Consider the following 119,765-nt stretch of genomic DNA (forward strand, 5'->3'; position numbering starts at 1 on the left):
TACAACTCCGTGTACCTTTGAGGTTAGTGACATCTGTGGGAGAGATCTGGAGAAAATGCTTTGCTTGGTGCCTAATGGGCACCAAGGCTTACACTTGTGACAGACGGCATTAAGAAAATGAAAGCCATCCATCATCTTGGTGTTAATGGCAGTGAGGACATTGGTAATGAGGGCAACAAGCAGTGGTTCTGAATCATGAAATCCTTAGAAAGGATGGGACAGTATTGCCCAGATGTGCAGCATCTGCCTAATGATGCCAGTGCTGGCAACAGCAGGCACTGAGGTCTCGGTGTCCCTTGTTAGGGGAGAAGTGAGGCTTTGGGTGCAAGGCTAGGGTCTTGTCTGGGTTTCAGACCTGGTCCTGGGTCAGGCCCATGGCTGTGTGATGATGATGGGGTGCACAGCAGGCACACGACTACCCAATTCTTCTTCCATCTTTCTTGCTTTCTAGCTAAGTGGTTAAGGGTCCGCACTGGCGTGTTCTTGGTTCTTTATCCCTCTCTGAGGCAGATGATCTGGGTTCCTGTACTGGCGGCCCATCCCTCCGTGTGAGCAAGGGTATTCTGGTATCTTCTTAGTGTCTCTCTATTCCCCAGCTATGGATTCTCAGCCTCGCAGGGCTGGTACGTGGCTCAAATGATTGAGTGTTTGGGAAGCATGGCTGAGAGCAGTTATTTCCTGCAGTTGAACCCTCCTAGTAACTGCTGGGAGGCCTGACTACTGCAATTCTAGGAAGAGAGCTGGGAGAGGCCTCTTCACAGGCTCACACAGCTGTTGGGCTTAGGGGGAGCAAGCAGAAGTCTCGACCCCGAAGCCAATCTATCTTTCCTCTTGATTCTGCCTATGATTTGTCTTGCCTGGGTTGGTGGAACTTAAGCTTCAGGGCAGCCTTCGGCACTTGCTGCCTTTCCACTTTTCATCCATCTCCTCTGCTTCCTTTCTTGTTTCCTATCTTGCTTCCCCTCTTTCTTCTTTTCTTGTCAAAATTTGTTGAGTTTTAAAAACTTGAATTAAATTTATTATTATTATTAACTGTTTTTTTGAGACAGGGTCTCACTGTATAGCTCTGGCTGTCCTAGAACTCACTCTGTAGACCAGGGTGGCCTTGAATTCAGAGATCTGCCTGCCTCTGCCTCCCAAGTGCTGGGATTAAAGGTGTGCACCTCTACCACCCAGCAAGCTATTTTTTGTATGTATTCGTGTGTGTGTGTGTGTGTGTGTGTGTGTGTGTGTGTGTGTTGACAGCCTATGTGTGGAGGCCAGAAGAAAACTTTTGGGAGCCAATTTCTATGGTGTGGGGAGACCCTTCTATAGTGTGGGTCCTGGGGATGGAACTCAGGTCATCAGGTTTGATGGCAAGTGCTTTTGCCCACTGTGTTGACTCACTGGCCCCAAAACTTGGAGTTTTAAAGTAATTTTAGACTTACAGTAAAGTTGTAGGGCTGTTTTATAAAGTCACTAAATGCCTACTGTTCAAAAGTCCATAGAAAAGCATCCTGTAGAAATGTTCTGTTCTGCCATCGATTTATTTATAGATCAAGACCGATTGTGTATGTGTATGTGTGCATGTGTGTGCATATGTGCCTGTGTGTGCTCGTGTGCACATGTGCATGAGAACATAGAGACCAGAAGTCAGCATCAGTTGTCTTCCTCAGTTGCACAACACCTGGAGCTGGAGCTCACAGGTTTGTGTAGAAGAGTTAGTTAGCAAGCCCCAGGGATGTCCTGTCTCCTGCCCAGTTCGGGGAGGCACTTCCTGCCATGCGCAGCTTTTATGTGCAAGTTGGAACTCTGAACTCAGGTCCTCATGCCTGCACAGCAAGCACTTTATAAAAGGATGCCATGTCCCCAGTCCCTGCTTTTTTGAGTGTGGGTTTTGAAGTTTCTCTATGTAATATATCACAATGGCTTGTCATCTTGGCACTTCGGAGGCAGAGGCAGGAATATTTCTACGAGATGGAGACTAGCATGGTCTACAGAGTGAATTCCTGCCTGGGCTACATAGTGGATTCTGACTGTAGCAGCAGCAGCAGCAGCAGCAGCAGCAGCAGCAGCAGCAAACAGGAACAAAAATGCTGTGGTATGTGTTTGTTTGTGTGTGTGAGTGTGTGTGTGCCAGGACAGAGTAGTACACATCCCAGATTGGCCTTGAAGTTGTATCCTCTTGCCTTCAGCTGCAAAGTGCTGGGATTAGAGGCTGAGGTCACCATAACCATTTCTCTGACAGGATGGAATTCTCATTTTCACTTATTTTCTGGCCTTTTCTGATAAAAAATGTAATGAGATGAAGATGATCTCCATGTGTTAGTTACTTCTCTTGTCACTGTGAGCAAGTGTGTCAGGTGTGTGGGGACAGCATGGTGACAGGCCTCTCTGCAGTGCTGCGAGTGTGAGGCAGTGCATTTACATCCCAGTGGCAGAGGAAACAGAGAAAGGGTAATGCCAGCGCTCAGGTGGCTTTCTTCCTTCCCCCTTTTTCGGTTCAGTCCAAGACCCCAGGCTATGGCAAGGTCCCTACCACGCTCAGTTCATGCTCATGCTCAGCATGGGTCTTCCTTCCTCACTTAAACCTCTTGGAAAATGTCTGCCCTCACAGTCATGACTAGACTCTAAAGATGATCAAATTGTCACTACAAATTACCGGTGGGATTAATCAGGCCACGAGCTCCTCTCTCTTCTCTATCCGAGCTGTCATGGAGTCTAGGTGAGGTTTATTTTACAAGCTCTGACTCAGGCACCTCCCGAGACTCCCTGTGCTTCTAGAACTGAGTCTATATTTCATCCTGTACTAGAAGCATCCCCACCTCACCCCAGATAAGAGGGTATTGCTTCGTAGGCCAGGTTGGCCTAGAACTCGTAGTCCTTCTACCTCAGCCCCCAAATGTTAGGATTCCAGGTGTGTACCACCACACCCCTCTCAAAGGACTGCTGACCTTTCCCATTGATCTCATCCCCACAGTAATGACCTCACATCCTAAGCAAATGCCCGTAGAGAATGAAATGATGACATTGTACAACTTGATAATTGGCATGAAGGGAAAGGCCTCAGACCTTGCTAACATTTATTGAGCAATTACTATGTGCTAGGTGCTAAGAACTTTACACAGGCTGGGCGTGGTGGTGCACGCCTTTAATCCCAGCACTGGGAGGCAGAGGCAGGTGGATTTCTGAGTTCGAGGCCAGCCTGGTCTACAGTGTGAGTTCCAGGACAGCCAGGACTATACAGAGAAACCCTGTTTCGAAAAACCAAAAAAACCAAAAAAAAAAACAAAAAAACAAAAAAACCTTTACACAGGACTGTGGTAAAGCACTTGCCATCCATGCATGAGGAACACTGTTTGGATCCTCAGCACCCACCTAAAAAGCCTGGTGGGTAAGCAGCCCATCTGTAACCTCAGTACTTGGGAAGCGGAGATGAGGATCATCAGGGTAAGCTGACTGGCTAGACTAGAGAATTGGTGAGTTCTGGATTCAAGTGTGAGACCCTGTTTCAGTCTACAAGGTGAAGAGTGATAGAGGAAGGTTCTTGGTATCAACCCTGGGCTCTGTACCTGGAGATACGCATGCATGCACACAGGCACACATACAAACAATCAGGCATGAACACACACATACATGTGTATAAAAAAATTAGAGTTGCACAAAAGAAGAAAAACTTTATGCAGATCTATTTTCTCCCAGGGGTGCTGGAGAGGGAATTCAGGGCTGTGTGTGTGTTAGACAAAGACTCTGCTGTTAAGTTATGATCCCAGTCAATACATATCTCATTTAATCTCAAGTCTGAGCAGAGGCAGGGCTTAAACTCAGATCTACTAACTTTGCTACTTAGGATATGTTTCTAATATAAAATAGCATTATCAATGTTATTGCAAAGCATTTACAAATATTTTTGGTAGATTATTGTTATTGATGTTTCATTATAATGTTAATTTTTTAAAATAACACATAGCCTAGGCTGTACATGGAGTTCCTGTCTTCCTGACCCACTAAATTCCAAGATCACAGCACACTCTGCTCTTTCCTCTTGCTTGTATTTTTCGATATCAACCCTTTTATAAGGGTAGTAGCTCATCTTTTGGGACCAGTGTCAACTCTGGGGCGTCTTCCCATGCTGCAAAGCAAAGTCAAGTCTGTTGTAAGATGCTTGGAGTTCTACTTACCATGGAAACTGGCAGTGTGCAGGCTGGGAATGCAGCTGGCAGAGGCCTTGCCTAGCACACCCAAAGCCCTAGGTTTGATTGTCCAGCATCACATAGAATGGGCATGGTAATACACAGCTTTAATCCCAGAACTCAGGAGGGAGAGGCAGGAGGATCAGCAATAAGTCATCCACTGCCACCTTGTCAGATTCTTAGCCATTCCTGAGCTTCAGCAATTAGGACTAGGTCCAGGAATGGCCAGGAGGTAAGCACCTTGCTATACATACACTGGCTTGGCCTAGCCCTCAATCGATCTGTTAGTAAACCAAGTTTCGAGTCACTGATGTGTCTAGTTTGCCTCCTTTGCCAGAGTAGAAATGTTAGGAGGTCATAGGCTATGTCTAGTTTTAGCTCACCATCAAATGCCTAGGGTCTGTCTCTTTGCTTAGAGACAATAAATGCTGGCAGCCAGGCTTGGTGGTACAGGCCTGTAATCCCAGCATTTGAAAAGTAGTAACAGGAGGGTAGGAGTTCAAGGTTATCCTCAGCCACATAGGATGCAGGAGACTGATCTGGGCTATATTAGACCCTATCTCAAAAAGAATTATGAATATATAAATAAGTGGTATTGTGGCAGAGAAAGCATTCTGTGACCTGTGATTCTGGGCAAGTCAGCTGGCTTCTCTGAGCCTGTTTCCTCTGCTGTGAAGTGCTGCAGTTCATCTTTTCTTCCTATATACAAGCACTGAGACACAGTCTGGAGCTAGAACAGGAAATTGCCTCCATGCAAAAGCAGAAGATAAAGGCATTAAAAAGTAAGGAAACATTTGCAGTGCTAAGAATAAACCAGATGACATTGCAGGTGCTCTTACATGGTGACTTAGTTTTTCATTAAGGTGCTGTGCTGGGCAGTTTTATAACACCTTGACACACGCTAATGTCATTTGAGAGGAGGGAATCTCAATTAAGAAAATGCCTCCCTAAGATGAGCCCTTAGGCAAGCTGGTAAAGTGTTTTCTTAGTCATTGATGGGGGAATCTCATCAGCCCACTGTGGGTTAGGACACCTCTGTGCTGGTGTGGTCTAGGGTTGTGTACTGGCTAGTTTTGTGTCAACTTGACACAGCTGGAGTTATCATAGAGAAAGGAGCATCAGTTGGGGAAAGGCCTCCAGGAGATCCAGCCGCAAGTCATTTTCTCAATTAGTGATCAAGTGGGGAGGGCCCCTTGTGGGTGGGACCATCTCTGGGCTGGTATTCTTGGGTTCTATAAGAGAGCAGGCTGAGCAAGCCAGGGGAACTAAGCCAGTAAAGAACATCCTTCCATGTCCTCTGCATCAGCTCCTGCTTCCTGACCTGTTTGAGTTCCAGTCTTGACTTCCTTTGGTGATGAACAGCAATGTGGGAGAGTAAGCTGAATAAATCCTTTCCTCCCCAAGTGCTTCTTGGTCATGATGTTTGTGCAGGAATAGAAACCCTGACTAAGACAGGTTGTATAAGAAAGCAGGCTGAGCAAGCCATGAGGAGTAAGCTAGTAACCGACATCCCTCCATGGCTTCTGCATCCACTCCTGGCTCTAGGTTCCTGCCCTGTTTTCCTTCAGTGATGAACAGAGATAATATGGAAGAGTAAGCTAAATAAGCACTCTCCTCTCCAAGTTGCTTTGGTCATGTTTCATTACAGGAATTGTAACACTAACTAAAACAGGCGCCAAATCTTTTTTTTTTTTTTTAAATTTAAAGGCAAACAATAACTGTGTAGCTCTCTGGCTGGCCTTGATCTCAGAGATTCTCTTGTCTCTACCTACTGAGTCCTGGGATTAAACGTTCATACCACCACAGTTATTTGTGGGCATATTTGCGTGTGTGTAGGCATGCGAGTGGCACTGCCCATGTGTGTTAGTCAGAGGACAACTTGCAGGACTCGCGTCTCACCTTCTATCAGTGGGTCCTGGGGTTTGAACTCATGTTGTCAGGTTTGGGGGCATGCACCTGCTAAAGCATTTCGATGGCCATTTTTTCTTTGTTGAGACCAGATCTCGCTGTGTAGCTCTGGCTAGCTTGCTACTGTAGACCAGGCTGGCCTTGAATTTACAGTGATTCTCTTTCCTGTCCAAGTGTACACGAGTGGCCTAGCACTCCCAGTTTTTTCTTTCTGAGACAGGGTCTCGTGTACCTCAGGCTGAACTCCCAGAGAGAGGGTCTGGGATGATGACAAAACGATTTGCTGGCAAGATAGGTGTGTTCCACCACAGCTGCCATCTGTGGTGTTGGGGACTGAAACCAGGGATTCATGTATGCTAGGCGAGCTAACCTTCCTCCCGAGCCTATTCATTAATCCATCTTGGTCAAACGAATTTTCTTCTGGGCTACAGCAAACCAGAATGTGCAACTGGACTCCGCCTCCTCAGAGGACTCACACGTCATTGGTCGCAACTGACCACGTGCCCAACAGGCTTGCTCCCCGCCCCCGGGCATGCCAGCTGTCGATCAAGCATTCGGCCCCGCCTCCGGCTCGCAGGCCAGTCCGTCTCTATAAAAGGCCGGGCGGGAGATGACGAGCCCCTGCGTCGGCGCGTCACGGCGGGGTGCGTGTGAGGTCATCGCGCGCGGGCGGGCGGGGTCCGACGGTTTGAACGAGACGAAGACGGAACCGGAGCCGGGCGCGCGGACGGCGGACGCGGGTCCTGAGAAAGCCGGTGAGGCGGCTGGCGGGCCCGGGCGGCGGCAGCAGTCGGGAATTCACGGGAGGCGGCTCCTCGTGAGCAGTGCGGAGCCGCGCGGGCAGTGGGGGGGAAGGGCGGGGCCGCGATCCGGTGCGCGGCCTGGGCCGGGGGCGCGCGCTCCGTTGTCCCGGGGGCGGGGCGTGGGCCGGAAGTGGGGGCTGCCTAGTGGTGACCGGCGAAGTCCTGACTTTGCGGCTGGGCCTGGAGGGTGTGTGCCCACGGGCGCGCGCGCGCGCGCGCGAGGGGCGCGGTGGGGACCCTGGGTGTAGGAGGCGTCGTTGCATAATGGGTGGGAGTTGGTCCGCGGAGTTGGCCGCAGAGTGCGACCTTAGGCAGGCGCTTCAGCCTCCCCGTGCCTCAGTTTCCTCCTCCGTAAAATGGAGACAGTAGAATTAAGCACAGAAAGGTTTCAGCTCGGTGCCTGGCAGAAGTCAGGCGGTCCGCGGGTGGTGGTTGAGTGCCTAGTAAATGCTAGGCCCCGGTCTCATCAGGGAGTAGACAGGCAAAGACATGCTTTCTAGGAGTCTGCTTTGTGGGTAGAGAGCCAGGAAGCAAGAAAATGAATACATGGCCAAGATAATTTCTGTAATTACTGTAAAAGGGCGATACCAGTACTGCAGGGTATAGCCTGACCTCTGCATCTTGGCGATGAGGATCCGGTGGCCCATTGAGGGAAGTTCAGCTAGGCCTGATGTCTGCCGGTGATGGGATGTCTTGACTAGCATTAATCAAGATAGCTCTTTAATGGGCACTTGTGTATAAGGCATTGTGTTAAGAGCTTGATGTAGCATTGTGTCATTTAATAGTCACATTGCCTTGAAAAGATGCTATCTTTATTCTCTTTCTTTCCCCTCTGTTGTGTTTTGCTCATTTTATTTTCTCTGTGGGGCTGAGAGGTGACTGCAGTTCCCCCACTGTGCTGAGCTGCTCATCATTCTTTTACAGAGGCGAGTCTGAGACTTTGGGTAGGGAAAGGACTTGCCTTACGTTGTCCAGCAAGTAACTCAACTCCAGAGTCATATCCTGTGTGCTACTCCTCCTTCTCCATCTAGAAACTGTTTCATACTTTTGTGGTGTCAAAGTGCCAGGACATAGAAGCTTGGGAGGCGGTGTGCTTTTCTGATACTTACCACAGCTCTGTGAGGAAGGTAGGGTCTTATTCATTTTACAGGTAAGCCATTTCTGAGGAAAGGAGACATGTTTCATACAGGGTCACATAGCTCTTTTTAGTGCCACCTCCCTCTTGCCTTTCCATAGGACTCTGGATGGTACTTGGAGAGGAATAGGGTGTACTTTATCCTACACTGAATTGAAGTGGGTAGGGAGCCAAGTGTGGTGAACATGCCTGTAGTCCTTACACTTGGGAGGTAGATGCAGGAGGATCAAAAATTGAAGGTCATCTAGCTATTGAGCTAGGTCATGAGATAGTGTGTGAAAAGGCTGACTAGAACTAGTTAGGGAGACTCCTGGGAGAGTCACTGAAGGGAGAGAAATACTTGAGTAGACGGAAAGGGGATTTTTCTTGTGGTTGTACCTTGCTTAGCTCAGAGAGCCCTGAAAAGGTGGGGTATGTGTTGAACTCAAGGGTATTGCACTGAGGCTAAGCAGTGGACATTTTTGTTAGTTGTTCTGAGACAGGACCTTATCTTGTACCCTAGGTTGGCCTAGAATGCTCTGTGTCCCACACTTGTCCTGAATTTGGAGTGGTGTCTCTGCCTCAGCTTTTTGAGTGCTATCTAGGTTTATGGGCATGGGCCTTCACTTCTGGCTCAAACATTCTTACCAGAAAGTGAGAAAGAGCTTTGCTGGAGAGGTAGGCTCTGTTTTGACTGCCTGGAAGAGTCAATTAATTGGTTGAGTGAGTGGATGTTTATTGCACATCCACAGGGTGCCTAATCCCATGTATTTAGTGGCCACAGAGCTCGTGGAGCACATGGGACCTGGTATTAATGTACTGCTAATGAAAGAGTTTGAAATTACATGGTGGTGAAGGGCCATTAACCTTTTCTGAGCTGGGGTGTGGTCAGGAGACACATGTGGCTTTACCAGCTGCTTTTATTTTATGATAGCATGAGACACACAATACCCAATGTGTACATATAGACCCAAGCTAGATGGTAAGTGCTCAGTCTGAAATCACATCACTCAGTCTGGATGGCTCTTATTGGTACTTAATAGCATTCTGCACAGAGTATGCATTTTATGTGTTCATCCAGGGTTTTTTAAACAGGAGAGAGATACCTCATGTGATTTGTGATTCAGAAAATTCTTTCTGGCTGCTGTGTAGGAACAGATTGAGATAGACTAATTTGAGTGAGGGCTTGTAGGGGATCTTGAGAGGTGTTGGCAGCAGATATCAGGCACAGTTTTTAGCACTGAAGATAGCATAAAAGAGAGGCAGTCTCTGCCCTGACCTCGTTTGTAACTATGCTTAGGTTTGATATGATGCCAGCTCTGTTTCCTTCCTTACTTCATACAGCTCTCTGTGAGATCCTTTTCAGATGGTTGTGTTTAGAGCTGAGCCACACTGAGTTCAGTAACTTGCCTAAAATCACAGCTAATGGAATGGATTCATGTTCAAGTCCAGGTCCTCCAGTTTTGTCCTGGCCTAAATCTGGTCTCCTAATTCTGGGAGGCTCAGAAATGGAGGAATAGTGTCAGTTTTAGTGTGATAATTATAATCCCAGAGGTTTGAATGAAGTGCTATGGAGACATGAATAATCTACCTATGCACTGAGAAACTAAGTTGTGCTGTTTTGTGTGGTAGTTCTGTCAGCTGATTTTTGGGGAGTGTATAGAGTGTTGAAAGTTAGCTTTCTGAAAAGTTTATGTAGACACCTGTATACTGGCTGGTTTTCTGTGTCAACTTGACACACACTGGAGTTACCACAGAGAAAGGAGCTTCAGTTGGGGAAGTGCCTCCATTAGCCTCTGCATCAGTTCCTGCTTCCTGACCTGCTTGAGTTCCAGTCCTGACTTCCTTTGGTGATGAACAGCAATGTGGATGTGTAAGCTGAATAAAACCCTTTCTTCCCCAAGTGCTTCTTGGTCCTGATGTTTGTGCAGGAATAGAAACCCTGACTAAGACAGCACCTTTTCTTCCCCCATATTCTGAGACAAGCAACATTTACCTAACACTCATTCTGTTCAAGGCCCTGTGTGAAGTGTGAGGTTGTGGGAAGGAGGACGAGGACAGGGATATTGGGCATAAACTGCCCCATGTCTGTAGACCTAGTTACCCCTGCTCTAAGACGAGCACTGGCTTAGGGAACCCAGACTGGAGTTGTGTGACTCAAGGCTCGAAGCAACTCCATGCAGGATAAGAGTGCGGGAAGAGACCCTCGCTTACTAATTACTAGGTAACTAGGAGGGAGTGAAGCTTCCCAAGAGAGCTAAGGGCTGGGGTCTCGTGGTTGTTCTAAATTGCTGTGAATTTTATCCCTTACTCCATTGACAAGTTTGATGTCTCAGGGAATAAGAACAATTCTAAATCTCCCAGTCCCTATAAAATCTATTGTTTGGGCTGGTGAGATGGCTCAGCAGGTAAAGGTGCTTGCCAGCTAACCTTAACAACTGAATTTGATCCCTGGGAGCTACATGATAGGAGAGAATCAACTCCTGAAAGTTTTCTTTTGACCTCCACACACATGCACGCAAAAACACAATAAAATATACAGAGAATGAGGGAATGACTGACCAGGGAGTCAGAGTATGACACCCACATTTCCTTCCTAGTGTTTTAATTGAGACTTGTAGTTGACTATAGTGATTGGTGCATGTAGTCCCAACTACTTCCAAACCTGAGGCAAGAGAATAGCATGAGCCTAGGAGTTTGAGGGAACATGGCAAGATCTGCATCCCCAAATAAAAAGAGATTATTTCAGAAGTTTGACAGAAAGGTAAGGGGCAGCATTTTCTGAGAAACAGGAAAATAAGGCTGAGCAGGCTTGGCAGTAAATATTCAGGGCCTCCTTTTCTTCATCCTTGAAATGAACAGAGTAAAGGAGCCTTAAAGAGGATTGTCAGTTCAGTAACAGTGTCTTCAAAAGACCTCATGCTTGGTTGGTGCTCAGGTACCCTCTAGTTTCTAGGGTGTGCAGCAAAGAACAGTGGGTGCCAAGGACTCTGAGAGGCTGTCGCGTGACCTCACCTATGTACAGTACTAGGCTGTTGAAACCTGTGAAAGTAGGTAGCATTGCTAGGGATTGGCCCAAGGCTTGGTGCATAGGCAAGCATAGCACTCCTGGTTAGCCGTGCCCTCAGCTCTAGGTTTCTATGCTGTTGATGATGACTTGAGATAAGGTCATGCTGTAGCTCATGCTGACCTGGACCTTGAGCCTCCTGCCTCAGCCTCCTGAGTACAGGTATGTTACCACCACACCCACCTTTGTTAAGTTTTCTGTGGTGTTGAAGGTTGAGCCCAGACACCAAACATGTAGAACACATGCTCTGCCCCCAGCCCTTGAGCTAGTTTTTTGAGTAGACCATTGTTTGTGCACTAGCCTCCTTTCATCAAATACATGCTTGATCCCTTCGTGCCTTTTGTGGCTTGTAATTGTGTGTTAGTCTTATCAACATGATGTCTGAGTATTAGACTGACTGGTTTGAGGCAATTTATTGCAGGCCATTTTATGCATGGAACTGCAGCTTATGACTGGAATCCTAGTATCTGGTTTCACCCCTTAGGGAATAAGGCTGTGCTTAAAATTGAACATTTGTACAGGTTTGTTCTTGGTGACTGTGGGAACTGCTTGCCCTCACTTCATGCTCACTGTAACAGGAGCCTTCTCTCTTTATTACGTGTTGTAGAAGATGGCAGTGAATGTGTACTCTACGTCAGTCACCAGTGATAACCTAAGTCGACATGACATGCTGGCTTGGATCAATGAATCTCTGCAGTTGAATCTGACAAAGATAGAACAGTTGTGTTCAGGTAAGCACCCCCCCTCCTACTGCCCCCTTTAATATTTTTTAAGACATGTTTTTCCTATATAGCCATGGCTGTTCTGGGGTTTACTCTATAGACCAGGCAGGCAGGTCTTCAACTCAGAGATCCACTTGCTTCTGCCTCCTAGGTGCTGAGATTAAAGGTGTGGGCTACCATGTTTGGTTCAGGAGACCACTTTTTAAAAGTACATGTGGCTTGAGGGTTTGCGTAGGCCTCTATATGGAGCCACCGCAAAGAGATTATAGATTTTTTTTTTCTTTCAGCTTTACCCATGCTGAGTGCTGGGATGTGTGGCTTAGTTGATAGGGTACTTACCTAGCATTCACAGAGCACTGGGTTTGATTCCCAAGGCCGCATGAACCTAGATGTGGAAGCCACCGCAGGTGATCAGATGGTCAAGGTTTTGCTTTGGCTGCTTAGTGAGTTTGAGGCCAGTCTGGGGCACATGGTGCTCTGTTTCAAAAGTAAATAAATGAATACAGTTTTTAGAAGAACATGCTTCTAGCCTGCATGCCCACTGCCTTTTGCCGAGGCTACATCTATCCCTGGCTCAGCTCACTCAGAGCTCATGTGGCCACAGAACTGTAATGGTGTTCTTATGTTAATTTACTTTTTTTTTTGTTGCCTGAGATTGAGTGCTGAGCCTCACATATGCTAGCTAGTGCTTTATCACTGAACAGTGTACCCAGCCAGCTGTTTTTATATTAATGCATCAGGTATGGTTTTTATTCCCAAGAAGAAAAAGACTGAGTCAAGTATCTGGGGCCAGTTTCATCAAAGTTACCATTTCCCAGAGATGCAATGAGTGAAAACAAGAGCAAAACCTGTTTCTGTGTGAGAATTGGACTACATGTAGGCAAGTGGTGGGAGGGAGGGGTTCTAGGAGTCCTATCACTCAGAGCATCATTGTCGGGAATTTTCTTTTGTTACTGTCTGTATGTATATATTATTCGTTCCAGCTTTTCATGAGCTATTCTTCAGTGTCAGTAACTTAGAAGTGATTATTTTGAAGAGCGTTCTCCCTCCCTCCCTCTCCCTCTCCCTCTCCCTCTCCCTCTCCCTCTCCCTCTCCCTCTCCCTCTCTATATATATACATATATATATATATATATGCTATATAAGAGCGTATTTTTGCTATATGCTCTTTCCATGTTTTTACTATAGTTATTTGTTCTTATACTCACTTTTGGCCGTTGATTTTTTTTTTTTTAATTTTCTTATTTATTTATTTATTAAAGATGTATTTATTGTTATACATAAGTACACTGTAGCTGTCTTCAGACACCAGAAGAGGGCGTCAGATCTCATTACGGGTGGTTGTGAACCACCATGTGGTTGCTGGGACTTGAACTCAGGACCTTTGGAAGAGTAGTCAGTGCTCTTACCCGCTGAGCTATCTTGCCAGCCCTCCATTTTATTTTTATTATGGCATGGTTAAGTACCCTTTAATATTAACCTTTTTTTCCTGCTATTTATTTATGTAAAACAGGACCTCATTCTGGAGCCCACAGGCCTGGAACTCACTCCATGTAGCCTAGGCTGTCCTCAAACCCTTGGTGGTCCTCCTGCTTGGTTCTCTCGAGTGCAGGGACAAGCCTATGCTACTGCTCTCAGCTTCATAGATCACCCATTTCCTCAGTGATTTCTGGAAGTAGGACACTGGAGCAAATGAAATGGACTTTATGCTCTTAGTAATTACTATTTACCATGAATGTGCTTATCTTTGGTTTATTACTTTTTGTGTGATGGGTTTTTGTTCATATGTATGTCTGTGTACCATGTGCATGCAGTGCCTTGGAAGCCAGTAGAGATTAAGTCAGGTCTTAGGTTGTTCAGGCTAGCTTCAAACTTGATTATGTATGAATGTGACCTTGAATTTTCCTGTCCTCACCCCAGGGCTGGGACACACACCCAGTGGTAATTTTTTATTTATTGACTTAAAGAGTTCTCCTAACTTTACATACTTAAAGAGCATGCCAGGGTGTGTGTGTGTGTGTGTGTGTGTGTGTGTGTGTGTGTCTGTGTGTGTGTGTGTGTGTGTGAGAGAGAGAGAGAGAGAGAGAGAGAGAGAGAGAAGGGGGGAGGTATTCATTGGAGAGTGTGGGTATGAATGTCTTTGTACTTGCATGTGGAGGCCGTCAGTGTCTTGTCTGTTGCTCTTCCCCTTTGAGTTGCCTTGAGACAGGGTCTGACACTGAAGTGGAAGTGGAAACTTGTTGTTTTGACTAGGCTTTCAGTCTCTGGTAGGCTGACTGGTGAGGTCTTGAGATCTGCCGGTCTGTCCTCCTAATGTCGGGGTTTAGGCATGCACATCGTGCCTGTTTGTTAACATGGGTGCTGGGGAGTCAGAGTTGAATATATTCCGTGTGCTTGTAGGAGCAAGTGTTCTCACCCACTGGGCCATTTCCCCAGCTTTGCATGTCACAGCTGTTAAAACTGGATCTGCCACAGTAACACATGAGTTCAAGAATATGAAGACACATACATGTGCATACGCGCACGCATGTGTGCACGTGCACACACACACCAGAGCTGAGTGTGTGGCACATGTTTTTAATCTTAGCATTTGGGAGGCAGAGGCAGGCAGAGCTCTGGGTTTGAGGCCAGCCTGGTCTACATAGCCTACATAGCAAACACCAGGTCATCCAAGGCTACATAGTGAAACCCTCTCTCAAAAAAACAAAAAACAAGGGGCTGGAGAGATAGCTCAGCAGTTAGGAGTACTATCTGCTCTTCCAGAGGTCCTGAGTTCAGTTTCCAGCAACCACATGGTAGGTCACAACCATCTGTAATGGGATCTGATGCCCTTTTCTGGTGTGTCTGAAGAGAGTGACAGTGTACTCACATAAAATAAATAAATCTTATTTAAAAACCAAAACCAGATCAACCAACCAAATAAACAAAACCCCCTCACTGTTGGGGGGAGGGGGGGATAGAGGGAGGATTGGGTATTTTCCTCCAACTACTGAAGTTCTCCTCTTGTGGGTGTGGATGGAGTTCTGGTTAAAGAAAGCATGGCTGACATGCCCAAGTCTCTGGCTTCAGTCCTCACTGGGGAAAGGTATCAGTTAGGACCCAGAATCAGAATCCTGCTTCTTTTAGTAAGTAACTTTTGTTTTGTATTACTTAGAGGTTAAACACAGGAGTTAACAAATACTATACAAATGCACAGCCATGAGCCCCGGCCCTTTCTAAATTAAGTTTTGAGACTATGTCTTCCTAAATTTCTCAGTCTGGCTCTAACTCACCCTGGAGCCTATAATTTATGATTCTTCTATCTGAGTTCCTAAGAAGCTGGGATTGCAGATACCCTGTACCAGCAGACTCGGGTCTGTAAGTGTTCTCCTCAAACACCTCCCTTTAGTTCTCTGAGTGTCTCCAAGAGGAAGGCACACCTCCAATTTCAAATGGGGAAGATGGATGGCTTAGAGAATTTGAATAATGAATTGAGCAGATAGAACCAAGAACACAATAGGGATTTGAGCCTTTTTCCAAATGAAGAACTCACATTCTTCAATCCCCACACCCTATTTCTACAGATTTTTTCCTTAACTGGCTGGTGCCTACCATTTGGGTTGATCTAAAGAGGCTGCTGATCCTTAGCTGCTTCCTGAGGGGTTTGGCTTTTGGACTTCCTCCCCCCCCCCCTTTTTTTTTTTGTGGGTGGAGGGGCTCCTAGTCTTTGTCTTGGTTTCATTTCTTTGCCTTATTTGCTGTGTGAGGTCCAATCTGTTTTCCTGTTTTCCAGAGGAAGGCAATACGTGAGGCATACAGTGATTAGTGGGTCCCAAGAGTGGCTTTTATTAATCTTATTTTGTTATAGAATAGGCTGCCTTAGATTTGTGCTGCTGTCCTCTGTCTCCTGTTAATTTTCTCAGCTTTTTATTGCTGTGCCACCATTTTTTGAAGTCTTTTAAAGCACTTGTTTGCCCGTGATCTCTGAGTAATGTGGGAGTGAGGTCATCTTCATTTTCATTGGAGACTGCTTTCTCACCAGCAATTTTTTTCCTAAAATTTATTTCTGTCTTTAAATACAGTCCAAAACATTTCTCACTTAATTAGAAGATGCTTCTCTTCCTGTGTAGATAAGTTGTGCATGTTCCAGTCTGGCCCCAGGCTTTTCTTATTTAGGCAGTGAGCTGTCATAGACACGTCATGGCATGAAGAGGCCTTTAGTCTGCTCTGAGCCATGTGATTTTGGATGAATTCCTTGATGGTCTTCTAGTACTGTTTCCTCAGCTGTGAACTTGGGCAGTAGTCTTGGCTGACCAGCTTGGCTGTTGTCAGGATCCCTTAATAATAGTGTTGGTTGTGTGTTAGACTCTGGAAGTGAGAAAATAGCTCTTCGTTTTAAAGATGAGGAGTTTGCCCATGGGACATAGCTTAGACATTGCAGAGCCTGGGTTTGAACCTAGTATTTGTGTGTGTGTCATGTGTGCACAGATGACTAAGTAGGCTAGGAGGATACTTGAATCCCCTGGAGCCAGAGTTAGAGGTGCTTGTGAGCTGTCTGGTGGGTGCTGGGAAATGAATCCTCCCAAAGAGCAGCCAGTGCTCCTAAGTACTGAACCCCCACGTGACCAATTTATTTTATTTTATTTTATTTTATTTTGAGACAAAGTGTTACCCTGTAATAAAGGATAGCTGGCGTCTTAGCTTGTGGTATTCTCCTGCCTCTGCTTTTCATGTCTTTGGATTATCTGTATATCATTACACATATGAAATTAATTACATGTGGCATGTGTTGCATTTTTAAAGAAGCATTTGGAAGAGAATTGAAGAAATATAATTGTATATAATTAATTATAATACTATTTACCATAAACTCCGTAAAGTATTTGCTTTTTCTGGCTCCTGCCACTATTCTTAGCCCAGATAAGGTATTTTTCCTTAGTAGAAAGTGGTGAGTGAAAGACATGAGTGATGTGTTAGTAAACTTGTGTTCAGTGCCATGTGCTCTTGAAAGCCGAGTGGGATGGCACTGGGAGCGGGTAGGTTCTGTCATTGTATTCACATTGCTGTTTTGAAAGCAGCTCTCACTCGTAGCTTCAAACCACACAGGATAAGCTGCAGCCTGGAGTCAGGGAAGGGGAGGCTTACAGCGCTGTGTGTGTCTAAAACCTTCAGTACTGGGTCTGAGTCTTCTTTATCAGATCAAAAAGATCAGAAATTTCACAATGCACAGTCTTTTTTTGGGTGGGGGGTGTTCGAGACAGGGTTTCTCTGTGTAGCCCTGGCTGTCCTGGAACTCACTCTGTAGACCAGGCTGGCCTCGAACTCAGAAATCCGCCTGCCTCTGCCTCCCAAGTGCTGGGACTAAAGGTGTGCGCCACCAAACCGGCCTTAATTTCTTTTCTTGGTTGTATAGTTTGTTTCTAGTTTCTTGCCTCTCAGAATGTTAAAGTGAGTAACATACAAGAAAAAGCAAGTTATACAATTCTGTTTATTGTTTTAAAATCAAAATAGTATTTTTCCTTGTTAAAAGTATTTTCAGCTTACATTTTAAGGTCTGCATTAATGACACCCCCCCTGCCCTTTCGCAGATTTTATTTATATCTAAGAATATCAAGTTGCATGTGCTCTTTGAAGCCTTTATCACTTTTTTTTTTTTTTGGTTTTTTGAGACAGGGTTTCTCTGTATAGTCCTGGTTGTCCTGGAACTCACTTTGTAGACCAGGCTGGCCTCGAACTCAGAAATCCGCCTGCCTCTGCCTCCCGAGTGCTGGGATTAAAGGCGTGCGCCACCACGCCCGGCTCTGTATCACTTTTTTTTTTCCTTTTTCCAATTTTTTATTAGGTATTTTCTTCATTTACATTTCAAATGCTATCTGGAAAGTCCCCTATTCCCCCCCACCCCCACTCCCCTACCTACCCACTCCCACTTCTTGGCCCTGGTGTTCCCCTGTACTGGGGCATATAAAGTTTGCAAGACCAAGGGGCCTCTCTTCCCAGTGATGGCTGACTAGGCCATCTTCTGCTACATAAGCAGCTAGAGACACAAGCTCTGGGGGTACTGGTTAGTTCATATTGTTGTTCCACCTATAGGGTTGCAGACCCCTTCAGCTATTTGGATACTTTCTCTAGCTCCTCCATTAGGGGCCCTGTGTTCCATCCAGTAGCTGACTGTGATCCACTTCTGTGTTTGCCAGGCACTGGCATAGCCTCACAAGAGACAGCTATATCAGGGTCCTTTCAGCAAAATCTTGCTGGCATGTGCAATAGTGTCTGCGTTTGGTGGCTGATTACGGGATGGATCCCCACCTGTATCACTTTTAGTAGTCATGTGTGTTTTGTGCATGTTAATATTAAAGCACTGGAGTTACTTATTTTGTGTGTGATGTATGGTGTGAGGACTCTAGTGTGCCATGGTATGTATGCATGTGGAGGACAGCGGGCAGGTCCTGAGTTGGTTCTCTTCTCTCTTTTCTGCCACTCTATGTACTCCAGGCTTGCTGGGCCCTCAGCTTCTAGGTGATGCCCTATGACCCTTTCCTGTTTGCTTTAGGAATGAGAGGATTACAGATTACATTGTATCTGGCCTTTTCTGGGTTCTGGCTGGCCTTGAACTCATGATCTGCCTTTTTTAGCTTCTGGGATTACAGATGTGTATCATAGTATAAGGGAATATTGGCTATGATTTTCATTATATTTTGCAAAAGTGCTCTGAACTGAACCAGGTTGAACATCAGTGCACTTGAAATTAGTGCCCTGGCATTGTATTTTGTGGTCTCTGTTTTCGAGCAGAGCCTTAGAGTGGAGCTGTGACAGCCAGTGGATACGCTGATACTGTGCCTCAGTTTCCTCTCATCAATCCACGCTGTCAAGACACAGCCTGAGTGGACTCTTATTTGCTGAAGGCTGATGGGCCACTGAAACAAGGTCTTCCTCAGTTGTCTTGAAGCTGTGCTTAAGTTGTCAACCTTTGCCCTAGTTACTGCTACTTTGTTGTTCAGGCAGAGACTAGAAAGGATTCCCCCCTTTTAACTTTTTCCCTCCTATCTGAGATATTTATGAAAAGGACAGGACTGGGCATGGTGGTACAAATCTGTAATCTCAGCATTTGAGAGTTGCAAAACGGAGGATTTATTGAGAGTTTCAGACCAACTTGGGCTACAAAGCAAGGCCCTGTCTCTAATCAACCAACCAACCAACCAAAAAGCCAACTAACCAACCAACCAACCAACTAACCAACCAACCAAAAACCCTTGGGAAGCTTTCTACTGCTGCAGTCTATCACTACCTCTTTTAATGGGACTGTCTTAGTGTTTTTTGTTTTTTTTGTTTTTTGTTTTTTTTTTTTCTGTGAACAGACACCATGACCAAGAGAACTCTTACAAGGACTCTTAGTTGGGGCTGGCTTACAGGTTCAGAGGTTCAGTCCATTATCATCAAGGTGGGAGCATGGCAGCATCCAGGCAGACATGGTACAGGTGGAACTGAGTTCTGCATCTTCATCTGAGGACCACTAGCAGAATACTGGCCTCCAGATAGCTAGGAGTGACTCACCTACTCAACAAAGCCACACCTCCTAATAGTGCCACTCCCTGAACCAAGCACATACAAACCATCACAGGGACCTTATTAATTAATTAATTAAAAATTTTTTTATATAGACATACACTGATTGGGTGGGTCAGTGAGAGTGTAGTTATGTGGAATACTGCTCTTCTAGAAAATATTGCTTTTCTCAACTGTGTGGTAGCCTATAGGCTTCTAATGTGGTAAACAGTCACACATGGGAATCAGGAGCTCAGTGTAATGCTATGGTTCGTCTTTAGCCTCTGTGGTATTTACTTACTGAGCCACATATTTTGGGCCTTGCTTTTAATCTTTTTCTTTGTGTTGGGACTTGAACTCAGATCCTTGCAGCTCTATCACTGAGCTACATCCCCAGCTCCCATGTTTAGTTTTTAAAAGTTGTAATATTTCTGAGGACTCTGAATTCTAAAATAAAAACAGATGATTCTTTGAGTAGATTTACTGAGAGACAGGTAGTTTCTGATGCTAAGTGGTTTGTTGGTTAGTATATTTGTTTACTATTTAACTCTAAGAAAAATTAATACTGTGCTGGGTGTGGTGGTGCATGTCTTTAATCCCTGAATTTAAGAGTCAGGAGTGGGTATATCTTTGTGAGTTCAAGGCCAGCCTGATCTACATTGCTAGACTTTGTCTCAAAACAAAACAAAACAAAACAAAACAAAAACTGTATGTGTTTGATGGATGTCTGTGGTCATGCATGTGCCACAATGGAGAGGAGTATATATGTTTGTGAAGACTTAGAAAATGTGTTGTTGACTCTTTTTTTCGTTTTATTGTTCTGAGCATTTTTCTTTCTAGTATTTATGACAGTTTCTAACAAGCGTTAGACTTTCATAGTAATCTTCACTTTCCGCCTGTTTTCCAAATTGAAAGTATGTTGCAGAATTTGTCAGATAAAACCAGCTTTGACTTTGACTCTAGAGATTGAGGCAATGGGATTGTTATGAGTTCATGGCCAGCCTAGGCTCTGTAGTAAGTTTCCAGGCCAGCTAGATTTACATAGCAAGATCCTATTTTTAAAACCAAACATAAGACTCTATTTTGTTAATATATTTAAAAATTATTTATTATTTATGTGTATGAGTGTTTCACTTGCATGTATGTCTGTGCAGCACATATGTGCCAGGTACCGGTGGTGTCAGAAAAGGACATTGGATCCCTTGGAAACTGATGTTATAGACAAGTGCAAGGTGCTCTGTGAGTGCTGGGAATCAAATCTAGGTCCTCTGCAGGACCTAGTGCTCTTAACTGCTAAGCCAGCTTTCTAGCCCTTTGTTAGTAGATTTTTAAAATTTTATTTTGTATTCATATAAACTTTTCCAAAAAAATATTTATTTCTATTACTTGAAGTTGTGCGTGTATGTGTGCATGTGTGCTGTTGCTCACAGAAGTGTAGATTTCTCTGGAGCTGCAATGGCAGATGGTGAAGAGCCACCTGACATGGATATTAGAAACTAAATTGGGGTCCACTGCAAGAGTTCTTAACTACTGAGCTGCCTCTGTGACCCCAGCCTTTGGCTGTCTATGGTTTTCTGTACAGACTTTACAGCTGTGTGCCAGGTCTGGGAATGTGGAATACTTGCCTAGTATACAGAAGCCCGGGGTTTTATCCTGAGTTCCACACATATAATGGGATCTGTTGTTTCCAGCTTAAAAATCTCAGCCCTCAGGGAGTAGAGGAAGGAGGATCAAAAATTCCAGGTTATTCTCAGCTCCATTGAATTTGACCGTAGCCTAGGTGACACGAAACCTGTCTTTAATAAAATTATATTTGGGTTAAGTAAATGTAGATGACCATGTTTTTTCACTAGTAGCATTTAGAGTGTGTCATATTGGTATATGCCTTTAATCCCAGCACTCAGACAGAGGCAGGCCAGCCTGGAAGACATAGCAACTTCTAGGCTAGCCAGGGCTGTATAGTGAGATTCTGTCTTGGGGACAAAGTGGTACTCAGTGACCCAGAGTTTATTAATGTTTTTGTGTTATTGTTGATTCAGGGGCTGCATATTGTCAGTTTATGGACATGCTCTTCCCTGGATCCATTGCCTTGAAGAAAGTGAAATTCCAAGCTAAGCTAGAACATGAATATATCCAGAACTTCAAAATACTACAAGCAGGCTTCAAGAGGATGGGCGTTGACAAAGTAAGTAAACTTTATTCGTTTGTTTAGGTTACTTTCGTATATTTAAAATTTTTAACTTAATCTTTAGTTTTGTTTTACAAAGAGGTGTGTGTGTGTGTGTGTGTGTGTATGTATGTGTATACATGCATGTATGTATATCCATCCGTGCACATGGAAGTGCATTTGTAGATCTGCAGACAACTGGGAAATCAGGTCTTTAGGTTTGGCAGCATGTATCTTTACCCACTGAGTCATCTCTCTGCCCTCCTCCCTTTTTTTAATAGTCTTTTTGAGACAAGTCTTTCTGTATAGTCCTGACTGTGCTGGAACTTACAATGTAGGCCAGGGTGGTCTCAAACTCACAAAGAACCTTCTGCCTCTGCCTCTCTAGTACTGGGATTAAAGGCATGTGCCACCTCACCTGGCCTTGCAAGTCTGTTTAGCTCAGGTTGGTCTTGAGCTCACTGTGTAGCCCCCAGGCTGGCTTTGAATTCCTTTGATCTTCTTGTCCCGTCTTCCTGAGTGATGGGTTCATAGGTGTGAGGAACTCTGCCTGGCTATCTTAAAGTAGTTTTGGACACTTTTCTCTTGCTGATTTATGTTACTTCTTGTTTTTGTTAACATGATTACAGGGAACCAGGTTTTTCTTACCCTTCCTTCCTGCTTCCCTCACTGTCTTCTTTCTTTATTGTCTAAGTTTAGTAATGCTTTGGGGCAGTCAGCGTGTAAATCTAAACCAGTGATTAACAGTTTACTTTAAAAAGATTTATTCTATGTGTATGAATGTTTTAGTTGCATTTATGCATTGTATCCTGTGTGTGCCTGGTGCCTGTAGAGGTCAGAAGAGGGGTTGGGTCTCCTGGATGGCAGTTGCAGTGAGCCACCATTTGGTTACTAGGAACCAAACCCAGGAGCAGTGCAGGTTGCTCTCTGCAAGAGCAACAAGTGCCCTTAATCATTTTGTGATTTCTCCAGCCCTAAAATTTTCTTTTGTCACATTTTATTGAGGGGTGTGTGAGCGCACAAGCACACACGAGTGCATGTGTGACAGCACCTTTACCCATCTCACTGGCCATGTATCAGACTAGTGTTCTGTTTCATTTTAAGTATTATTTAATCTTTACTAGAATGACATCTAAATATCTTAATTTCTAGATTACTTCTATAAAAATATACTGTACTTGATCCTGTACCTTGACTTGTTGTTACTCTCCTCTCCTCTTCCCTCCTTTTCTAATAATATATTTACTTCTATTTTATGTGCATTGGTATTTTTCCTGCATGTGTAGTCTGTGTGAAGGTGTAAGATTTCCTGGAATTGGGAGTTGCAGACAGTTGTGAGCTGCTGTGTGGTTGCTGGGAATTGAACTTAGATCCTCTGGAAGAGCATCCTTTTAACTGCTGAGCCATCTTTCCAGCCTCCCCCCTCCCTTTCTAGATAGAGTTTTCCTAGGTTAACCTCAAGTTTGACGTGTTCCTGCCTTAGTTCCCAGAGTGTTCACAAACGTGTGGCACTGCACTCAGCCAGGGAATTTCTCTTCATGGTGCAGTGAAGTTGCCTTTCATTTGTGTCTTGGTGTGTGTATATGACTTTGGTGATACTGGTTCCTCAGTGGTGCTGGGGATTCAGTACAAGGTCATGTGCATACCAGGTAGGCACTAAACCTTGTTCTGGTCCTTGTTCCTTTTTTGTTCAACATTTTTTTCTCAGGAGTTTGGAGGGCTGGCTAAGGATTGGTACTGTATTGAATGCAAACTGATCTTAGCAACCCTTTTGGGAGAGCTTTGTGTTGTTTTGATGAGTGGACAGGTTTGATGTTTGCCAAAGCCCTCTGCTTTGTTCTGAATGGTCTTGATTTTTCTCTGCAGATAATTCCTGTGGATAAATTAGTAAAAGGAAAATTTCAGGACAATTTTGAATTTGTTCAATGGTTCAAGAAGTTTTTTGATGCAAATTATGATGGAAAAGAGTATGATCCTGTAGCTGCCAGACAAGGTCAAGAAACTGCAGTGGCTCCTTCTCTTGTCGCCCCAGCTTTGAGTAAACCGAAGAAACCTCTCGGCTCCAGTACTGCAGGTAAACAGAACCACTTCCACTCATTCAACACTGAACCAGAAGTTTTTATTCTTAAAAGGAAAAAAATTGGTAGTGCTTGGGCATAGGTGCTCCATATGGGTTATGCTGCGGCTCTGAGTAAAGAGTTTTGCTGTGTGCTTTTGAAAGGGTGTGGACTCTGGCACGTGGCAGATACATCCCTGTGCTCTGCAGCTCTGTGGGAGCCTCTTCACCCCTGTCCTCACGTCTCCCTCCTCTGTACAGTGGGAAGTTAGCACTTGCCTCTGGCCTGGGTGAGTGACTGTATGATGTTTTACCAAAGGGGTGTTGTTGGTTGCAATAGAATTTCCCTATGCTAGCTCACATACAAGAGCTTTAGTTACGTGGGAAATTGGGACCCTTTATAAACACCCAAGAGGTAAGTAAGTTACAGGTAGCTCTAAAGCTTAGGGTCTTAAGAGCTTTCTCAATCTTTGAGGGATTCTTCTAGGCTGTCTGCATCATTATGCCATCATTCTGTAGGCCAGCTTTCTGTGCCTGAGTTTGGCTTCCTTCGTGGAGTTTAGCATGAGAGCTGCTTATAGTTTGCTTTGCTGCTGACACGGGCTAGGATGGAGGGGGAAGTGGTTTGTAGAGAGTCTTAGGTTTGGGCTTGTTGGGTTTCCCATGGTGTGTTTTGTAGTATATTTATAGAACATGTGCATATGTTGTGAGCCACTACTCCCTGCTAAAGATGGAGGTCTCTTTTTGAGACAGGGTCTCTGGCCTAGGCTGGCCTTGAATTCAGTGTGTAGCCAAGGGTGACTTTGAACATTGTTCCTTCTGCTCCACTTACTGGAGTTTTGTTTGAATAGCTTTATTGAAAAAGAATTCACATACCATATATTTTTTACCCCTTTAACCTAAAAACAAATTAATTTTTTTAATGTGTATGGGTTTTTTTGTTTGAATGTATGTCTGTATACATCACGTGCCTGATACCCTCAGAAGCCAGAAGAGGGTGTTGTATTCCCTGGAACTGAAATTAGAAATGGTGGGTTGTGAGCCACCATGTGGGTGCTGGGAATTGAACCAGATCCTCTGGAAGAGCAGCAAGGACTCTTAGCTTCTGAACCATCCTTTAGCCCCCTTTCTTGTGTGTGTGTATGCAGGTGCATTTGGAGATCGAAGACAAACCTTGGGTATTTCTCAGGTACCATTCATCTGCTTTTTGAAATATCTCATTGGTCTGGAATTGGCCTAATATGCAAAGCTGGCTTGCTAGAGAGCCTCTGGGATCTGCTCGTCTTAGCCTCCACATCCCTAGGATTACAAGCATGTACTGTTACATGGATTCTGGGGATACAGCTCAAGTCTTAAAGAGTTTCAAGGCAAGCATTTTACTGACTGAAAACCAGGAAAACCAGTAAAGCTTTAAGAAGCCCTCACTTTTTTTTTTTTAATTTCTTTCTTTCTTTAGACAAGTCTTACTGTGTAGCTCTGAATATTCTGGAACTCACTATGTAGACCAGTCTGACTTCTGCTTTCCAAGTGTTGGGATTAAAGATGTGAATGTACCCCCCCTCCTTTTTTGTTTTAAAGAATTTTATAAATATTATTATCACAACTGGTTTTAGGATATTTTGATGACCCAGAGAGAAACCCATTTGTGTTCAGTGGCAATCACTTTTCATTTCCTCCAACCTTCCTCCCATCCCTAGCTCTAGGCACTCACTGATCTGTTTTCTCTCTATGGCTTTGCTGGCTTTAGACATTTTCTGTATATACTAACATAGAATATGTGTAATTGTCATCTTTGTGTCTGGCTTCCTTAGCGTAATGATGGAAAGTTCATCTGTGCTATAGTTTTTGGGGGATGGGGTGGGGAGGACTATTTTCACTATGTAACTCTGGCTTATCTGAACTCATTAGATAAACAAAGGTGCCCTCAAACTCATGAGACTGCCTTTGTGTCCCAAAGCTGGGATTGAAGCATTCACCACTATACCAGCTGATACTTTTTTCTTGTGTGTCTGTCCTATCTTTCTCCAAGTACCTGGGTCTCACATAGGCTAGGGGAGCTGTGTACTTGTGAAGTATTCCAGGCTCCCCCTGTCCCTGGAATTTTGAGACAGGATCTTAGAAATTCCCAAATGGGTTCTTGAACTTGTGATGTTCTTACTGTATCCTCCCAAGCAGCCTAGCTTAGTACTTGATTGTTTTTATTGAATATTCCATTGTGTGGACTTCCTCATCTGTCAGTTGATGGCCATTTGAGTTGTTGCTAGTGTTTGGCTGTCATGATTAATGCTACAGTGAAGGTTCAGGTATAGTTTCTGTGTGGAGTACATTTTCATTTCTCTTTGGTGAATACCCAAGAGTTTATTTTGAAGCCATACTCCTGGGCTACATGAAAGTATTCACAAAACTGCCTGTTTTTTCCAAAGCAGCTGGCTATTGCCATACCAACAGCAGTGGAGGAGGTTCTGATTGCCCTCAGAAATGTATACTTTTTATTCCTTAGCTGTTGAAAGTGGTGACTATCTAGGTAATCTTGGATATAGCATATTTCAGATGCTACCAACAATTGAGTCTTGCAGTAAACATTCAGTGTTCAGGATAAGCAAGTACCAGAGAGCTTCATTCAAAGGAAATGCCTATGACTGTGAACAAAAAGGTCTGTGGTTATAGATTTTGGGGTGCTAGGAAGATGAGTGATGTCTCAGCCTGGCATACATAGAATCTGTGTTTTATAGAGTTGTTGGGTAAGTAACCAAAGTGAGGAGTGTTACATTTATCTTGAAGTGGAGCCTTTTCTCATTAACATAACATAACTTGCAGATCTTTTTCTGTCACTGTTTTGTCTGCCTTTAGCTATAAACACTGAGAGACCTGTACATCTCTCCTGGCCTGTGGACATCTAAGACATAAGCTCTGAGTTCCAGCAGTAAGGGTGGGCTCTGCTCCTAGCCTTTGTGAGCTCCTTCCCTTACGTAGTCCAGTGAGTCTGAGGTGATGAGTTAGAGGGAGCTACTTTTCCAGATGGGGCACAGGGCACTGCAGTACCAGCTGGGATTTGATCTGCTCTTTATACAGGGCTTGCCTTTGATCCATGAAGCTGCCTTGCTTGAGTTAAGGTCCATCAGTGCTGTTTATACCTGAATGATTGTACTTTTTGTTCACTGCAGCAGAGTGAAGATCTTACAGGAAGATTATCCCTAGCATGAAGGAGCCTGCCAGAATTATTACTTAAGTCTACTGCCAGGACAAGAACTACTTTGGGCAAATGTGTTGGGGGTATTGTGCTGTTTATATCTGGGCTTTCTAGTATCGATTACCTTTGTTGACCTATCTGTGGACAGTTGTTAGTTGATCACTGACTTCTTGCTTTTTGTGTATTAGTTAGTTTTTGACATTTCTCCTAACATGGTTAGTCTTCTTTCAGCCCCACAGAGACCCATTGCAACACAGAGGACTACTGCAGCTCCTAAGGCTGGCCCCGGAATGGTGCGAAAGAATCCTGGTGTGGGCAATGGAGATGATGAAGCAGCTGAATTGATGCAGCAGGTACGCCCCTCATATGTTCACATTGTCACTGTCGGTCTTCGCTTCCCTCATAAAGGCAAGGCCTTTTTGCTTGTCTGGTCATACATGATCTCTTGACATGTGTGAACCTTTGGCTTCAGAGTGGGCCTTGAGCAGTGGCTAATAGAACAGGGGTCATGTTTTCCTTGTACCACAGAAACTTGTTATCTGTCTGGAAATCAAGTGAGTGTGTCTAATATGTGTGTGCAGAGGCCATTGGATCTCCTGGTGCAGTTAGTTAGCTTCAGTGTGGACCAGTGTGGATCATAGTTTTTGAACCTCATTGGAATGCCCTTGGGGTCTCTGGAATTCAGAGAGTGAAAGATAACAGAGAGCTGCTTTCCGCAGCTTGAGAATGGAAGTGCTAGGAAAGGCCTGCTGCTCTTCTGGTTTAGTTCTTTATAGTTCAGTGACTGCAGGTAGATCAGAAAAACAAAATGGGAACCATTGATCCTTTTTGTTCATTGCTTTTGCGTGATTATTTTGACTCAGTCACCTGCTAGGCACTGTTGCTGTGAAGCATAGAGTCCTGGAGGAAAGGGGGCTTCCCTAAAACCTCAGAGGAAGCAGTTGCAGAGAAAAAAACACAAGTGCTCAAAGAGTGGTCAGCTGAAGCCCCATGGCTGGAATTGACCCTGCATTCTAGACAGTCGCCTCCATGATGAACTGAGAACACAGGAGGAACTGAGAGCAGCTACGACATTACCTCACTTATGTTATCAGTCAGCCTCTCGACTAACCACCTCACGTGTGAGGAGGGCCTGATCATTTGTAGGTGGATGTTTGTTTGTTTGTTTATTTGAGACAGGGTCTTATTATGCAGACTAGGCTGGCCTTGAACTTGTAGCCATGCTACAACCTCTGCTTCCCAAAGACTGAGACTGCAGATGTGTGCCATCATCCCTGGTTGGAGCTAATCTTTGCTTACAGTAATTGAGATGTATGGAATGGGGTTTGGTTTAGACTCCACTGAGATAAGTGCCACTGGACAAAAGACATTCTTGAAATCTGGATAGAATGAAGTAGATGCTGCAGGGTCCTTTAGAAGTTCATGTTGATTAGAACTTTTTGGCTTGTGAAAAATAAGAAATGAATAAGAAAAAGGAGACTTCCCTAAAACTTTAAGAGCAGGGGTTCTCAACCTGTGCGTCACAACCCCTTTGACAAACCTGTTTCCAAACATATTTATGTTACGATTCATAACAGCAAAAGTACAGTTATGAAGTAGCAATGGAAATAACGTTATGGCTGGGCATCACCACAATCTGAGGAACTGTGTTCGGGCTGCAGCATTGGGAAGGCCGAGGAGCGCTGCTCTAGAGGAAGCAGTTGTAGAGAAAAGAGTGGCCAGAAATACAGAAACTACCCAATATTTTTATAGTTGCTCATGCCACACACTAAATTCGTTACAGCTTTTTTGGCCACCTTGGGAGGTTTTACAGATGAACACAGTGCAGTTAGGATTTGCATCTGGCTTCATAGCCTAGGCTTTGTGCTTAATGGCAAATTGAAGAGGTTCTTTCTTTTCTGAGGCACCCAGCATTGGAGATTGGTATTTATCATCATTGCTCTGGGAAAATTGATGGTAAACTTTGGAGAGAATTTCAGAGCATAGAAGATGTTGCTTGGGCCTGTACAGGTTTCTTGAGGTTAGAGGAAGTTTCTTTGGTGTTAGCCTGTGATCCAGTCCTAGGTAAGGGTAATAGAGAGTGAGAGACCTATCTGCTGCAGAGGCAGAGATACAATATATATATAACTCAACTCTGGGGAAACTGCCTTTCTTGCCAAGCAACCAGGGTGTGGGTTTGGGTGGCCAGTACCATAGGTTTCAGTAGTTGAGATTGGCCAGGCTGTGGTTTTGAAGAGAAAGCTTAGAGCTCTGGGCAGTTCTGGGCCTTTGGAGATAGGAGGTGGGGAGGCTGACTTTCTGCTAACCAGTCAGTTTCTTCTTTGATCCTGGAAAGTGAGGATCATACACTCATACCCCGCTTCTCTGTACTTGCTGCAGAAACACTTTGGTCTGATATGTCCCCCACCCCCTTCTGGTTTTGGTAGAGTTTCATGTAGTCCTGGCTACCCTGGACCTCAGCCTCCTAAGTTCTTGGTTTATAGATGCTAACCAATACACCTGGCTCTTGACTTGAATACATTTTTAAAAAAGTTAATATGAAGGATTTTGAGCTCTCTTCAGGTTACCAGAGTCTGAACCCCTTTCTGTTACATGTTCTGTCTGGCTGTCCTGAAAGCATTCGAATTTGTAGCTATTGATAAACAGGAGAAATGGATCCAGATAGGTTTGTTAGGCTGAGAACAGCACTGTATTCTACACCAACTACCTTGTAGTACTCATCCTTGGTTGATGTGTAAGGATCACATATTAAGTAATGCTGGAGATAATTACTTAAAAAAAAGTTTTTAGAGTGTGGCTTAAGTGGCCCTGGAACTAGCCATCCTCTTGCCTAACTCCTAAGTTCTGGAATTACTGTGTGTACCTATGTGGGTTTCTGTTCATCACCTGTGTGCACAGATGGACAGAAGTGGTAGAGACTATTCCCTGGAATTGGAGTTTCAGGTTGTTGTGAGTCACCATGTTGGTGCTGAGAACTACTAAGCCTATACCCTTTGCAACAGTACTAAGTTAGTGTCTTTGTGGAAATCAAACCTCTCTAGTGGAACTTATGGGTGATTAAAAAACCCCTCCTAACCCACTGAGCTCTCTACATGTAGCTAGTCTTGGACTTGATTGACCAGTCAGCTTCCTGACAAAGACTCAGTTATGATTGTTGGTCATCTTGCTAAGCTGGGTTGTGGGTTCTATTTCCACCTCAGCCTTAAATTTCCCCTTTTTGATCCCATCTCAGAGAAAAGCTCCTTAATAGTTTAAGGTATGCTTTTTTTTCCCCCTTTCTTTCTTTTTTTCTTTTCCTAGGGTAGCCTGTTTGTGTAGCCCTAGGTGTCCTAGAACTCACTATGTAGACCAGGTTGGCCTCAAACTCAGAGATCAAACTGCCTCTACTGTGAGAGAGCTGGAATTCAAGGCATATATTACCACGCTCAGTTCTAAGGTGTAGTTTTGTAGCCTGCCCTTTCTTGAGAACTCATAGTCAACGCTGCCATGAACTAGTATATATTATTTATCTGCGGCTGAAGAAAATTGACATTAAACTGAACTGGAATTTTGCTTATGTTTTATTTTGATCAAAAACCACATCATTTGGGTTTGATATTTTATTGGCTCACCAGTGCTCACTGTTTTCAATATCTTGTACAGGTCAAAGTACTGAAGCTTACTGTTGAAGACTTGGAGAAGGAGAGAGACTTCTACTTCGGAAAGCTAAGGAACATTGAACTGATTTGCCAGGAGAACGAGGGGGAAAACGACCCTGTACTGCAGAGGATTGTAGATATTCTTTATGCCACAGATGTACGTGTTTACATTCTCTCTAGAGAGAATTTCTTTCTATACTGACACCTAAGAAAGAAGTGTAACATTGTTGATTTCAGTTCACTTTGCACTGGGACCTGTATTCCAGTGTAGGGTTTACCAGAAAATTTCATCTTTAAGTTAGCCACGTTAGCCAAAGAACATCTTCCCTAGCTAGCCTGGAGTCCCTATATCTTTGCTTGAGGAAGCAGCAAGCTCAGGAAGTGGCTGGTTTGCCCAGCTTCTACAGTTTACAGACCACCCAACGTTTGCAGCTTGGCACTCCACCTGGAGGTGTTGTTGCCCTTAGTAGGACCGCTGGCATTTCGTTGTCCTTGATGTTTGTGCTCATAGCTGCCAACGTATGCCTTGCTTCTTCCTTCCAGGAGCTTGCCTGACTCCTTTTGTGATTTTCTTTGGATTCATCTATATTACATAGCCTTTAATCGTGATATTAGTTCATCAGAAAAGACTGATTTTCTTCACCCTATGTTTAGGATTTAATACCTGGCTGGCCGTGTCCACTGTTTAACAGTACTTGTAATTATGCAAGGTCTGCGTCTACTCATGTTCAGTAATGAACATCTCAGCTGATTTAAGTTGTACACATTTAGTTGAAAAGACAAATCTAGATGTGTTTCTATGGAAGAGCAGTGTGGCCATTCTGTGCTGCATGCCCTACAGTGAGCAGGGGAGGGGCCCTGAGTCTGCCTTGCTTTTGGCTTCCCAGCCTCATCGATGCTGGACCAAGTCTGATGTACTGTTGCTAGTACTGTGCTTTAATTCTTGTCTTTAGTGTAACAAAGATGCTTGAAGGCAGACTTAACATGTGCAGAATCCTATAAGCCTTTTGTTTTTCCCTCTGCTTCAGCCCTTCAAGTGTTAGAGTTACAGGTATGAGCTGTGGCACTCAGGTTAGGATACTGAACTCGATGGGCAACTTCAGGTTTCTTTATTTTTGATCAAGGCTTTCATAACAGGTTGCAGTTGAACTCAGTCTGTAGCAGAGCCTTGAGCTCCTGTTTGCACGTCCTGAGGTTGGGATTGATTACATGTATGTGCTACTCTGCTTCCTTAAATGTGATTGACTTTTATGTTTTTGTTTATGCAGTTGGGGATTGAACCCAGCTCTGTCTTGTGTATAATAAAATGCTTTGCTACTGGAGCTCTGTTAGGAATTTTTTGAGGTATGGTCTCATTCTACCCTGGGCTGCACTGGAACTCAAGTCTGTAACTACAGACTGGCCTCAGCCTCATGACCGTCCTCTGCCTTAGCCTACTGAGAGCTGGTATTACAGGTGTGAACCACCATTCCTGGACTTGGAGTTAAAGATATTTTGAGGGAATACACATTTTAAACATATATTTAGACACATAAATATTCACTGCTTCTTAATGCTATGAGAATAATTTGTGCTTAGTTTTTGGCATTAAGAAATGGTGCTGTTGCTGGGTGGTGGACACACCTTTAAACTAAGCACTTAGGCGGCAGAGAGGCAGGACAGTGAATTTGAAGCCAGCTTGGTTTATATTTGAGTTCTAGGCTAGGCAAGGTCTGTGTAGGGAGACCTTTGATCAAAAATCAAAACAAAAAAGAAATGGATGCTATTGTCTAAAGAATACAGTAGTGGCCACCTGGTCATGCTTCAGTGCCAGGCGTGTGGGCGACAGGGAGGAGCCTACATGTGAGGCTTAGATTGTGAGGTCAGTGAGGCGAGGGAGGAGCTGGCCCTGCTGAGTGACAGCTTTCCTTTCTTTTCATTTCCCATTTCAGGAAGGCTTTGTGATACCTGATGAAGGGGGCCCACAGGAGGAACAAGAAGAGTATTAAGCAGCCTGGACCAGCAGAGCAACATCCGAAGTCTTCACTCCAAATCATGTGCTTAACTGTTAATACTCCCTTTTATTAATCTTAGAGGATTCACTGGTTTCTTTTCATAAGCAAAAAGTACCTCTTCTTCAAAGTGCACTTTGCAGAAGTCTCACCTTTTCCGATGAGTTTGAGTTAGGAGCTTTTGCCTTGTAGCAGAGCAGTATTAACATCTAGTTGGTTTACCAGGGGAACAAGAGGCCAACCATGGGGCTCTTCATGTGGATGCTGGTCACACTGACTGATGGAGAAGGGGGTTTATAATACGAGAGGTGACAACCTCAGAAATGCAAAGACTGAATTGAATTCTAAGCTAATGTGAAATTCTGGCAGAGAACGTTTTAATAAATAAATGCCTTAAGAGTATTTAAAATATGCTTCCATATTTCAAAACATACAGTGTAACATGACAGGAGATTTTATGTGTCTGACATTGTGTCTGGGAAGGAAGGGCAGACTTTAGGCCCTTTGGAACCTGCTGTGTAGGCCTTTCAAGGCTGCTTGAATCTTATAGATGTCGACTTTGGCCCAGAAGTAAAGTTTGAAAAGTTCTGTAAAACCATTTTGTGTCAATGACCAGTTGCACCCCTGCTCTAAAAGCAAGCAGCATAGTTGCTTGTGTGACTAGAGGGCGTCTGGGCCCTGCAGTGCCTGAGGCGAAGAGCTCAGCTTCCCATCGAGCAGTCCTCTGGATCTTTTCAAACTCTCCCTCCAGTTCCTCTGTATTGTGTTTCTGGGACCTGCCCACGTCTCTGGGATTTGAATGGGGGTGGAGTCCCAGCACACTGTCTTTTAAGTTTACAGTTACACTTCTCTCTCTGCTCCCTGTGACCTCTGGAAACTCCTCTGGCTCCTTAAGTTTGCTGCTGAGCATTGTAATTACAGCAGGCAGGTGATCGTGCTGCAAGTTCTTGCTGGACCTCTGGCAAAGGAGTGATCAGTGAAGGCCAGTGTCACCTGTGCTCTGTGAGGCTAGGGTGCTCGCTGTCTGCTGGTCACTGCTCCCCATTGTCACCTGAGTACTTTGCCAGTGCACTAATCTCTTGGAGATAAAATTCTCTAGTGTGTTACTAAATGTTAAAATGTTTTTTTTTAAAGAATATACAGTACCGTGACTGAAATATTAATATTTAAAATACTTCATTCCTTAATTCTCCCTCAATTGCTTTACCCATAGCCTATTCAATTCCTTTGTTTGGCGAACTCTGCAAAATGTGTTACCCACTACTGAGATTGTTCAGCCCCTGATGTGTTTGTACTGATTTGTTTCTGGTGGTAGCTTGTCTTATGCTGTGTGTAGGAAACAGGTATTTTATGACAGAATGTTATGTAGTGCATGCTCTGTGGAATTCAGAGGAAAATCCAGGCTCAGTGATTAACAATGCCAAAAAAAGAAAAAAAAAAAACAAACAAAAAGCAAGTAACGAGCCATTGTTCAAACGACAGCGGTGCTGTTTCTCCTCTGTGGCCTTTCAGACTTCTGTTGCCCCCAAATTCCATTTTATTGGGAACCCATTTTCCACCTGGTCTTTCTTGACAGGGTTTTTTTCTACTTTAAACAGTTTTTAAATAAAATTCTGTATTTCAAGAGTGTCCTGTCTTCTGAAATGTGTCTTGCCTTGGGTATAAGCTTTTAATTCTAGAGGTAAGATAGCTATGCATCCATCTTTGGCTGAGCTTAGACAGAGGCTGAGAAATGATTCCCACCGTCTTAAATAGGACTAATCTTTTAAAATCCCTCACTTTTCTCAAGCTAACTAATCTGGCTCTCCCCTTCCTCTATCCTCCTTTCTCCTTCTCCCTTCCTTCCTCCCTCTTTTTCCTCTTCCTCCCTCCTTTTGGTTTTTAAGACAGAGCTTTTAGTATTGTTGTCCTGATTGGCCTCATATTTGTCACAGTCCTTCTTCCTCATTCTCTTGAAAGATTATGTGTGTGTGCCATCGTGCCTGGCTTAAAATTGCTTATTTTGAATTCTTTTTAAAAAAAAAAATCACATTACATTTTTCAGTCTTCTACTGCTTTAAATTCCTGTTACCCTGAGAAGGTTTTCCTCACAGAAACAGAAAGCCTGACCTAGTTGCTTAAGGCTCTTAGGAATGTAGTTGGCCGGTGTTTGGCAGATGATTTAATTGGAGGTAATTGTTTCATTGTCCTGAAAATGCATTTACAAAGTCAGTTAGTACACTCTTAAACTGGAGAGTAAAGTTGTTGCTTCTTAAAACTGTTCTATAAAGTCCTACACCTTTGAGAATGAGTTGAAAATATGATCCTCTCCTGTTGTTGTCTTGAAATGTTAAATAGGCAGAAAGGTAATTCATCTGCTCTTGAGAGTACCATGTACAGTACCCTGGCTGCTGTGGAAGTGATCTTGAGAGTACCACGTACAGTACTCTGGCTGCTGTGGAAGTGGGACTTAGTGATTTTTGTGACGTTTATATTCACTGCTGCCCCTGGAGGTTGATAATGATTCAATCCAGAATCATTACCAGTTTGGGGAATAATTTGGCACCATCTGCATTCATCATCTTTAAGAAGAAACCCTGAAGGGATGTATGTTGTGTGCTGTTAGCTGAGAAGTTATTAGGTAAGAGGTGAAGTGGAGACTGTATCCATTGACCTGGCTTAGCTGTATAAAGCCTTAATGTGACTAATTCAGGTTAGGAGGATGGTGCAGCCTGAACGTGCTGTTGGCAAGGTCTGTGGTATGTAGAGGAACAGGCTACTGCAGATAGGTTTGGATTCAGGATAGGTTCTTCAGGCCGAATTGATGTGATTGCTTCCCAATTTCTTGGGAGATTGGTGTAGAATGTTTAGAAGTTCATCCCCAGAAGTTCTTTTTTTTTGTTTTTGTTTCTGTTTTTTGAGACAGGGTTTCTCTGTATAGCCCTGGCTGTCCTGGAACTCACTCTGTAGACCAGGCTGGCCTCGAACTTAGAAATCCACCTGCCTCTGCCTCCCAAGGGCTGGGATTAAAGGCGTGCGCCACCACTGCCCGGCCCTGGAAGTTCTTGAGCTGGGAGATTATGAATCTGCATTTTAAGGCCCCTCAGGTGGCCTAGACCTGGGCCCTGCTTAGATGAAGCTTTAAGTCTTATCGTGTCAGTGAGACATCAGATGTGAGGGTTCTAATCCACCTCTTACTTTGCTTTATTTTGTTTTTTTCTTGTTTGCAAATCAAGGGCTCTGATGTTGGCTGAAGGGCCTCACACTCTGCATGTTTTTTAGAATCCGAGGAAACTAACAGGCCAAGTGCAGAAACTGTTGTCTGGAAACAGGAGACATTATTTCATGGCCAGAAGTTGTTATAGATTAGAAAAAAACGTAGAACATGTTTTTTATGCCCTAAAAATTCAGGGCACGACTTGGGTATTTTGGAAGTGAAGTGCTGAGTTCTTCATTGGCTCTCTCTCAGCTTGGTGGCTGGTGGCTGGTGGCATCCAGCTCCTCTGTGTTCAGGCAGCTTTCATCCTGCTGTTCCCAGGTGAAGGGCTAAACACATTCTGGATTTCGTGCAAATGAGGAATTGTTGACTCCCAGTTCACTGGCTTTAAAAAGACCATCCGTGATTCAAGAATTGCCCTCTAGGATGTGAAGTGAGGACAGAAGCGGTTTTCTTTTGCAGTAACCATGGGTCTCCTCAGGGGAGCTTTCCTTTAAAGGCTACAGCAGGGTTAGTGTGAGGAGCTTTTTGGGTGATTCCCCCTAATTCATGGTTTGCTTAGTTCACAAATCAGTCTGTGGGCTTTAAGCCTGGCAAGCCTGGCCAGATTAGCTTGCTAGTGTGTGTGTGACCCAAATCTCACCGTTGTCAGCAGGGAGAGTGAAAGGAAGTGCTCTCAGCAAGCTAACCGATAGCTTGTGATCATTGTTATTTTTCTGTTCTGTTACTTTCTGTGAGTGATGATGTCATACCTTTGAACTCTTCATAGGTCATAAAATTTCAAAACTGAACAAGATGATATTCATGTATCTTCATTATGTTCACTGCCTCTACATAGTGTTTGAGTTGTGTTCTAACAAGGTAGGAAGGATTTTCTCAAAGACCAGGAGGGTTCTGTGCTTTTACTGAACTGACTGACCCTTGACCTAGATGGCTTTAGTGCTACCTAGTTGTAACTTGTGAAGGCCAATGCTTTTCTCTCCTCTTTGATTTAATGTTCTTGTAGCTTAGGGGCTTTCTGGTCACATTGTTGCCAGGTAGCTTCATTAACTTGATTGCCTAGGTGAGTGGGTCTAACCTTAGAGACATTTCTAACCTCCTGAATCCAGAGCCTTAAATCTTCTTGTTGTTTTGAGGCAGAGTCTCATCTATTCCAGACTGGCCTTGAACCCACTATGTATATTCTAGGGTGATTTTGAATGAATGCTGGGATTATAGGCATGTTATACCATGCCCAACATCAAACCCAGGCCTTCATATCTGCTGAGCAAATATCAGCCAAGCCACATATTTAGTTAGCCCCATGAGTGTTGTTTTATTTTGAAAAATTGTAACTGCTTTTGAGGATGGTAAGCTATGTGGTTTATTTATTTTATTTTTATACAGACAGGTATAGATGCCAAGTATGTGTCACCTCACACCTCAGTAATTTATTTCATTTTTGAGAGGGTTTCACTATGTGGCTCTGGCTGACCTGGAACTTGTCATGCAGATTAGGCTGGCCTGGAGCTCACAAGTGCTGGGATCACAGGTGTGCACCATCATTCCTGGCTTGCATGTTAAAACAGCATTGGTGTTGCTGAATGTGAATGAAGAAGTATCTGTGAGGATCTGGGTCTGCTGTGGCTCCTGCCGGCCTGAGGGCCCTTTTGGTGATCAGCATGCCCTTGGATGAGATCATATTTTCAAAGGTATTCTCTAGGTTGTAATGTCTGAATCCTTTTCAAGTTGGCTTTGAACTTTTCCTGAATCACTATGCTGAGACTTATCTAGATTTTTCCTTCTATATGCTTTCCCACATAAAAAAAAAAAACTTGTTATTGATTATATTTTGACTCTTTTGAACTTTTTCCTAAAATGAATAGAATACACTGTAACTAAGTCCATTTCTCCTCCCACCCCATTTTTCTTCCAGATAAGGAGGAAATTATATCCTAGCATATTTTAGTTATGTTAAATACTGATAGTTTAGTCAGTGAAAATAGGATATAATTTTTAAAAACCCTACCATTAAGTTAGTGTGTGTCATGGGAAAATTAGAAACAGTCATAAAAATCAACTTTCTGTAGGAATAAAACCAAAAAAAAAAAGAAACATTAATTTTGTGGGTTTTTTTTTTACTGTAAAAAAATCTCTAGTTTCAGGCTGATGAGATGTCTCAGCAGGTAAAGGTGTGTGTTGTATAACTCTGACAACCTGACCTCAATCCCCAGAACCCATGGTGGAGGGAAGAGCCAGCTCCTGAAAGTTCCCCTCTAATCTCCATGTGAGCCCACCTGAGTGCTCCTGTACATACACAGGCCACACAGTCCTTATTTAGTGTGTATGCGTCTTTTGCCTACATATATGTCTGCACCATGTGCATGGAGTACCCAAGGAGGTAGAGTAAAATAGGCCATTAAGTGGATTTCCTGTGATTGAAATTGAGAGACTTTTATGAGCTATTATGTAGGTGCATCAAACCTGGGTCCTCTGGAATAACAATCAGTGCTCTTAACCTCTGATTCAGTTCTCCACTTTCTGCCCCACCCCCTGCAAGTTAAATAAAAATAAAAATAAAAATTTCTAGCTTCATACCTAAGGAAAAAAATCTATCTGAAAGGATTTTTGTGCCCCACCCCCTTGTTTCAATGGCTTTCTTCCCTTGACCTTTCCTATCCAGCGGTGTGTTGGGTGCGTTGATTTAGATACGTTTATGTTCTCTGTTTAGGCCCAAGAAGGAAGCTTTGGTGGTGGTGTCTTGACACTTGGGTCATGTTCAGTTCCTTACAGTCTGGTGCAAAGATCTAGAATCCATGGCCCTAGCAGAAGTCTCCCTCAAAAGACCTGTTAGCAGCTGACTGGCCCTGGTGAAGGGTGATGCGACTACCACGTCCAGGTCATCCCTCATCTCGGATGCTCTTACTGACTTTCTCTGCTCAAATAATGGGCTGGTGCAGAACTTGGGGTGTGTTTGTGTCAAAGAGCTCTTGTGATATTTGCTCTCTGAACTGGGAGAACCAGTTGGCCTCTTTGGTTTGGTGAAGCTGCATTCCCATAGGGCTCCCTGGTTCCCTTGAGAGGGAGGCTCAGTCAGTGCTTGTCCGGTGGGTTACTTTGTATTCACATTTGTCCTGACTCTCTGCTGTTACTGCCCTCTGTGAGCTCAATTTCTTTAATAAAAGGTCTCAAACTGGGTGAAAGAAAAATGGCTGTGTTTGGTTTATGGGTTAGATTCTGACATTACCTTTGTGGTTATTTTGTGTGGAATTTCCTCAGTTCCCAAATTTGACTGGTTGACTCTGCGGTCAGAAACCCTCTGCCTCTGACTCAGGGATCTCAGCCAAGAGTTACAAATGTAGTGAGTTGTTAAAAACTGGTAGCAGTTGGGTCGAGCTTAGCTGTGGAGATCAAATTGGGTCAGGGTGAATGCCCTCTGGAAAGTGGACACCTTGGCCTTCAGTCAGTGGCCTGACTCTGGGACTGAGTGGGAACCAGAAGTATCTCTTCATTTCTGGGACATATTCCTTAGCCTTGAGCCATCTGCCCTGACAGCTGAGTGCCGACCAATTACAATGTAACAAGTCAGTTGTTCCCTTCCTGTGTACCATCTCCCCATTTCCCACTTCTGCGTCTGTACCTCCCTTGCTCTCTCCCTCCTCTGTTCTGAGCAGAACTCTTGGGTCTGGTCTGTTAAAGCAATGGGTATGACTTGAGATCTTGCTCTCTGATTCTCAATATAAATTGAATTGCCTGTTTCCTCCTCCCCTCCGGACTTAAAGTTCCTCTCCCCTCCATCTTCTTTTTCCCTTTGTTCCTCTTTCCTCTTTGGTTCTGGGTTGAAATGCAAAGGTTCCTGAACGATGGGCTAGTGCTCGCCACTGAGCTGTGCCTCAAAGCCTTCCTGCGTTTCTTTTGAGTTGTCTCTCTTGCTATTGAACAATGTCTGTAATTGCCCTTGGTGCTTTGCCTGGGTTCATGATCACAGGCTCATGTTCTCTGTTCTAGTTAAATACATCTCTCTCTTTTTTTTCCTAACAAAATATAACAAAACAAAAACCATCATATGGAAGTTGGACAAGACAAACGAAAGGAAAAATAAGAGCCCCAAGAGCAGGCACAAGAGTCAGAGATCCATTTGTTCACACATTCAGGAGTCCTGTTAACACTGCACTGAAAGCTATAGTGTCTATGCAGGGGACTTGGTGCAGACCCGTGAAGGCCTGTGCTTGCTGCTTCAGTTCACAGGAGCTCTGCTCCACTCCTTCTGCCGCCTCTTCTATGGGGCTCCCTGAGCTCTGAGGGGAGAGATTTGATGGAGACATCTCATTTAAAGCTGTGTGTTCCAAGGTCTCTCCCTGTGTATCGTGTCCATCTCTTGGTCTCTTGTTTCTGTTCCCATCTGCTGCAGGGGGAAGCCTCTGATGATGGCTGAGTAAGGTAGCAGTCTATGAGTGTAGCAGAGTATTGTTAGGAGTCATTTCATCCTGCCCCTCAAATGCCCTTCAGTTATAGTTGCTTCCCCTCCTACCCCCTCCCCCCGCTCCCACCCTATTCCCTCCCTGAATCCCATCTCCCCTCCCCTTTCCCACCTGACCCTCCCAGTCTCATTCTCCTGCCCTGCATGCGTTCTACCCATAAAATATTTTCTTCTCCCAGGGAGATCCATTTGTCATCTCCCCTACCCTAGTCCCCTTCTCTATGCCTATCTTCTCTGGGTCTATGGTTTATAGCTTGGCTATAATTTATTTCTCAACTAATATCCATATCTAACTACATATATACCATATTTATCTTTCTGAGTCTGGGTTACCTTACTCAGGATTTTTTTCTAGTTCCATTCATTTGCCTGTATATTTGATGATATCATTTTTATTAAACAACCAAGTAATGTCCCATTGTGCAAATGTACCACAGTTTACCCTTCCATTGAGGGACACATAGGTCGTTTCTAATTTCTGACTATTATGCATGGAGCAGCAATGAACATGGCTGGTTAAGGTCTCTGTGGCAGGATAAAGCTTCCTTTGGGTGTTTCCCAAGAATGGTATAGCTGGATCTTGAGGTATATTAATTCCCATTTTTGTGAGGAGCTGCCATACTGATTTCCACAGTGGCTGTAAAAGTGTACACTCTCACCAGCCATGGAGGAGTGTTCCCCGTGCTCCACATTCTCACCAGCATTAACTGTCATTTAATATATATCTCTTATATAACTTAGTTTTGAAGGGTTGGGGAATGACATAGCTGTTAAATATTGCATACCTTGGACCTAAGTTTGACCCTTAGAATCCACATTCTTCTTAAAAAAAAAAAAAAAAAAAAAAAAGGCAAGCATGATGACTGCCATACACTTAAAATCCCAGTGTTGGGGAAGTGGAAACAGGTTCTTGGGCTTGCCGCCCAGTCAGCCTACTTGGTGGTGTCCAGGTCAGTGAGAAAACCTGTTTCAACAACAGAAGAGGATGGGATCTGAGGAATGACACCCAAAGTTGTCCTCTGGCCTCCATAGGCATGCATGCGCACCATGGAACCTCGCAGCCAGTACATAGCCATGCACTAAGCACACACCCACACCATCAGCATGCACCCACACACTAACTGGAAGGATAGTATGACGGCATCCCTTCACCCAGACTGAGACTATTGCCCTGGTGTGCTTTGTGTTTACTGAGCCATTTGAGAACAAATCATAGACCTCAGGTCTCTTTATCTTTGAAAGTACTAAGGTATGTATGTTTCTTATGCAGTACTTGATTCTTAAGACCAGAAAACAAATGCAGTCTATAGTTATGTAGAGCCCATATTCCAGTTTCACCTACTGTTGGGCCCTAGAATATTTCTACTTTTCCAGTCTGTCATCCAATGCAAAAATCATATATTGCTTCCAGTTGAAAGTTCCTTGAACCATCTTCAAGCTACACCACTTCCTCAGCTGCTTTGTTTTACATGATAGACCTTGTGTGCTCGCTCTGTGTGTGTGTGTGTGTTTCTGTGGTATGCATGCATATGTATGCTTGTTATGTGTGAGTGTGGATGTGCACACCTGTGAAGGCTGAAGATTCATGTTAAATTATCTTCTATCTCTACTTTAGGTTTTCAGACAGGGCATCTGTCTTGGCTAGGGTTTTACTGCTGTGAACAGACACCATGACCAAGGGAGCTTATAAAGAACATTTAATTGGGGCTGGCTTACAGGTTCAGAGGTTCAGACCATTACCATCAAGGTGGGAACATGGCAGCATCCAGGTAGGGATGAGGCTGGAGCAGCTGAGAGTTCCACCTCTTGTCCTGAAGGCAGCTAAAAGACTGGCTTCCAGGCAGCTAGGATGAGGGTCTTAAGGCCCATGCCCACAGTGATGCACGTACTCCAAGAAGGCCACACCTCCTAATAGTGCCACTGCCTGGGCCAAGCATAATCAAACCCTCATAGTCTCTCACTAAACCTGAGGTCTCTGTTTCAGCTAGCCTAACTGGCTAGTGAGCCCCGGGATCCTCTTGTCTCTACTGACCTCTCCCTGCCTGGCTCTGGCGTTAACTTTGCGTGTTTCAATGTCAGTCATTTACATGGGTGTTGGGTATCTGAACTCAAGTAAGTCCTCAGTCTTGGACAGCATGACTTGACCCAGTGAGCCATTTCCCTCCTGTGTTTTGCTTTTCGTAGGTTTCCTGCATAGATCAGGCTGTCCTGGAGCTGGCTGTGTTGCTCATGCTTGCTTTACAAAGCCTTCTGCTTCAGCCTTGTAAGTGCTAGAGTTACAGGTATGTGCTGCTAGCATTCAGCAGGCCATCGACGTGAGTATAGCCAGTTGTATTCTGCAGTCTGGGTTTGTGTTTTTTCCTCATGGCGTGATTTATACATGGCTTTATTATCGCATCACGACATGCCATCTACTTCTGTCATTATTGATGGATGCTATTTATTTTTGAGACATTATCTCATGTATGTGTGATGGCATCAGATGTAACCAAAGGTCATGAGGCCATGAGAGGCACTGAGCCATAACTCCAGCCATCAATAAATGAAAGAGAGAGAGAAAAAATTGAGGCTGGGTCCCTCTGTTGTAGCCCTGGCTGTCCTGGGACTCTGTAGACCAGGCTGACCTTGAACTTACAGAGATCAGCCTGCCTCCGCTTCCTGACTGCTAGAATTAAAGGCATGCAAAACCATGCCCAACAATTCAAAACAAAACAAAGTGAAAAATGTGAAGGCACTGAAGTCATTTGAAGTTTGAAGAATAAGTATACATATACATTCTGACTTCATACAAGTCACATGTGGACTTTTTTTTTTTTTTTTTAGAAGTTTTGTTTCTTGGCGGCAGTCTCCAATCTCTGTTAACCTTTGACACCTGGGAATCCAGATTGACTTCCTAACATAGGAGTATGCCCCTGTCCCCAAAAGGGGCCCAAACTTCAGAATCTCCATTTCGACAAGGTCCGCTTGTCTGGGGGGAAAACCCTACTCTACTCAGAATCTGTAGAATATTCTGTTACATTTAGGCAAAAAGGGCCTGCCCTGGGCCCAGAACTTTAGGGCAATCCTTCCTACCTTGTCTTCTCTGGCTGTGTCCTACTTAACTAATGGAAGATTCCAGAGGCTAAGGAGATGTGGCCACCCAGAGTCAACCCCCTATTCCGTTCTCTGAGCACTAAGACTCAGTACTACTGCCCAAGGCAAAGGGGCATTTTTAAATCTTAATGATTGCTATGACCTTTTTTTTTTTTTTTCAATTAAAAATTAGATTGTGGGTGTGGTGGTACACATACGTAGTTCCAACACTTGGGAGGTGTTGGGAGCCGCCCCCACATTCGCCGTTACAAGATGGCGCTGACATCCTGTGTTCTAAGTGGTAAACAAATAATCTGCGCATGTGCCAAGGGTATCTTATGACTACTTGTGCTCTGCCTTCCCCGTGACGTCAACTCGGCCGATGGGCTGCAGCCAATCAGGGAGTGACACGTCCGAGGCGAAGGAGAATGCTCCTTAAGAGGGACGGGGTTTCGTTTTCTCTCTCTCTTGCTCTTGCTTCTCTCTCTTGCTTCTTGCTCTCTTGCTTCTTGCTCTCTTGCTTCTTGCTCTCTTGCTTCCTGCACCCTGGCTCCTGAAGATGTAAGAAATAAAGCTTTGCCGCAGAAGATTCTGGTCTGTGGTGTTCTTCCTGGCCGGTCGTGAGAACGCGTCTAATAACAGGGAGGTGGAAGGGAAGAGTATCAAGTCATACATGGCCATCCTTGGCTATTTATATAGGAAGTTCAAATCACCTGGGCTCCATGAGACCTTGTATTAAAAAACAAAACCATGGCTGGAGAGTTAAGAGCACCGACTACTCTTCTAGAGATCCCGAGTTCAATTCCCAGGACCACATTGGTGCTCACAGCCGTCTATATAATGGGATCCGATGCTCTCTTCTGGTGTGTTTGAAGAGAGCGACAGTGTACTCATACAAACAATAAATAAAATTTAAAAAACAAAACTAAAGCCTAGATCTAATGGGTCCACTCCTGTTACTGGCAGCTCCTAGAAAGGCCCTGCATTTGCTTTTAGCCTTTGGTAGGCAGAACCAGGACACTCCTTATCCTTGATCACCAACTCAAGGGATCACCAGTGTGCACTGTGTGGCTCCACAGAGCAGGAAGATGAGCGAGTGGAAGTAGAAATCAAAGCCCAGCCAGCTTTGGACCTCCAAACAGGAAAAGGTTGGAAATGAGAAGCAGGCCTTGGGTGAGTCTGGCAACCGTGCTGCTTAGGCGTGAGACGAAGCCCAGCAAAGTGCCAACACTAAAGAGATCTCTGTCCAACCAAAAGGGGGTTAAAAACTAGGGCCTGGCCAAGACCTGGAAATCCACTTCAGCTCCAGGGAGAAGACAAAGGGAAAAATTCCAAAACTAGAGGTGTTAGTAGAAACCAAATCGCTGTAGTCCTAGGCGAAGGAGCAGGAGAAACCCCGCCTTCCCTCGCTCCCCTATCCCGGGTGCTACCCCTGCTAGCCGCCTGCCTCTGGCCCCGCCTACCATAGCCTCGCCCCTCCCACCTACTCTCGCCAACCAGTTGCCGCTTCGGCCACGTGGAGAGTAGTTTTCCTCCAGCCGCAATTTCAGCGCCTGTCCTACCCACGCGCACATTTGTCTTTCCCAGACGAGGTTAACGTCTCATCTCGCACAGCTGTGCCTTCTGAGCCCTTCCCCTGGAGACATTGTTCTCTGTGCCCCCCTTTGCTTCTGCTCTGTTATCCTTCCTTGATTCTCGTAGAGGAGCTTGGGAGTGCGCTCCCTGTTCCTAAAAGGACTCCAAACCGTATTTCCGTTCTTCCAAGGTCTGAACTGGCATCTGCAGCAGGCTGGAAAGGGCAGATAGTGCTTAGACCTCAGGATGTCCCCGGCCAAACTGTCACCAGCTGGAGCTATCAGCCACTTCCGCCCTACCTTACCTAGTGCCTTAAACTAGGACGGGCAAGTCCTTTGGGGGTACAGGAAGAAGGACAGATTGGGGCCTACCTATCTTCCCTTCACTCGGGATTTGGAACCTAGTGCAGTGACAGATGTTGGCGAATATTACCCACCATCCAGTTTAGGTCCGGTTTCCTGCGACAGCTGCCTAAGGCATGCTGGGGCACTCCGCCACACCCCCCCCCCCCAACTTCCGTACTGCTGGGTTATTTCCCTTCATCCTGTGGTATTCTCATAGCTAGGAGCTAGCCCTATCCCATCTCCTTCTCTTCCCCACCTTCTTCCCCACTTCCCCAGATTTGTATTCCTTTTTTTTTTTTTTTTTCATTCTCTTACAAACTACTTCCGGACACTTGTTTGTTTTTCCTTCAGAGTTCACAACCATCTGGTTCTGTCTGCATTCCCTTCCTCAAGGTACTCTGTGGGGAAGGAGGACCCCAGTTCAATGGGTTGCATTACGGGCCACCTTGGTTTAAGGGAAGGTAGGACCCTCCCCCCTTTTCACTGCCATAGAGTGAGCTGGAGGGTAGATGTTGATGAACAAGGGTGCAAGGGCCACCTTCTTCCTTTGTTCTGTTTTGAAGAGGTAGTTGGTTGTCCCAGCCTGAAAAAAAAAATCTTTCTTTTTTCTTTCCTTCTCCCCCTTCTGTGTGTTAGAGGAATGCATATTTGACAGGTGCCCCCACTTCTACACCTGCCCAGATAACTGCCATTAACCTTATGGCATATTTCCCCAGGTCTTTTTATTTTTTAAAATTTATTTGACATGTGTGAGTGTCTTTGTTTTGTTTGTTTTTTCGAGACAGGGTTTCTCTGTGTAGCCCTGGCTGTCCTGGAACTCACTTTGTAGATCAGGCTGGCCTCGAACTCAGAAATCCACCAGCCTCTGCCTCCCAAATACTGGGATTAAGGGCATGCGCCACCACCACCCAGCTATGTGTGAGTGTTTTATCGGCATGTATGTCTATGTATTGTGGGTGTAGTGCCTAAGGAGGTCAGAGGAGAACATCAGATCCTCTAGAACAGTAGTTACAGTCGGTTGTGGGTTGCCATCTTGGCTGCTAGGAATTGAGTGCAGCTCCTCTGCGGGAGTTTTTAACTGCTGAGCCATCTCTCCAGCCCTGCCAGGTCCCTTTCAAGGCCAATACAATTCATATAGTTAACAGAAATGTACTTTAGATACACTTTTGCATTAGGTTTCTGCCGTTTTCCGTGGCTCTTTTTCCAGTACCACATCCTGTCTCTTGTGTTTCCTTTTTCTATTCTTTAAATGTATCTATACCCTAAGCTTATGAGTCCTCAGATTTCTAGAGATTTGCGTTTTATTTCTAGATGAGTCGTCACAGCTTGCTTCATGCCCTCGTCCCTCCATGCTCCTCTTTCTGGAGAAGTTTCTGCCTTTTCTCTTAGTTGTCCTTACTTTCGATGTCAAGACAGCACGGGGGAAGACCTGGGCCGGTTCCCCTCCCCACTGCCCTTTCTCATGTGCCTACTGCTCTTCTTCCCATTTAGAGCCAGATGGTAAGGATCTTGTATTATGTTTTTCTTCTCACTCTTTTCTCTTCATTTCCCTCTCTCCCTGATGCCTCCTAGGAACCCTGTGGTCCAGGGTCCACACGGCTTACGTGTCAGTCCCGTGGGTATGACATTCTCTTCTCCTTCCCTGCTGTCTGTTTTGTTCTCTGAGAATGCCTCCCAACTCTCATCAGATCTGGGGACCCTGCGGGTCTGGTGCCCCAATATCTTGACTTCTCATTAGAAACATGGCTCTCTCCATGAGTTCTTATCTCATCTCACTGGAGAAGGTCCTGCCCCCAAGGGCCCTGGAGGGGGTTGGGAGGGTGTATGCAGTGGAGGGTTGTGCCTCCACTTTAGATGTGTGTCTACCTCTGGATCTGCTTCTCTCGGTAGTGAATGGCTTTTGGGACCTCCACATGGCTTGAGAAGTCCCTGGATTCTACAAATTCTGGATTTAAGCTAGTAATCTTCATGGCTTCAGTGGGCCAGTTTCTTTCCATCAATTCAGGAAGGCTCCACTGTAAACTTATGGAAAATGTCTGTGGGAAAGGGGGCACTCATGAAATACTAGGAGTAGCTGTGGACAAGGGGCAACCATCATCTCCTTTGACCATTTCCAACTTTCTGTGGCTTGGCTAGGTCAGGTCTGTGGACTTGTGTTAAAGCAACTGTGATTATCCATTTTAGGCCAAGACTAATGTCTTCTGAGAAGCCAGGAGAGAGCCCCAAACCTCAAAAGGTAAGAACATAACAGTGAGTGAGGGGAGATCACAATGGGAGCCACACAAATGTCATTTACCAGTCCACTGCCTTCCAAAATGTCACCAGCATAGGTCTGCTAGCTTCTGCACCAGGCTTGCAAACTTAGATATGTGTAGGACCAAGTGATAACTTAGACGAGCCTAACAAGCAGGTTCCTCTTCCCACCCCTCCTCTCCTCATCCCCCCACCCCCCATATTAAGGATGGACCCCAGTCCTTGAGTAAACTAGGCAAGGATAGTAGTGCTGACTGATAATCAACTCCAACCCTACTGTTTTGTTTTGTTTTTGTTTTAATGTATTGTCTCACTGTATATCTCTAGCTGGTCTAGAACTCACTATGTAGAGCAGGCTGGCCTCCAACTCACACAGATCTGCCTGCCTCTGCCTTCAGAGTGCAGGGATTAAAGGCACACAGAGCTAGGGTTTCATTAGAAGCCCAGTCTGGCCTTCTATCTGGCAGCCCTGGCTCAGCCTTCCTGGTTCTGGCTGGGATTTCAGGTGTGGTTTTCAGAGCATTTGCTTGGCTTCTTTAAGAGTACAGAATGGAGCCGGGCGTGGTGGTGCACGCCTTTAATCCCAGCACTCGAGAGGCAGAGGCAGGCCTGGTCTACAAAGTGAGTTCCAGGACAGCCAGGGCTATACAGAGAAACCCTGTCTCAAAAACAAACAAACAAACAAAAAAGAGTATAGAATGGGCCAAATGTCACACAAATGAGCACATCAATTCACAGTCTGTTCATGGTCTATACTTAATTTTTTGTAGCAGAGCGGCAATAATGGTGAGGTGGGTTTTATAAGTTGTTATTAAGCCAGCATTATCTGTTCAGTGCCTGGGACCAGGTAATGCAGAGATAATGCAAATTACATGTGCCTCGGAAGGAGGAAGCCTGTTAAAGCTAGGGTGTGAAGGGTTCTGGATGCTAAGCTTAGGAATGAGAAGTGGAATGAGTAGCCATGAAGTATATCAGAGGGAGGCAAAGTCAGGACCACATTTGCCTCCTAGGAAGATTGCCTGATATAAGTGTTGAGAGTCTGATTGGGAAGGAAAGGCAGACTCCGGTCTTGTGGAGGACTCATTGTGCTAGAGCCTGCCATAGGCCAGAGTTTGGGGTGGGAGATGGCTATCAGGAAGAATGAAAAAGAGGAGCATAAGAAGGGGCAGGGAACAGAGGGAAGGGCTGAGGCAGTGCTGCCGTTCCTAGCTGGCCTTAGGTGGATGCTAAGTGTCGAGTCTTCTGGCTCTGTGAGGCAGGATTGACTCTTTGCTTTGTTCCTTGTTGGACTCAAAGAGCCTGGTGCTCAGTAAACATGTGTAGATCATGAGGGAGTTAGTGGACACTCATAAGAGCCCAAGAATGTTTGCCCCTTAGGTAGGGCTGAAGCCCATTAGAGAGTTCTAAGCTAGGTGGGATGGTATACCCCTGAAACCCCAGCATGGTCGAGGCAGGAGGGTCTCAAGGCCAGCTTGGGTTGCCTCAATAAACAAAACAAACAAAAAAAATTAAAAAACAAAACAAAAAATGAGCCCACGTCCTCTAACATTGCTGACCCAAACAGCATCCATAAGAGGACAGTGGTTACCTCCCCATCACCACAAGAAGGACCTTAGACCTTTCTTCATCTTCATAGAATGAAAGTATGTAAGAAATAGTAAAGAAACCTTATCACTTTGAGCAGTGAGCAACATTGTGCACTTAGCTGCTTAACAGATTCCCCTTGTATCAGATGTGCTGACACAACACACATTTGGCTCGGAGAACTGTTTCCTAGTATCTAGTTCTTGTGGTCATATTTGTCCCAGATGGCCCAACCAGGTGGATCCCAGAAGAAGGAGACTTCCAGATCTGTTCCAGTGACAGATCCCACCAGCCACAACAGTGAAATCAACCAAAGAGATCAGCAGTTTTCCGATATGCACCTGGCTGACCTACAGAAGGTGTTTGAGAAGGAGGCAGACGAGAATGGAGGTACAGCCATGCCAAAGGCTGGTTTCTGTGACTCCTGCCTGGGTACCAGGGAAGCGTGGAGGGCTCAGACCTGGTGCATTTTTACGTCTGGTGTCTTGTTTAAAACATATGTCTGGGTAAGTGGTGCAAGGATATTGAAGGCTATTTGGGGATCTTTTTTTCTTTTTTTAAGATCCTGCTAGTCCAGATACCCAAGTGTACCATGCAGCATTTTGGTGTGTCTCCTCTAAGCCTTGCCATTCTGCAGTCTGTTATCAATTTCTGTGTGACAGTAGCCCCATGGTCTTAGTGGCTTAATTCAACATGTGCTTATGACCTCCTAGTTTCCTTGAGTCTTGATCAAGGTCAGGGCTGAGCTGCCTTCCTGGTCAGGACCTCAAAAAGCTGCAGTTCCGTAGTCAGCTGGGGCTATGGTGTCATCTGGGGCTTGACTGGGGAAGGACTTCCTTCTAAGTTTACATACACTGTCCCAGCATTCAGATCCTTGACACTGTGGTATGGTGGCCTTTCATTTCTGTCTGGCTATTGCAGGGAGGTTGTCCTCAGCTCCTAGAAGCCATCCCACAATGGCCGACCATGTGGGATTGGCCAACATGGCAGCTGGCAAGGCTTTAGCCAAAAGTGGAGAAACACACAAATCACAATCTTATGGCCATAGGACTGTAGGCAACAGTGTGATACCCTGTGGTCTAAGAGCAAGTCAGAGGTCTCATCCTAAGGAGAAGGGGACCACAAAGGGTGCGAGCAGCAGGACCTGCCCATCCTGGGGGTCTCTGTAAGTATCTCTAATCTTACTCTTTGGATACTAATTTGGAGTAGAACATCTGATCTGAGGAAGCATTTTACACCCAACTGGAACAAATACTAGCTTAGCCTCCCTTACCCAGATGTGCTCAGAACACGTCCGTAGTGTCTGGTTGGGTGAAACCAGCTAAAATAAAAAGTGTGAGTTATCTCATGAAAGCAAGAAATAGCAATGAAATGGGTTTCCATGCACACCACTGTAAAGTGGAAAAGCCCTAAGCTGGGGACTGTATGTTATTACAGGCCTTTCTTTTTCACTTCCTTTTTATATCTGAAGGACTTGGCATGGTGCCCCAGAGCCTCCTGGACAAGCCTTACTAGTGGGTCCAAGTCTAATGCAGCCATCCCTCTGTTTTGCTTATTTACATTGCATGAGCTATAAATGATGTTTTGAGGATACCCTCTGCACCCCAGACCTTCTCCCTCCTGGCAGCTTGATTTCTGCCCTTTAGAATGATAATCCTGAAAGTCAAATAGGAGTAAAGGCATCTTCAGAGTTGAGTTGCTAGGTTGTGGATGTTAGAGTCTATCCCCTCTCCTGTTCATTTGACTTTCGTAGCTACACTATAGTGGTTGGGGGGCGGGGGGGGGAAGAGCAAGCGGGGAGAGACCCAGAGAGAGGAGACAGAGAGACACAGAGAGACGGGAAGTGTATGTGCACATGGCAGGGCTGGAAGTTGACATCAGGATGTCTTCTGTTGCTTTTCACCTTATTTGTTTGAGACAGGGTCTCTTCACCTCTTCACCAGATATGAGGTTTGTTGTTTTGGCAAGGCTGGTGGGCCCTAGGATCTGGCAGTCTTTGTCCTGCCCAGGTCTGGGTATCTGGCTTTGAACGTGTAGGTTCCTGGGATTGCACTCTTGTCCTCATCCTCTTCCTTGCAGGGCAAGTGCTTTACCCCTGAGCTGACTTCCCAGCCTGGGCTTTTTTTTTTTTTTTTTTTTTTTTAAGAAAAAAATATCGCCGGGTGTTGGTGGCACACACCTTTAGTCCCAGCACTTGGGAGGCAGAGGCAGGCAGATTTCTGAGTTCAAGGCCAGCCTGGTCTATAGAGTGAGTTCCAGGACAACCAGGGCTACACAGAGAAACCCTGTCTTGAAAAACCAAAAGAAAAAAAAAACACAAAACACCAAAAACACATCTGGCCATGGTGTTAGTTTGGGGAAGGACAATTCCTTCTGCATTAATGGAAAGTTAGAAAATCAGAAAACCAGGCTGGCTTTTCTGTTCAGAAACCTTCAGCAAGGCTATCGAGAACGTTGTGGCACATCATTTCCCAGGCACCTGGATACCAGTACTGGTGGCAGAGAGTGAGGCCATGTCAGTGCCTTCCTGTTCACCGTGTGTCCTCTAAGCCAGGGAGTTCTTGCAGTGTGGGAGGTCAAGTGAAGAGGCTGTCCTGCTTCACCTGTCTCCTCGGAAAGGCCTGCAGTGCTCATAAACTGCCCTTGTCCCCATCCAGGCATGGAAGGACTGTGGCGAGTCACTCTCAACCTCTTGGTCTTAGCCTTACATCCTTGAGAAGGGCATTTCTCCCAGCAAGCCCATGTTGTTCCAGCTTTTTTTTTTTTTTTTTGAGCCTCAGTCTAGTGTGACAGGGACAATGATATGGTGGTGTGAGGTCCACAAGCTGTGGGGACAGATGCTGACATTCCTATCTGTCACTACCAACCTACTGGCTGTGTGACTGTGGGCAGGCAGTCTTAGTTTCCTCAGAGCCTGCCTTACATTGCCAGCATTCATAGGGTGCAGAGAACAGAGCTGTCACTTCCTGACACCCAGAGAAACACTTGGATCAGTGTTTGTTGAGTGATGGAGGGAATCTTGTGTATTCCCTGAGGTCACGATGGAGTGGGCGACATAGGAAAGTCAAACACTGGGGATGGCAGCCTCTCAGATGCTCTGAAGGAAGAAAAGCATCCCAGTAGAAAGAGTGACTTGAACTGCAGGGAAGGCCATCCATGCTGTGCAAAGGCCCTGTGGTGGCTATAGCGAGGTCCTTATGGCTGGAGCAGAGTATGAAGGATGTGATAGAAGATGGTGCTTGCTGAGAGGAGCCAGATACTGCATGGCCTTCCAGCCATGGCAAGGGTTCCAGTATTTGAAAGGGTTTTAGAAGTGATTTTTGAAGATAATAATTATATTAAAAAAATAGGTGGCGCCAATTGAAACCTTTGCAAATAGATTTCCTTATAGCTATAGAGGCTGGTTCAGGGAGAAAGCATTTTATGCTTGTCTTACCTTCTTCCTTTTTTTTCTCATCTCTTCCTCTAGGCAAAGGTTGTTGTTGTTATTATTATTATTGTTAATATTTTTGAAACAGAGTCTCATGTAGCCCAGGCTGGCCTTGAACTCGTTGGGTAGCCCAGGTTGGCCTTAAATTCCAAACTTTCTGCCTCTGCCCCCACATGCTGGAATTACAGGCATACACCATCATACCTGACTAAAAGTTTTTGTTTTCATAAATTGCTTTTAAAAGATGTACGACTGCAGAACAGCTCGGTGGTAAAGCACCTGCCAGCATGTTTGAGGCCCTAGGCTCAGATCCATGTTACCAAACTGTTCTCTATCTCTCTCCCTGTGCTCCTGATTTGCACCAGAGGCCTCTGTTCTGTGGAGAGACGTTGCTTTAGTCTGTATCCCTTGATCAGAAGTGGGACCTGGTTTATTGAGAACCTCTGTCTACCTTCCCCTCCTACTCTGGGGTAAACACAGAGGCAGGTATTCATGAGAAATGACTGAGTGCAGGCAAATGAGACTGGAAAGGTGATGGCAGAAGCATCAGGAATCAGTGGGCCTGTGCTAGGGTGGATGCTGGAGTCTTGAATGAAAGGGTTGGGGGAGGGGCTGCCTCCTAAGGTATCACACCTCTGGGGGAGTTCTCCCATCTGCCTCCTTTGAGGGGTCAAACTGACAACCACTAGCAGGTAGCAGTGAGTGTCTGAAATGCGGTGCCTGCAGCCTGTGGCCTGTGAGGGCCGTGCAACTTGCACCTAAGCAGTGATGCTCTTCTCTCTCGAAGCCCTGAAAAAGGAAGGCTTCATCAGGATCATGAAGGGGGTGCTGAGCAGCATGTCGGAAGAGATGCTCGAGTTGCTGTTCTTGAAGGTGGACTCAGACTGCAATGGCTTTGTCACTTGGGTAAGGAGGGTGCCCTGCAGCCACAGGAAGCTGGGAGAGGTTAGAAAGTCTGGCCTGGTTCTCAGTGGGGCAAGCAGAGGCTTGAAGATGGGAGGCAGCATGTCCGTGTGCACTCTGGGACCAGCTGGGGTGCTTGCTGGGAGGGAAGCTTGGTGTCTCTGAATGGTCTCCCTTGAGACTTCTGTGAGGTGAGCTCACTGCCCCCCACATCGAGACCGTCTCCTCAAGTGTTCCCACTGAGGTACAGCTAGCTGTCCTGTACTTCAGAGTCTCCCATTCAGTGTAGGGGATCTTTGTCAGTACCATGACAGATTATGACCCTTTCTTGTCACTCAGGGACAGGCAAGCTCATGGCTGTTGAAACCAGAACTGTCAGGTCTTCATAGCATAGTAATAATGCTAACCTTCAAGGACTCACAACCTTAAACAGAGCACATGGCGTTAAGCCTGTAGAAATGTGCCGTGCCTTGCTGGAGAGACTGATGTAGGATGACGCTGAGGCATCTGTGTGCCTTCTCCATTGAAGATTCACAGGGTCCAGAATGGTTAGCAGCTGGGAAACTGAGGTGCAGAGCCACTGGGAATGTTGTTCTAGTGTTACAGAGCTGGCTACCAGCTGAGCCTGTGTTCGAGCGCAGGGAGTGTGCCTCAAAGGTTTGTGGGATAACTGCCAGTGAACACCTCCTCGTGGTTTGGGTATAATCTTCGTCCACACAACGATTCTTGCCACTTTTTGTTGAACTGAGGGCTTTAGGAATGATAGAGAAATGTTCTACCACTGAGCTACATCCTAGGCAAGCATTCTGTCACTGAATTACACTTGCCTTCCCTCCCTCTGTCTTTCCTTTTCCTCTGTCCCTTCCTTTCTCATTGTGATGAGATGTTCTCCAGGGTGGTCTCGAACTCTTGGACTCAGGTGATCCTTCTGTCTTTGTCTTCTGAGTAGCTGGGACTAAGATGTGTCATTATCCCTGGTTCCTGTTTCTAGTCCTGTTTCTTGTCTTCTTCATATATTTGCACCTTGGCCACATTTTAGTGAGGCTGGTCACTGGAGGCCAGAGTTGCAGATATTTGTAGGGTAGATGTGGACCCTTAACTTGGTCTTGGGCTTGGACAAATCGGATCTGGTGCCTCCGTTGGATTATTCTCTGTGTGAAGCAGAGGTGACCAGGAGCGAGGGGTGCTTAGTGTTACACACCATGCTTGCCACATTTGAGATCCAAGCACAGGCTGGTTGCTTGGCTAGTTCCCCAGTGAGTGCTCAGAGGACAGCCTTCAGAGCCACTTAGAGGGGGCTGTAGAGGGACGAGGGGGGACAGTGTATGCCGGGCTTGGGACCCTAGAGGCAAATGTTAAGACTCCGACCAACCCTTTCTTCCCTTTGCTTTGTCTTTCTGAGACAGCAGAAGTATGTGGATTATATGATGCGTGAGTTCCAGGGCAAGGAGGAGATGAGGAAGAGCCAGTATCGCCTGCGCTTCCACCTTCCCATGACTGTCATCCCCCTGTAAGAGCCTCTTCCCTGGAGCTGGGGTGTGATGGAAAAGTGCTGGCAACTAAGCCTGCAGGGTGCCCCCTCCTCACCCTGCTGGCCCAACCAAGGTCCTGGATGGCCTCTTGTCCCTTCAGCTTGCCCTTCACAATCTGTAGGTGGTCATGATGACAAAGGTAGGTGGCTTCATGGATGAGGGAGCCAAGGCTCAGAGAGTCAGCCTGATGGCTTGCCCAGGCTGATGGGCAGAAAGAGGCGGGGCTGTTTATGCTTTTCTCCACCTCTTTCTGCACACTGTCCCGTCTCTCTTGCTTCTCTCTTTGGCCAGTGCTGAGCGAATCTGGCAGTTTCATCCCCAGACGCACAGGTGGCTCACACATGTGCAGCTGGGATTCTCCTGCGAGGAAGCTACTGGTGGACTCCCTGGCCTGGCGGCAAGGGCCTTGTAAAGCCTTGTTGATCCTTAGGAGAGGTGGTGGTGGGAATTTTAATGGCCCTGTCTATCTTGGCTCTGCCTGAGCTGCTACTCATTCCACTTATGGCCCCTTTACCCATGGTGTCCCCTGGAGCTGGGGCCTTGGAGGGCTTCCATAGCTGATGACCCACAAGAGAAGACTGGACATTTAATGTTATCTAATATGAGTTTTACAGTTTTTCGAACCTTCCCAGGGAACTGAAAGTACTAGAAACTGTAAACCCCAAGTGTTTGTGTGCTAGGCTTGAGGAAGAGCGGAAAGTTATGGGAAAATGGCTTACTTACTCTCTGAGAAGACATGTAGCCCAGGCTGGCCTCCAACTCCACAGGTAGGTTGAACTTTTGATCCTCCTACCTCTGGTTTTTTGAGTGCTTGGATTATAGGTGTGTATCATGTGTACTAGCCAAGCACTCCTCCAACTGAGCTAAATCCCCAGTGCCTTGGGGCAATCAGGGCAACGGAGGGAGAGGTTTGGCACAGAAACTGGAGTTGACTTAGCCAGCCCATCCATCCCTGTTCCCCTCTGCATCCTTGGCCTTTCAGAAGTAAGGTTGTTGCTGAGAGTCATGGTGTACACCTGTGATCCCAGCATCCTAGTGATAGAGGCAGGAGGACCCAAAGTTCAGGGTCCCCGCCACTACAGGATGAGTTGGAGACCAGCCTGGTATACACGGCACCATGTTTCAGAAAAGAAAAAGAAAGATTGCCCTTACCTGGGATCTTACAGCCCAAACCAACTGCTTCTCAAATGCCCTCAGCTGGAAATACTCAACAGTCCAAAGCACCACGCTTTGGAATGGCGTGTCTCAGCTTTCATCAACCTCTTCCTTTCTATGCCATGGCCCTGTCTCCCCTGTGGGCATTCCTCCCTCTAACACCCTAAGGACAAGGACTGGTTTGTTGGCTTGCAGTGGTTTAACCTTCCTAACGGCAGCCCTTTAATACATGGTTCTTCATGTTGGGGTGACTCCAACCATAAAATTATTTTTGTTGCTACTTCAGAAGTGTAATTTTGTTACTGTTCTCCGTCATAATGTAAATATCTGATATGTGACTCCTAAGTGGGTCAAGAACCACAGGTTGAGAACCACTGGCTTAGAGCTTGCCCCACTGCAGGCAGGGCTCTTGAGCCGGGATGCCTGGTGGACTCTTTCTCCTTTTCTGGAACCACCCTGGGTTGGAACACTAGCAGCCTGGGGTGTGTGGCTGGGGTGTCGACTCCTGTGTAGTGCAGTTTGGTGAGCCATATTTGTGGTCTGTCAAAGAAGGCTGTAGGTGGCTGTCCTCGGGAAGCCACACCCAGGGCAGGCTACAGAAGAGCTAGATCTAGAGGTTGTCTTCGCCTTGGGCAGGTAGGCTGGAGCTTTAGTGGAGAAGGAGGTTTAGTGGAGATCAGAGAAGGGTAGCTTGTAAAAAAACCATGGTTGGGAGTTAATTGAGGAATAGCCAATTAAATATGAATAATGAGAGTTTTCATAACTGTAATTTTGACATGAATAAATACTTGGCTTGATGTACCTTCTCCTTCACTGGTCTTTCTGTTTCTTCAGATCTCAAGAATGTTTAAAATCTGCAACAACAACAACAACTAAAAAAATCTCAGGACGTTTCTTCCTTATTTTCTCTGATTCATTTCTATAACTTACAAACCCAGAAGCCTCTCGGACCTGATAGAGAAAGTAGCCAGAATAGCAAAGCAATTTTTTATTAATTTTATGAGAGGGTATCTCTTAAAATCCAGCTCTCCATTACTGGATCTGCGCTGAGCACACCCCAGCACACCACCCCCTTTGATCCCTTCACTGTCCAATAAGGAAGAGGTGTAGTCACCACACGGATGGGGAGACAGACTTCCCTAAAATGCCGTTCCCAGGCCCGTGGAAGGTTCACGGCTTACTTCTCTAATCCTCAGCCTTTGGTCCCGAAAGAAGGGTCAGAGTCGAAGTGATGGGGAAAGAGAACTAGCTGAGAATGTCGGTCTCCTTCAGTACAGAAAAAGAAGCCGACGGCAGGGGACTGGGCTCTGCCTTCCCTCAGTGGACCTGCAGGGAGCAATGAGCTGGAGTTGAGTTTCATAGTGACTCAGGTTCCCCCTAAGCCTCAGGTCAGCTTAGGAAATTTTCAAGCCTTGGAAAATGCCTTGGGGGTGGGCTGAAAGCACTGGGTTTTAGTTCTAGCTCTGTTGGGCCTGGGTGAGATGCAATTCCCTGTAAGTGAGATGATAATATGCCCTGCCCGGCCCTGATCTAAGATGGGCAGATGAAAATAGAGGAGTGGGAGCCTTAATTGGGAGCCAGCTTGCTTTGCCAACACTGGGGGCAGGAAAGCAACCTCTGGCAGGTAGCACTGGGACTTGCTGTGAAGGCTGTAAGGAAACAGTCTGCAAGGCCAGGCCTGCCCTGGAACTGTTCACTGCGCTCAGCATCCTGGCCATGAAGAGCTGGGTGTGTAAGGCCTAACATCTGGTGGTCTCTTGGGTTACTCCTGCCTTGATCCTACTCCTCTTCACCCCAGAGCAGGAGAGCGATGGCTAGAAAGTGTCATGTCTCAGGTGACTGTCACAGCTGTACCCTGGTGGCCATCTGTGGGCTGTTTCTCCTGTGACAGAAACTTTGGGAACCTATCTGCTCACTTCTCAGGATCTGCTTTGGATTCCGTCTCGTCCCATATCATGGTTGGTTGGTTTGTTTTTGATGGAACCCAGGGCTTCACATAGCAAGGCAAACTACCACCGAGTCACACCTTAGTCTCCATTTGGGATATATTTTCTTGTGGCCAGTCGAAGTCCATCTGGAGAAGGGACAGAGTTCCATGTCCCCTGGAGCCACCTACAGTTTCTTGGTGTGTGTGTGCACATGTGTGTGTGCATGTACACGTGCACATGTGTAGCTGCCCCCACTGGCCTCTGACCTACCTCTTCCGTGGCTCTCAGTTCATGCACATACTTCCTTTTTGAATCGTATCTGCGTGTTTCTCACCATCTGCAGGCACCATGGGAGCGAGGTTGTAAAAGTGGCATGTTTAACCAAACGGTTCAAAAAGATGGGGCGTTTCCTGACTGTCACCAAAGATGGGATCCTGCAGTTCTGGTCTGAGACCTTCTCAATGTTGGAATCCTTCCACGTGAGTAGGACACTCATGGGGATGGTGGAGTGCCTCTATTGTGGCACCCTGAGTGGATTTGTCCTGAGCAGCCAGACCCTGGAGTCACAGGGCTTGGGTCAAAATTGTGACTTAACCCCGGGGGTCGGGGAGCTCACACTTGTCATCTGCTAAGCAGAGTCCAGCCTGGATGCCCACTAGGCACCCCCAAAACTGTTCATTCAAGGAGTGTGTCCCTGGGGTCCCCATATCCGTGAGCGTTATCCCAGCCTCACTCATACTTACTGTCCCTAAGTCCTGCTGATTGAAACCTTTGTCTGGATCAGGCAGGGAGTCATGCTCATGGTATTTGGGCTCTGGGGTCCAATTCTCAGCATTTGAATCCCAGCTGTACCACCTACCAGCTGTGGGATGCTGGCTAAGATGTCTCTAATTCCTCATCTGCCCAGGGAGTCTTGGAGTAGTAGCCCTTCTCGGGGCAGTGGGGACACTTGATGGTATAGGACATGGGTCATGCTTGAGCAGTCAAGGCCTTCAGTTAGTACAGAGGAATATGGGGAATACAGGCCAACACACTGTGGACTTTCTGCTGTCAGCTCATGACCTAGTGTAATAAGGGATGACCCATTCAGGCAAATCTGCTATGCACTTGATGCTGCCAGGCTAGTGGAGTATCCTGCAGCAAATAAGGAAAGGCCTGCCTTCCAGGGCCCCAGCAAGGCTTATGCAGGGCACTGTTAGTACTGTGAAGGGTTTCATGCCTGAGTAGCTATACAGTGCTTTACACTTGGCAGCAGGGCTGGTCCTTGTGGGAGGAGAGACCTGGATGATCTCTCTCCCTCTCCCTCTCCCTCTCCCTCTCCCTCTCCCTCTCCCTCTCCCTCTCCCTCTCCCTCTCCCTCTCCCTCTCCCTCTCCCTCTCCCTCTCCCTCTCCCTCTCCCTCTCCCTCTCCCTCTCCCTCTCCCTCTCCCTCTCCCTCTCCCTCTCCCTCTCCCTCTCCCTCTCCCTCTCCCTCTCCCTCTCCCTCTCCCTCTCCCTCTCCCTCTCCCTCTCCCTCTCCCTCTCCCTGCATGTGTATGGATGGAAGCAGGTGTTGCTAGCCCAGACTCTTGGCAGTGGCTGCTATATGGTTTACCTCTGTGCCCCTAAGGAGGCTGAAGAGACCGAGGAAGCCTTCCTGGGAAGCTTTGAGAGTCCTGGAGATTCTTCCTGGAGGAGCTGGTTTGGGGTTAGAGATTGGCAAGGGTAGGGCTCCCAGGTCCATTGGTGAATACCCACTGGGGAATGCTCACTGTCAGGCAAATGGAAGACTTTGGAGGTGGGCCTGGCCTTAAGACACTGGGGTCATGAAAGTTAGGCCCATTTTACAGATGAGGGAACAGCTTGGAGGAGTATGGCCAAGACCGTGTTTTTAGTGCTGAGATAAGGTTTCATGTCAGGACTGTGCTTGCTCCAGGGTCTTATGGGGCAGGAAAGATCCCTGTCCCCTGTACACTCTGCTAGCAACCTTCCATGGCCTGAGCCTCCTCTGTTCTTCTACCAGCTTTCCCAGTCCAAGCAGTACGGCCACCAGCAGATGTGGGTTATCGACGTGGCATATCTGCACAACATGAGCCTCATTGCAGTTGCCTCCACTGAGCTGAAGATAGGTGAGTGAGTCCCCCATGCTCTCCAGGCCTGCCCTTGGCTTCTAGCGAGCGGTGCAGATCTGTTGGCTGAGCAACCGTGAGCACGCATGGGAGTCCTCTGGGACTTGTTGGCTAGAGAGGCCTTAAAAAGGAGGCACTGGGTGCCAGTCGCTTGTGGTGGTGACCGCTTTTGTAGGCAGGTATGCTCAGTGAGTGCTGAATGTCTACAAGTTTTGAAGAGTTCAAATTTTAAGCCACAGTGCATGCAAGTCTCTCTAGATTGATTCTACGCCTTGCTTCCTGCTGCCTCTAGTCCAGGTCACCTTCAGCTGTCACTGGAATAACACCGAAGCCTCCTGTTGCTTAGCACACTTCCTCTGAAGGTCCCTCTAGCTACAAATGGACTTTTGAAATGTCTCCCTGCAGACAACCTTTACGCCCCTCCCCCCACAAAGCACAGGACGGGGGAGAATCCTCAGTGTGGCCCAGGAGGGCGAGGAAGGTCTGGCCCCTGCTGTCTGTTGTTTTACCTGGACCGGACCCTTCCTCCTGTCAAGCTGAGGTTGCTGTGACCTTGCCTTGCCTCCTCTGATGGGCGCTGGGTCAGTGTGTATGCTCTGCCTTACCTCCCCGCCTTCTGCTTTTCTTTTGAACCAACACAAGTGTTACTTCCTCCAGAGAGCTTTCCTTGACTGCCAAGTCAGGTGCCTCTTAAATAAAAAAATCTGCACAAACTAAGGCCCTCTCCCTGCCACGCCCCTTCAGAGTGTGGTCTTTGTCAGGATGAGTGCTTGATGCCTGCCTTCTCCTCTATACTGGAGCTTGGCCAGTGGGGACTGCATCTGCCTCACTCACATCCATACCTGCGTGCCTGGTGCCACCTAGAGGCTTAGCGGTAGTGGGTAAGTGGGTAGGCGGATACAGGGTCTAATTGATCACATGTTCCAGGTCATCGTGGAGAGGACATTCATGTGTCTACCCACAGCCTATGGTGCAGAGCTAAACAGAAGGATGGAGGGTGGCTGAAACAGCCAGTGCCCAGGTTTCAACCCTGGTCCTGCCACTCAGTAGGGCTGTGACTTAGAGCAGCTATTTACCTTCGAGGGCCTTAGTCTAGCCAGAGGGAAAACAGGGCCCAATGCTCTGTATCTCTAGGGTGAGTGTGGGTCAGTGATTGGATGTGTGAAGTTGTTTGGCACCCAGTAGGTTCTTTAATTGAGAGGACAGACTGTGACACATCCAGACACATCCAGTCATAGGCAAAGGCTCAAACAGTTAGAGCTTGCTGCTACCCATGATTCCTGGTGGTCTCTCCCATTACTCTCACCCATGAGGGCCTGGCTCCATCACTTCATGACATCAAATTCTGTGAACCGAACAGATGTGGTCTGCTCAGGGCATTTGGTCAAGGCCAGAGGCAAGTATGGAAGGATACCATCATGGGTCTTGACTTATGTAGCTCAGTCCAGCCAGCCCTGCTCTGTGTTCCACATCCCTTCTTGGGTGGTTAGGTCCCTTAGGAAGCAGACACTTGAGGGCCTGTCATTCAAACATGGGAGGCTGCTCCTCAGCCTCACTAGACTGACTGACCTGAGGACAGGGCTGCCAGGAGGAGCAAGACTTCCAAGGTAGGGGGCTTTTACCAGGAGCATCTGTGTGTCAGGGCCCCATGGAAGGTTTTGGAAAGGATGTGTAAGACTCTTACGAGCCTTAGCTAACAGAACCCCCATCACCACCCCCTCACCACCCCGAGTGAACAACACAGGCCAGGGATCGATGCAAAAGCAAGAATTTATTGTTCCAGTGTGCTGGGGTCATCCTGCACCCAAAGGAGAGGTGGTGACCTTGGGCAGCCCATTTGGCCAGTTTTTATACAGTTGTCAGGGGTAGAATAGAGCAACAGCCACTAGGCACAATGTTATTGGCAGAAAAGTGTGACTTTTAAACTGATTGATCCTTAGGGAATGAGGTGGCAAGGACTTCCCTTGTCTGTAGGTGGCTAATGGTTGGTCTGCCCTGCGGTTTTCCTGAGGAATGTAATCCAGGAAGGGAGGGGAGCCTACGTGCTCCATTGACCTCCTCTCCCTTCCAGGAAGGGAGGGGTCTTTATGCTCTGGGTTTTGCTGGAATTTTCCAAATGCCCTGAGCTGACCTCTTCAGATGAAAATAATGTTTTCAGAAGATCAAAGTCTGGCAGGCTGGTACCAGACAGTGAGAGATGGTGTGAGCCTGCACAAAGCCACTCTATAATCTGTTCTTCCTATACACCTGAATGTCATGAACTTACTTGGTCTCTGATCTGCTTGAGGGAAGGGGGTTCCTATCTCTAGCCCTGATAAGGTGTGTTGAGTGACATGGAGGAAATGTATTTGTTTCTATCTTCTCTAAACACCTAAAAGGACACACATGCACACATGCACACGCACACGCACATGGTTGAACTAGTGGAGGCCTTAGGGACCAGAAGTTTCCTGCTATCCACATAAGCAGGGCTCGGCCCTTGTTCCTTTATTTGTGTATCACAGCCACGATCACTCAGCAGAGGAGAGTCCTGGGTGCTGTGTTAGGTGCTGAGGATTCCACAGTTGCTACACAAACATGCTCCCTGCCCTCACATAGCTGTCAGGCCGGGCCAGGTAGCTCCCGTATTCAAATAAATGAGAAATTAACTTGAGGTGGTGAGGGAGATTGATAGGCAGCCAGCCAGGTGGGAGAATGTCAGCAGGCCTAGCTGAAGAGGGAGAGAGGCCGTTCTAAGAAGGGGTCATGGAGGTGGTCTGAAAGGGTTCTGGGGGGTATTCAAGGTGGGCAGAGCAGGACCCAGAAGTGGAAGACATTGATGCGTATACAGTGGTAAGAGTCTGGCATGCTGAGAGCCTGGTGACAGGGCCTTCAGACCAAGCGTGGGCTGTGGAGGGTCTGAGCCTGTAGGACTTGACAGGCTGAGAGTTGCACTGGAGTTTTGTTCTGGATGCAGTAGGGATCAGAGGGTAGTTTGCAGTGGGATCTGGCTTGGTTAGCAGCTGTGCTTGGGTCGGCTGCCTTTATTGCTGTGGGGTAGGGGGCTGGGCTGGGGTATGCTACAGAGCCGGAGAGATGGCAGGGAGTCCTGGGTACCTCCAGGTACCTCCCGAGCCGAGCCTGGAACACTACTCTTGGCTCTGTATGTCCCTCTCTTCTCTCTTTCCCAGAATTCTTTGATATTGGTGGCTACAAATGTATCCGGGCCTTCACCGTTATTGATCTGGATAGCTGTGTCATGGTCATGGACTATTGGTGAGTCTCACAGGAGATGGGTACAGGATCTTGGCAGCCACCACATCACTGGGAAGGGGGCTGGGGCCTCAGGGAGGCACTAGGAGAGCTGGTTCTGAGCTCATCACCATACGGTTCCTATATTGTCCCTCCCTGATTCTCTCCCTGGGTCTTGCAGTCACTCTACTCTTGAATTGTGCTTTTTCACCCCCCTCCCCCGCCCCTTTCTTATCCTGTTATCGACCAAGTGTTAGCAGAGGCTCACTCTGCTGCATTGAGGTCTCTGGGAAGTAAAAATGGTTGAAACAGAACCTGAATTTTGGTTCAGTGATGACAAGGGTATGGTTGGCACTGGGGTTGAGACCCAGACCAAAGCTGGAAGTCTTGTTAGAACTGTCCTTGTCCCTAAGATGACAGGGCCTTGGCACAAGAGCCAGGGCAGAAGAGTTAATAACCTAAATGCCTCAAGCAGCCTGAAAAACTCCATGCAGGAATATCTGATACACTGATATTGTCAGTCCTGTCAGTGGGCAGTTAGGAGCAGAATGGTAAGGGTCAATGTGTCATCAGGACCTCCCAGGAGAGCTCCTGGCAAGGATGCCAGCATGGTGAGGGCCTTCTTCATGAGCTCAGGCAAGCAGAGAATAGGTCTGCAGACAAGTCTTCCTACCCCAAAAGCTCCCTTTTCTTCCCTATGAAACCCCAAGGACTCAGTGCCCTGGCACAGTCTCCACTCCACTCTCTTGGGGAGGCGGCTGTTTCTTGTTCTGATGAAAGGACAGCCACCGTCTACAGAGATTAGTCTTCTCTCTCCTTTAACACGCATGCTTTATCCTTATGTCTCCCCAGGACCGACTGTCACAAAGCTGTGTTCTGCTATGGGGACACCAAGGGCAATGCCACCATCTTCATCTCTGACAACGTGGCTGGTGGGCTGTTCAATCCACAAATCCTTCCCCGGGCCTCCAAATGGGGTTAGTTAAAAGGCGTGGGCAGAGGACCAGGGAGTGGGTAGATGTGGGTACTAAGTTGGCCATGGTCTCTGGGCATTTCTGTCCTCCCTGTCCCTGCTTTGAATCTCTGGAAGGAGGTTCCTTGGAGTTCAGAGGGGGTCCTGCCTACTGGGCTTAGGGGAGAAGGGCAGAGGGTCTGAGCTGGGGGGCAGTCTTGTGAGGTGGGAGCTTTTGCAGTTGAGGTCTGAAGGCTGTGAAGCCTTCTCATCCTGTGAAAATGCAGTGCTAGTCTGGTGTAAGACCCCCAATGCTGGGCCTCCGCTCAAGTCCCGGGATGAGCTGGCCAGCACCCCAGTGTCCCGAGAGAATACCACACCTGATGCAAACTGCAAGAGGTTTTATTATTAGCTAGCTGAGGATGAAGTCCCTCCGCAGTGCAGGGCAGGGGAGTTCGACCCCGAGTGGTGACAGTAGGGGGCTTTTAACAGCTAGCTGAGGAGTTGGGAGGAGTTGGGAAGAGTTCTTCTCTTCCGGGCGTCCTTGGTGAAATTTACAAGGCAGGAGTGGGGAGTGAGTTCTTTCTGAATTTTTATCTCCGTGTCCTGGGCACAGGAAGGCAGGCATCTCTGGTTGTACAGTATAGAAACAAAAAGGCTTTTTGCTGGCTATAGAGAACAAAGAGCTTCTTTCTAGCTGTATTTTTAAAGATCAGGGAAAACAAGCTTGGGGAAATGTTTTAGGGGCTCTACCTTCCAGGGAGAAACGCTCTAAGTCGGGGTCTCACACTGGGACCCTGGGACATGCCTCCTGTCCTCTGAGCCCTAGCTGAGAGGGATTCTGCTCTACCTGGTTTTGAGCTATCTATGAATGGGTGAAAGTAGACTGGGAAGACCACAGGTGGGTGCGGTGGAGCCCGGGGACCACCTGGCTTGGCAGCATGGTGAATAAGCAGTTGTCTGCTGAGCTCTTGGTATGCCATCTCCACCCATGGGGACTGGTGACTTGTTACTGTCCATTAAGAGGTTTAGTGAGCTGAAGCTACTTGCACACACCCTGAGGCTGGGGAGTGGCAACTAAGATCTGCATCCAACCTGTGTGTTCAGTGTCTCCAGTTGTCATCACTTGCTGGGATGTTCCCTAAATTGTCTAAGGAAGTGGTTCAGAACTTTGCCAAAGGGTGCAAGGTCAACAGAGGTGATGGGCCGGGGGCTGCCTTGGAGACTCACAGGAACTGTATCACATCTGGGATGGGACCTAAGGTGTGGTGTTAGGACTCTAGTCATCCTAGGAGCCCCGGACCCAAACTGACCTTCCTTCCATCCAAAAAGGACCCAAACTGACCTCCCTTCCATCCAAAACACAAGAGTAGCCTTTGCTGGGACTGCTAGCTAAGAAGGTCTCCAAGGGTCCCCAGACCTTGGCAAGGACCTTGTTTAAGCTTGCTTCTTGGTTTTCAGTGTTAAGGAAGGGAAGATGCAAATACTAGTGGCCTGGTTTTTGTGTGTGTGTGTGTGTGTGTGTGTGTGTGTGTGTGTGCATGTGTTCACTGGGTATTGAATCTGGAGCCTTCAATATGTCAGACAAGCTTTGTAGCACTGAGCTACACTTCCAGCTAGCATTTTGTCCTTGTCCCGTCAGTCCCTGGTGGCTGCCATGTCCCCATCATGTTTGTGCCACCCTGGGAACTAGCTTACGGGTTGTGGTGATCTCTTTGATGAGTGGTGAAGACACAAGATTAGGCTAGAATGTTGGGTGAGACCCCTTCCCAGCCACCTACTAATTGACAGCTGGGAACAAACATGAAGACTTGGTGAAATGTGAGAGGGAAGGAACAGACAGCTAAGAAGTGTGGACCTACCTCTGTGTGACCCGAAGCCAGTTGCTTAACCTTTCTGCTCCTTAGTCTCCTTACTTTATATAAATATATATATGTTTTTTATTACGTATTTTCCTTAATTACATTTCCAATGATATCCCAAAAGTCCCCCATACCCTCCCCCCCCCACTCCCCTACCCACCCACTCCCACTTTTTGGCCCTGGAGTTCCCCTGTACTGGGGCATATAAAGTTTGTGTGTTCAATGGGCCTCTCTTTCCAGTGATGGCTTACTAGGTCATCTTTTGATACATATGCAGCTAGAGTCAAGAGCTCAGGGGTACTGGTTAGTTCATACTGTTGTTGCACCTACAGGGTTGCAGATCTCTTTAGCTCCTTGGTTACTTTCTCTAGCTCCTCCATGGAAGGAGTTACAGAGACAAAGTTTGGAGCTGAGACAAAAGGATGGACCATCTAGAGACTGCCATATCCAGGGATCCATCCCATATTTAGCCTCCAAACGATGACACCATTGCATACACTAGCAAGTGTTTGCTGAAAGGACCCTGATATAGCTGTCTCTTGTGAGACTAGGCCGAGGCCTAGCAAACACATAAGTGGATGCTCACAGTCAGCTAGTGGATGGATCACAGGGCCCCCAATAGAGGAGCTTGTCTCCTTACTTAAATGCGTGCAGGGACAACTACATCTAACTTTTGGCTCTGCAGTAGAGTGTATAACATAAGTGTTGGGTACAAAAAGTGCATCCCAGGGCCTCATAGCTTAGTGGGAGAGATGGCCGTATATGTTGTCAGGCTGTAGCTTCCATGTTAGCAGCCACAAGCAGCATCTCATCTGGTTCAGGGCTTCCTTTGTGTGTATTCACGTTCACGTATGTGTGTACGTGTGTTTTCTGGATGCTTATGTGCGCGCGCTCGTGTGTGTGTGCAAATGTGTGTGGAAAGCAGAGGCCATCCACAGGTATTGTTCCCCAGGGACTGCCCATCTTGTGTTTTGAGACAGGGCCTCTTAGTAGGATCCTGGGATCACCAAGTTCCAGGAGCCCGCCCTCTCCACCCCGCAGCTCTGGGAACAAGTGTGTTTTTCGCAGGCTCTGGGGATTAAGGTCGGGTCTTCCTTCTTGTGTAGCAAGCACTTTATAGACTGAGTTATCTCCCCAGTTTGAGGACTTTTTTTTTTTTTGCAAGCTTCCTCTTATGCCTGTAGATTCCCCTATACCCAACACCCATCCCCTCCAGTGTCTTTCCTCCATGGTCCCTGGGAATTTCTTCCAGACCTAAAGCCAAACTGACCAGCATTTCTAACCTACTTCCTTGAACAGCTGCTGACCCAACAAATGTCATCCATCTCTATCAGTTTGCTCTTCCTGGGGGCTCATCAGCTGCTGACTGGGTGCTTTCACAAGGGCAGGGCAGTCGGTGGGTGGGTGGGTGGGTGGGGTGCACGGCATGTATGACTTGATCATGATACATGTGTGCACGCTATACTTCTTGGGACTTTTGCTTTCTGACCAAGGAGGCCATGTATTCTGAGACACAATGGCAAGCCCCCAGCGGGTCACTTTCAGAGTGAAGACAGCCTGAAGTCTCTGTTGATTCTCTGGAACTCACTGTTGGCGAGCCAGCCTGTTCAGATGGCAGCACTCGAGAATTTGCGTGGACCCTGGTCACTGTTGCACTGTGGGCTTGCAGGGAAAGGCTGGGTAGCAGGGGAACAGATAGTTGCATTGGAAAGTTCGTGATGTTACATGGGGCTCCCTGGAGGGCCTGGTTGGCTGGCGTTCCGGGAACGTTAGACGCCCATCAGTGAAGATGTCATCTAAACTGGCAGAGGAGAGGTTGCTAATGAGCATTCTGGTCGTTTCCCTGTCAGATCACTGGTTCACTGTTTCCCTGAAGAAGCTCTTAAATGAGAAGGCTCCTCTGTATAGAAGCTTCCGCATGAAGGTAAGTTGTGTCTTCCCTTAGCCTGTAATCATCCACATACTTACTCAGCAATAAATGCCTCAGATGGATCTGCCCTCTAGGCCCAGCCTCAGAGTGAAGGAAGGACAGAGTGAAGGAAGCTATTGCTTCCCATCCACATATCTCTAGGGCGTCCAGGATATGTGTATATACCCCAGGGCGAGCCCTGAATCTCATTGCCTTGTTGGCTTCCTCCAGGCAGAGAATGTAACCTTTATCTGGACAGCTGCTGATTTGCTGACTGGCTTCCCCACTCTCTTCTCTCCATGCAGTGCTAGCTAATTCAGCATGCAGAGGAAATCTGCCTTAGAGTATAGTTATGTCACCCCAGAGGCTTCTTGTCATATTTGAAGCCATCTCGAGTCTTTAACTTGAGCATCAGACAGGAGCTGATCAAGCCCCTCACTTGCTCCTTTGTTCGTTCTCCTCCCACCACCCTGGAGTCCAGTCTCACTTATTCAAGGCTGTCCTTGAACTTGCTATGCGTCCAAGGATGGCTTTGAGTTTCTGATCTTCTTGTCCCCATCTTCCAAGTGCTGCTATTACAGGCATGTGCCCTTCCATTTGTGCCGGGGATTGAACCCGGCTGGGGTTTTGTGCACGCTAGGCAAGCACTCTACTGACTGAGCCACATCCTTATCTTCTTCTGTTCTCTGCTTTCTTTCTTCTCGTTTGTGGCTGAGACAGTCTCCCTTGCTTACCACAGGGCCTTAGCACATACTGCTGCTTTGGGTTGCAGAGGTCTTCTGCTTGGCTCGTCTCTCATCCCCTTACCTCAGGTCCTAATGCTCTGCTGCTGCCTGTGCTGTTAGCCCTGTCCCCAGAAGAGGTTAAGTCCCAGCTTTGAAGTCTCTACCCATTGTCTTTGTCCTGTCACCCTCACCACAGTGACAGATCCTCCAGGACAGGGGCTTGGTGCCTTGTGCTCTCTGTCCTGTCTCCAGCTCCTGAACAGCGCCCAGGACCCAGTGACTCCTGGTACATTTGAGGAACGAATGAGGGAATGGGGCTGTCAGGGCATTGCTGAGCGGGACACACTTGAGGAATGGGCACGGAACCGGAGCCTCACACGAAGCGGTACTCACACTAGTCCCCCTCCCCCACTCTCTTTTCTTTTTCCTGTTTTTGAGACTGGGGTTCATGTTTTCAGGCTGTCTGTGAACACCTGATCCCTCTACCTCCATCTCTCAAGTGCCGGGGTTGCTGCGTGCACCCCCACGCTTGCCTCCTTCCCCCTCTTTTCATCTGTGGTCATTTCATCCAGTGCCCGGGCTTAGGTACTATTATTGTGACAGATGTTGGAGGAAATAGTGACATAAGACCCAACCCAGTGGCTTACATGACTGAGTATTTGATAATCTCATTTTTTCTGTCCCATCCCTGTTGTTCACCGTCCATGGTTCACATCTCAGTCTAGAGTCTCGTTTCCAGTCTGGAGGGAAATCTCCAGACAGGAAGGCTAAGCACAGATGCTAGCCAGGGCTAGAATGTGGACATGTTAGTTTGCTCTCTGCTGCTGAGATAAAACACTGAGCAAAATCAATTTGGGGATGGAAGGGTTTCTTTGGCTTACAGGACTCCATCACTGACATCATTGAGGGAAGTCAGGGTAAGAACTCAAGCAGGAGCTGAGGCAGGAACCACGGAGGGGTGCTACTTACTGGCTTGCTCTCTACGACTTGCTCAGCCTGCTTTCTTATACAGTCTAGGACCACTATCCAGGGCTGGCATCACCCACAGTGAGCTGGGCCCTCTCACATCAATCATTAATTGAGAAAATGGTCCCCCACGCCAGTCTGATGGAGGCAAGTCTTCAACCGAGGCTCCCTCTTCCTAGGGTTTGTGTCAAGTTGAAAAAACTCTTGCCTGCACAGAGGGCAGTGGAAGCCTGGGCCAGCCGGCCTCCTCTGCTCTCCGAGTGCCTTCTCTGTTACTATAGTCCTGACAGAGTGTGTATTCTGCCCACTTCTGACAAATACCGAGTGGGAATGGACCCAGACACGCAGGCTTCTGTAGTGGAGGTAGTCAGTACAAGACAGACTGGGACCCAGGCACCCTTGATTTCAACTTCACGATTTCTCCCTGCTTGGAAGAATGATATTATCATGACCCAGTCTCTTCAGCTTCTAAATCTAAGAGACTCTTAAAAAAAAAAAAAACCAAAAAAACCAGGAGTCCACATGACAGTAGGCTTGGTGCTTTTTAACTAGTTTCTGAGACAGGGATGGGCCAGACACTTTGGCCATGAGACCTGGCCAGGACTTTTGGCCACATCACTTTGCCCAAGCTGTGGTCACTAAGGCAAGGGCCATAGACTTTGTGACCTCCAGTCCTATCTGGCACCAGCCCTGACCATGTTCCAGGGGCAGGATATGGAGTTTGACTGTCCCCAGGAGGTCTCCTGCTACAGCCATTTTTCTCTGCCAGGGTCTCCACCCCAACTGGTGCCAGCAGGTCAAGTACATCCCACAGCTGAATGTCGTGGCCTCGTGTTCAGCCGTGGAGAAGTCCTCTCTGGTGCTGATAATACTGCCAGGCAAAGAACCCGAGAAACCCAGGTAAGGAGCGCCTGGCTGAGGGAGGCAGGTGGCAGGCAAGCCTTAAACAGATCTGCTTCCCCCTGCTACACACAGCTAACTCTGCTGAGAGAAGACTTGCCTCTGGGTTAGTGTCTCTTTGCATGGCACTGTCTTGAGGCTCATTCATGCTAGGTCCCAGGAAGCAGCCTGTGTCTCCCTAGGCTGACAGTGGATGTGGGACCTAGCTCTGCTTTCTGTTTAATCATGATTCTGGAATTTCTACCAGTGGCAAAAGGGTAACAGGGCCTCTTTCATATCTCTCTCTCTCTTTCTCTCTCTCTCTCTCTTTCTCTCTCTCTCCTCTCCGTGTGTGTCTTGGGGGGAATGCATGCCTTAGTTCACATATGGAGGTCAGAGGACAACCCTGGCTATTGGTCTTCACCTCCCACTGTTTGAGAAAAGGCCTCTTTGTTGTTGACCACTGTATCTCTGAGACTGGCTGGTCTGTGAGCTCCTGAAGGTTCCCCTGTTTCGGCATCAGAGCTTGCTGTGGAAAGACTGGGTTACAGATGTGCACTACAATGCCCAACTTTCCATGGCTTCTAGGAATTCAAACCCAGGCCCTCAGGCTTGTGTGGCAATGACTCTATCCACCGAGCCACCTGCCAGGCTCCAGTAGGTCTGTTTTATCCACCCATTTAATGAAAAATGAACAACAAAGACCAAATCAACCCCAGCATTTGTTAGGTAGGCAGACTAAAGGCATGGCTTGTCTTTTCTTTCTCTCCCTCCTTCCCCCTCTTGCCCCTCTCGCCCTACCCCTCTCTTTTGAAGGGGACATGGAGACAGGATCTCATGTAACCTGAGCTGAACTTCTAATCCACCTGCCTCTATCATGCAAAGTCTAGGATTACAGGCCTGTGCCACTGGCTGGGTTCAACATTTCTGATTGGAGTATCGAGAGCGAGTGACGTCACTCTGGGGCCCTCGGTTTTCTCACCCGTGAAAGGGTGAAGCCAGGGCCTACCTCATTTACCTCAGGGATGCCTTGAGTGGATAATGTTCTGTGTGGCACATATTGAACCACATAGTAAAAACAAGCGACAGAAACCATCAACCTCAGAATAAGTTAATTAGGTTAGCAAGAGGCCCGTCTTCTCTTCCTACAGCAAGCCATGATGCAGAAAACCTCACGTGCATGCACATTTATTCTTTGAGACAGTTCCAACATAATTTTTTCATTCTAGATTCCTTTTTGGGGGGGGGGGTGGGCAGGGTTTCTCTGTGTAGCCCTGGTTGGCATCGAACGAAGAGATTTGCCTGCTTCTGCCTTTGGCATGATGGGATTAAAGGCATGAGCTATCACTGCCTAGCTAGAAATTTTAATTTTATTGCATTTAATGGCAGAAGTAAGCCAGAGGGTCACCTCACCGTGGTCTCTGGAGGCTGATTCTGGTCTCTTCTCCTTCTTACCTGTCTCATCTTCCCTCTCTAGATACGCAGGTCCAGAGTTTAGGCACCTTCCTGCCCCAGGTCCTCTGCTGCTCTCTGCCGGCTGTGTTCTTGCTTTTCTTTCTTTGCCTCTCCCTGTTTCCTGTTTTGGTTTTTGAGGCAGAGTCTTGCTGTGTCGCTCAGGCTGGCCTTGAACTTGGGATCCCTGCTCCTGTCACCTGAGCGCTGAGATCATAGGCACGAGGCATTATGTTTGGCTTTCCTAGTCTGTCTTTCCCTTGTTGCCAGGGACCAAACCACAGGGCTTGTGCTTGCTAGGCAAGTACTTCATCATTGAGCTGAAGCCCACACTTTCTCTTGCTTGCTTTCCTTTCTTTCTTTTTAAAACATGTTTTATTTTTTGAGACAGGGTCTCACTGTGCAGCCCTGGCTGGTCTGGAGCTCATTACGTAGACCAGGCTAGCCTCTAATTTACAGAGATCTGCCTGCCTTCTGAGCTCTGGGGTCAAAGGCATGTGTCACCACTCCTAGCACCTTTCTTCTTCTTCTTTCCAAAAACATGGCTTCTCTGGAACTCACTTTGTAGACCAGGCTGGCCTCGAACTCAGAAATCCACCTGCCTCTGCCTTCTGAGTGCTGAGATTGAAGGCGTATGCTACCACTACCTGTTGTTTTCCTAATTAACACTTTTATTTTGAAAAATCTCTAACATATACTTAAGAACATTTTAAAAAATCCTTAATTCCTTATGAATTCCTTAACTAGTCTAAGTTAATATTTCCCCAAGTTCTTCAAAATGCCTTCTTCTAACTCTTTGGAATCAGGCATAAGCAAAGTGCAGATGGTTTTGAGCAGAGGGGTGGTGGGGTCTAATGTATGTCTTCAAGTCCAAAGGGCCAGGAAGGGGTGGGGATATCAGGGAGGAGACTATCACAACAGTTCAGGCTACACAAGATGGTGACTGAGCTGGCCAAGGATGGAGGTGGAGAGGTTGGAATATTTAATCTTGGGATAGGTTAGAGGACGTATTCTCTCTCTCTCTTCTCTCTCTCTCTCTCTTCTCTCTCTCTCTCTCTCTCTCTCTCTCTCTCTCTCTCTCTCTCTCTCTCTCTCTCTCTCTCTCTCACACACACACACACACACACACACACACACACACACACACACTGTGCAATACCACCTCTGCCCAGCAAGTGGCACTATTGGCTTCCAGCTTGTCTCTGGTACTTGCAGAGTAACCACTGTAGGTAAGACTTGAAGTGGCCAAACCTGAGCTCTATGGAGTCCACCTCAGCTTCTCAGAGGGCCCTGAGGGACCAGCTCATTGTAGCTGGTCTTACCTGAGCTCTTGACATGGTTGAAGCCAGGAGTGGCTGGTAGCTGGTAGAGGGTCAGGGATTGGGGCTCTAGGAACTGGTGTGAAGTGTGTGAAGGGCCCCACCCTGCTTCCTCTCCTTTCTCTCTGCTTATTACCTCCACTGCTACCTTTCTGAAGTCACTGTCACTGCTCACTAGGTACCCTCTGGCTCCTGTCCCTATACACAGCCATCTGCAGATCTCCTCCAGTTGGGGCCCTGAATGAACCCTTCATAGTCCAGGCCCCACCTACCTTGCCTGGGACCACTCCTGCTAGCCCTTAGCTCTTCCCTGGCTCTGAAGCCTCGCCTCTCCCTGGGTGCTCCCCTTAGGCGTTTCTAATGGCCCTGCAGGCTTCTGCCTCTCACCGCCCTCCTCAGAGAAGCTGTTCACAAGGCTCGTTCAGTTTCCCCCTCTCTGCCTGGCCGTCCATTGCTTCCCCTGTAGCCTTCCTCATAGTTGGTCTCTGTCTTTCCCTTCTCTATCCATCTCTTTGTTCCTGTGCGTTGCTCCTGGAGACCAGGTCTGTAGGAAGCACAGTGACCCTGAGCTCTGGCAAGGAGCAGGGGCTGGCGGAGTGAGTCACTCTGAAATAATTCCTCCTGTCCTTCTATCCTGGTGACTGTTGCTACAGAACACTTCTCTGCACATAAGTGCACAGAGGGAGGCATCTCCTTTGCGATTTATTATAGAGAGGCTGGCATATACCACTGTACTAGTGTGGAGGTCAGAGGACAGCTTGCGGGAGTCGGTTCTTTCCTACCATGGTCGAACCTAGGCTTTACTTACTAAGTCATCTCATTGACCCAGATCTCTGGCACCCCAGTGAGTGGAAAATACATGCTTTGATGTGCTCTTGAAATTTTGAAGCAAGGATAGAGGTTAAGAAACAGTTTGGGGAGCCTGGCGTGGTGGTGCATGCCTTTGATCCCAGTACTCGAGAGTTCGAGGCCAGCTTGGTCTACAAAGCAAGTTCAGAGCTGTAACACAGAGAAGCCCTGTTCTGAAAAAACAAACAAACAAACACACACACACAAACAAAAAACAAAAAAGGAAAGAGAGAAAGAAAGAAAGAGGAAGAGAGAAAGAAAAGAAAGAGAGCTGCTGCAGAGGCTAAGGGGCCCTAGAGCAGACATGGCGTGGTGTGAAGGAGAGCCAGCCTGGCTATCATCCAGGCAACCTTAGACAGCTTGGTGGCCTGTGTGGGGCCCCACAGCCTTGGGATTTTGTCAGGGTGTCTCTGACCTCTGAGCCCTGCTCAGCCCTTCCTCGTCTCCATTCCTGGATATCTTGAGCCATTTCCTGTTTTATCTACCAGGGCAGAGTCCCCTTCCCTCTGTGTGCCCTCAGGTTAAGTTCTTGTTCTTCGTGCCTTTAGCTCAGCCGGGCAATGGCGCTCTTGAAGATTGCATGTGCGAGTCCAGGTGGCCTGTGAGATGACACCCAGCACAGAGCGAGGGCACAGAGCCAGTGGGCCAGGGCTGCTTTATTATTATTATTGTTGTTGTTGTTATTGTATGTGTCACACTGCTTGGAAGATATTTGCCTGAGGGTGCTAGGTGTAATCATGGTAACTTTGTTTTTTGGAACAATGCAAAATGCTTTTTTTTTTTTGTTTTTGGAGACAGCCTTTCTCTGTGTAGCCTTGGCTGTCCTGGAACTTACTTTGTAGACCAGGCTGGCCTCGAACTCAGAAATCCACCTGCCTCTGCCTCCCAAGTGCTGGGATTAAAGGCGTGCGCCACCACGCCCAGCATTGCAAAATGCTTTTACAGGTGGAAAGACTTGCTTGTGTTTGGGGCTTTTTCTTCCTAAAGGGTGGATGTCTCCCTTCCCATGAGCTACTGATTTGGGCACCTGCTCTCTACTAGCAACTGGGTGAGCAACTGGGCCGGTCTGGGGTCTCTCTTTGGGGTGGAGAGATAGTGACTGCCTCCCCACCGAGCATCGAGCTCCTTCCCGCCCCAGGCCCAGGCTGCTGCTCTCTGCCCTGTGGCTTCCCTCAGCCCAGGGGCCTCCCTTCTTGATTTTTCTATCCTAGGTTATCATCACTGAATTTAAGAAAAGGAATTCTTTGCTTTGACTACTGTCCAGACAGGAACTTTCTGGGTAGGTAATCTTTGTGTTTCCCCGGAAGCAGAGTTGGGGTGGAGGTGGCAGCAGCCTGGGGATTTTCAGAGCCAACAACAAGGCTCTGTAGCACCTGTCCTCTGTTTGGCTTCCTCTGCTTCTGATCTACATCACTGGGAGGTGGGGTGACTCAGGCCTGTCAGAGATGGAGACAGGAAAGGGTGAGAGGGACAGTGACAGATCACAGTGACATTCCCCAGCTGCCAACTCTGGCTGGAGTCCGAGGCCTGGCCCTGGAAGAAGGTCCCAGTGTAGGACCTGATGACTGATACTCATTTCTTGACTCCAGCAACTGGTGGCTATGACCCCCACATCCGCCTGTGGAACCCCCTGGTCTCAAAAAAGCCTGTGTGGCTGATGAAGGGACACCAGACATCGGTGACACACCTCCTTGTGAACAGCAGGAATGCCAGCATCCTGATCAGCATTTCTAGGGACAAGGTGTCACCCTCTGTCCCCCGCTACCTCTATCTCTGTTCCCTGGGAAGAGACACTCACTCTGCAGGGATAATGTAGTTTGGCCAGTATTGAGTCCTGTCCCTGGGCTCACACTTTGCTATAAGCCCACAGGGAGGTGCCCTAGAAGAGTCATAGTGGTGGCCACGAGTCTCCAGCTGCCTCTGTCGGGGCAGAGCCCAGCTCTGAGTAGTCTAGAACTGTCCTGGAGTTGGGGAGCAAGGGAAGGCCTGAGGTAGGATGTGGGCTGCCTGCTCTCTTTGCCTTTAGCTTGCTGAGCTTAGGGGTCCAGGCAGGACACAGGTGCTTAGGAAAGTGGAGGAAAGAGTGTTGTTCTGACTCTCTCTGAGTTCCAGGGCATTAGTTTAGCCTCTTTGGGCAGAGCTGTGGCAGCAGCCAGCACTTTATACGTGGTTGGCCTTGCTCACAGGGGCATCCCTGGGGCCTAGGGTGCTGGCTGCACCTGCAGACCCTCCTGCCTCTTGCCTATCCCCTACAGAACATTCGAGTGTGGGATCTGCAGGATTATGTGTGCCTCCAGTCCTTCTGCGGAAAGCTCTTTCCCCTGGGCAACTGCCCCATAACCAGCACCTACTTCTACAGGAGCAGCACCCTCATCTGTAGCACCTACAATGTGAGTGTCATCCCAGGAGTCGGGCAGAGCTGGCAGGGTCTGCTCTGTGCTGAGCTGGCCCTGGAGCCTGTGAGGCTCTGACTCTGGAGCCTCCTTGAGAGCTGGGCCCCAGCCCATCCTCTTCTCTACCCCTACCGCCCCTGTTCCATCCCCACTCATGCGTCCTTCCGACTCTCCCATCATCCCTCCACACTCCTTTGGCCCCATCAGTTGTGATCATGAACCCCAGGAAGGCAGGGAGTGCCTGGGAGAAAACTGTCAGGAAGAGTGTTGGGAGATCCTGACCAGACTGTCATTTCTAGTGGCCTGCCCAAGTAAACAGAGCCAGACATATCTGAAAGAGTGCACTTTCACAAGTGAGCTATGACCTTTCTGGTACCTGAGGGTCTGCCTTGACCCTAAGGATGGCAAGAGGGGAGTATTGGCTCTAGAGCCACGGTGGGGCCTGGTGCCACATGGTAGCCCAGTGGAGGACAAGCATCAAGAGATTCACTGAGGCCACGTACCCATGCTAGCTGGCCCACTCTGTCAAGGGTCACAGGTGTCTTTCTGTGCAATGGCTGGCTCTCCCCCTTTGCAGTGCATTTATTAAAAGAAGGGTAGGTATTAATTAACATTTCTGCTGAGTGCTGGGCTTGCTGTTAGTATTCTTTTGAAGTTCATTTCCAATCGTCCTGGGCATTAGTATAGGCTCTCTGGGTGGGGCTATGACATCATTTAACCCTCATCTTCGTGGGGACGTGAGAGTATATTACTCAGGTAAAGTTAATTCAGTAGAAAGGCAAGGCCATGTATTGGAGTCACGGGCACAGGAAGTATCCTCTGAGCTGGGGCTGGACTGGTCAGAGGCTTTCCTGAGTGTTACTGGACTTGTGGGTCACAATCTGTGCTGAGTCAGGTCCTCAACAAGCTAGTTAAAAAGAGCCAAATGAATAGTGGAAAACAGGAAAAGAAGATTTATTTGGTGTGGCCACGTTGGGAAGAGGGACAAAAAGGTCCAGCAAACCCCTCAGCTCCATTTTTGAGGTCCTGCAGAGAGATCCAGGTTTCAATAGAGGGCCAAGGGTGTGCGTATCTAAACAAGTCCCTGAAGGTGTGGTCGCACCCACCATTGACCCCTCACTGTCTGGACTCCAGGTTCATCCTGTAAGGTGATCTAAGGAGTTGTTAGAACTCCGTGGAAGCTCTTTCCCAGGAGGCAAGTCCCCCTGCTTGCTGGCATCCTTCCTCCTCCATGCATGAGATCCTGGGGAAATTCTCCTTTCTCGAGAATCTATAGTTCCAACAGTCCCATAGCCAGATGGAAAGACACAAGGGTCTCTTCAGAGTATCTTCATGTCTGCCAAGCTGGTTACAAAGGAAACACCAGAGTAAAGATTTAGCCCCTCAGAAGGTGAGGGGACCATGGACTTGGGCCTCAGGGGGTATTGGAACACGAGGGAATCCCAGGCCTGGAAATAGAGACCTTGGAGTGAGATAGGAGACTCAACAGAATTCTGAGTTGCTGAGAAACCTCCTGGGGTACGGGATGTCTTGACTTCATAGACTCTGTAGGTTTCTCCTCAAGGCCTTAGTCTGTCTGACTGCTCAGCTGTCAGTTTCTCCCTCACACCACAGATTGGGATCCTCAGAGGATACCTGGAATCCCAGGGCCCCCTGAAAACAGGGAGGATGACGACTCACAACACACCCCTGTGTGCAGTCCTCTACAGCAAGATCTTTAAGCAGGTGAGCGGGCAGGGCTAGCCTCAGCTGGGAAGAGTACCAGGGATAGACAGCATCAGGACCCAGACCTCTCCATGTGCCCGAGTGGGCATTCAAGTAGCAGTTAGCTCACGTGGCACTCTGGAAGTGGTTAGCGCTCTTGACATGAGGAAGTCTGGCAGACTGGTTGGCATGGGATCTGACTGAGCTCTGATCTGGTCACTGGATTGCTGACCCCTCTGAGCACCCCTGCTGGGAGCTGTCACTTAGATGAGCTCTGGGCAGGCAGGTCTCTTAGCATGGAAACAGACGCTGGTGTGGGCTGTCCCTCAAGGTTGCCACCCTGTAAGCGACCACCACCATAGAGTACCACCTTAAGGAAGCTGTAGTCCGTTTCTTATGGGAAGGGCACAGCAGCCTGTGCCCTAGGCTGAGGAGATGGGTCAGTGTGGGCAGGAAGCTGGGCATATAGAATGCTCTGAAGAGCGTGGATGGAAAGGCTGTAGGCTCTGTCCACTCCCAGTGGCATGTCTTGTCTGGCCTGGGCTGTGGGACAGGGCTGCTATCTGTGTAGGAGTGGCCTTCGGCTGTGTAAGGCCAGGGCTCTCCTCCTATTCTGGCTCCTAGCATCATTGCCTCTGTGTTCAGCTGCTTTAGGACTCTCCAGGGATGCAAACTGTTTTTTGTTTTTTTTGTTTTTTTTTTTTTTTTGTTTTTGTTTTTTTTTGTAAGCACACCCAGCTCTTCTCAGCTTCACAGGCCTTGGAGCAGGATGAAGGCAGTGGACCACAGCCGTCTTGTCTCTTCTGTGCTTCTCTGTGGAGAGGCCAGGAGCCTGTCCTCTGCTTGGCTTTCTCTCTCCCACTGTGGTCCTGACTAAAGGTGCTCTGGCAGGCATCTTCTCTATACCACGCTGTTCTTTTCCTCTGGAGAGAGTGATGAGTGTGTCGATGTTAACTATGAGTCTCACCCACCGGGAAGAAGATGAATATGAGTATGAAACCAAATATGAATAACTGCGGTCTGGGAACATGGATTTAGGTTGCCCCTAATTACATGTTCTGATGTTGAAGTGTTTGCATGAGTGTTTATAGTCACAGGATGAAAGCAAGCCTTAATCCAAGGCATTTTCCCAAATATATTGGCCGGAGCATCGGGGAGGGGAGCGAGGTAGGAAAGTAGGAAACGCTGCTGTTGGTCTCAGATGCTATCTGATATCCTTCTCAGCCTTAGGGTCAATGAACGCTGCTGGTCTGCTAAGCTAGCACAGGCGAAAGATGCTTCCTCAGACATAGAGGTGGGCAGTGAATGGCTGTCAAGGGAACTCAAGGTAGCCCAGGACCGTTTGGGTCTAGATGTGTTGCATTCCACAGTCATGAAGTTCTAAGCAGCTGATTAGCATTGTGTACTCTTTAACGTTAGGTGTGGCTCTCCTGTCTGTCCTGGGAACCTGAGTTCTCAAGTGCCAGTTTTGAGTTAATGGGGGCTTTACGAAACTGATTCCATTAAAAAAAGAGCAGTAGCTGTGGTTTTGTGATACAGAGCCTGGGAAGGTCTGTTTTCAGGCACAGGTTGCAGGGGTGAGGCTGGGGAAATGGAGGGGAGAGGCCCACTGCGTACTTACTGCCATTGAGTGAGTGAGGGCACCTGTATGTGCTATGCCTACAGGTGGTGAGTGGCTGCCTCCAGGGGCTAGTGAGTGTGTGGGACATCAGCACGGGCAAGAAGAGGATGGAGATACCCGTGTCCGGCATCCAGGAAAGTGAGCTGACGGCCATGGCTCTGGACCAGTCGGAGAGGTGTCTGCTCACGGGCTTGCGTGACGGCACGATGCAGATGTGGAATTACAACACCGGGGAGTGCCTGATGACCTTTCCCAACCCGGACAGAGTGGAGGTCAGGAGGGCCTGTTAGCTGGAGTGGCTCCTGGGGGCCCTCGGCTGCACAGTGTTCTATGTGTCTGAGAGGCTGCTTGGCATGGCCAGGCTACCTGCCTTCAATCCTGCCTGAGCCCTTGGCTCCACCCATCTCCAGTGAGGGTTCCACAGACGCAAATTGCTCTTGTATTTCAAATGTGCAAGGGCATATTGTTCTTCTGCACCTCAGAGCTCTGGGTTGTGTTTTTAACAGTGGGGGTATTGGATTTGGAGGTTCCCGTGTGCACTTCTATCTGAAAGTGTATGTGAGGGGCACAGTAAAGAAAACGCCAACACCACTGCTTCATGGTGTGGTTAAGGTTTTTACTGTAGCTATGAGAACAGCCAGAGGCATCTGGAAGGGTCCAGAGCAGAGAGAGAAAGAAGTAGACTGAACATGGCCAGCAGACTGGACATGGCCAGGGCTAGGGAAGGGGGAGAGAATAGTGGAGATACCAGGTGGCAGGAGAGGAGAGCACAGAGCTTAGTGAGGAGATGGGGCAAGAGGAGAAAAGAGACGGTGGGGGGGAAGAGAGAGAGAGAAAGAGAGAGAGAAGAAGAAGAAGAAGAAGAAGAAGAAGAAGAAGAGGAGGAGGAGGAGGAGGAGGAGGAGGAGGAGGAGGAGGAGGAGGAGGAGGAGGAGGAGGAGGAGGAGGAGGGAAGGGATGGGGAGGGGAGGGGAGAGAGAGGAGGAGAGGAGAGTAGAGAGAGGAGAGGAGGAGGGGAGGAGAGAGAGGAGTAGGCCAAAGGGGATGGAACTTGCCATTATAAAGAGAACAAATGTGTATGTGAGGAGGAAAGCCCGGGAAGTGAGAAGGGCTAGGATGGACTTAGAAATGTGTAACATGCACTTGTGCGATGGAGGGAGCCTGGAGGTCAGCATGGGCACTGATATGCTGGTAGGTGACACAGGTAGCCATATGTCCCTTCTGCCAGAGGTAAGGGAAATGACTCCTTTTGGAAGCTAGAAAATGGTTTCCCAAGTTCCCTAGGAATTCTGGCTCGTATCTCATTGCCAGAAATCCTTCTATCGTCCAGGTTGGTCTAATTTCTGGACATTTGGACAGCCTGAGGCAGAACGTACGTGTTAGGGCTCTAGGAAAAGTTAATGGATATAGCCTAGAGTGAAGCCAGCAGTTAAGTGTCACTTAGGGACTTGAGCCCCCTTCCTTTAACCTGTGCAGAAAGAGGATTTGGTTAAAAAGCCAGAGGCGAGGGTGCCAGGAAGAAGCTCAGCTAGTAGACGAGTTTGATCCCCAGCTTCCATGTAAAAAGCTGAGGGTGGAGCCATAGGCTTCTAATCCCAAGACTGGGGAGGTGGGGACAGATAGATCCCTGAGGTTTGCTGTCTCCCCCCTCCCTCCCCCAGGCTATCCTAATTGGTGAGCTCCAGTTCCCAGTGAGAGCCCTTTGCCCCAAACAAAGTGGACGGTAACTGAAAATCTACACTGGCTTCCATTTGTATGTGCGTGCGTATCTCTTCTGTAAAAATCTCTTCTGTAAGATGGACAAAGGGCACCCACATTATCCGCCTCTTTCAGATATATCAGGTTTGATGGTCTCTAGCTTTTTTCGGCTAGATACTTAGCAGAAACCCCGAAAGCTGGCCAGTGGCGTGGACCCTGGGAATTCTCAGCTTTGTTGAGTTTTGATTTTCTGGCGGGTACGTTTAGGAAAGCACCTGGGCACAAAGGCCATGCACTCTAGGAGTCTAGAGCTCTGTTTTCTTTATCTCCAACAGATTAGTGGGATTGTCCACATGAACAAAGTGTTCTACACGACCGGGTGGAGTAAGAGAATCACCAATTTCACGTGAGCAGCAAGGGAGAATGGGGAGGCTCTGGTCCAGCTGCTGGGTGTCACCCCTTACTCTGAGCAGCTGCAGTAGTTGCCAGGGGACCCGCTACCCTGGAGCTGCCAACCACCGCTCTACCCATCTGCTCACTTCACACGTGGTGAGGTGCTTTCTGCTGCTAACAGCCATGGCAAGAACGGCAGCCCCCATCCACAGGCAGCTTATCGATCTGCGGAGGAATTACTGCAGTCTCTTATAACAGATGCCATTGACGGGTAGCTTACGAGGCACGGGGATCTATTTCCTACTGTCCTGAATGCTGGGGCAGTCTAAACACGAGTCTAAGAAGCAAGTTTGGCTTCTGGTGAAGACTGCTTCCTGTTTCCTAGAGCTCTTCCTTTCCCATATATTTACCTGATAGAAGAATTGAGGGCTATAATTCCACTGAAGAGGGCTCTGCCCACGTGGCCTCACCACCTTCCGAAGGCTTGATCTCCTAATACACTCACACTGGGAGTTAGGTTTTAATACATGAATTGGAGAGGATACAAAAAATTCAGTCTATAATGTTCTACCTCTAGCTCTCCAAAGTTAATGTCCTCACATGCAAGTCAGGCTCTTTTCACCATCGCCACTCCCCCCCCCCTCCCCCCCAATGACTGAGCTATGTGATCATCTCTGAGCTGATACTTCCCCCAAGAAACAGAAACAAGAGGGGGGGAGGGATGGGCCAGCAACTAGTGGTGGGGGAGCAGGGTGGTACTGAGGGTAACATTTGGTTAGTATCGACTGACATATCTAAGTCCAAAGTCTCATCTAAATATTTAAATCAGATGTGGATGAGACCCAGTGGACCATTCATCCTGAGGCAAATTCTCTCTTGGCTATAAACATGTGACATGGACTAGCTATGTAGTTCCAGAGTCCAACAGTGAGCCGGGTACAGGGCAGATGAATGGAGATAGGAGGGAAGAAGGAACAGCAGATCCCAAATGAGTCTAAAACTCATTGAAAGGAAGTTTAGATACATCAAACACCCACCCACCTACCTACCCACCCATGCATCCATGCATCCATCCATGCATCCATCCTCCAATCCCACCCTATCTATCAATCAATCAATCAATCAATCAATCAATCAATCCATCTATCTTTCTAGTATGTATGTCATGGCATCAGGGGATAATTGTGGGGTTCTGTTTGTTATTTCTACCATGTGGATTCCAGGGATTGAACTCAGGATGTCACGATTGACAGCAAGCACCTTTATCCACTGAGTCATCTTACAACTCCAAAACAACCCTCTTTCTTGAAGCTCTGCCTACAAGGCTCCTGAGGTAGAGGTTCTGTTTTGTAGGAGCTGGACATGTAAGCTTCCAGACGACCTGCTTCCTGGCTTTGGGAAGCTGTGCCCTTGTGGTGGTCCTAGGTCCAGGTGACACCCTTGGATAGTTCTCTTCCCTGCATGGGTCCTGTGGCTGCCTGGGTCTGTAGTTCTGATCCCATGACTCTGCCCACTGGAATCTAGATGATGGGAGCAGCCAAGTTTTCCTATCTCTGTTGGTATAGCTTGTGTGTTGCCCTTAGGAGCTATGAATGGCATGGCCAAAGAACATGCTACCACAGTGTGGGATGAGAGGAAGTGTGGTGGTGAGGGCAGGGGGTGCTGAGGTCTAACGTATGGTGGCCTCTTCTCTGAAACCCTTTAGCAGCAGGAAAGTTAGTTCAAATGTCTGAATTGTTCTTAGAGTCATGCTTGCATTGTCTTAGGCAGCAATTCTCAACCTTCCTAATGCTGTGACCCTTTAACACGTTGTTCCTCATGTTGTGGTGACCCCCAACCATAAACTTATGTTTGTTGCTACTTCATAAGTGTAATTTTGCTAGCTATGAGTTATAGTGTAAATATTTTTGGAGATAGAGGTTTGCCAAAGGTCTCAGGGCACTGGACCCAGCTTCTGTCAGGTGACTGACCCACAGTATTCTCATCTAACCTTCTGGACCATACCCTGACAGGCTCATCTTTCCTTCGCGTACATAAAGGCTGAGAGGAGAAGGTCTCCAAGCCTTACGTTCTGCCCTCCATCCTTTTTTGGTGCTACTGGATGAAGCACTGCTGTACGTGCTAGGCTAATGCTCTGCCACTGTGTAGCAATCCCGGACTTTCTTGCCCTTTGCTCAACAGTTTTGTTTTAAAATTATTTTCCTCAGCCAAACAAATACCTGGTCTCATGGCTTGCAAGCTCGGCTAGCCACAAAGCACTAGAATGTAAACACAACCCGGACAAGTTCTTTGTCACTTTGTACCAAGGATAGCTCTGCCTCCAGTTTCCAGCAGCAGGCTCCTCATTTCTACTTGAGATATCAGAATGGTCATTGCCATCCATATAGTTACCAGAAACTTAGGATCACGTAGGTAATAGAAAGATGGGGCTGGAAGTATAACACAGTGGTAGAGTGCACGTTTTGCTTGGGTTCCCTCTCCAGCACTGGAGGAATTAATTTTCATTCTCTCTCTCTCTCTCTCTCTCTTTCCTCTTCCCCTTCCCCTCTCTCCATCTCTTCTGTAGCCAAGCTAGCCTTGAACTCCCTGTGCTGGTGACTTTGGAGTTTGATCTTGCTTTCACCTCTCTGGTGATGGGATTACAGCCCTTACCACCATGCCCAGTGTGTGGGATCAAACCCAGGGCTAGGCAAGTACTCTATCAACTGAGCTATATCTCCATTAGGGTTTTCCCTATAGCTCTCCTCTTTCCTGGCACGTGTCTCAGCGTTCTTCCAGCTTCTGTCTACCTGTTCCCTCAAAGTCACCTGCACATTTTTAGATATCTGTTACAAGAGCACTCCATTCCTCTGTGTAGTTTCTATCTTAGTCACTTAGGCTGCTATGGCATCGTGGGGTCTTGTTGAGGGCCCCTTCCTCATTTATAAAGAATCATCAGCTGGGCATGGTGGTGCACGCCTTTAATCCCAGCACTCGGGAGGCAGAGGCAGGCGGATTTCTGAGTTCGAGGCCAGCCTGGTCTACAGAGTGAGTTCCAGGACAGCCAGGGCTACACAGAGAAACCCTGTCTCAAAAAACCAAAAAAAAAAAAAAAAAAAAAAAACCAACCAAAAAACAACCCCCCCTCCAAAAAAAAAGAATCATCATTGTGCTGCAGTCTCTGTGTTGGAGGAGGGGTGAAGGATCTATGTTGGTCTCTTTATCATACAGTTCATGAGGCTTCTGTCCTCGTGACCAGATGTCCCCACCCCTACTCCCACCCCCACCCCCAAAGCTCCATCCCTCACCTGGGGATTAGGTTCTGACAGGAATTTTGGCTGTATACAAACACTCAGATTCTATTAAATAGTAGGACAACTCGATTTGTAGATTATATTGATGGCTATGGGGAAAGAGCAGGGGTTCCTATGAGGAACAGAAACCTTAGTTAGGATTTGGGTATGGTCAGCTTAGTCAGGGAGGCCCAGGGGGAGATATGAGCTGAGGATGAACAGGAGGGGTGTCAGGGAAGCACTTGGGGTGGAACCCACATTCCAGGAAGAGGGACCAACATGTACAAGGTCCCTCTGTCACAGGAGGCCTGGTCACATCTGTCTCTTTCCCTTGTTTAAAACTGAACCTTTAAGTCAGGGGCTGAATTAAGACTCATTATTTGTAAACCTCAAGAGCAGAGTCTTTATGTTTGGCTCATAGTGGATGCTTAGGATGTCAGTGGGGGTGGCCTTTAAACAAGCTTCCCCCCCACCCCCCACGCCTCCCGAGATAGCGCTGCTCTGAGTTAGTTTCTGAATCCTAAAGACTGTGGTTTCCTCCAAAGAGCATTGCAGCCTGTGAGCTCTTGGCCCTTCTACCTCTGGCCGTGTGCACAGGTTCCAAAAGATCACACAGGCGCTCTCCTGCTACCACTGGCAGAGTTTCCATACAGAGGACATCCTGAGCATGGACAAGTATCAGAATCAGTTCCTCGGGACCTCTTCCTACAATGGGGACATTGTTTTCTGGAACGTCAGCACGTCAAAGCCCATCTTGAGTTTCAATGCCTCCAAGAGCCCCTTGCCTTTAGAGCCAAAGAAGGTACAGTCATGGTACCATGGTTTTTACTAGTTACCTACGTGCCTTTCACTCTAAGGAGTCTCCTTTCAGGTTTTGGTCTGGGCTGCAGGTCAGAATCAAGGAGGGCAGAGAGAACACACTGGGAATGGAGGGAGAGATGGGGAGTTGTACTCTGGTGGGGTGGGGGTTGGTAGCAAGGAGAGTGGATGGCAGAGCCGGGATTATATGCCACAGGTTGGGTGCCAAACATAAAAATAAAGAGTTTTTCTATATCTGCTCTTGCTCTGAAGTGATGGTAGGAATAAGCTGTAGGTCTCACCCACAGCTTCCCCACTTGAGCATTAATGTTATACAAGGTTTCCCAAGCTCATGATAAGGATGTAGGAAACTTGTATGGTCTCTACATGGCTACACTGTAGCACAGTCTTTTTAAATTGCTACATTGTCACAGTCTATAGTTGGAATGGCACTAGAGGTCATCTACTCCAGTGAGTAGAGGTCACCTCTTTGAAGGTACACTGATGGGTAGAAACTTCTGGAGACCTGGTATATTTATTAATGAGCCTCTTGCACTATAGCTGGGCAGATGCCGAGTTATTCTAACTCAATTATGCTAGCCTGGTCTACTTCCCAGCCACGTTGTGTTATCTGCCATCTTAGTCTTGCTCTGGCTGCTCCTGCTTCACCTGTCCTCTCATGGTGACTCTCTCATTGCAACCTCATGGTTAATCCTCATGGCGAATTGCTCTTTCTCTGGTCTCCATTAGAGACCCTCTCCCTGGGATCAGAAGTTTCACCTTATTCTCTCCTGTCCAGCTGTTGGCCGATCAGATCTTTATTAACCAATAGAGGTGATAGAGAACAGTTTATACACAGCATTGAGACAGGAGAAACTTGACAATGGCAACATCCAGACTGCAACCAGGTCTCTGAGCATCTGAGCATCAGCATCTGAATACACAGTGCACAAAACTATCCCCCAACCATGAGTGTCTTTACGTGTCAGAAGAGAAACAGAGGCACGAATAGGATAAACATCTTTCTCAGGGCAAACAACCAAGAAGGGGCAGAACTAGACCATGATGGTCCTACTCCAGGGACTGGTAGTGGTAATGTACTTTTCAACAGATTACTTCCTACTTGAAGATGGCCCACTGTTAGCTTTTCATTGTTGTAACAAAATATCTGACTGAAGCAACTTAAAAAGGAGAAAAGATTTAACTTGGCTCACAGTTTTGGACATCTCAGTCTGCCATGGCAGGAGAACCAGGTCAGCCAGAGTAGCTCACATCAGGGCAACCCAGAAGCAGAGAAAGGGGTGCCAGAGAAATGGGCTTCTTCTTTTGTTCCAGCTGGGCCCACATTCAGGGTTGGTTTTTCCTCCTTTGTGCCCTCCTTGAGAGCCTTCACAGACAAACCCAGAGATGCCTTTACTTTTCTTCTAAGCACTTGCTAATCCCATCAGATTGGCAGTAGGTGCCACCCACAGCTTGCCCACTTGAGCACTAATGCCACACAAGTCTCTCAGGCTCTTGATAGGGATGTAGAAAACTGGCAGGTCTCTAAATGGCAACATTGTAGCACAGTCTTTATATATTAATACATTGTAGCAGCCTATAGCTAGAATGGCACTAGAGGTCACCTACTCCAGTGGGTAGAGGTCACCTTTGTGCAGTACACTGGTGGGTGGAAGCTCCTGCGGAGCTCAGGGGTTCTAATAGGTACTACACTCCCCCTCCCCCAAACAGCTTGGTGTCTTATCTGTTTTATATTGTGGACTTGCCCAAGATGAAAAGTGACTAAGCAAATATTTGGAAACCACTGTGTATGTTTCAGATGGAAAGGCCCAGTTTCTCTCAGGAGCTTTGTCTTGCAGCGGGCATTAGTGGGAGGTCCAGGGCTGTGTTGATAAGCTTTGGTTTGAGACCTCTCAAGCTATAATGTTTCTGGGAAGCAATGCTGAGTTCCCTGTAAGGCTGGTGATAGCAACACTGGACTTGAGGAGGCTCTGAGCATCCCACTTGTGGTCTGGAGCTGCCCCCTCTCTCTGCACAGGTGAGAGATAAAGAGATATGCATACCCAAGACTTCAATCCGTCTAGACTATGAAGATCAAAAGTGGGCACACAGGCCCTGGAAGTCAGCTATCTCCACTGGGAAGCGGAGACTGATGTCAGCTCCCCCGGTGATGAAACATTGGAAGGACGCAGAGCAACAGAGGAATATGGCTCAGGAGGTAGGGAGTGAGCCCAGCCTACCTGTGCCTATAGTTCAGCTCACTTGTTCTGAGCATGTTTCATGGAGGGGGTCAGGGGGTCAGGAGTCAGGGGTCAAGGTGGCAGGGATTAAGGGTTAGGAGTCAGTGTGGCTCTCTGTTTTGACCCTACTGTAGTTTATCCCACTCTGCTCATTCAAACTTAGGGACGGTCCCTTCCTAGACCATCTCCCGCCCAGGTCTGAGACTTAAAAGCTTATGAAAGGAATCTACAGGGAGCACCACAGAGCCCTGCAGGCCCTTGGTTGGTCAGCTTTGCTTTCTTTAGGATGTGGAAAGGGAGCAAGGGCTGAAGGAGGGTGACTGACCTTGGGCTTGTAGGAGGGAGGACATTATTCCAATCCTCAGACAGGAGACACTCAGAGCTCAGGGGTAGAAGGATGGAGGAAGCAGTCCCTTGCTTCTGCAGCTGAGGTCTGACTCTCATTCCTGAGGCCTGAGACTTGAATGAAAGACACCAGCTTCCCCAGTTCCAGGTGTGGGGCAGTGTTGGCCAGCTCCAGCAGGGTCTGCTGAGATGAAGCTCTGCTGTGAGGTGCATACCTCTGAGATGCGCTGAGCTGTGGTTACCAGTCACGGCGCTGTGAGGTTCAGGCACCTCTGGGTGCTGTGAGTTGAATACACTTTATTGTTAGATACTGGGTCATCTTTGATGGGTTAGTTTAGGCCTCTGCACTCCTGTCTTGAGAGGAACAGCTGTTAGCTTCCAGCCTCCAGCCTCCAGCCTCCAGCCTCCAGCCTCATTTCCAGGACAGAGGAAGGGTCTAGAGTAAAGGTAACTCAAGTCTCTACCCTATTGCTCAAAATTGCTGGTCGTTTCAAATGGAAATCTCCTAGTCTCAGAGTGGGATAAGGCCAAACCAGATAGCTCACTGGCCCCTGGATCTCTCTCTTTGTCCCCTACCTCTGATCTCTGTAGTGTGTTGGAGGGAGGGCCATGTGGTTACAGGGGGGCCTTTAAAAATTTTTTTTATTTTTATTTTTAGAAACATTTCAGGAGTCACAAACCTGGATTGTCTAAAATGCTTGTCAATAAGTCGGGTAATAAACTGGCGTTTGATAAAGACACCCAAAAGAGAAAGGGAGACTTATGGAGGAAGTTGCTGTTGCAGTCCAGTGTGTCAGTGGAGAAGGTGAGCTGTGCTCGGCTGGGGAATGGGCAGCCAGGCTGGGCAGGGTGGGCTGCGCCAGGGGCCTGGTGAAGATTTGGAATTCTGGAGAAGTTTGCTAAGGCCTGGCTAGGGGTGGGGCTGGGAGAAGTACTTCTTTGAGAACCCACTGTTGGAAAGCCCTCTTCGTGTAGGATGGTATTTTATAGTGGGGTGCAAGTTGGGTTGGTTCATCTCTTCCTCCTGTTCCTGTTCTCTCTGGCCTGGACCCCTCACTATGGTGTTCTTCCAGTTTCTGAAGACTCACATCCTAGCTATGATGTAAGCTGAAACTAGCCTTTGGTCACAGTGGTTTATCACAGCAGCAGAAACCCTAACTGAGATACCCATATACCAGACTGGCATTGAACTCTCGAGAGCTGGGGATGATCCTGAACTTCAGCTCCTGTCTCTCAAAGTGTTGGGGTTAAAGGTGTTTGCCACCACGCTTGGTATGCAGCGCTGAGGATCGAATCAGTGTTTCATGCATGCTAATAGACACTCTGCCCACTGAACCACACTCCCAGCTCTGATTCACGAGACTTCTAAAAGCTGAATATAATTTAATTTTTTATCACCATGTGTAGCTTGTCTGCATGTTTATATGTGCTCAAGCATGAAGGCCAGAAGAGTGCACTGGATCTCTTGAAGATTGAGTTCTCGTGGGTGTGAGCACCGGACCGAGGGAGCCTGGGAGCTCAATGCTGACACAGCATCTCCTTCTACAACGGGGAGGACTGTGTTGGGGTTTGAGGGGCTTGAAGGATCAGAGCCAGAGTACAACAGGAATAGTGTTGATTATCCATGCCTCTTAATCATATGCATCCTGCCTGGCCCTGCCCAAAGCCAGCCTTCTGGCTGCACACACCCTCACTGCCAGCTGTGCATATCTGGTGCTGTGCCCTAGCTTGGCCCACAATTCTTGGCACATTGCCACAGGCCTGTGCGCACTCCCCTCTGGATGTTCTGCCGTCATGGTGCTGGCAGTGAGGGATGGGAAGGAGGCCTCAGTTTTTCCCCAATTCAGAAGCAAGACACCGTTGTGGTGTGGATGATACCGAGTCCTTTCCGACATCCTCTTAAATAGTTTCCATAGGTACCCACATTCATGTGCATGTCATGTACATACATAAATAAAAAGTAAACCTAAAAAAATATCCCGTTTGTCAAAAAAATAACACAGGCATGCCGGGCTTCCTTTCTTTGAAATTCTTTTCTATGTTTGTGTGCTGCATATACACAAAGGTATGGTCTTCGTTTCAAAACCAAACTAAGCATTTGAAATTGTAACCCAGTATTAATTTTAAAAATAGCAGTATTCAGTGGACAACTTTTTCTGTCAGAACTCACTTTTTTTTTCTCCTTTTTTTTTCTTTTTCTTTTTTCTTTGAAACAGGGTTTCTCTGTATAGCTCTGGCTGTCCTGGAACTCACTTTGTAGACCAGGCTGGCCTCGAACTCAGAAATCCTCCTGCCTTTGCCTCCCGAGTGCTGGGATTAAAGGCGTGTGCCACCACACCTGGCAGAACTCACATTTTTATTGACTTCATTCCTTTTACTAGTTTTTATATTTTTTTAATTATTTTTTTTTTAAATTTTTCGAAACAGGGTTTCTCTGTGTATCTCTGGAACTCATTTTGTAGATCAGGCTGGCCTCAAACTCAGAAATCTGCCTGCCTCTGCCTCCTGAGTGCTGGGATTAAAGGCGTGCACCACCACGCCTGGCTCCTTTTACTAGTTTTGTGTGGGGACTGACCTAGGTTTTTGTTTTGTTTCTATCTAAGGCGTAATATACTTTGAGAGTCATATTTTAAGAGAGTTGCACACCAGGTCTGATAGTTCAGTGTTATAAAATCTCTGCTCCCTGTGATATGGCTGAGGTTGTAGATATGAGAGAAAGAACAACTAAGGGAGAGTTCAGAACAGACTGGACGTGGCCAGGGCTAGGGAAGCAAGAGGCTAGGAGAGAGTAGTGGAGAGAGCGACATAGCAAGAGATAGAGAATAGAACATGCCACAGAGAATAAGAGAATAAGAGAGTAGGTAGGAGTTATAGATATAGATATAGATATAGATGATATAGATATAGGACAGACAGATAGGTAGAGAGGATAGTGTCTTAAGGTTTTATTGCTGTAAAGAAACTCCATGACCGCTTTTCCGTCTGGACTGGAGGCAGGCGGCTGCGAGCGGCCGGCGTGCTCCGATCGGTCGGAGCTAACCGCTGCCAGGCCGGCTGCCGCGGCCCGGCGTACGCCCCAGTCGAGCGAAGATGGTGGGCCGGAACAGCGCCATCGCCGCGGGCGTGTGCGGTGCCCTCTTCATCGGGTACTGTATCTACTTCGACCGCAAAAGGCGGAGTGACCCCAACTTCAAGAACAGGCTTCGAGAACGAAGAAAGAAACAGAAGCTTGCTAAGGAGAGAGCTGGGCTTTCCAAGTTACCTGATTTAAAAGATGCTGAAGCAGTTCAGAAATTCTTCCTTGAAGAGATACAGCTTGGTGAAGAGTTACTAGCACAAGGTGACTACGAGAAGGGTGTGGACCACCTGACAAATGCCATTGCTGTGTGTGGACAGCCTCAGCAGCTGCTGCAAGTGTTACAGCAGACTCTTCCACCACCAGTGTTCCAGATGCTTCTGACCAAGCTTCCGACCATTAGTCAGAGAATTGTAAGTGCTCAGAGCTTGGCTGAAGATGATGTGGAATGAGCCAGATACCAACAAGATAAAATCTCAGTAAAATAATTTAACAGTTAGCTTGGAAGCTGGTCAGCTCTGGGGGATTAAGGGCAAATTATGCTGTCATGAACTGTCCCACACTGACGTCTGCCAAAGCGAATATGAACTTTGGTAGATCCATTGTCTGTTCTATTTATTTTTCCAGTGAAAAGTATTTTGATAGAGCTTTTCATTTTATAAATACACTGAGTTAACCAAATATCATGGATTTCCGTTTGTTCTTAAGACATGCAATTCAAATGTAAATACAGTAGAGTATTACTTAGGTAGAAACTCGTGGTGATTTTAAGATTGGAAAAGAATCTGAGGAAGAGTTGAATAACACACATTCTAAAGACTAGAACATTTTATTGTATGTTGTAAAATTGGGTAGAAATTTGTGTTTGTGAAAACTGAGCATTAAAACCTTACAGAGACCGTTTCTCGTTTACTTAAAAAAAAAAAAAAAAAAAGAAACTCCATGACCAAGATAACTATTATAAAGAAAACATTTAATTAGGGCTGGCTTACAGTTTGCAGATGTTCAGTACATTATCATCATGGCAGGAAGCATGGCAGCATCCAGGCAGATGTGGTGCTGGAAGGAGCTGAGAGTTCTACATCTTGATCCAAAAGCAGCAACAAGAGACTGTCTTTTGCAGGCAGCCAGGAGGAAGGTCTCTTCAGCATCTGGCCAAGCCTGAGCAGAGGACCTCAAAGCCTACAATGACACACTTCCTCCAACAAGGCCACAAACCCCTCCGATAAGGCCACACCTCCTAATAGTGCCACTCCCTGTGGCCAAGCACTCAGACCTCCACAGAGTGAGAACAGCCTGTGTAAGAAGGATGAGCGGCTGTGGGAGGGACCCCTGTGTGCTGCGGGGGTTATAGGGTAGAGGAGGATGTGAGGAGAGCTGGGATGCTGTGTGTACTTAGAAATGTATCACTAGTTCTGTGATGGCCGAGGGAGCCTGGAGGCTGGCATGGCCTCGGATATGCTGGAAGGAGCCACAGGTAGCCATATGTCCCTTTGGCCAGAGGGAAAGGAAATGACTCCCTTTGGCAGATGGGAGCTTGTTTCACAAGCTGCTGAGGAGGCTTTTATCTGCACACTGGAAATTCTGTAGTCCAGTGTAAGCTCGTTTCCGAATGTTTGGACAGCCTGTGAGACCCACTATTCTGGCCCCTTGTTGAGGATAAGGAACGGTGCAGTCTCTTCCAAAGCCGCTTCTCAGCTGGGGAGGTCGATGTGGTGATCCAGGAAGGCTGGAATGTGGGTCAGTGTCTGGAGGGGCGGGGAAGCTAGGGGCCCACGGGAGACCAAAGAAGAGCGTCGGAGCGGCCCCGTGGTTCGAAAGCCAGTCTTCTTTCACACACTTTTGGCTTTTCGAGACAGGGTTTCTCTGTGTAGCCCTGGCTGTCCTGGAACTCACTCTGTAGACCAGGCTGGCCTCGAACTCAGAAATCCTCCTGCCTCTGCCTCCCGAGTGCTGGGATTAAAGGCGTGCGCCACCATGTCCGGCTTGGGGTGGGGGGAATCTTTATCTTGGGTGTACACTTGAAACTTCCAGTCCTATGATTCTGGTAGCTGGCGGGGGACAGGGGCGGGGGTAGGTACCAAGACCAGTGGAAGGAAGGAAGAGCCCACCACCAGGAGTAGGCAGTAGGTGGGAAAGCTTAAGCTGTCGGCTTAAAGGAGCATTTATCAGGCAATGGATTTTCGAGTCTGTGTGACCTATGACAGATGACTCCCTCAAGTTAGTTTGCATGACTTTTTTTCAAGTTTACCAAAAGAGATATATCTATATATTTAGATATATAGATTGATTGGACAGACGTATTTTCAGCACAATGAGAAGCACTTTAAGCTTATATTTAGAAAACAACCAAAGGAAATTAAAAATGTTAGTGCCTGTGACTATGATAATAGTAGCAAGTGCTTTACGAAGGTTAAATCAATACTTTAGCAGAAATCTGCTGATTGATGTTAAAACTTTGAAGTCTTAATATCATATATATTGTCTTTAAATCTCATTTTTCACATACCTCAAATCCCTTCCTTAGACCTTTAGAACTTGCATAAATTTTGTTTTTTTTAATTAATTTATTTATTTTTATTTTCCTGTGTGTTGTTGTCATGTCTGTGTGAGGGTGTCAGATCCCTCGGAACTGGAGTTCCAGGTGTGTTTGTGCTGCCACGTGAGTTCTGGGAATTGAACCCAGATCCTCTGGAAGAGCAGCCAGTGCTCTCGCCTGCTGAGTCAGCACTCCAACCCTGAACTTGTGTAAACTTTAAATTTTTTCTCTTTTCTTTCATCTGGAAACATTCAGCCAGTTACCTTGATTGTTGAGAGCAGTTCCAGACAACATATAGATCTGATAATTTGAATAAAGTTTCAGGAGGAAAAAAAAATCAACACTGAAAACTCAGTAGTCAATTGACGAGACGACTTACTGGATAAAAGCACTCGCCACGCAAACCTGACAACCCGAGCATGGAAGGATAACCAACTTTAGAAAGCAGTCCTCTGACCTCCACGTGTGCCCTGTGGCAAGCGTGCACCCAGACTCACATACATAAGTAAAACTGAAAACTATTTTCAGTAACTCTCTCTGTCCCTCTCTCTTTCCAATAACAAATTTCCTGAGAAAGAAAGTAAGAAAAAATATCTCATTTACACTAGCTTCAAAAATTACCTAGGTATATATTTAAACAAGGAGGTGAGAGACTTGGACAATGAAAACCTTAAGACACTGAGAAGAAGAAATGAACAAGACATTAAATGACGATGGAAAGACTGTCTATGCTCTCGGATTTGCAGAATTAATATTGTGTGAAAGTGGTTGTGCTACTTACTACATGGAACCTATAGATTCAATACAATCTACATAATAATTCCAGTTCATTCATCGCAGAACTAGAAAAAAATAATCCTAAGATTCATGTGTAAACACAAAAGATCACGGACAGCCGAGGCTATCCTAAGCAGAAAAAATCTTGCCAGAAATAGCATGGTGCCCAGTGGTCTTAGTTACTTCTCTATTGCTGTGATAAAACATCATGACCAAAAGCAACCGGGGGAGGAGAGGGAGGGAGGGGGAGGGACGGTTCATCCCATCTTACAACTCTCAGGTCATACTCCAAGGGATGCCATTGCAGGAACCTGAAGCAGAGGTCAGTGTTCACCAAGGCTATCTGGGTGTGGTTTCCTCGTGAAGTTTTTGTCTCGTGTAATACTGGTTCCATAGAGTGCACTTGGAAACATTCCTGCCTCTCCTTCTCCCTCCTCTTCCTCCCGCTCCTCTTCCTCTTCCTGCTCTTCTTCCTCCTTCCTCTTCTGTCAAGTTTCAGAAGGACTGGTATTGCCACTTCCTTAAATGTTGGATAGAATTCAGCCTCAGATTCAGCGTCCAACGGATTTCTGTTTGTCTTGATCCTGGCACCTGCGTCAATGGGAGGAGGGTCATCTTGTTTAGGACTTCCATGATAATCATGATACTCAAGAGTTTGGGAACTGGCCTCAAATAATGTGCAAGTAACCTCAGTCCAACTCAATGGGTTAGTTCTTTCTTCCTCCCCCCTCTTTCTCTTTCTTTCCTCTTCCTTCTCCTCATCCTCTCTTTCTTCTCCCTCCTCCTCTTTTCTCTATATAGCCCTGAATGGACTGGAATTCACTATGGTAGATCATGCTGGCCTTGAACTCACAGAGATCTGCCTGCCTCTGCCTCCTGAGAGCTTGTGCCATCACATCTGGCTTCAGTGGCTTCTTATCTTAAATAAGAAAGATGTAAAAGTGGGAGGAGGCAGGTGTGTTGGGAAATAGAAGAGGAGAAGGAGTGGGAGGAGCATAAGAAAGGTGAAATTTGGGTGTGTGTGACTATGACCAAAATACATTATACACATGTATGACATTGTCAAAAAGATAAATAAAATACTTTTAATAAAAAGGCCAGATTGGAACATAGTAATTGCCTTCTTTAGAAATTTTTTTCGTTGTTGTTGTTGGTTTTTGAGACAGGGTCTTAGTATGTAGTTCTGGATGTCCTAGAACTCACTCTGTAGACCAGGCTGGCCTCACATTCATAGAAATCTGTATAATTTTGCTTCCTGAGTGCTGGGATTAAAGGAGCACACCCCCACTCCTGGTTAGAAACTAATTCTTAATTAAATTTCTCTCTAGATGACTTAATATAAGTTTCCACTTTAATAAGGAAATATTGCTAGTTTCTGAGGTAAGACAAAAAGCTCAATGTCCCAGGCTGGTGAGATGGCTTAGTGGGTAAACGTGCTTGCCCCATGCTAGCCTGACAACTTGAATTTATTCCCAGGATCCCAAGTAAAGGTGGAAGGAGACACCCGACTCCATCATGTTATCCTCCGACATGCACATGGACATTCTGCCATAAGTACATTTAAGAGAGAATGAGGTACTCTCCATGTCACACTGAGAGAGTAACAGGACTTGGGAAACTTGAGATGAATGAGTCAAACTTATGTGTGTCTCTTTCCAACAAACATCTGCTGGTCATAAACTGTGGTATTAGGAGCCACTGTAGTTCCTGAGGGTACAAAAAGACACATCCCCTGCCTTCAGATAGCTCCCAGGCCAGCAAGCCGTCCTTCGGTCCTTCAGTCCTTCAGTTCCTTCCAGGAAGGAAGGAGACTGGGGCATCCACTGGATGTGATGCGTCTTCTGGGTCTGTTAGCGACATGGAACAGTGGAACCCCCTGCTGAGTCAGGCCGACCTTTTTCCTGCAGATCCTTTTTCTGCAGACCAGGCCCCGCCTGCCACACACGGCTGCCTTGCTGAGCAGCTCTATTGACGGTTTCATCTACGCCTGGTCCATCCATGGGAACGGAGGGCTGCTGGGAAAGTTCTCCGTGGACAATGAAGTTGGTGAGAGTGTTGTGGGTGCCATGGCCACTGATGAGAACGACTGGATCCTCCTCACGGGGGACAGTAAAGGAAATATCAAGGTGAGGAAGGACGGGCACCAGCCCGGCTTTTGGCTGTCTCTGTTGGGCATATGGTCCTTGTCTGCCTCCTACTCTCTTGGGTACCGATTTCACACGAGAAGGTGGTGGGGACAAGGTGAATTACTTACCAGTCTCCTGAACCGGGACTTGTTGAAATGGTCCCTCTAAGACCCCCTCCCCCCAGTGGATGCTGTTATCCATCTCTGTTACTGTGCAACTCTCATGCCGGCTGGCTAGCCATGTCTCATCATCTGTGAACAGCTGTCTCATAGACAGTTTTGTGCTCTGTGGTGAGACATGGAAGCTGAGCTGCCTCATCAATCTAAGTCTACCTGCTAACCAAGGCTACTGGCTTAGGAGCCCCTATGGCCCGTCTGTAGTGAGCAGTTACTTGCCTTAGAGGTGTAAGAATGAATCACACCCAAAGCTCAGAGGAACAGTGTGGGAGGAACTCCCAGCATGCTCTGGGGTTGAGGCCAGGAGGCTGCTAGGCCACTAACTCACACTTTGTACCTAGATCTGGGACATCAAGGATTACTGCTACTTTATTGACCAGCAACCGCTCCAATCCAGTGGGAACTCACTCTCCGTTGACACAGAGAATAAGTTCCGGCTCTTAATTCCTAAGCAACTCCAGGTCTGCTCCGAGCACCACTTGCCACAGGAGGAGAAGGAGGTAGGAAGACGGCAGGAGGGTGGTGTGGGAAAGTGCTTCTGGAGCACACGGAGGAACCAGGACTGTGCCTTCCCACGGGCATTATTGATCTCTGTGCTCCCTTTGTGATATCTGGTCTATGTGGAAAGATTTGTTAGTCAGATGTCATTATTACCACAGGAGACAAGGGCCTGCCCACAGATGTGCATTGCACACGCACACACAGATACGTGCTCATGTCCCCTTTCATGAATGGTGATCTTCTCACGGAGGAGCCCCAGAGTCATGAATTTAAGAATGAAATAGTTTACACTCTTTTGAGGAGTCAGTACTTTTACACGGTTCAAAGGACTTATTGTTTGCTTGGGGGCCTCATGAAATCAAGCCTCTTTTCTTTAGTTACCAAGAACTAACAAGAGCTTCTATGGAAGCGACAGAGTTGTGGGAACAGGACTGAGGACAGGCCACAGTGAGAGGCCACAGTGTCACAAGATGAATCCCAGGAAATCCGCCTCTGGAGACCAGCATCAGGGTGCAGATCTATCGACTTTATTGCTTAAGCACATAAGAGTATGCACAGTGTTTGAGCCAATGCCAAGCCCCCAAATCCTTGACCAACCATGTCTTTGCCACACTATCACCGTGCTCCAATGAAAGCCCTGTCTGATGAGGCAACTCAGAAGGAGCTGGAGGGAGCATGTCACCTGTTAGGACTTCTGTGAAGATGGGGGTGGTGGTGGGGAATCAGCCACCGCCCAGGCCTCGGTTCCTTTTCGCTGTCTCACCAGTGTTCCAAGTGCCATCTTAGATCTAATGTCCTGTATGGCAGATCAGGCCTCTGAGAACTTGTAGGAGCCTGTGGCACCTTGCTCTCCATCCTACTTTATCCTTCATAGGGTTGCCCTCCACATCCCCCCCTCAGTGATGTAGTAACAAGGTTGCTCTCCACATCCCCCCCAGTGATGTAGTAACAAGGTTGCCTTCCACATCCCCCCCCCAGTGATGTAGTGACAAGGTTGCTCTCCACATCCCCCCCTCAGTGATGTAGTAACAAGGTTGCTCTCCACATCCCCCCCAGTGATGTAGTAACAAGGTTGCCTTCCACATCCCCCCCACCCCCACCCCACCCCCCGCACAATGATGTCACTACGACCTTACTAGGATGACTAAAACCAAGATGACACAAGCCAGAGTCTGCAGGGACAACAGGCCAAGTGAACTAGCTATTGCAGGCAGGCCTTGACATTCATCCAGTCACTTTCGGGGATTATTCGACAATAGCTACCTAACCTGATCATGCCCTTCGACCTGGTAGTCCCACTGTAGGCTGACACCTAGAAGTTCACGTAAGACATAGGAAAAACGTTGAGAGAATTCCCATTTACAACGGCTCCACACTGGAAACAATTCACACACACAGCAGCCTGGGCTGGAATCATCCACGGGTTTCATACACAGAGCAGTAGGCACCTGGTCACATCTACTCAGTACAGAATCATGGACTCCTTAGACAATTAAGTCAAGTCTGACCCCAAAGCATGTACATTGTATGTGTTATATAGTTAACTTTTTATGGGTGCATTATACATAAGTGGAAATTTTGAAGGTGCCCAGGCAGTATAGAGAGTCATGTTCGCTTGTGAAATAATTTGTCCCTGAAGCAGTCACCGTTGCTGATTTCTGGTTATTCTGATATTGAGTTACAAGAGTGTGCATGTGGACAGTTATTTCCCTCTTATTTTTACTAAAAGGTGTGGCAGCACACACACTGATACCGCCCGCCCCCCCCCCTTGCTTTTCTCATTCCATTATGCATTTTAGAAATCTTTCCAGATCTGTATAGTACGTCATAGGCTGTTAACAAAGTCCCTTTCAAGGGGAAAATTGTTTTAATTTTAGAAATGAATCTTAGATGTGAGTACTATTTCTCACGTGTGTTAGTATGTCTGAGGGATGCATTCCTGCAGGTGGGGCACAAGGTCCAAAGGTTCCATATTTTTGCAGTTTTGTTAATCATCTTGCAACCATACGTATTCTGAGACAAGGTTTAGCTATGTAGCCCAGGCTGGCCTCAAAGTCACCATCCTCCTGCCTCAGCCTCCGAGTTCTGGGATTGCAGGTTTGCACCGCACACTAGCTATCTATGTGCCTTTTGACTCTCTGTGTTACACTCAGACTAGTCTTAGCATGAAGAAATTGCAAAATCCCCATGTATGCTGGGAACTGGCCACGCATAGATGCAGTACACGAGGAGTATCCGTTGCTAACATAACCACGCCATAGTGATGTTTATTACCTGCTTGCTTACTGTCCGTAGTGCGTGCTGCATGCCCTCGCTGTCTCCAGAGGCTCTGAGGAGTGGAGTTATTTTGCATGGGGTGGAGGTGCCAGTGCTCATGTCTATGCCTGTGGAGCTGCTGGCACTGGGTTTGAGAATAGAACCAAGTCTGTGAACATCAGCATGCTCACACCCATGTGGCCTCGGCTTTATGGCGAGACATTTAAGAGGTCGTGTTCTGTGCAGCTAGATAGATCATCATCAAATAGTCTTTTCCCTTAAACATTTATTAATATATTATTTTATCTGAAAAATCAAAATAATACACATTTATATGGTACATTGTAATACGTGTCTACAAAGGAGAATGTCAATCATGTTGATTAACATAGTCATCATATGCTTGCTTAATTTTGTGATAAGACATTTGAAATTTACTCTTGGAAAATAAATATATTTTTTATTATATTCTTGGCTATTTTAAGCATACATTTTATTATTGGCCTTATACAGTAAATCTTAAAACTTATTTTTCCTGTCCAACTGAAACTTTGTTGTCTTCTTTTCCTATTGATATTTTAAATTAATCTTTAGTGAACGTATGAAATAATAGATTTTCTTACATTTCCCCCATTCCTATTATACTGTGGTTATACTGCTCCCACGACTCTCCCTTCCTCTCCCTGACCCCAATCGCTGGTCTCCTTTTACCCCCAAATCCTCCTTCTGTCTTCATGGCATGCATTAATGCATTTATGTGTATATGTAGCAGTATACATATACATGCATACATATATACATTCTTAAAGATTCCACACACATAGAATCCTTTTACTAATACCCCTGCCATTCTAATAAATACATGAGGTTATATGGAATTTACCTTTTATGACAAATAACAGCTCTTCTCTTCTCTTCTCTTCTCTTCTCTTCTCTTCTCTTCTCTTCTCGTCTCGTCTCGTCTCGTCTCGTCTCTTCTCTTCTCTTCTCTTCTCTTCTCTTCTCTTCTCTTCTCTTCTCGTCTCGTCTCGTCTCGTCTCGTCTCTTCTCTTCTCTTCTCTTCTCTTCTCTTCTCTTCTCTTCTCTTCTCTTCTCTTCTCTTCTCTTCTCTTCTTTTCTCTTCTTTTTGGAAGAATGAGTAGGAGTCCATGTATTCACACATCCATTCCTTATCCATCAGTCTGTTAGTGTGTAGTTTGTCTGGCGCCCTATCTTGCTATTGTAACACTATGGTCACAGGGAAGGAGAGACGTTCTGCAGTCTGATTTCAGTTCCACTGGCTGTGTTGCAGGAATACGGCTGCTGGATGGTGTGGCGGTCTCATTGAGAAATGTTTGTATTATGCTCATAGTGGGTGTGCAGATTTAATGTCTACTCAGACTGTGTGAATGTTCACTTTTCTCTGCATTTCACCAACGCTTGCTCTTCCTGTGTCTGCCTGTCTGCCTGTCTGTCTGTCTGTCTGAGTTGAATGCAGGGCTTTTATATGCTAGGCAAGTATTGCAATACTGAGCTGTATGTACCTATATCATATTACTGAATTTTGCATGTTGATTTTCTCCTCCCTCCTCCCCTCTTTCTTCCTTCTTTCCTTCTTTACTGTTTTTGAGACAGGGTCTCACATAACCCAGGGCATTCTTGAACTTGCAATGCAGTTAAAGCTGTCCTTCGAACTCCTGGTCCTCCTACTTCCATTTGTGAGGGCTGGGATAGCAGGCTTCCACCACCATGTCTGGCTCTGCTCTGATTGCTGTAACAGAGTGCTTAGACTGGCCTTGGTTTTTGTGTTCTGTATCTTTACCAAATTTCTTTACCATCTCCATTTTTGAGTGGTGTTTTTAGGGTTTCTGTGTATCAGACCATCGAATCAGCTGACAGTGCATTTACCTATTTATTTTATTTTATTTTATTTTATTTTATTTTATTTTATTTTATTTTATTTTATTTTATTTTATTTTATTTTATTTTATTTCGAGACAGGGTTTCTCTGTGTAGTCCTGGCTGTCCTGGAACTCACTCTGTAGACCAGGCTGGCCTTGAACTCAGAAGTCTGCCTGCCTCTGCCTCCCGAGTGCTGGGATTAAAGGTGTGCGCCACCACTGCCTGGCTTACCTATTCTTTTTATTCGAGTACCTTGTCTTTCTCCCCTTTGCCTGCTTGCTCAGGTTAGGACCATGTGGAGTAGGAATGGGAGCGGTATCCCTGCCTTATGCCTGATCTGAGAGGAAGAGCTTTTATGGTGCTGAGTCTCACATTAGCTGAGGGTTTGCTGGCGCTGGTGCTGTCCTGCTGAGTGAGCCTTCCCCACTCCTAAGCATGCCTAAGCTGGTGAGAGTTCTTATCATTGGAAGGGCACTGGGCTTTCTCAAGAGATTTTCCTAGATGTACTAGAGTCTCGGATGGCTTTAGCCTTTATTTTGTTAGTGAGCTATAGACTATGTGTGGCATACCATGCTCCCATCTCAGGGACAGCAAATCACAGTCAGACTTTCTAGTCAGATGACAGTTTACTTTCTAGTGCCACCACATGGAATCACATGTGTTTATTTGAGTTGTTGCTTATTATTGACATTAAAAACAGTTTATAATTTTTTGTTTGTTTTTGTTTTTGTCTTCTTTTTGAGACAGGGTTTCTCTGTGTAGCCCTGGCAGTCCTGAAGCTCACTCTTTAGTCCAGGCTGGCCTCGAACTCAGAGATCTGCCCACCTCTGCCTCCTGAGTGGTGGGATGAAAGGTGTGTGCCAACACCAACTGGGTATAATTTTTTTTTTACTCTAAAAAAAGAAAATGAATAAAATCTAAGGAAGACATGAACCCCTCAAGGTATGCCAACTCGATAAGAGATAGAAACTCTGGAGACTCGGGATATGTGAATAAAGCAGGTAAGGGGTGGAGGTAGGGACGAACGCTTCACTGAGGGAACGCTAGGCACAAGTGCCTTTTTGGGTGAATTTCCCTGGGTAGCGGAAATGCAAACAACAGTTCTGCAAACTCTCCCGAGAGTCTCCCAGGAGACAGGTTTGATGCCAGTGGAGGCTTCATGAGAACTTTCATGAAAACCGAAAACCCAATTGATTTTAGTTTTAGATGGGACAGTGGTCAGTTTTCTTTCGACAGCCCTTCTTTGTCTGGCCCTGTTTTTGAACCACGCTTATATTCCAGGGTTTTGCATATGCTTAGGATGGATTCTGAGTTCTCTGCAGTCCTCTGTTGTTGGGCCATAGTTTGCATTAGTCTGGCTTACCATTCCTGTTTATAGCTGAAGAAATGTCCATTCCTTGGTCTTGTTTTATCTTAAAACGGTTGGGGCTGTGGAGATGGCTCAATGGATACAATACTTGCTGCACAAATTCGAGGACTGGATTTTGAACCCCTTGAACCCATCTGACAGCTGGACAGGCACTGCATAGGCCAGAGACTGGGGGTCCCTGGGGTGAGCTTGTTAGCTAGATCAGCTGAGATTGGCAAACTCCGGGTTCAGCAAGAGATCGTGAGAGATCAAGGACGCCAGAGGTCCACTTCAGGCCTCTACCTGTGCCATCTACACACATGTGCACTTGCATACACATGGGCCAAACACAGGTAAACATGCTGATACATATGTACACCACATACATGCATACATGCACACACACACACACACACACACACACACACGGTCCTGATCACTTCTCAGTTACATAGAGTCCTTTTCTCTCACAGTGTAACACCTTTCCCAGTGTGATGTCAGCTGTGTCCCCAGACACCCCATGCAGTCTGTTCTTTGAATGCTTGGGTGAAGGGAATTAGAAGACATGCGGGCTCACATCCTGGTCCATTACTTTTTAGCTCTGTGACTTCAGGCTGATTTCTGAATATCTCTGATTCTTCCTTCTCAGTAAAGTGGTGGACATGCTCTGTGGCCTATAAGGTTGGGAGGTTCCAACGAGATGGTCAATGAATGCACAGGCTCTCAGCTCACACGTCAGCGCCGGCAGGCTAATGTGAAGTGTCCAGAGCTGGTTCATTGGTTGGTGTCCGGGTGCCCTTCTTTGGACTCTGCTGCTCTGGGTCCTGGGTACCTGCTAAGCTTAGGCACTGGTTCTCAAGCTTCCCAATGCTGCACCCCTTTGATCCAGTTCTTCATGTTGCGGTGATCCCCAAGCACCACATTATTTCATTGCTACTTCATGCATGTGATTTTACTACTGTTCTGAACCATAATGTAAGTATCTGATATACAGGATATCTGAGAGGTGACCCCCAAAGGTGTCTCGACCCACAGGCTGAGAACCTCCATGCTAAGGCGTTTGCGAGGGAGAGTGATGTAAGTCACTCCTTACTGCCCCCTACAGGTTGTGGAAGGACAGACCTTTTCTCTGGTTCCCCCACCACTTCTGATTACCTGGAACAGCCACCTGGACAGCGTGACAGACATCCTGTATGTGAACTCCTTCCAGCTGGTGGTCAGTGCGGGCCAGGACCGGGATGTCAAGGCTTGGAGACTCTCTGGTGATGCCATAGGTATGGGTGCTGCTGAAGCATGGCCTTTTCTGTCTCCGTCCCTAACAGAACACACCTAGCATTATTACCCCGATGCCCTGTGGGGAGAAGGGTCTCCCAGCTGCTCAGAGAATCTTGCAAGATGCCAATCTGTCCGGTTGTATCCAAGTAGCCATCAACCATCCTCACATACATTTACACATCCACCCGGCTTGGCTTGTGCTGGTGAGCTTTAGAAAATTGTATATCTGGTAGAGTCTGCTCATTTCTCTTAAGAAATAAGCATAAGCCAGGTGGTGGAGCACCTTTAATCCCAGCACTTGGGAGGCAGATGCAGGCTGGTCTCTGACTTGGAGGCTGACCTGGTCTACACAGTCAGTTCTAGGACACCCGGGGCTACACAGAGAGACCCTGTGGGTCACCCTGCTTCCAGAGCAGGCTTCCCAGTGAGCTCAAAATAAACGTCAGTTTACCAATAAACATTTAAAAAATGCAACATGACAATGACAAGGTTTTCCTGGATGTTGTGATGAGGATGTCCTGTAATTGATCCGTGAAGCTGGAAGGTGGCATTGCTCCTTTCTCACCTCCTCTGGCTGCGTCTGAGCTGGAGGGGCTGGAGAGTGGACTTAGGCAGATCTGGCTTACCTTATCTTTGGGTATGTCAAAGCAGACTTGGCTGGGCTGCTTCTTGGGAGTCTCTCTCTCTCTCTCTCTCTCTCTCTCTCTCTCTCTCGATCTCAGTCCAGCCCAGGCCTATAATCCTGAGTGCTCACTGAGCTCCTCACAGGATTTTGCACATTTTGGATGGAGACTCAGTCCTGCCAGCTGCGGGGCTGGCAAGAGCTCAGCTGGTCCCACAGCTGCATCCTGGCATCCAGGCCAAGCTTGGCTATGGAAGCTTAGGCACAGACCAGGAACTCCCGGAGAAGAGAGTGATGTCCAGACCAGTGTTCCCTGCAGACTTCTCTGTCATTTCTAGTTGCTTTTGTATTTGTTGTGTTTTATAAAAAGAGAAGGAATATGTTTGGTGGAGGTGTAGTCAGGTGTGGGGTAAGGGGGTGCCCTGCTGGCCCATGCTGAGGCATCCCTTCCCCCTGAGGGAACAGCCACAGGATAGTATAGTATAGACTTTATTCAGGGCATGGGAAGGGGAGTTGAGAGGGTAGTAGACAGAGAAAGGCGCGCGCGGGGGGGGGGGGGCGGGGGGAGAGGAAAAGTAGAGTCCGGCCACGAGCATGTAGAGAGAGAAAGGGAAAGGGGAATGGAGAGAGGGGGGAAGGGATGAGAGGACGGAGTGGGAGCAAGAAGGCAAGAGAGAGCAGAGGGGGCAAGCAGCCCCTTTTATGGTGAGTCAGGCACACTTGGCTGCTGCCAGGTAACTGTGGGCTAGAGCCTAGACAAAATGCTAACAATATTTGCTGCTATAGCTCTTCGGTAATGTCTCCAAAATGGGATTTTACAACCTGTATCTTTTCTGTTTCTTAACTTCACAATTCCACATCAGGAGAATGGTCTGTCTTTTATCTATCTATCTATCTATCTATCTATCTATCTATCTATCTATCTATCTATTTGTTGTGTTAGGGAGGGGTGGGTTCACACACACACACACACACACACACACACACACACACACACACACACGCACGGCATAACACCCCTGTGCCACTGCACACACGTGGTGATCAGAATTCACAGAAGTTAGTTCTTTCTCTATCACGTCAGTTTGGGGACTGAGTTCAGGTCATCCATGTCAGGATAATATCTGACTTCTCTCTCTCCTGCTCTACCCCAGATCTCACCTAGACAGGTCCCAGCCATTTTATGCCCTTGTCATTTCTCACATAAGCTGCTGGGAATCTGACTGAGTGAGGGCCACTAGGGTTCTTCCCATGTCAGCCTACACGTGGCCCAGGACCCTCTAGGCCTGAGCTCCAGGTATTTCCTAGGACTGGAGTCTGGCGAGTCTAGAGATTTGGCGTTGCCGGTATGATACCTGGCATGAGGCAGGCACTCAGCGTTCAGCTGAGTGGGTGGGGTGGAGGGGCAGGGCAGTGGGGTTCAGAGTCCTGGTTCTGAACAGGGTCTGGTCTCATGACAGGAACATTTGGCCTGAATCTCTGGAAGAGACTGCAAGAGGCTGCGATGGTGGATGAACTGGAGCAGGGGGCAAGTTTGGAGAAGAAGCCTGCTACAACCGGTGCCACCCTGAAGCACTCCTTCCTAGAGATGGAGTGAGTTCCTGGAGCCAACCTGGGGCTCCCTGGCCCCAGCCTGGCATGGCATGAGAAGCTTAGGGTCCGAAGGCAACGTGTGGCCCCATTCAGCCATCTCAGTGCCCAAACCAAGCAGTCAGGAATGTTGTGTTTTATAACAAGAAAGGAAAGGCCAGGAATATGTTTGGTGGAGGTACGGTATGGTGTGCGGGAAGGGGGTGTGCCTCTGCAGGCCCATGCTGAGGCATCCCTTCCCCCTGAGGTACCAACCACACAGTATAGTATAGAATAGAATTTATTCAGGGCATGGGGAGGGGAGCTGAGGGAGTAGAGACAGAGAAAGGCGGGGGTGGGGCAGCAATGACCCTGTGGAGAGAGAGTGGGGAGGGGAATGGGGAGAGGGGGAAGAGGATAAGGGAGCAAGAGCAAGAGAAGAGAAGAGAGCAAGAGAGTGAGAAGGGGCAAGCAGCCCCTTTTATAGTGCATCAGGCACACTTGGCTATTGCCAGGTAACTGTGGGGCGGAGCCAACAAAGAAGAGCAGCCCAGAAGGAGCCCTGCAGAATGGCAACTGTAGAGGTCATTACCACATGACAGGGGGCCACCCAGGCCTATGAAGGTCCTGAACAGACATCTGTGTGATATAGGGGGGAGAGAGTGTTCCTCCAGATATTGCTTCTCCTCTGGTTTCCTTCCCACCACCCACTACATTCTTACTCAAATTTCAAATGATTTCAGTCTCTTCACTTTTTCTTTTTTGTTTCTTTCTTTCTTTCTTTCTTTCTTTCTTTCTTTCTTTCTTTCTTTCTTTTTTTTTTTTTTTTTTTAAATTCCTGGGCATGATTTTGCACAACTTTAATTCCAGCAGTCAGGAGGCAGAGGCAGGCTGATCTCTGTAAGTTCAAGGCCAGCTTGGTCTACAGAGTTCCAAGACAGCCAGAGCTACAACAGAGGGACCCTGCCTCAGTTATGTTTTCCCTCTCTCTTTCATTTATTTATGGGTGGAGTTGTGGCTCAGTGCCTCTCATGACAAGGCCTTTGGTTACATCTGATACCATCACACATAGGTCTAGCCTGAGAGAAGCCACAAGGGGAGATAGGTATGTAAATTCATAGCTGAGGTTTGTCTGATAATTGTTGGGAAAAGCGGTTGTCTAGAGGTTGTCCACCTGACTGGATTAAATGAGGAAGCCTTCCTAGGTGATATTGCGGAGTTGATTTTGATATTCGAGTAGGGGTTTTCCAGGTACTCATGGCATCTTTATGGCTCCTGTGGTTTCATCAAGGTGTGCTTCTCTTGGGAGAGACAGACTTGTTGTGGGAGATTAGAGAACAAGGTGAGGCAGAGCTTCTCTGGGTTGCGGGTGTTTAAATATCCTGCCAGGTCTCTAGGTGAACTCAAATGGAAGAAAACACAGAAAATCTTGGGCCAGTCCATCTGGGCCTTGCTCATGTTACACAGTGCTTGCTCAGTCCTGGGGCCTGGGGGCGGGGGGGGGGGTGCGGGGGGGTACAGGGCAGGAAAGGTTGGAGAAGGCCAGACCCAGAAAGGGAAGGCCCTCTGCAGGAGTGGGGGATGGGGGTGGGGGTGGGGGTGGGGGTGGGGCGGGCAGATGGTAGTGAAATGGGAGGTGTATGTTTAAAGGAAGCTTTTCACAGCAAGGAATTGGCTGAAGCCCTGGTGTACCAGCGGCGAGAGCAGGCAGTGCTGTTAGCCTTTCTGCGTGGGAGAGCTGAGAAAGAAACTGAGGCATGGTCCAAGCTGCAGCAGATGTCCCTCACATCTCCATGGACCAAATCGCCTTCTGTTGAAGACATCGAGGAGAGCTGGACTCGATGGACCAAGGACAAGCAGGTGGGGACAGTGTGGGGAGGAAGGAGGACCTGGCTTCTGGCCATTCTTCTTACCTTGTGACTCCTGCAGGCAAGCAAAATTGTGGGGGCAGCATACAAGCCCAAGGTGCGTGTTCGGAACCCCAAACTCCTTACCTCCAGAGCTCAGTTTAACTGGATGAGACAGCAGGTGAGGAAGCGAGGTGTTGCTTCTGAGATGTCTGGGCCATCGGAGACCAGCAGACCCCATTCTGTCTGTGTCTTCTGTTTCTGGCATAAGCTGGTCAGGCTGAGATATTTTCTGTCAGCAGAGATCTTGTCTTTGAGGACACAGGCCACTGGACTTATGGAGAGGTGGTTCTCCTCTGGTCTTTTCTGTCTGTAGCCCCTAGGCACCATTATAGTCTTTGGCTACTCACTAACAGATTAACTGCCCCCATACCCACGAGTGTAGAGGATAAAGCGTAGATGTGAGGTGTATGGATACACTAGGTGCACAAGTGGGGATACACAGGAGTGGCTCTCTTAGGTGGAGAAGGGGAAATCGGAGACCTTAAAAAGCCAGTCAAACTCCACCACTTGCCTGCACAGACCCTGCCTGGCCTCTTCCACCTATGTGACTTGGGGCATCATGGGAGCTCTCATGATGCCAAAGACTACGTGCCAATTGTATAGGTTTGTATGAGAGGGTTCTAGAGGTTCCTTAAAGCCCAGCTTGGGGAGTGCTAATGAGAGACCTAAGGCAGGTCCAGGGAGCTCTGTGTCAGGCCCCACTTGAAGTCTAACTCATAGCCTTGCATGAAAGTTCAGACAAGTCCTGGTGCCAGAACCATCTCACAGAAAAGTGTAAGGAGGAGAGAGTGGGGAGGTGGGCCTGCTGCGGGCTGTGCGGGGGCCCACAGCTGGGGTCTTTAGTGCCGCCATAGCACTGGAGTCACTCTGTATGGGAAGACCCTTGCTGCAAGCCAATTCTTGGTCTCCAGTCCTGCCGGGTCCTGCAAGCGCTCACCTCCCGTTCTGCTCCCAGATCTCTCCTCAGGTCTACCAATGCCTGTCCTTCACTGACCTTAAGCCGATCCAACAGCCCGACTTCATGATGCACAAGATCCTGGACCAAGTAGGCCGGCACATCCGCTGGGTGGCCAGTGATATGCGGAGTGACATGGAGGCTTTCCGGGGTCAGATCCCCACAGACATGGTGGCCGGCTCACCTGCTGCCACACCCTCCTCCCTCTCCATGGTTTCCGTGGGACAATCACCCTCCAACTGGTCTACCTCCCTGAAGCCCCTTTCCTCCACCTCCTTCCTCAGGCCTTCATCAGCCTCTCCGGCCCATTCTGGTTCTTCTACGCCACCGCATATCCTGGGCCTGCCCCGAAGAGGTCAGAGACCCCAAGGCCAGATGTTATCTCCTTCTTGCAGCACCCGAAGCCCGGGGGAGCCACCCTCGTGTCCCCTGTGAGGTGGAGCTCCCACCTCATGTGTTGAGGTGTTCATTATTTTCTCTGTTCTGTAGCAGGGGACCTATAGGGTCTTGCACGTCCCTGGCTCGCTCTCTGCCAGGCTGGGAGGATGCAGCCCCTTCCTTCCCATACTGCTTCTCTCTAGATAACTCCAGCTGTCTTGTGGCTCTGCACAGTTCTGGAGAAGGAAAAAAAAAATAAATATTCTCCTGTGTTAGAGTCCTACAGGTGACCTGGCTGGGCTCTGTCTCTCACCCTCAAAGGTCTCTGCTATGCCGTAGAACAGGTCACAATGCCTGGAAAGACCTTAAGAAGACAGAGAGGGGCCTGCACCTCCGGATTCCTGGGTGCTTTGACCACCATGCAGCATGCCCACCCTGCTAGGGTTCTGTGTGGCATGACAGGTAGATCATATGGTTGGATGCCCAATACTTCAGCAGCCTGATTCAGCCTCACAGAAGTCATTCTGTGCTGAGTGTCTGCTTGTCCTTTGTCCCTGATGTCTGTCTTCCTTGGCCATCAGCCCCTGCTCTAGTTTGGAAGCTGCTCTGTGCTTTGTATTAAGGATATCTGAGCATGTAAGCAGATGGCTCCTACTCTGGACTTGAAGCATCCTTTTTGGCCAGAAGCACCGGTCTCAAGCTCTGCCTGGTCCGTCCCTTTCAGAAGGCCAACTCTGGGCCATATGTGGAATCCTAGATACAGGAGATTCCATTCAAAGGCTGTGAAGCCTGAGGTCCCACCAACTTGAACAGGGGCTCTTTGGGGGAACATGGCATGTGGCTCTGGGCAGAGCAGAGTCATCAGAGGCCATCCTTTCCAGGGATGATGCCACCTCCCAGCAACCCCAGGCATCAAGACTAGCAGAGCTGAGGCCTTCTTTGGAGCCAGCCAGAGAGGCAGTGGGCTCAAGGCTCAGCTGTAGCACAGGAAAGAGGGGTCAAAGAAACCAGAACCTCTTAGGCCTCGGGGTTTGGGCTGGGTCTCCACAAGCCACAAGGCTGGAGGACCTAGGTCCCCAAGCTCCTCACAGAGGGCCCCTTTATGTACATTTCTTAACTTTTTAATATGTTTGTGTTATATATATATATATATATATATATATATATATATATATATATGTGTGTGTGTGTGTGTGTGTGTGTGTGTGTGTGTGTGTGTGTGTTCTCATGTATGTAGGCACACATATGTGTGCCAGTGCTTGTTCATGTGTGCATGAGCACATGCAGGCCCAAGGTTGATGTGAGGTATTTTCCTTCCTTTATATAGAGACGAGGTTGCTCACTGACCCCAGAGTTCACCGATCTGTGGGTGCTGGGAATCGGAACCCTGGCCCCCTTGCTTGCATGGCAAGTGTTTTACCACCAAGCCATTGTCCAGCCTCTCTTGTGCATCTCTTATGGGTGGAATGTACTGGATCCTGGGTCAGGTGTTGTGGGAGTGGGTTGCTGAGACAGAAGTTTGAAACTCCACTCCTGGCTAGCGTACCAAGTGGTCCTGGGGGCTTCTGAGCAGCCTCAGTGCCTGGGGGTGGCAGTGTTCTGAGGGAGACCAGCTTACACTTCAAGTCCAGAGTAGGGGCCATTTACAAGTCTATGCTAATAGACTCTTAAAACAAGGTCCAGGGCCCTGGTGGCTTGTGCCTCATCAGCAGCCAGAAGTCATCTGCTTTTGAGCAAACTGACCTTTGCCTCACTTCCTTTCATGTGTGCAACCATATTCACAAGTAACTATTAATCTAGAAAAATCTTCCTCAATTGGAGGTGTATCAGAGTTCTCTAGGACCTGTTCTTAACCTTTCTAGTGCCTCAACCCTTTAATACAGTTTCTCATGACACGGTGACCCCCAACCATAAAATTATTTTTGTTACTACTTCATAACTGTAATTTCAATGCTGTTATGAACCAACTTAAATGTTGGATGTGTAGGATATCTGACATGTGACTCCTTTGGAAAGGTCAGTTTGTTGAAATAATCCAACAGCAGCTCACACTCACACTCAAGGGAGCTGAGAACCTGGTAGCTTTTGTTAGTTGCTTGGTCCTTGAGGATGGGCGCTTCAGCAGGCAGAGTTGTCCAGCAATGGCTGACTTATATCAGAGAGCCCAAGAACCCCACTGTTCCCCAGTCGTGATCTATCGCGAAGGGCCTGGGGGGTTCCTGGAGAGCCACTGGCTCTCAACCCAAGCTGTAAGCCTGGAAAAAGCCGGTTCTATCAGCAAAGGAGCAAGCAGCAACAAACGGGAACTTAGCTCAGTGTGAGAGGGAAGAGTGAATGATTTCTCTCTCCTCTCCTCCATCTGGGAAGCTGTGGGAAGGTGTCACTCACCTCTGGGGTGGATCTCCCCACATCAGTTAAGGCAATCCAGACAGTTCTTCACAGAGGGTACCCATAGGGTAGTCTAATGGAGACAATGGGTCCCTTCTACATGTGACAAGTTGACATTTAAAACAAACCATCACAGCCCATCCCTTGTCAACTTGACACAGAAACACATCACCTTAAAAATCATAGCCTTCCACACCTCGACCTCAAAGTCTCATGTTTATCTTATAATGTAAAATGTGGTCTAACTTAAACAAGTTATTATTATATATCTATGGATGTTTTGCCTGCATGTATTTCTTCCATGTGCCACATGTAGGCGGTGCCCATGGAAGTCAGATCCCCCAGGACCAGAGTTAGAGATGGTTGTGAACCTCCATGTGGGTGCTGGGATTTGGGCCTGGGAGAGCACTCCTCCTGCTGAGGAATCGCTCCAGCCCCAAATATAGCTAACTTTAAAAGGTCCCCAGATGTCCCCAAATCTCTTGACTATAAGCTCCTGTGGATGTATAAAGGACAAATTACATCTTTTCAACGTATTATATTACCAAGTAAATTACATTCTTTATTCCAGAAGAGAAAAATAAAGTCGAAGCAAATGAACAAACATACCAAAGCAAAAGGAATTCCAGCAGGGAAAAGACCAAACATTGCTGCTCCCATGGCCAGCAACTGGAGCTTAGAATATAGTGTTCTAGGAGCCAGAGAACTTGGCTTCTAAATCCCTTGAGAAGTGCACAGTCTTTTAGTGTCCCACAAGTTAAATATGATTATATAATTTTACAACACAACCACTGATGTCTCGATCAACATCACATAATAAACAGAAGAAAACACAATCATCTACTTAATATATGCATAAACGTATTTTCTACAAATAGGCAGAAACATTCATGTCAGTTACAATCCTCATTTCTGTAACTGGTCATGTGACCTTAGCTGGTATTTATGCCTCCTCTATTTCTTCCACTCTGAGTAAGCAGCTCAGTAGGTCTTGGCTTTTTAGCTGGAGACTTTACTCAAATCTTCATCCCTTAAAGGGTCTAGGCTATCATCTGTCCTGAAATGGGTTGTTCTTGTTTTTCAGTGATCTTAATTTTATTTCTTAGATTCTTAGTCCAATTCCACTCCATCAGTCTGGATCAATGGCACTGCCTAACACCATTGACTTGAGGGCACTCTGAGCCCAAGGTGTCGAAGGAGGAAGTCTTAGCCTTCACTTCACTGGAATGTTTTTTGTTCCTCGTGGTGGAAGCATTATGTGTAGAAAAAGCAAACCCATAACCAGAACAGGAGTCTATTCCAGAAATAGTCTACTCCATGCCCCTTCCATGACAGAAATGGTCCAGTGTAGTCAACTTGCCACCAGGTCACTGACCGGCTCCCTTCCACATCTCTGGACAAAGTAAGCAAAAAGAGGTAAGTTCGGTGATAAAACTGATCAACCCCAAATGGTCATAAGTCATCTAAATGCTTCTAAGTGTGCCCTGGAAGAGAGTCGTCTTTGTAGCAGTTAAAGATCTCAAGTTTCTGAAAACCAAACCCGAATCCTCATTAGACATGTACATTTTGGCTGACTTACAATGCAAATTACCAGCATCAAAGGATGTCTGCTGTTAAACTGATTGAAAAAGAATGGGATCCTGTAGTTTGGGACTGAGGGATGTGTGGGAGGACTCTGAGGAGGTTGGAGTTGTACTCACCTTGCTGAATGAATGAAATAATCTCCCCACTCTTCACAGAGGACGCATTTCCAACTCCCCATTCCTACCTCCTGCAGTGTTGCAGCTCTCTGCACTTGCCTGAGCAATTATCCTTTGTGTCTGTAGAGCTTGTCTGAAGTAGACACCAGGCAAGTGAATGCTTGCCTCCTTCAGGCCCCACCCATCATTACCACCAGACCAATAGCCAGGCTTAAGACTAAGCAAGCCGCAAAGGTGAAGTAGACTGTGTGGACCAAGCACATGCACACATGTATACACACACACACACACACACACACACACACACACACACACACACACAGTGTTATTAAATCAGCTTACACAATAGAATAGTCAACAACAGTCTCAAGCCTGAAAGACCAAGAGCCCAATGGTGGTTGAGTCGATGAGGTTAAGTGTCTCAGTAGGTCCAATTCTGTCACCAAAGCTTTGGAGTGTTCTTGAAGAGCCACTGGTCCTTAGCCCACATTGGAAGCTGACCAGAAAAGTTGCTTCTAATTTCAGCAGAGGAGTCAACAGTGGAACAGTGGGGTAAATGAACTCCTTAGCCAGAGGAAAAAGGAAAGGAAATCAAGTGAATAGTCTTCCCTTTCCCTCACGTGATGGTTTGAATGAGAATAGCCTTGAGAGGCCATTCTCTCCTGTTTGAGTGCTTGGTCCCTACTTAGTGGAACTGTTTGGGAAGGATTAGGAGGTGTGGCCTTCTCGGAGAAAGTGTGTTACCAGCGGTGGGCTTTGAGGTTTCAAAGGTCCTGGCCAGGCCCATTCTGTGTCTTGATCTCTGCCTGCTGCTTGCAGATTAGGATGTAAAGCTCTCGGCTACTGCTCCAGCACCACACACTTTCTGTTCTCCAGCACCATGATGATCATGGACTAACACTCTCAAGCTGTAATCAAGTCTCCAATTAAATGCTTTCTCATATAAGAGTTGCTTTGGTCATGGTGTCTACACAGCAATAGAATAGTAAGACACTTTTTTTTTTTTTTTTAAAATCTGGGCTGCTAAGGGAAGGTGCCACCCACATTCAGGATATGATAAAACAATTCCCCACAGGGTGTAGAAAATTTCTCAAGTGAGACTCCCTAGTCAGGTGATTCTAAATTGTGGCAAGTTGGCTTTTAGAACCAACTATCACAGGAGGTGAATAAGACCTCCTTTGGGGGTCCAGATAAGGTCTCTCCTGGGGATCACAGAGGCTCATGACCACTGTTCTTTGAGCTTCAGTATCTATCTGTCCCCGGCAGAGATACTGAAAGGTAAGCATGGCTAGACTCAGGGGTGGATGGCTCTGACCAGAGAGCCTCTGGATCTTGGCTGCTCCTGGCTCCTCTGTGGAGATGCTAGCCTCTGTCTTTACTCTCACTCAAGCCTGGCCTGGGATGGGAATCCAGGATCACTTTTTCAGGGTAGGAGTCTCCTGGGCCAGGTCAGGGTGTGGCTCTGAGCCATAGGCCCAGGGAACGCTGAGCCCCTTCCCACCCTGCTCTCACACAGGTAGGAATAAGCAATGGCCTTAGCTGTGTTGACAATAATGACAGGCACTGAGTGCTTCCTGTGCAACAATTCTTAGACATTGGGTCTGATATTATCTCAGTCTACCAGATGACGAGACCAAGGCACAGAGAGGCCGAGTCTTTTGCCCAAGGGTCACATAGGTGGTTCAAGGTAAGGCTGGGATTTGAACTCAGGAAGAAGACTGACTGCAGAGCCTATTTAAAAAAAATTCTTTGCCAGTCTTTAGTGCCTGTCTTTAGTTACAGAACACAGGAGACAGAGACAGATCTCTGAGGCCAGCCTAGTCAACAGAGTTCCAAGACATCCAGGACCACACCACAGAGAACACTTGTTTGGAAAATTTTTTTTCTTCAAAATTTTATGTGTATGGACAGTTTGTTGCATGTATGTCTCCAAACCATGTGTCTCTGAAGTGCCTGAAGAGGCCACAAGAGGGCACTGGGTCCTCTGGAACTGGAGTTGGACAGTTGTTAGTAGCCACGTGGGTGCTGGGAATCTGGGATCCTCTGGAGAAGCAAATAGTTCTTAACCATGGAGCCCCTGAACCTTAAAACAATTGATACAAAAAAGCAAAACTTACAGTCTATGCCTTATCTTGACTCTCTGGGCAGAGTGTGAGGGGTGCAGTGGGGGTGGGGCTGTTGTGATGACACTCTAACAGGTAGCAAGCACATGACTTCAGGGCACAGTCGCATCAGACCAAAACTCAGATAGCACTGTGCTCAACCAGCCAAGGCTGTTACAGTTCCTCCACATGGCCAGATGAGGGAGCCACATCCTTCCTGGAAAACATGTCAGTAAATCATCAGACCAGAGATGAGGCAGGCACCAGAGCTGGGCTCATGAGGACAACTGATCTGGGGGTACACGGCTCTCAGGGTTGCCTGCCAATAGCTCTCTGGCGTCCATCGATGGCTCTACGCCTCTTGGCTCAGCCAAATCATCTGGACCTTTTTGACGTTAGAATGCTTTCTGCCAAGCATGATAGGCAGCTACATTGCCCTCCCCGCACCCCCAGGGCATTTCAGGAGGTTCCATATTCTTATTTGTGGTTGTAAGCTTGTGGTCACCCTGGAGGAGTTTGTCAGCCTTGAGTTTCTGGCCCCCAGTGCCACCTGGTGGCCGTTCTTCTCATCAGGGACTTGTCTGAGCTTTCTACATGCCCAACAGATCATTTTTATGAATTAGGAGACAAGCTCCGAGGACATCTGTAAATCACCCCACAGAGCACTCTGGATTGAGAGGCTGGAGATGCCAGGCCCTCTGGGGTGGTCCACTGGCACTGGGGTGTGCGACAACTTAGTCTTTAGTGGAATTATGGGAAAAAGAGAGTCAAGGAGGCTTCCATTGCGTCTATACGTGAAAACAAGTCTGGCCTTGAAATTTATTCTAATAAACTAATCCCTGTCATGTTTTGTCATGTTTACATTTTGTTAATAAGACAGGCTCTCCCTACATAACCTAGCTGAGCATTGAACCTGCCGTTCTCTGGCTTCAACTCCTGGGTTGCTGGGGTTGGGGGCGTGCTGCCACATCTGTCTTAGCTGCCAGTTCTTCCAGTGTCAGTTGGCTCCTTCATATATTTTTTTTCACGACAGGGTTTCTCTGTGTAGCCCTGGCTGTCCTGGAACTCACCCTGTAGACCAGGCTGGCCTCAACTCAGAAATCTGCCTGCCTCTGCCTCCCGAGTGCTGGGATTAAAGGCATGTGCTACCACGCCCGGCCTCCTTCATATATATTTTTTAAACTTTATATTGACTTTCAACCTCCCCTGCAAAGAAAAGAAAAGAAAAAGAAAAAAGAAAAACAAACCAACAAAGCAACTGTCTCGTTGTGGAAGCAGTAGTGTGTCGCAGACGTCCCACTGTGGCCTACGCACTCTATGGTGTGGTTTTTTCTGAGTGCTGATTTTTAGTTGAGGGTCTGTGTTAATCACCATCCACCACAAAAAGAAGTTTCTCTAATGAGAGCCGAGAGATGTATATAAAAAGTCATTCGTTTAATGTGAGGTCCATTTAGCAGAATCTTATCAGTACGTTCTCCCCTGGGCTTGTGTCTTGTCCAGCCACAGATTCTTGACCTCATATGGGTTTCAACCTGTGGAGTGGACCTTAAATCCAACCAGAAGGTGGTTGGTTACTCTCATGACACTGACGCCACGGTTGCAACAGCGGGCGTGTCTTGTCAGGCCAGTCTTTACCATAGGCTTTTTATTTGTTAGCCCATGGTATCTAGTGGGGATATGGTTGCCCTGTTGTGGACATCTGAGGGTGTCTTGACTCTCCTTTACAGGGGAGAGCAGAGGCTTACAGAGGAAAAGGGACCTAGCTAAGGGTTCACACACAGAACCTGGAGCAGGCTTGACCTCCCAGGCCAGGCAGGTCCCTGAACCCGGCTCATCTCTGCTGTTAAACTCACTAGGTGTCCTCCCGGCTCTCCATACAGACTGGCTAACACTGGGCTGGTGTTTTGGCTTCTCTGAGTTTCATCTAGAAAATGAGAGAGCCCCTCCTGGTAATTCAGATGATTAAATAAGGAATGGGTGGTATTCCTCTCCAGTCTTCGGTTCAGAATCCCTCCAAAGGAGAGGTGGCTACCTCAGAACCAGGAAAGAAAATCCACAGACCCTATTCTCCAAAGCAGGCTGTCCACCTGGGCACACACATTCACGGGATAGGGACCCTGGCCCTCCACAGTGGCACCATCACAGTGTCTTTTCTTAGGTGGTACCATTCCTGCCTGCCTCCCTGTCTAGGCCAGCTATCCTAGCACACTTGGGCTAGGGGTTCCTTTGGCCTTACCTAGGGAAAGCCCCAGGGTCAGAAGGCTCATCTCTCTTGGCCATAGTCATTCCTCCTCAGAACCTGAGACCCTGAAACCCCAGACCCGCACTGTCCAGGCCTGGGACAGCAGATTAGACAGGTTGCTGGGAGCAGAGGCTGTTTCATGTGACCACAGTCCCTGCAGGAGCTTGCGGTTTTGAGTTTCTGTAAGCCCTGGGACCTAATGTTGAGAAAGGAAAGGGTGGGGACCATCCACTGTTGATCTTAGAATGATGGACAGGTAACCAGTAGTCTCACAGTCTCTGTCCAAAGCTGACATGGAGGGGACAGAGACTGGAGAAGTGGTGGGGAGGGGACTTCCTGCTATCATTGGTGCATGCAGGCTCAGACGCAGACTTCATTTGGAGGACAAAGACATGGCATCTCTTGACTGTGCTCAAGGCAGCTCACTGAATTTGGACAGGGTCTCATACAGCCCAGGCTGGCCTTGAGCTGACTGTGTAGCTGAGGATGACCTTAAACTTCTCAATCCTCCTGCCTCCACCTCCCAAGTCCTGCTAAGCTGCCCACTCACCACCTCAGCCACCAGAGTCCTTTCACACCACACCAGTTCTCAGCACCAGGAAGGGGAGAAAGCTATCATCTTCTGGTCCAGACAGGGAAACTGAAGGTTAGAGGGAGGGAGTACAGGGCACGGGAGGGGGGGGGAGAGGGGGGAGGAGGAAAAGGGTGGAGCCAGGGACCTCCTGCCTGTCCGGGGGACCTCCTGCCTATCCTGGAGTCTGTGTGTCTCAGTCTGCTCCATTCACACTGGCTTGGCCCCAGAGATTAAGGGGATTAGTTAAATCCCTGAGACTTGATCTGGGTTTATCAGAGGCGCCACTCTGGGGGCCTGGGGGCCTTGGGGGTGACTTGGCGTCCTATACCTCCGGGTCTGTCTCAGTGGCTTGGGACACCTGACTGCTGCCCTGGCTCATGGCCCACACATGTCTGAATCAGGCTTGTGGGGTTGAGAGGTGAGGGTCTGAGATGATGATGGCAGGGGGAGCCTTAGGGGTCACTTGTTTCTCTGATAGAGGCTTCCCCCAAAAGGCCTACCCCCTGTGCCTTGGTGGGCACACCAGCTGCACTGTGGCCTGTACTTTCCACTCCTGGACCATTGGCTTTGGCAGATGATAGGGAGCGTGCTGGAGGGAAGGGTGGGGAGTCAGCAAGCTTGGCCACCTGGGCAGGGCTGAGTGCAGTGTCTGCTGGCTGTGGCCTGTGTCGTCCTATCTGAGGAGGAGTCAATGCACTGCCCCCCAGGGTGGAACAGGCAAAGCCATTGTCTTCTCTTTGCACAGCTCCATAATGCCAGCTCCCCCACTCCCTGGAATCTTCTGTAACTGTGAAGAGTTGTGGAGGTGTCCTCAAGCAACTCAGGCCCTGGCAGGTCCCAGGTGACTGTCACCTACAGCACAGCTTGCTGACTG

General features: G+C 47.3%; 2 protein-coding genes and 1 pseudogene across 18 annotated transcripts; all 3 read left to right on the forward strand.

Annotated features, from left to right (window-relative positions):
- Positions 1-6,702: 6,702 nt before the first annotated feature.
- Positions 6,703-38,733, forward strand: Mapre1 (microtubule-associated protein, RP/EB family, member 1). The gene is made up of 7 exons (NM_007896.3): positions 6,703-6,835; positions 11,672-11,795; positions 21,347-21,492; positions 23,341-23,548; positions 26,952-27,073; positions 30,363-30,515; positions 32,290-38,733. The coding sequence occupies exons 2-7, from the start codon at positions 11,675-11,677 to the stop codon at positions 32,344-32,346; spliced, it is 807 nt and encodes a 268-aa protein (NP_031922.1). The 5' UTR covers positions 6,703-6,835; positions 11,672-11,674; the 3' UTR covers positions 32,347-38,733.
- Positions 38,727-110,168, forward strand: Efcab8 (EF-hand calcium binding domain 8). Of its 17 annotated transcripts, none has more exons than XM_030246328.1 (29): positions 44,339-44,841; positions 45,347-45,456; positions 46,307-46,495; positions 47,180-47,231; positions 49,057-49,222; positions 53,050-53,168; positions 54,572-54,675; positions 58,124-58,259; positions 59,783-59,888; positions 63,059-63,143; positions 63,972-64,096; positions 67,784-67,857; positions 70,303-70,433; positions 75,244-75,311; positions 75,622-75,773; positions 76,288-76,422; positions 78,040-78,150; positions 79,795-80,022; positions 81,784-81,854; positions 85,711-85,915; positions 87,950-88,129; positions 89,155-89,301; positions 96,796-97,014; positions 97,532-97,690; positions 104,282-104,450; positions 106,534-106,666; positions 108,307-108,502; positions 108,572-108,670; positions 109,508-110,168. In XM_030246328.1, the coding sequence occupies exons 3-29, from the start codon at positions 46,329-46,331 to the stop codon at positions 109,940-109,942; spliced, it is 3,972 nt and encodes a 1,323-aa protein (XP_030102188.1). In that variant the 5' UTR covers positions 44,339-44,841; positions 45,347-45,456; positions 46,307-46,328; the 3' UTR covers positions 109,943-110,168. The 17 variants fall into 17 exon arrangements, with proteins under 17 accessions (XP_030102221.1, XP_030102218.1, XP_030102223.1 ...); XM_030246334.1 differs by lacking the exon at positions 46,307-46,495 and adding an exon at positions 46,568-46,614 and having other exon boundaries at positions 44,342-44,841; NM_001370916.1 differs by having other exon boundaries at positions 44,662-44,841; positions 45,347-45,388.
- Positions 91,470-92,494, forward strand: Gm14494 (predicted gene 14494; annotated as a pseudogene).
- Positions 110,169-119,765: the final 9,597 nt, after the last annotated feature.

This window comes from Mus musculus, chromosome 2, assembly GCF_000001635.26.
Source record: "Mus musculus strain C57BL/6J chromosome 2, GRCm38.p6 C57BL/6J".
Taxonomy (NCBI): Eukaryota; Metazoa; Chordata; class Mammalia; order Rodentia; family Muridae; genus Mus; species Mus musculus.

Coding starts and splice junctions, on each gene's coding strand:
- Mapre1 (NM_007896.3), top strand. CDS start 11,675: ATGGCAGTGAATGTGTACTCTACGTCAGTCACCAGTGATAACCTAAGT. Junction 23,549..26,951: donor TCTCGGCTCCAGTACTGCAG/GTAAACAGAACC, acceptor GTCTTCTTTCAG/CCCCACAGAGACCCATTGCA. Junction 27,074..30,362: donor CAGCTGAATTGATGCAGCAG/GTACGCCCCTCA, acceptor TATCTTGTACAG/GTCAAAGTACTGAAGCTTAC.
- Efcab8 (XM_030246328.1), top strand. CDS start 46,329: ATGCCCTCGTCCCTCCATGCTCCTCTTTCTGGAGAAGTTTCTGCCTTT. Junction 58,260..59,782: donor CAATGTTGGAATCCTTCCAC/GTGAGTAGGACA, acceptor TTCTTCTACCAG/CTTTCCCAGTCCAAGCAGTA. Junction 88,130..89,154: donor AGAGGAATATGGCTCAGGAG/GTAGGGAGTGAG, acceptor TTTTATTTTTAG/AAACATTTCAGGAGTCACAA.